Source organism: Cetorhinus maximus, chromosome 4 (assembly GCF_964194155.1).
Source record: "Cetorhinus maximus chromosome 4, sCetMax3.hap1.1, whole genome shotgun sequence".
Classification (NCBI taxonomy): domain Eukaryota; kingdom Metazoa; phylum Chordata; class Chondrichthyes; order Lamniformes; family Cetorhinidae; genus Cetorhinus; species Cetorhinus maximus.
This window is the reverse complement of record NC_135882.1, coordinates 161,779,955-161,924,133: the sequence shown is the minus strand read 5'-3', so window position 1 is coordinate 161,924,133 and position 144,179 is coordinate 161,779,955. Positions and strand designations below refer to the sequence as shown.

General features: G+C 45.0%; 1 pseudogene; it reads right to left on the bottom strand.

Moving 5' to 3' along the window:
- Positions 1 to 79,168: 79,168 nt before the first annotated feature.
- Positions 79,169 to 129,779, bottom strand: LOC144680106 (histone chaperone ASF1 pseudogene; annotated as a pseudogene).
- Between the last annotated feature and the right edge of the window lie 14,400 nt (positions 129,780 to 144,179).

The window sequence follows — 144,179 nt, the reverse complement described above, 5'->3', positions numbered from 1 at the left end:
ATGGCACTGCCTGGAATGTTTGTATGGTGAGCAGAGCCAGGGACAGGATGAGGATATGAGCTCAAGAGGGTATGAGCCTGATGGAAATGTGAGTGTGTGTGTGAGAGTTAGTGCTGTTGTCCCTTGAGGTGTGAGATCCCTGTGGATGTGTGATGGGTTTGTGACTGTGTGAGTTGAGAGTGATGAGGAGAGTGAATTACCTTGGTGGAATGGATGAGGCCATTCATCCTGCACTGGGTGGCTGCCCTCTTTTGCAGGTCATTGGCACTGACCACCGCTGCCACCTTCTCCCAAGCCAGATTCATGCGGTTGCTGCCATCCTGCAGCCAGAACGAGGGTAGAGGACATCACGGTGAGGACATCCACTGCGTCCAAAAGGCGCTCAAGGGATGTGTCATTGAAACTGGGGGGGCTGCAGTCTTTTTGCCTTTCGGGGCCATGTCTTCTTTGCAGCAGCCGTGGACTGGAAGCAGTGAGAGGTGTGCGTGTGGCTGCACATCAAATATGGTGCCCAGTGTGTTGAAGCGACGAGGTGATGCCGTGGCGAGCAATGAGAGCCCGCCTGCCATGGAAATGGTGTGTTTCCCGGGATTGCGTAATTAATATGGCGGATTTGGGATGATATGATGTGAAAAGCCGCCATTGCGGCCGGTGGTTACGACGTTATTTTACCTGCCTGCTACCTCACTTAGTCCAAATCTGGGGTGACTCCGCCCCCAGGTTCTCCCCTGCTGCAGTCCCGACACTGCTGTCTCCAGGGGAACAGCCAAACCAGCTGTCTACAACTTTAAATCACCACAACACCGGAAACACTGAGACCAGTGAGGGAATGACGCAGGGTCACCGAATTCAGCCTGAAGGCAGCCAAGTGACCATCCTTCACAGGCCGAATACCCTTTTTATTTCACTTATACTGGGTTAAGTGTAATAAAACTAACGTCTTTCTTTGCTAAAACTCAATAAAACTTGCCTGATTGTGTATTTTATGATCAAAGCGCGTAAACAGTTAAACACTCACTGAATTGGCAAGTATATTCTTTTCACAAAATGCCTGTTACAGTCAAACGAGGAGGAGTAAAGAGGGGAGCCCTTTGGCTCCTCCTTTTCTGATCAGAACACCATCTTCATTCAGTTACGATGGATGAAAGATAATGAATCATTACAAAAACTCAACATAGTTACGCCAGAACAGGGACTTTAAATGTCGGTTTGTATGACTGCTGTGCATTGGGGAGATAGTGGCATAATGGTAATGTCACTGAACTAGTAATTCAGAGGCCCAGGCTAATGTCCTGGGAACAAGGGTTTAAATCTCACCATGGGAGCTGGTGGACTTTGCTTAAGTAATAATCTGGAATTGAAAAGCTAGTCTCAGTCATAATGACCATGAAACCATTGTTGATTGGTGTAAGCACCTATCTGGTTCACTAGGTAAGGAAATCTACGGCCCTTACCTGGTCTGGCCTACAGGTGACTCCAGACACATAGCAATGTGGATGACCCTTAAATTCCCTCTGAAATGGTGTGGCAAACCACTCAGTCCAAGGGCAGTTCAGGGTGGGTAGCAAATGCTGGCCTTGTCAGTGACATCCACATCCCATCCCATTAAAGAGTAAAAAACAATCTCAAAGAAGCAAAGTCTTCATGAAAATTTGCTTTGTAAGCTCTTTTTTGTTTGTGCAGGAAGGAGAACTTGCCCATGAAATTGTTCAATAAAAAATCAATTTCAAGGTTTAAACTATTAAAGCCAGGCTCATAAAGAAAACCATGTCTGGGAAACAGAACCTATAATTTCATTTCAACCATACACTATTGCTAAGTTGAAGTGAAATTATTAATCCATTTGTAGGGACAGTGTTTCCAGTTAATTAAAACAAACTTGGAATGTAAAGAATAGTTCCATATGATATAATCCCTTATGTTCATTCAAGGTTGATGTATTGCTAGAAAATACAGAAAGAAATAGATAACGAAGCATAGAACTCAGCTAAATAAGTTCAACCAAACCTTTTTTTCCAAGCACAGTGTAATGACACAAGTTATATTGAAATGGTGTTTGAAAATGTTATATTGTCACTTAGTCATATCATATCATGATGAAGATGACATGTGGCTGTTCCATCTCCATTCTGGTGATGAAAATGGTAAACCTGATTGCTGTTCCTGTCTTCCTGGTAGCTGTGATTTCTATTGCCCTGCCAGATTTATGTTGGATTTGCATCTACTGGTACCTTTCTTGATCATCATTGGAAAAAGGACCAAGTCTCTTTCCTGACCGCCACTCCTCCCTCGGCTATCCCAGAGACCCTGATACTCCCTTGTTCTCCCTGTGTCAATAATCATTTTTATTTAAAATTTACCCATCTTCTGGGTTCCGCTTCAATAACTAGGCTTCCTCCTCCCATCCATGGAGCCCACTTTATCCTTACAAAGGCTGGTAAACTTTATCTGACTCGATGTGCCAGCCTAGAACCTGTGTTAGACTCGTTACAGATCAGAGAGCTGGGAGTCCCCATTCTCCTTGCTGGCTATGTGTGAGCTGAGAGTGATGAGGTGGTTGGCTTACCCTGGTGTAATGGATGACACCATTCATCCTGTTGCAGCACTGGGTGGCTGTCCTCTTTTACAGGGCACTGGCACTGACCACCGCTGATATTGCTGGCCTTTTAAGGGGTGATAAAAGTGCTAAGGCCTTACATAGTTGAATGGGACTTTTAAGTGAGGACCAGGACTTGGCATATTTGGATCCTTAGGCGGAATCATCCCAGATTTGCACTATGGATGGTATCGGGCGGGAAAAAGAACGTTTTACCCACCGGCCGCAATGGCAGGTTTTTGCACTGTATCATCTCAATCCTGCCTCATTAATCATGCATTCCCGGGAAACACGCCGTTTCGATGGCGGGCGGGCTCTTGATCGCCTGCCGTGCCAAAACCTCGCTGCTTCATCACGCCTCTCAGTGCTTCCAGCCCAGGGCTGCTGCAAAGAAGGCATGTCTCCGAACAGCAAGAAGACTGCACACCCTGGCTTAATGACGTGTCCCTCGAGCACCTTTTGGACGCAGTGGAGGCCCACCGTGATTTCCTCTATCCCCACCCTGGCCGCAGGAGGGGCAGCAACATCACTAATCCAGCATGGGAGATGGTGGCAGCAGTGGTCAGCGCCAGTGCCCTGTAAAAAAGGATGAATGGTCTCATCCATTACGCCAGAGTAAGTCAACCACCTCATCACTCTCAACTCACACACTCACAAACCCGTTATGCATCCACAGGAACCTCACACCTCAAGGGACAACACCATTAACTCTCACACACACCCTCACATCTCCATCAGGTTAAATCCTCTTGAGCTTGTGTCCTCATCCTGTCCATGTCTCTGCTCACTAGACAAACATTCCAGGCAGTGCCATGTGTCCTGCTCACACTCTCTCCATCTGTTTTCATGCAGGAGAAGCTGGCTCACATCAGCAGGAATAGGTGCCAGGCCGGGGGTGAAGTGGCTCACATTAGGCCCCTCACTCACTTTGAGGAGCGTGCCATCACGCTGACTGGTGATGACGTGGACCTGCGGTGAAGGTGAGGTCAGTGGCAAACACCCTCGTGAGGATCCTCCATCACATCATCCCTCCCTCACTGTAACTGTGAGTGCTCTCTCTCCTGCTTTTAACTCTGCTGCCATGCACTAATTATCTCTACTTTAGTCACAGGGAGCTCTGCCAAGCGACTGACATCCTCAGCCAGCCAGTCCCTCAACTCCATCCAGGCCCTCACCTCCAGACTAGAGGACACCTCCTCCATTGAAGAGCTGGAAATAAGCAGCCTGGAAGCCCTGTCACAGTGCTTACCCACACCCTGCACCAGCAGAAAAACACACACCTCAGTGGGACCTAGAGCTAGAGCATACACAGGTTCACAATTTCGTGGTCATCGCACGGATACGTGTCTGCAGCAGGAGGAGGTAGGTTCAGCTGAGTTCCCCGGCACTCGGAGGACTGCTGAGGAAGAGGCATCTGTGAGGTCCGAGTCAGATGACGAGCCTCTGGATCTGGCCTTCCAACTCATCGTGTAGAGTCAGCAGAAGGTGGGGGAGCAGTGAGGTGTTTCTCACGTGTCGGTGCAGACTCGATGGGCTGAAGGGCCTCTTCTGCACTGTGTGATTCTGTGAACATCATGCAGAGCTGTTGGAAGCCCTCAACAGAGTGGCACTTGAGTTCGAGGAGAGCGTCACCTCTCTGTTGAAGCGGTGCCCACATGTGTGCATAGGGAGGTGTCCATGGGAAGAATGGCAGATGCCATGGAGACCCTAGCCCAGCAGAACGTGGAGACGTGTGCAGGCTTGCACTCCATTGTAGTAGCCATGGGTAATCTCCTGCAGTGGCACACAAGGCACCTCGGGGCTCCTCTGCGCCAAGGAGTCAGACCAGGACCTTCGGGCACCTGAAGGGAGGGGGAGAGGCAGCTGGAAACTCCTAGTTCATCCATTCAGGAATCTCAGAGGCTGTCCTCTCTCCCCTCAACCTCAAGGGAGTAGCTCACCCACAGGAGGCCAGCCAAAGCAAGCAGAGGCTCTCAAGGGCTTGGCTTTCCAGAGGACCGATGCTGAAGTTATCAGAGGCAACAGGGCCAATGGTTGTACAGGCTGTCTCCACCCTGGCTGCGGATGTCAGGGCAGCACCTGAAAGTCTGAGGCATTCAAAAGTTAAGAAATTCTCATCACAATTGGTTGCATGGGTGAACACTTTATTGCTTTACAATCTGAAAATATATTCACTTTCATTGAATAATGTGTAATGGTGTCTTTAAGCTTCATTGACAGGCCTTGTGAGTCCTCCCACTGCTTCTGACCACCCCCACTCCCAATCCCCAACCTGACACCTTCATTCCCCCTCCCAACCTCACCCCCTGACACCTTCATTCCCCCTCCCAACCTCACCCACCAACACCTTCATTCCCCCTCCCAACCTCACCCTCCTGACCCCTTCGTCCCCACCTCCCAGCCTCACCCACCGACACCTTTGTTTCCCCCTCCCAACCTCACACCCCGACAGCTTTGTTTCCCCCTACCAGCCTCAACCCTGCTGACACACCTCCCTCTCTCAGTCGATCCTAGACCTTCCTCTCCCGCCCCCAGGTACATCTTCCTCTCCCAAACACAGCTGGACCTTCCTCTCCACCCCCTCGACCATCATCCGTTGTGAGCCGGCCCTGAATGGTGAATTTCCACCTTCTGTGAGCTGCTTCGCCGCAGAGCCATGTCCATGAGAATCCACCCGGCGGGTGATAGACGTTCCTCCTGGGACATGTTGCTGTCGGGCTCCGGCATATTCTGTTCCTCGGATGTCCGTGATGTGAGCAAGGCCCTGGCGGTAAGTCCCGACTTCTGCAGCAGGAACAGAACTCTGTCCAAGTTTAAATTGACAGGCCCTGAGCCACACTGTTTTCTACTGGAACATCTGAACTTCGGTACCAGTGCCTACTGCAAGGCTGATTCGTCTCGACATGCTTCTCCCATTGTTGGCGTTTACACTACTGGAAAAGTGGATCACCCTGCATCAGTTTCAGCTGGTTAACCCCTCTGAAAGGATACACCATTGGACTTTTGATTCTGGACTCACGTGAAACAATAATTCTTATTTTGTCTATGGTCTTTGCCCTTTGCCTCTTTCTTTCCCTTATCCCTCTATTGTGTGAATGTACCAGGGTATGGGGGGAGGGGGGCGGTGGTGGGCTACTTTGTAAACCCCCTTCCAGCGTTTTGAGTGTGTGTAAAATAAACTAACCCTCTGATTTTACCTTATCTTGAGTTTGCTGTGGGGTCAAAAACTGAAGGGTTGGGAAAATATATCACCACTTATAGAGGGGGAAATCAAAAATTAAAATATCTTTCTGTTTACAGATGGGTGGTGAGAGGAGAATTCAGGGCTGTTTTAAATTAAACTCCCTCCTATCCGTAACATAGGTATAGGTAAGTTATGGCTCCAAAGGTACAAAATTGATAATTTCCACATGCAAAGGACATTGTAGCATATTAGTCGTTTCTAATAAAGGACTATACCGGAGCCTCCATAAATTAAAGATGAATCTCCAGGACACAGCTAGAGCAACAATCAACAATATTTATTGTTATAATAAATATTGGAGTTGGAGGAAATAAACTATGTAACTGGGTGGGGAGCTTGGAGATAGGATATCATATGATAAAATCTCTAGGAATATGTCCAACCAGAGTTGGCAATGCTATAGCTAACTCAGAACTGCTGCAGCTTCCTTGACTAGGGTACACAATTGGAGGGACATTTTCCTGAATGTTTACTTTTCTCGGTACTTAGTGATAATAGAGTTTGGGGGTTAGGTTAATGTGGTTGGACCAGCTGGTGCTTAGGGTGAACATCAATGTGTGTTTCTTGCCTTTCCTTCTGTATATTCATAAGATTTGGAGGGAAAGTCTTCCTCAAAGAATCAACCATGCAACTTCAGGTCACCTGGTAAATAATAGCAGAGGGTTGATGGGCAGCCCACCTCCACAGGGAGGAAGGATAGATGGTCTTGAGATACATAGATATATTCCTATAGATAAAACATTTCTGATAACTTCATCTTTATATGGTTATAACACTGAGAATTTCTATTACAATCCACAATCAATTGGAAAATCTGGGGTCATTCTTGACTTCTATTGTTAAATGCAGTTCTTCTAGAATAAATGGTAAAACACACTGGAATTTAAAAAGCAGGTATATAACTGCACTATTGGGCCAAAGGGTGCTAAAGAAGATGTATAGTTGACATCTTCTTTCATAAATCTTACTTTTGTAAAAGTGAAGGACAACGAATGACAATGCGACACCAAGATTAAAAAGATCAGAAGATAAGTCATCAAGTGACACCAGTTTATGTTTTAGAATCCTGTAGATTGTTGCAGGAAGAGATTGTTGTAAGTGATGGGATTGTATGAGGTAAAAAGTGTCACCATTTTGAGAGCAGGCAAAGAATAAACTGCAGTATGGGATAGTGTAATGTGTCTTGATTGGAATAAATTAATATTGTATTATCTTACTCAGGAAATGGTTAGAATAATTTCACTTTTTTAAGCACATACCAAGGGATGTGAAAAGATGTCAGGTTCCACATGTACATAGATAAATTCACCTCTATCTCAACACTACCACCAGACTGCTTGTCTAATATTCAGTCCTAGATGAGTAGAAATTTCCTCACAAATAAACATTGGGAAGACAGAAACCATCATCCTCATTGTCTCCGTTCCTTGGCCACAGTCTCCATCCCCTTCCCAGGTCACTTTCTGAGGCTGGTTATGACCAGGTGAGAAAGAATGAACTGGCTCCCCTCTATTCAACCTCCTCGGTTGATCACAACAAATGTTTTTCCCGAGGAGAGGCCTTTTCCAAATCAGAATGCACTTAACTATTTAAGCTCTGAGCAATAAGGAGCCAATCAAACAAGGTTTTTTCTTGAGTTAAAGAAAGAGCAAATCTATTAACACTAAACCCGAGAGAAAAATTAATAAAAACATGACGTCACACAAACTGCTATCAGAAATAAGGGAAGTTAGAGTCCAATAAAAAAAGTTAGAAGAGTATACAATTAATGTCCTTTGATTTTCCTTGAGGCGTAGATTTTTAAACTACAGCCGATTTGGATTAGTTGGTTTCTTGCTTGGGATCAGATGCAGATGTTACAATTATTACAAGATCTTGATTTGCTGGTAGGTTTCTGATAGTTGACTTCTCGAACTGGGTGACACACTTTTCCAAAAGAAAGAGAGGGAGAGAGGGAGAGAGAGGAAGAGACGTTCAGCCTGTCTCTTCTGCTGAAGTCTTTCTTGCAATCTCTCTCCAGTGGCTGCAGCCTGATCTGTTATACTTCACCCATTGTGTATTTCCATGGGGTTTTGGGTGGGTCTGCCTGTGGCAGCCATTGTTTCAATATCCAGCACCTTAAATTTAATGTCTCTTCCTTAGGCAGTGACAAGTTTCAATAGGTCTTTGAATTATAGGAAATGTATCTGTCTTCACACTTGCCTGAGGGTGTCCTTTTTGCTTTTTCACCTTCACCTTCGAAAGTGACTTTGCATTGTTAAGTAGTTTTTTCTGGCTCATTTCAAACTGCAAAATAGCCAGTCAGTTGAGAGTTGAAAAAGCAATTTTTTCAAAATTAGAGGGGCATAGTTCATGACAGGCTGAACCAAACTGTTCACTACCATGGCTTCTATTTGACTTTGCAATGAGCTTCTGACCACATATCCTCTCCATCACCAAGAACACTTATTTCTACTCCCATAACATCACCCACCTCTGACTCTGCCTTAGTTCACCTGTTGCTGAATCTTCATCCATGCCTTTGATACCCTCAGACCTGACTATTACAATGCACTCCTGGCTGGCCTCTCATCTTCCATCTTCCATAAACTTGAACTCATCCAAAATTCTGTGGCCCGTATCCTAACTTGCACTCGGTCTCATTCACTATCACACCATGTACTCACTGCTGTACATTGGCTCCCAGTCAAGCAATTCCACAATTTAAATTTCTTATTTCTATTTTCAAATCACTCCATGGCCTTGCTCTCCCTTTCTCTGTAACCTTCTCCGTCCCTAAAGCCTTCTGAGATCTCAGTGTTCTTCTAATTCTGGCACCTTGAGCATCCCAGATTTGAATCGCTCCACCATTGGAGGCTGTGCCTACATCTGCCCATGCCCTAAGCTCTGAAATTCCCTTCCTAAGCCTCTCTAGCACCCTAACTCTCTCTCTCTCCTTCTTTGAGACACTCCTTAGAAGCTTTCTCTTTGACCAAGTTCTTCATTGCGTGTCTTAATATCTTCCTATGTGCCTCAGTTTCAAATTTTGTTTGCTAACGCTTCTGTGAATCACATTGGAACAATTCAACACATTAAAGGTGCCATATAAATGTAAGTTATTGTTGAGGTAAATTAGAAATACACAAGCTGTATAGATTTATGTTCTATAATGCTCATTATCTTTGCAAGGACTTCCATAATTTATGCACTATTTGTATTGATGTCAAAATATAAACTGCTGATTGCAATTGGTTAGTCGAGACAATTGCTGGCAGCCATCACTTCTTAGCAGAGACTGAAAGCCTGTTGCATCCTGATTGCCTTCTCAAATGGCTCGTAAAGGAAGAAAGGTGTATTTATATAGCACCTTTCATAATTGCATCATGTCCCAAAGCATTTTACAACCAAATAAGTACTTCTTTTAAATGCAGTCACTGTTATAATGCAGGCAATGAGGCTGGAAAGCGACACAAGTAGTGTTGATGCCACTTAGAATTTCCATGGATTTTTTTGCTGAAGCTATGGTGGATGATTAGGAGAACCCCTTTGACCCCTCATAAACACCAAAAAATCCATCCAATTATTGTGGCAGTAGAGGATAGGCAGAGAATAAGTGAATACCCTAAGTGAACCATATGGAGGTAAACAGGAGGGAGTTAAAATTTCAAATGATTGCTTCTGGAAACTTTGACTCTACAACATATTATAAATATACCATCCAAAATCAGGCACATACTTGGGACTTTGACATTTGTGGAACAGAGGTTTTCAATTTGCTGCGGGGGTTTTAAACAGTAAATCCTCTGGGATGTATGAATTACATCCAGGATATTTAAAGAAACAAGGGAGGAAATTTGTCCAACATTTTAAGGGAGTTTAATGGGGAATATAGTTCTCAGGTCCTCTTATTCAAGAAGAACAATACAGAGATAGTGAGTAAATATGGGTCCATGAGGCTAAACTCTGATGAGAGGCCTAAAGAAATCAGAAACAAATAGCAACATAAATTATGATAGATCTTGCCTGGCTAATAGCTTTTTTGAAGTTCTGATACCTTGGATTGATGGGGGCAGATCATTGATAAAGCAATGCGTGAAAAAACCCTTTACCAACTCAGTAGGTTTTAAGAGTAAGTCATAGATTTGAATAATTGGCTATAGGGAAGAAAACAAGGGTTAGTTCTAAACGAACTGGTTACGATGGGATGGGCGGTGCTAAGTGAAGTATCACAAAAGTTTTTGCTGGGACCTTTTCTGACCCTGGAATATATTAATCACCTGAAATTTCAGCCTCAATGCATGCTCCCTAGATTCATAGAACTGAATTTTACAACATGGGGGCAGATACACATCATCCCCGATGTGCCCTAAAATAGATTGCAACAATGTGAAAAGGGGGTCCCGACATCAACACGCCGCATTGTGATAGTTCAGCAGGTGGACAGGATGGTAGGTTTCTGATAGCTGCCCACCCGACGTCAATTAAAGGTACAACTCAAATAATTAAAGAAGCACTTCAACTTTAGGCAGACCATGTGGTTTTACAGTCGGGCAGGCAGGGAACTTAGAATGAGCACTTTCTCAATCCAGGATATAAATCTGCAGCAGGAACAGTGTGGAAATAGGAGTTCATATTCATTGCTTAAGTTTTGTCTTTCTGGAGTTTTGTCTGATTGTTTCAGGCCTATTTAAAAAAAAAAATATTTGGGGGTAAGAGGCTTCTGTCTTTAAAGAGCCACTAACAGACTGGCCATAACATCAGTCAGTCTGCACCTTAGTAATCCAATTGCTTAACTAGTGGGATTGCTCTGCAAGGTGGAGGCTCTTGCTCAGATGAAGAGGAGAGGAAGGGAGAGGAGACCAACTGGCTGGAGACAGCATCAATGCATCTGCCCACAAGAGCAAGCAGCACACCCTGGAGGGGTTGAAGGCCAGCGAGGCTTGAGAAGGAGAAGGGGCCAGCGGATGCACTACTACCCCGCTGGCAGAGTATACCAAGTAAGATTCAACCACCTGGACATGACAGAGGGGCAGTGCAGAGGAAGGGTCTGCCTCTCAAGGAAGACAGTAGCTTTCATTTGCAAAATGAAAGGCCCTGAAATAGCATCCAACTATGTTGGGGGGGGCACTCTATGCCTATTGCACTAGAAGTGACTGCGGCCCTAAATATTTATGCATCAGGGTCATTCCAGGGTCTCATAAGGAATCTCTGCAGTGTGTCACAGTCCGCTGCATACCACTGAATAAAGCTTGTCAGGCACCTTTCAGGAGGTGAATACCTTTATAAATTTCAAAACAGATGAGGAGAGCCAGGCATGCAAGAGGATTTGGGGCAATTGCTGGTTTCCTAAAGATTCAGGGTGTCATTGATTGCACCTACCTTAAACATTCACTCCCTCCACCACCAACGCACAGTGGCAGCAGTGTGTACCATCTACAAGATGCACAGCAGCAACTCACCAAGGTTGCACCTTCCAAACCCACAACCTCTACTACGTAGAAGGACAAGGACAGCAAATGCATGGGAACATCCCCTACAAGTTCCCTTCCAAGCCAAAAACAATCTGGACTTGGAACTATATCGCTGTTCCTTCACTGTCGCTGGGTCAAAATCCTGGAACTCCCTAACAGCGGTGTAGGTCTACCTACACCACATGAAGTTATCAATGGACTGGTCAGGTGGGCAGAAAAGTGGCAAATGGAATTCAACCCAGAGAAGCGTGAGGTGATGCATTTGGGGAGGGCAAACAAGGCAATTAATGTGAGAATACTGAGAGGTTTAGAGAGAGTTAGAGACCTTGGAGCAAATGTTCATAGATCCCTGGAGGTAGCAGGACCAGTCGATAAGTTGGTTAGGAAGTCATATAGAATCCTTTCCTTTATTAGCCGAGCTATAGAATATAAGAGCAGGGAGGTTATGTTGGAACTGTATAAATCATTAGTTAGGCCACAACTTGAGTACTGTATGTGGTTCTGGTCACCTCATTACAGAGAGGATGTAATTGCACTAGAGAGGCTACAGAGGAGATCCACAAGGATGTTGCCAGGACTGGAAAATTGCAGCTATGAGGAAAGATTGGATAGGCTGGGGTTGTTCTCCTTGGAACAGAGGGGGCTGAGGGGAGATTTGATTGAGATGTACAAAATTGTGAGGAGGCCTGGATAGAATGAATGGGAAGGACCAATTTACTTTAGCAGAGAGGTCAGTGACTAGGGGGCACAGAATTAAGATGATTGGTAGAAAGATTAGAGGGGAGATTAAGAAAAACATTTTCACCCAGAGGGTGATAGGGGTCTGTAACGCACTGCCTGAAAGGGTAGTAGAGGCAGAAACCCTCAAATCATTTAGAAGGTATCTGGATAGGCACCTCAAGTACTACAGACCAAATGCTGGAAAGTGGGGTTAGGCTGGGTGGCTCGTTTTTGGCTGGTGCAGACACGATGGGCCAAGTGGCCTCTTCCTGTGCTGTAAATTTTCTATGACTCTATGCACAGCAGCAATTCAAGAAGGCAGCTCACCACCACCTTCTCAAGGGCAATTAGGGATGGGCAATAAATGCTGACCTAGCCTTCAATGCCCACATCCAATGAATGAATAAAAAGTGCCAAGCATAGTGCCTGCAGGAGAGCCAGGGGCCTTTATGAATCGTAAAGGGTTTCATTTGCTCCAGGTCCAGCTAGTTGACGATCACCAGTAGCTGATCCTCCAGGTTTGTACAATGTATCCTGGGAGTATATTCTCTGGCATTCTCAGGTTCCAAGGCTTTTCAGCCCCCCTGCATGATTGGATGACTGGCTGGTGGGGGATAAAGGATACCCTCTGAAAAGATGGCTAATGCCACTGCTCAGACATCCTTGAACAGAGAGGTACACCACAAGCCATGCATCCACAAGGGTCATAATTGAGAGGACGATCAGGCTGCTCAAGATGAGGCTCCGTTGCCTGGGTAGGTCTGGGTGCTCACTTCAATAGGCACCAGATTACATGCCCCTCATTCTTGTCACGCGCTGTGCCCTTCACAAGCTAGCTTTTTCTCGGGGAGATCAGATGGAGGAGGCAGACTGGGACGTACAGCCACAGACGTGTGATCATGATTCAAACACAGACTCCGAGAATGAACCTGAACAGCCACAGGGCCAAGGTCAGGAGCCAGCAGGGCAGCAACGTTTGGGAGCCAGGGAGACCAGTGAAGTACTCATTCCGATGTCCTTCCATTAGGTTGCCAAAACTCTGCAATGTCATAAAAAAGCTACAGTTACATCTTGCTCTACTGAACAGGATCCTGTCTGTGCTGCTGGACAGCGGTGAAGGGCTGTCATCGAAGAGGAGCCTGCAATTACAGTCAATTACAGATTCATTGCTTCCCCATTGTACACTACCGTGGACCTTTTAAACACCGCCCCCCACTACACCCCAGTCCTCAACTCCACTGGCAGTAACCTCAATGGAAGAGCTCACTCTGCTTCTGTCCCTGTCAGAGCGCTGGGCCTTCAGCGAACGCCTTTCCTGTTGGCCAGCCATTCCTCGGCCAGCCAGCATGGAATCGCTGTCGGCAGCCAGTGTAGGGTGCGAGCGGACATTACAGCTGCTTCCACTCCCACTCATCTGATCCACATCTCGACTGTGACATTCAGGCCACATAGACACAAAGTGCTGCACACTGGAAGACGGAACATATACTCTTTGGGCAGAATTTTATGTCCCGTGGGTGGGCGTGTGCCCGACCTGATCAGGCGTAAAATCGCGCGAGCTGACGTCAGGCAAGCATCCCAATGTCATCGCACACTCGCGCAATATTTCGCTCAGCGGGTACGCTTTCGACTTTTGCTGGCAATTCAGCCCATTAATGGTGCAATTGTCTGCAATTTTTCATGGCCTGTCCAACCTTAAGGTTGGTAGGGTGTGGGGTGGGGGGGGGGGCGGTGAATCGGCCAGGCGGCCTTTACACTTTTCATCAAACCTCATCCAAGGGCAGGATGAAATTTCTGTTGGGGAGTAAAATAAAAATAAATATCCGGGGACAGCATTTTTATGAGATATGCTTTCAGGTGCTTGATTGTGCTGCATGGCCATTTTTTTTTGTTGCAAGTTTTTACTGCTTTATTTAATCGTTTGAAGGTCTGCAGCTCCCTGAGGCAGCTGTCTGCGTTCAGGCTGCTCTCCTGAAGTGCTCACCCGTGCTCTCTTCCTACCCCTGCCTGGCAGTGCTGAGCTTCTCAGTGCACGGTTCACGCTGGTTGGCCATTAATTGGCCAGCTAGTGTGAAATCGTGGTCGGGGGCCGATCGCGGTCGGGGGTCCGTTTCTCGGGTGCTCCTGGGCCTGTTGATCATGCGCCCGACGACCGAAAAATTCAGGCCTATGGATAGAGTAGAATTTGTTAAGCGGAAATTTTAAGGAGACCTGGATATGCTGGTTAACTCATTGCTCATTTTGCCTAATTATTTATATTATATTGCAGAAAGCCAGTTGATGAAGGAAGGCACTGGATCCGATCTTTACTCAGTCTAACATTTATTTACAAGAGTGAAATATTACAAGCATACACCTCCTACCTCAACAACACCCCAGTGTCCATGAGCGTCTCATCTGCTCAAGTGAAACCTCAATTAACGCCCTCCACTTGATTATAATTAAACACAATTGATATGTAGTTTACAAGTTAAGTTCAAATTTTCAGAGATCATGCTAAAGCTAGCTAAGTATGGCCAAAGCTCGAGTTGCGTGTACAGCCTGGGACAATGTTACATAGGAGACTCTACCGCCAGCAGAGGCAGCAATGGTGAGAACAAGGAGTTGGATAGTGGTGTTGGAAGGAAGAGCTGTGAGGAAAGAATTGAAAAAAAAACTGTCATGAAAACAGAAGACTCAGAGGGGTTCTTATAAAGATATATAAGATAATGAATAGGATAAAAGAAAGTAAGTTATGAAGGGTAGTTCTAGCACAGACATCTGGAATCAGTTCTGAGAGAGATCATTGACCTGAAGCTTTAACTCTGTTTTTCTCTCCACACATTTTGTCAGACCTGCTGATTATTTCTAGTATTTTCTGCCTTTACTTCAGATTTTTCGGCGTCCTACTTCCTACGTGAAGCAAAGGAATGATGTATTTACCGAATTTGATTAACAGCTAAAATGAACTGCTAAGAGGTATGGTTCATATCAGGTCAGAATTTGCCTTTAAGGAAAAGTGAGATGCTGCTGTTGGAAGATTGCTGTTCTGGGAGATTAGGGTCAATGGACTGAACGGGCTTTTGTGTTTGAGTCTTTGAATACAATTCAAGTTGTAATAATCTCAATCAGCTAATTGTTTTCATTTGGATAGGGTGAGGGGGCGGGGAAGAGTCCAATCTTAGAGCTGAAATGTAATGTTGCAATGGTTTATCCAGCGTTCTACATGAAAACACAAACTCAGTTGATCTGGAATGCTGTTACCTAGTTTCTACATCATTTGTAGGAGTGGAATTTTACACCCCCCCCCCCCCCCCCCACCGGCGGGATTTTCCGGTCCTGCCGAGGTCAGTGGACTTTTGCACAGCTTGCTGCATTTTACAGCCCCGCCCCTGCAGCGATGGGTCCATAAAATTCCACCCTTTGTGTGCAGCTTTTTGAATCTAAACTAAAGGACATTATCTTGAGCAGGATAATTTGTGTGTTTGTCAGGCATTGTGATAATGGATATCACATCACATGCAGTCATATCATACAAGTGTCTTCAGAATGAAAATTACATGTGGGAGTTCTGTCAGGCCAAAAGCAAGTCTTTCATTTCACCCTAATTTTCTCCATTCTCCTGAAGGCCTCACGATTCCTTGCGAGAAGCAGTTTCACAGGCGCTTGGTCCCTTACCCGACAACTGGCTAAGTTTCTACATGTGAGTTTTGGTGATTTGTTTGACTGTGGGAGAGGGCATTGTAGGCAAGTCCAAACACAAACTTCACACCCGTACCATTTTCAGCAGAATTGTTGGGCAGCAGGACATGCTGGAGCAGGAATCTGTCCAGTTTTTAACTCCCCTAATCTAAGAGCTCTGAGGTCAATTGGAGTGCCTCAACTATCACCACCAACTCATTACAGAACAGGGACTGAACAAAGTCTGTAATGCTCAGCTAACCACTGAATAAACTCACTGAGTTATTGGAGTGCAAACAGTGCTCCTTTAATCTCAGAAGCAATTGGTTTAATTTTAGCAACAATAGGATTTTGAATAGGTTTGGTTAACCAATCAATACCAAGCATATGTCTTTACATTATGTGAACATAGGTACAAGGAGCAGGAGTAGGCCATTCAGCCCCTCAAGCCTGCTCTGCCATTTAATAAGATCATGGCTGATCTGATAGTAATCTCAAATCTGCAACCCACCTATCCCCGATAACCTAACCTCCCTTTGCTTACCAAGAAGCTATCCGCCCCTTCCTTAAAAATATTCAAAGACTCTGCTTCCACCAGCTTTTCAGGAAGAGAGTTCCAAAGACTCACAACCCTCAGAGAAAAAATTTCACCTCATCTCAGTTTTAAATGGGCGACCCCTTATTCTTAAACAGGAGCCCCGAGTTTGAGATTCTTTCATAAGAGGAAACATCCTTTCCACATCCACCCTGTCAAGACCCCTCAGGATCTTATATGTTTCAATCAAGTCACCTCTTACTCTTCTAAACTCCAGCAGATAGAAGTCTAGTCTGACCAACCTTTCCTCATAAGACAACCTGCCCATTCCAGGTGTTAGTCTGGTAAACCTTCTCTGAACTACTTTCAACGAATTTACATCTTCCTTAAATAAGGCGACCAATACTGTACACAGTGCTCCAGATGTGGTCTCACTGGTGCTCTGTATAATTGAAGCATAACCTCCCTACTTTTGTATTCAATTCCCCTCGCAATAAATGATAACATTCTATTAACTTTCTAATTACTTGCTGTCCCTGCATACTAACCTTTTGTGATTCATGCACTAAGACACCCAGATCCCTCTGAATCTCAGAGCTCTGCAATCTCTCACCATTTAGATAATATGCTTCTTTTGCATTCTTCCTGCCAAGATGAACAATTTCACATTTTCCCACATTACACTCCATTTGCCAGGTCTTTGCCCACTCTCTTACCCTATCTACATGCTCTCTGCAGGATTTTATTTTTAATTTGGGGATTTTGTGAACCATTGCAATAGGTGTTGAAGTCGAATGACCTGTCTCTGTGATGTAAATTCTGTTTAATTCAATAAAGAGGCTCCTGCCTACTTCCTGAGCTGCTTCTTTCAATGCCTCAGTAATGTGGTGATGTCCACACATCAGAGAGAATAGAATGGCAAATGCTGTGCCATTGCCTTCGACATGGTACCACCCTATCCCTGCCTGCCATTGGTGCTGCTGGGAAGGGACAAAATTCAGCCTCACTAAAACTGAAGGTCAGATTTTACATAACCTCGAGATAAAACTTTCAGCAGTGAGAACCTGATGGGTTTTATCACAGAAAGGTGTAGATGGAATAACTTAAAACCACTATTCAACATTATTCATATTACTAACCATCTCAATACTTTGCTGCTCTCTGTAGATGCTATCAAGGACTTTGGCAGAGTGAGCTCGTCTTTTTTTATTTGCTGTCCTTAATGGACTCAGGTTCCCGGAATCCTTCACATGTTTTATATGTATTTGATTCATCCAAAGAAGTGACTCAATGCATTAATGTTCTCGCTGTAAGGTAATGTGCTCTACATTTTGGCAACACACCCCCAGGTAGCGATGATATTGAGAGATAGCGGCTAACTTCCACTAACTCAGCTGCTATGTGCCCCATCAGGTTTTTGAGACCTTGAGAATGATAGCTGCTCAAATATTAATCAGCGCAGCACTCTGTGCATTAACACCACTCAACAAATGCTGACAATGGCAGCTTCACGTTAATGAGTCACTTAATAACTTTTCCCAGGAAAGCGAATGTTCAGGGAACAAATCCAATAAAATGTTATATCTTTGATATAATGTGTTGCCAAAATGTTGCACTACACGCATTTTACAAAATTAAAATCATAAGATTAGTAGCACTATTGAAAACAGACTGTTCTTACCCAATCCAGCATTGGTATTGGCAAATTAGTTCTAACAAGTGGAATAGTCATGCTTTGCTACCAAATAAAAAAAATGCAACTTTCTGCCCAGCAAACCAATGTAATGGTATTTTAATATATTATACATTCATTTATGTACATGTCATTGAAGTCATCAGCTTTGACATATCCAATATAACTCAAAAAATAAAGACAAAGAAAGTCAATTGACTTTTGGCTGCTCTCCAAATCTTCCCGTCCCACCTGTGACAATGCCCGCTATTGGCGGGACCGGAAAATCCCAGCCTAAGACTGGATCACATGACACACTTTCCTTCTAGTGCTGTCACGCTGATATTCTTTAAAGGCATATTACAACATCCTCCTTTCTTTTTAAAGATAATTTTCCCACTTCCAAATAAGCATAAATCTTTACAATACATGTTCATGTTTAGTTACCATTACATAAGTGTCTTGAACTAATGAATCTATAAGTCTCTAAAGCATGGAGATAATCTGCAGGTACACCCTGATCTTGTAATGGTAACCTTGTCTGGAGGTTTCTTCAATTGCTCACAGTGATCTGTGGGATCGTCATTCTTGGATGTTGTTTCTGGTTGCATTTGGGATCTTTTGCTAGATGCAATAGGACCATGTGGTGGTTGAGGAGCTGGAACGGATCTGATCTGTCCTCAGCTATGCCTCATCGTGCGCCTTTGTGTGTGATGACTTCATAGCACCTTGGTTCTGAACAAATCCTTCTCACCTCGGCTGGTTGCCACGTACCTTTATATCCTGGGTGTGAACTTGTTGTCCCAAGTGTAAACTTGGCAATTCTTAACCTGCATTCTTATTGTACATGTTCGTTATCTTATCTTGCAGTTTTAAAAGTTGCTCTCTAGTTTCTGAGGGAGTAGAATGAGTAAGGGTAGGTAAATTGGTACGCACTGGTCTGCCAAACATGAGCTCAGCCGGTGATAGAATCGTTGCACTTAAAAGATCTCACTCTTAGATATAACACTACAATGTGCAGATCTTGCTTAGTCTGTCTACATTTGAGAATTAGAGATTTCACCATGCGAACCATTCGTTCTGCCAGGCCATTAGATCTAGGGTAATGAGGAGAAGAAGTAATGTGATCGATATTCCACTTTTCACACATATCCTGAAATGGCTTACCAATAAATTGCAGACTGTTATCCGTAATTATCTCTCTAGGCACACTGAATAAAACGAAAATGACACTTAGAGTGTGTGTGGCAGTTGTGCTTGACGTATTGTGCAATTGTCGAATAATGGGGTACTTGGTGAAGTAGTTGACGATGACAATGCAGTCAGTGCAATGGACATGAAAGAGGCAGGTAGGAACTTCATATGAAATCAATGGTGCTTTGTGCTGATTTGGCATACACTCTTGACATGCCTTGCACTTCTTGACGAAGACTTCAATGTCATTGTTCCTACCCTGCCAATGGACAGTCTCCCTTATGAGTCTTCTCATCCAATCTATGCCCATGTGCGAATGATGAAGTTGTTGAAGAATGTCAGGTCGCAAAGATTCTGGTATGACGACCTGCCTGCCTTTAGAAATGACTCCCCGGGAGATGCCAAGCTCATCCCGATAAGGCTAAAATGGTCTCATGTGTTTGTGGATGTGCTGAATTGAATCAGACCATCCTTCAATGATGGTTTTCCACTGTTTCCATAGTGTAGAATCTTTTGCTGTTTCTTCTTGTAGCTGCTGGAATTTGCATTGTGCAAAATATACCAGATCAATTTGGAGAACATTTTCAAGTCGATTTCAATGAAGTCAACTTATAGATGTAAGGATATATCTTCTGTTTTCACTGGGTTGGGCAATCTGCTAAGTGCACCCAACGTGATCATCAAGTTACGTGGCTCGTATTTAATCTCACAGTCATAACTTTGAATCTTTATCAAGAGATATTGCAAACTTGGCCGTGCACTGGTCAATGGTTTTCACCAAATCATCTCCAGTGGCTTGTGGTCGGTCTCTACCACAAATCTTTTGCCAAAGAGATGGGTATGAAAATGCATGATTCCAAACACTAAAGTTAATGCTTCCTACTTGATGTTGGAGTAGTCGGATTGCGTTATGGACAGAGATTTTGAAACAAATGTAATTGTTTTGCCTATTTGTAGTATGCATGCTCCCAGGCCTTCCTGTGAGGCATTTATCTCCAGGGTAGTTGTCTCCCTAGGATTGTAAAATTTCAATGTTGATGCTTCTGATAATGACTGTTTCAGTGCTTTGTAGATGTATCGGTGGTCTTTGTGCCATAGGAAAGGCACATCCTTTCTCAACAACTCCCTTAGCATGGATGATTTTTAAGTGAAATTGGGAATGTGCGGTGACAAGAAATCAAATTTGACATCTTCGAAGATCGATATTATCTTGACAAGTTGGCATGGCTTTAATATCTTTTATTTTTTTGGATTGGGAAATATACCATCACTGGAATAAATAGAATCTAAGAAATTGATTTGCTGTAGGTGGATGCCACAATTCGGACTGTTGAAAACTAATTCTTCATTTTGTATCATTTGCATCAATAAGTGTGGATTATGATTGTGTTCTTGCTTTAACCCTCCCACATCAGCAATATCATCAACGATACAGATGCACCCTGGAGCAGTGCATGTAATGCAGTCCATGTGAGGTTGAAAGAAATCCTGGCTAGCAGACAGGAAGTTGTCGAAAACAAAATTGTATGCATGGGGTACGAAATGTAGTAAGTTCTTGCGGCTTCTCGCGAGATGGACTGACCAGTAACCATGGCTGGCAACAAGCTTCGAAAAAAATTTTGCACCTGCAATCTCAGATTTAACTTTTTTAACAAGGGTGTTTTGCAAGGGCGATATTTCAAAGCTGTATTTAAACACTGTGGATTGAGGCATACTCTCAATGATCCATCTTTCTTTATGACACGTGCTGGAGCTGCACCAATCCGTGTGCTCTTGTACTCTTTCAATGATTCCAGCTTTCTCCATTTTGTGTACTCCGACTTTCAATTTGTCTTGTATGTGGGCTTGTGGTATATTGTCCTGCAAGTGTAATGTTGCAGCTCCCTTGAAACTGCCAATTTTGTTGAAACATTCTGGATATGTCAATGTTAGGTCGTGAACTGAGGTGGTGGGAGTAGCTTCTCAGGTTCATCTGCCTTGTGATGTGTGACTGTTTCCGTGGATTGTCACTAGTGTGAGGTCACGGCATATCAGTGAACCTACAATCACTGGGCCTCTAGTTTCCAATGTATAGAACCTTTATGACACCCAGGAGGGTTGATTGTACTTACACTCCAGGACTATGGATCCTGCACATGGAAATAGCGAACCGCTGTATGCTGAAAGTTTTACAGCAATAGGTTTCGTCATGGCCTTCTACGTCTGTGGATACGTGTCTTTTAGAATTCATAGAGGTAGTATGTTTGCACTTTCCCGTGTGTCAATTCTTGGCCAATAATGAATAGTTACCAACTTTCTTAGGGCAGATAATTTGAATCTTGGCAAACATTTCGGACAGTGTGATGCCGTTTGTGTTTTCCACGAGATTGATGGTGTGAAACGTGTTCACCGCTCTTCATCTCATCGTACAATCATCGTAATTTTCTGGTTTGGCAATCAGCTCAGGTATATGACATGATACTGGCTGGTCATTCTTATTGTTCAAAGGTAGCCATTGTGGTACAGTCTGTCTGAATCAGTGCACGGCTCTTTGTAGCTGCATCAGCCTTTGCTCTAGTGCACTGCCACTGCCAATGGCCCTTTCTGCCCACAGGCTTTGCAGAATTGCTGGAAAGCTAGGCATTTCCTTGGTGCATGTAGAGGTCCGCACCTTCCACATGTCTTGTTAGGTTTGGGTGTTCTAGTGAGTGCATCAACAATTGGGGTGGTACTTAGGACCTGTAAGTTTTATCAACCTGCAAGGATCACTTTGTATTTATGTCCATCCTTGATTAGCTCTTTGATGCTATATGTTTTGGGCTTGTCTAGCAGATATTCCTGGAATGCTTCCATGGGAGTGGATGCGATCACCAACTCAACAATTCTGTCTGCTAGTTCTGCATTTGAAAAACCATAGTACGTATCCTTTTCTCTGCATCTGCTGACAAAGTGGTCTGGATTCTGTAGGCTGTTGTTGAAATGACATGAACTCTAGTTGACGGAATGCAGAAGTTTAACCTGCTTCTGAACTGATCTCCCAATGTAGTCCATATCTTTTGGGCATCCTTTAGCTCTTCTTCTGTTGATCCTGACACGTTTAGGCTGTGTAGACCTTCATTCCCAATTACTAGGTGAATTTTTATGGTTTGTTTGTCTGGTTCAGATACACCTGAATCAAAAAACCATAGCCTTGTATGCTATTTAAACATTTTGAATTCAGATAGTAGGTCAGCTGCATCCCAATTCAAACTGGGGAATTTTGTGGACATTCTGACAATATCCCTTTGACCATCCTTCTTCTGTAGTACCTGGGATGAGTGTCTTTCTGGCCGCTTTCGTATGCTTTTCTGAAACTCCGCCTATGAAGATGAGTTGTGGCAGGAACGTACCATTAAGCAATGGCCTCTTTGCTTTTTGGTCAATTTGTTTTCCGGCAACTCCAAAGGCCACCTTCTCTGGCCAATTTTTAAGACATTTTTTTTGTTTGACTCTGCCTTGCTTGCTATCAACCTGGCCAATCTCCTTTCCCGACTGAACTAACCCAGTGCTGTTCCTCTTAACGCGCTGTCCCACTCACTGAACTGACAGGCTGACCATGAGGGTTCCATCCGTTTACCAGCTCTCTATTTGAGCACTAGCTCAGCGCAGTGCCTTCAACTATATCCTTTGCAGTCACCTGCTGCATTTTCAACACTCTCTGATCCTGCGACTTCATTGCGGTCTGACCAAAACGTCAAGGGTCTTCTCATGCCAGGTCACACAATCTAGGCCGTTCATCATGTCACACCTGTACTTAATCTTGCTGCCAGGCTGTTTGACCACCCGCTGGGCACCATGTCATGTTATTATACTGATATAAGCACCAATCGCTCAGAAGGGATTGGGTAAACATTTTGAGGGTTCATTTATTTAGACTAGGCACGTGAGAATAGTTATCCAAAGGTATAAAGCTTGAAGACATCAGAGCTGTGTGTGTGCTCTGCTCAAAGCAAACGTGAAACTAAGACGGGTTACATGCCACATTTCGCTCTGGTGCTGTCATGCTGGTGTCCCTTTAAGTCATACGGCAGGGCAGCACCTTCAGTAATGCCCTGGAGTGTCAGTGCATGATGAATATTTAACATACTGTAAGATGTTCCTTTATTTGCTATCTTATTATATGCATGAAATGGTTTATTTTAAATGAGTTAACACATTCACTAAAATAGCAAAGGGTGGCTTTAAGAATGCCTTATTAATGTTATTAATGTCAGCAATATTAGTTCCTAGCCTTATGTATAGTATCATGGAGCACAATCTGTCAGCCAATCAGTAAAAAGCAAAATGAGACGGATGCTGGAAATCCAAAATAAAAACAGAAAGTGCTGGAAATATTAGCAGGTCTGGCAGCATCTATGGAGAGAGAAACAGAGTTAACGTTTCGAGTCAAATATGACTTTTCTTCAGTTAACTCTGTTTCTCTCTCCACAGGTGTTGCCAAACCTGCTGAGTATTTCCAGCACTTTCAGTTTCTATTTCAGCTAATTACCAACACTGGTGCAAAAGCCTAGTTTTGTGGAATGTGTGTGCTGTTTCATTAGACACATAACAGGCATATGTCAGTACACCTGGAGGGTCACATGGTCAAAGTGACAGGAAAGCCACTGATGTCATGGTCACATGGATGCCACATGGAGTTGGATGTATGTGAAGAACTGCCTTAAGGATAAAAGTCAGAACAGGAGCAAAGGAAAAACAGTTAAGACCTGATTACCCGTTTGACAAAAGAGTGGGGTAATATTCATCATTTATACTTAGTTCCTTGTTACTTTGTATAAGTAATTACCTTCTCGAACAGATGTACTGTCAGACCTTCCAATCTAAGGGAGTTCCTATCTCAAGCTCACCACTAACTTCATGGGGATCCTCCTGATAAAGTTATATTTGTATTTGCGTGTGTTAGGAATAAGGTATGTCTTTAAGCTTAAGTTTAAGCTTTAAGTTAAGTGTAATTTATATTTCTGTATTTGTGTGTTAAGAGAAGGGGGGTGGGGGGTTGAGTTTTAGTTTCACTTTTAAAAGATGCCTGCATTTTAATGAAGGTTTTACGGCCCTTGAAGGGAAGGTAAGACAAACAAGGCACGGAAAAACTGTGCTGTTGCCTAGCAACGGGAGGCCCCACAGAGACAGAAAAGTAGTTTCACTTCAGTTGATGCCAGGATTCCAGAGAGGCTGGATACCAGGAGAGAGCAGATTTCCCAAAAGAACTGAAAGGTCCCAAAGCCAAGGAGTGAGACAGAAAGGAGGGGTCCCAAGAAGACCTTCTAGTGAAAGGAAAAACAGGAGTCTGGAAAAGGTCCTGTTCTGTGGAAGTGAAAGCAAGGAGGAAGGCTCCAAGATTAAAGAGAAGAAAGCTGCAGGAAGCAGACTTAACGCAAAAATGACTTGTGAGAAGCCAGGAGGTCCAAGAAGACAGCTGAAGGTCTGTAACCCTTTACTGTGGGCATATGAAGTAGTGGTCTACTGTTGGTGGCTGAGTCAGTGAAAAAGAGTGTGTGGAAGAAAGTTTGAATGCATGTGGCGATTCAGGGGAGAAGAACATCGGAAGGAGAGTTCGAAACCCTGGAAGGCTGTCTGGTTCCAATTCTGCTATTATTAATGTGGTTTTTATCCATTAAACCACTGCTTTTTGCTGGTCTGTTGATGGTGGCTGTTTCCCGCCTTTCCGCGGAGCCCTGCACGTCCGCGCCATTTCTAAACAGTGTCTCCCTCCCGACGTGAAGGATGGTGCCATTTTGTGCTCCCTGGATGTCTGTGAATCCCTGACTGTGCTCTCCATTACGAGCGCCAACTCCAGCACTTTGCTGAAGTCTAAATTTGTTTCTGACAATGACCTTTGTTGAATGGCATCTTCATTAATCCCACATGCTAATCGGTCTCTTAACATGTCGTTAATCGCGTCCCGAACTCTCAGTGTTCTGTCAGTTGTTTTAAGACTGCTATGTAGCAAGCGACTGTCTCTCCAGGGGAGGTGGCCCCTTGCAGAAGGCGTTTGAGAGAAACCGTCAATTTGGAAGAAGATTCCAAAGCAAGTTCATCAAGAGTGGAGATTGGAAACCCTTGTGTGAAAGATGGAGTTGGCTCACGGTGGGACAAGCATCTGGGGGGAGTTGAGGAGAGATCCATAGCATCTGTTTGGGGTGGGATCTGTCACTTGGTTTCAGAGTGTGGTGTGTCTGACCACAGGTCGCCTATTGGTTTACATGGACTGTGTCCTTTCTGTGAACATTAGAGTATAAGATAGCTTTATAAAACTTCTGTTATCCTTACAAATCTGTATCTATCTGTAAAGGTGTAGTACTGTATTATAGTTCATTTTTTTCTTGTTTACTAAATGTTAAAAGCTCATCAGCTGATGTGTATGATTCTGTAGAGGGGCAGGTCCAGTCTGAGGTTGGGATAATCAAATGTCTCATCTTGTGGCTCATGGGATCTAACATTAAACCTCTAAGGATAATGTGGGGAGGGTATAGGATCAGATGGGGGAATGTCAATGGGAACAGGGATAGGCTAAGGAGGGAGAGATGGCATTTCCAATTGGATGGGTCCAGGGTAATGGTGAGGGATTGAAGGTTTATTGTGGGAAGGTGCAAAGTGGTATTGGGAGGGTTAAAGGTGATGGGGACAAGCTTGAAGGTGGCAGGAGGAAGGTGGAGGGTAATGGCCTCCATCACATACCTGACACGTACCATTTTTTCAAAATGTCTCCAAACTCACATGTGGCTGCCAGGATTGGAGATTGAAGTAGGTGCAGCCCAGTCAGGTGGGTGCCGTTTTCGTTGTGCATAATGCAATTGATTGAAAATATCACTGCTCATCAGGTCTATGGGCAAAATCTTAGGACACACATGCTCTCATCTCACTGTCTTCTTCACACAGTTCAAATAATCATGGGCTTCATACACCCGTTATTCCTGCAACCTCAGGAGCAGGAGGAGAGGATGCATCAAAGGAGGGGTCTTTCTGCTCAACAACAGAGGCCTCAACACTAGCAGCAGGCAGTACCAAACGGGGAGGCTGGTTAGGATGCAGCCATCCAGGGAGGGCATCATTGAAGAAGGGCACTAGTGTGTCAATGTGTCCTCAAGACCAGAACCAGTTGCAGATGTCTGGGAGGCAATGCCAGAGATGACTGAACATGTCCCGGGAAGTGGTCACTGAGATGTGACATCATTCATCAAGGCCTGCGGTCACATGGATTTGATGGGATCCCCATGCCAGTGGCCCTCAAGGTTACTGTGGCGCTCAATTTTTTCACCAGTGGTGGATTCCAGGGCTCAATGGGTGACACATGTGGCACATCACAGGCCGCCACACAGAGATGCATTGAGAATGTGACCAATACCCTCTTCCGTATTGCCAATGCCATTTCTCCACGGATGATGTCAGCCAGGATGCAAGGTCAGTGGACTTCGGGGCCATTGCTTGTTTTCCAAGAGTGTAAGGCATCATCAGCTGTGCTCATGTGGCCATTAGAGCTCTCTGGGACCAGCCAGCTGCATTTGTCAATCACAAGTGCTTCGAACTTTGAATGTGCAACTGGTCTGCGACCACAGGTGACGAATCATGCAAGTCAGTGCTCCTTTCCTAGGGAGCTGCTCACCTCACAACCTCCAAAGCTTTTTGAAGTCCCAGCCCATGTTACCGGCTGGACTCTGGATGATAAGGGCTATCCCCTGTGAACATAGCTGATGAAAGCAGTGAGACATCCCCACAGTGCAGCCAAAGAGGAGTACAATCAAGCTCATATCTCCACCAGAGCAATCACTGAACACACCATTACTCAATACACACTACCACTGCCTTCATCGTTTCGGAGGGGCTCTGCAGTATGCACCATCGAGGATGTGATGTATAATAGTGGTCTGCTCTGCATTGCACAACCCAGCCATGCAACATGGGCATCTGTTAGAACAGGATGAGCGAGGGGAGCATAACTGCTCCTCAGATGAGGATGAATTGTGTGAGCCAGAGGAAGAATGTGAATGACCCTTTACTGGATGCCAGGGGCATGGAAAGATATGCATGGGATATGAGGGACAACCTTTTGTACACACTGTTTGCCCAAGAATGAGGTGCATACATCACCATTGTCCCATTACCAGAACTCCATTGCCTTCCTGGGATGAAGACTTATCCCTCCTGTCCTCCCTTGTGGAGAAACTTCTAAACCTATGCCCTCTGCCACCTTGAGTAGCACAGGCCAGCGGAGCTTTATCATACAGTCACTAGTCAATGGTTGAGGACATCTGTGCATCATTTGGACATATGCATATCAACCTATCATAATCAGTCATGTGATCAGTCTCCAGCTTTACATTGCTGTGAGTGCACCTAGACCACTGAATTATCCCTGTCCTCTCAGACAATCTCCTTTATAGAGCATAGAAGGGAGGGCCAGCTGAGCCTGCATGTAAAGCCATGTCCCACAGAGTGGCAAGTACAAAACTGGAAACTCACACAAATATTCAATAGAGTGCACGCAAACACAAAACGTGTTAAATAAAGGCAATGTCCCTACGTCCTGTGTAACCATCAATGAGTGCAAACTATGAGTTTTGCCATTACACTCAGCTCCCTGACTAAGCCAGTTCCCAAAGATGATGATTATGTACACATGAGAGTAACCAAATATCAACAGCTCAGGTGGAGACAGTCTGCTCAATGTGATGCCCCATTGCTTTGGATGGTCGTGGTGCGTGTCCTCTGGAGGTATGCGGTGTTGGGAGCTCCAGCCTACTGAGGAACTCTTGCACTGGTGCAGGGGCATCCCCCTTGGCCTCACTGGCTAGAGCTATTGGAGTCAATGTTGGAGGGGATGAGGAGCCAGCGCAAACTCTGGGGCTGCCTGAGATGAAGGCCTCAGGGCAGCTGGCACAGACTCAGTGTGCAATGGCATCTCCCTGTCACCCCGCAGAGAAGGGACACCTGGAGGAATGTCCCCTTCCCACTTTTCCACTGCTGCACTAAGCCCATGGCTAGAGAAATGGAATGCAGGTCAGAGCGCATATGGATCAAATGTTCAACCTGGCTGCCCATGCCAGTTGCCAACCTCTCAATGGAGAAAGGCATGCGCTCATGTGCCTGGCACATGGCAGAACTCATAGCTTCTGTGGACTCCTCCATTGCACACGCAAAGCTGCACATGATCCCTGGCATATCCTACATATTTTCCTCTAACATTTTTTGCATGTCCAGCAGGCTTCATATGGCTTTCACCAGAGGTCCATCATCAGCCTGGTCCCCAGCAGTCCCCCGAGTGTCAGTGCAATGTGTTTGCCAGTCCCCCGAGTGTCAATACAACGTGTTTGCCAGTCCCCCACGTGTCAGTGCAATGTGTTCACCAGATGTTGACCCAGATTCTACACATGACCCCTCCGTGGACTATATGGATATAATTGCGCTGGCGGAGGTTGCTGATGAAGCAGGTAATGGTGCATCCTCTGGGGCATTGCTCTTCTGACTCCTGCCTTGGCTGCAGCTTGGTCCTTGGATCAGAGTGACCTGTGGGGAAGAAACAAGAAGCACATTAAGCATCATTGTATGAGCGCAACATATTTTCTCACATGCCTCTTCATCCTTATGCCTGGCCATGCCACTCCAGCCTTGTCGTCTGTGATTGCTCGATCTCCCACCTTTTCTGCAAGCTGGATAACCTTCTCCTCTGCTGGGGCGAGGATTCTTAGATCGGCTACTCTACCTCCTGTCTTGGCTCTCTCCCCGGCAATGTGCACCTGTTTGTCCTATGTGACAATGTGCAGCTGGTGGTGACATCAGTGGAACATAACCATGTATCCCATCACACATACCGGCCTGTCATTTGCATCCAAGCGCAAAAAAAAATGAACTTCCACTTGCTTTGGCCTCAATTGCCCTGTGGCACTAAGGCTGATCCCACATTCACCCTCCTGGCATTGCTGCCCACTCGCAGATAAAAATTATTAATGCCCCCATGGGAGGCCCTTTGTTAAGATGCAACCCTGGTACTTACCCTGGTGAAATGGAGCACGTCATTCACCTATTTCTTGCACTGCGTGCAGGTTGTACTATGGACCCCACGGTTGCTCAGCTCCTCTGCCAGCTCCATCCAGGCTGCCTTGGTCAGGCTGAAGTCTTCTGACGCCATTTGCAGGAAAAAGCACCTCCTGGCTTTCCCTGATGGCCTAGAGGAGAACCTGCAGGGAGGCATCACTGAACCATGGGCCTGGTCTCTAAGTTTGAAGGGGCTTGGATTTGATGGGAGGTGACCCAGGGCAAGAGTGAATAGTAAAGTGGGGGGGAGTGGGGGGGTGCGGAATGGTAGCGGGGAGAAGTTTGAGGGGGGCTGAGGTCGACCAGAAATGGATCAACTGAGTGGAGAGTTGGGGCGTGAGGCACAGCCTTCCTCTTTGCCTAGGGGGCCCTTTTATAGCCGGCCTGTACCTGCTGCATTGGGAACTGATGGCAGCTTTCACCAATGAAAAGCTTCCCTTGCACGTCTCCTGTGCACGCTACCGGCAGTTAAAGTTTTTGTTAGAATCACGTGGGAACTAGCAAAAAGCAAGAGAGCATAAGTGGCACAGACTTCCAATTCTGCTGTCGGGAATGGCTTGCCATGGTTAAAGGTCCACACAGTGGGTTTCTGCTGAACACAAGATGTATTGTGTCAGTGGATCTGAAGCAAAGATGAGAAGCTGTTGGATGTCACTCACATCTTCCCTGCTGCACTGGTCACTGGAATTTATAGTAATGAAATAAATTGGCCCGTAAAACCATAGCAACAGAATGATTAGAAATAGTTGTTTGGCAGCAGAGAACTTAAGTGTTCTGAAAATAAAGAGACTTGTCGAAGCTTTTTGTCCGGCACTCATCAGGACATTGGCTGGGTTGGATTTGTCCTGCTTTTTGTGTGCAGAACATACCTGGACAACTTTCCATATAGTTGGGTAGATGCCAGTGTTGTAGCTGTACTGGAACAGCTTGGCTAGGGGAGCGGCAAGTTCTGGAGCACAAGTCTTCAGAACTATTGCTGGAATATTGTCAGGGCCCATAGCCTTTGCGCCATCCAGTGCCTTCAACTGTTTCTTGATATCAGGTGGAGTGAATTGAATTGGCTGAAGACTGGCATCTGTGATGCTGGGGACCTCCGGAGGAGGCCGAGATGGATCATCCACTCGGCACTTCTGGCTGAAGATTGTAGCAAATGAACCAGCCTTATCTTTCGCACTAATGTGCTGGGCTCCATCGTTGAGGAAAGGGACATTTGTGGAGCCACCTCCTCCAGTGAGTTGTTTAATTACCCACCACCATTCATGACTGGATGTGGCAGGACTACAGAGCTTAAATCTGATCTGTTGGCCAAGTCCTAAAGGACTTAGCAGCTAGACTAGGTCTGTGGCAGGTGGTGAGGGAACCAACAAGAGGGAAAAACACACCTGACCTCATCCTCACCAACCGATCTGCTGCAGATGCATCTGTCCAGGACAGTATCGGTAGGAGTGACTCTGTCTATCACTTGCTGCTAATGCTGTTTGGCATGCAAGTAGTCCTTTGTTATAGCTTCACCAGGCTGACGTCTCACAGACCTAGTCTAGCAGCTATGTCCTTTAGGACTTGGCCAGCTCAGTCTTTAGTGGTGCTACCAAGCCACTCTTGGGGCAGAATTTCACCCATGTTGGGCGGGCTCAGCAGGGGCGGTCAGGAAATCGACTGCCGCCCACGACCGGGGCCAGAAGGTGATTTCATGCTGGCCGGCCAATTAAGACCCGCCCAGTGTGAAACGCAAGCGGCAGCGATGTGCGGGCGGGGGAAGGAGAGCGAGTGCGAACTTCGCATGTGTGCCCGTGCTTGAGAATCTCTCTGAGGCACAGAGCTGCCTCAGGGAGATGAAGAGCTATATAAAAAAAAATAAAGAAAATAAAAATGGAATGAAACACGTCCCCTCATGTGACTCTGTCACATGAGCAGGGACATGTTATTAATTATGTTTTAAAATTGTAATTTTATTTTTATTTGCTTTAGGAAACCTCATCCCATCGTGGATTGCATTTTTTTGCATTTTTTGCAAAACCTTATCTACGGGCGGGATGAGGTTTCCAACAGGGAATTAAAAAAAAACAGTAACAAATTTTTTTAAACTCATCCTTAACATGTCCCACTTCATGTGCCTGAGTCACATGTGGGTACATGTTTATATTAATTGTAGGTTCCTCATTTCTCGTTTTAAAAATCTTCAGCTCCCTGAGGCAGCTCTGTGCCTTCAGAGAGCTTTCAATGAGCGCACCCCTACCCATGCGCAAACATTCAGCGCTCGCGCTCCTCCTGCCTCCACCCCAGCAGCACTGAGGCTCTCAGTGCGCCTTTGAAGCTGGCTGGCCGTTAATTGTCCAGCCAGCGCAAAATTGCGGGCGGGGCCCGATCACGGGCTGTGGGCCACGGGCCACACCCACCCGACGAGGGGAAAATCCTGCCCGTGGAAGGGCACTGATTCATCAGCTGAGGGGGAGCAGTGTGTGGTAATCAGCGGGAGGCTTCCTTGCCCATGTTTGACCTGATGCCAGGAGAATTCATGGGGTCTGGAGTCGATGTTGACGACTCCGTGGACATCTCCCTCCCGACTGTGTACCATGGTGCCACTACCTCTGCTGGGTATGTCCTGCCATTGGGACAGGACATACCCAGGGATGGTGATGGTGGGACATTGTCTGTAAGGTACGATTCCGTGAGTATGACTTTATCAGGCTGTTGCTTGATTAGTCTGTGAGGCGGCTCTCCCAATTTTGGCACAAGCCCCCAGATGTTAGGAAGGAGGACTTTGCAGGGTTGACGGGGCTGAGTTTGCCATTGTCATTTCTGGTGCCTAGGTCAATGCCGGGTGGTCTGCCTGCTTCCATTCCTTTTAGACTTTAGTTTGATACACCTGAACGGCTTGCTAGGCCATTTCAGAGGGCAGTTAAGAGTCAACCAAATTGCTGTGGGTTTGGAGTCACATGTAGGCCAGACCAGGTAAGGACGGCAGATTTCCTTCCCTAAAGGACATTAGTGAACCAGATGGGTTTTTACGACAATCCACAATGATTTCATGGTCATCTTCAGACTTTTAATTCCAGATTTTTATTGGATTCACCATCTGCCATGGTGGGATTCAAACCCTGGTCCCCAGAGCATTACCCTGGTCTTTGGATTACTAGTCCAGTGACAATAATACTATGCCAATTCATATTGGAATCGTGAAGAGTGATGATTCAAAGATGACCTGATTCTGTGTTGTTACATCTGATGATCAGTGTTTAAAGTAACAAAACAAATTAGAATGGAAAGCAATGCTAACAACTGTACGTTATGTAACGTAACTGTACATTGTCACATTAACTGTAATGTGACAAATTCAGTGGATGTGGCAGACGTGGACTTTCAGAAAACCTTTGACAAGTTATCATAAGATACGATAGGAGAAGTTTGAAGGCTATGAAATTAGGGGGAGGATAACAATCTAGATTAAGAAAGAAGAAACTTGCATTTCTATAGCTTCTTTCAGCACCTCAGGATGTCCTGAACCACTTTACAGTGAATTTGTTACTTTTGAAGTGTAATACTTGTTGTGGTTTAGTAAAATGTGGTGGTCATTTTGTGCCCAGCAAGGTCCACAAACTGTAATCAGATAATCTATTTCCATATGAAAACAAAAAACTGCGGATTCTGGAAATGCAAAACAAAAACAGAAATACCTGGAAAAACTCAGCAGGTCTGGCACCGTCGGCGGAGAAGAACAAAGTTGACGTTTCGAGTCCTCATGACCCTTCAACAGAACTAAGTAAAAATAGGAGAGGGGTGAAATATAAGCTGGTTTAAGGTGGGGGTGGGGGGGAGAATTCATTTCCATTGTGTGGATTTTGGCTGGCTCAGTGTGGGCAGTGAGGGCTGGGGTGGTGGCTGATGGTTGGGTACTGCAGGTCATGGGGGACGGGGAGAGTGAGTGCTAAATGCACTTGCTGGCCTAATTTACTAATTTATTTCAAAAACCTAGACCCTCTGAACCTTTCAAAAATTTTCTGATTTAGGTGAAAAGCTATATCTTATATAACGTAAAATATCAGAAAGAAAGTCAAATGACCAATCAACGTGAACTATTTAACCACATGGATCACATTCAAAGAAACCACTGACATATTTTAGAAACTATAATTGCTACATCTTAATTAGTATGCTAAAAGCCACATATTCCTTCCCAGTATTTCAATTCAGAGTGGACAAAGTTCTGATAACTGCTTTCTGAAAATTTGGTTAAGGGTTTATCTGCTAAGGGATTTGGCACAATAACCTCTCATTTATACGAATCTAAGCCTGACAGAGATATAACCAGCACCATTATATACAAAACAAAAACAGAATTACCTGGAAAAACTCAGCAGGTCTGGCAGCATCGGCGGAGAAGAAATCAGTTAACGTTTCGAGCCTTCATGGCCCTTCGGCAGAACTGCCGAAGGGCCATGAAGGCTCGAAACGTTAACTGATTTCTTCTCCACCGATGCTGCCAGACCTGCTGAGTTTTTCCAGGTAATTCTGTTTTTGTTTTGGATTTCCAGCATCCGCAGTAGCTTTTAGCTTTTTGTTTTTACCATTATATACATACGCAAACACATTTACATTTATATACTATATGTGCACACACATAAAATACTGTTCAACCATTGAAAATTAATTTGTGTCAAATAAGTTTCCATATTGTATTGATTACTCAAAACTAATTTAATGTTTAAAAGCTTCATGTACCAAGCACCCATAAATAGAACATTTCCGGAGATAAATCAACGGGCATAAATTATAAATGCATTCATTTGACCATGACGGAAGTGAAACATGGTGAGAAACACTTCAGTTATCATTTAATGAACATTAATATTGCGACCACGTTTTCATCCCTCGTCACACACACACTGAACTAACGGACATAATTCATTCAAGTTTGATCACTGTTTTTTGCAACTCCGGTAAAAGATCAGATTTTTTTTTAAAGAAAGGAAACAGAAGTATCACTTGCAAACTATCTTCTGTTGAAGGCTAGCATCCACATTTTTGATCACTTATTTATCCCTTAGTCAGCACCACTAAAACAGATCATCGGGTCATGATCGCATTGCTGTTTGTGGGAGTTTGCTGTGTGTAATTTTGGCTACCGTGTTACTTCCAGTACAACAGTAACTATGCCCCAAAAGTAGTTAAAAGCAAAATACTATGGATGCTGGAAATCTGAAACAAAAACAGAAAATGCTGGAAAAACTCAGCAGGTCTGACAGCATCTGTGAGGAGAGAAACAGAGTTAACGTTTTGAGTCCGTATGACCCTTCTTCAGAGCTGAAGAGCAGTGGAAATTTATACTGTTTAAGGGAGGTGGAGCAGGTGAAGCTGGATAGAAGGCCAGTGATAGGTGGAGACAAAGGAGGGATTGACAAAGATGTCATGAACTAAAGGATAAAAGGAATGTTAATGGTGGTGGTATGGGCTAAAAAAGGTGCTGATAGTGGCATAAAGGTAAGAAAGCAGAATGTGATAATAGCAGGACAAGGGTAGCATTGTGTGAAAGAACAACATGGAACAAGTAACAGATGGCCCTTAGGGGATGGGGTGGGGGGGTGGGGGGGAGGGGCAGTGGTGGGGGAAAAAAGGATAAAAATGGGATAGAAGGGTGGAATAAAAAAGGGGATACAACCATGGACGAATGAATACAAATAAAAATTAAAATAAAAGCGGATAAAAAGTACAAATGAATGTAGAAAAAAGGGGATTTAAAAAGGGGGGTGGGGATGGAGGAGAGAGTTCATGGTCTGAACTGGTTGAACTCAATGTTAAGTCCAGAAGGCTGTAAAGTGCATAGTCGGAAGATGAGGTGCTGTTCCTCCAGTTTGCATTGGGCTTCACTGAAACATAGTTCCAGCTGATTGGCTACAAAGTGCTGCAGGCTGTCCGGAGGTCACAAAAGATGCTATATAAATGCAACTAATTAATTACTGTCTTTCTTTCCTGGGACTCAAACGCAAGAGGGTTTATGAATGAATGAGGTGCACTGATGGATGGTGAAAGACCTGGGGATGGGCAGTGTGTGCCTACAGCTCACTGCTCTAACTCAAGGTCCCCATTTTGATTGGGCCTCGGGTCTACTTGTTCTGGTGCAGGGTGGCACAGCTCCAGTCCCATTCTTGATCCCCCCAGTTCTGTGCTTTTCAACTGTTTGATCAAATCATGGACGATCCAGAACCTGTTATGGTTGAACATTAAGAAGGGTCATACGGACTCGAAACATCAACTGTATCCCTCTCCGCAGATGCTGTCAGACCTGCTGGGTTTTACCAGGTATTTTTGTTTTTGTTCTAAGCAATCTCTTACTGTCTGGCAAAAACACACTGCCCTTGCTCTCAACTCTGTCCAACGCCTTGGTTGTTTATTAAGGTTGAGCCAGACAGGTTGTTTATTAAGGTTGAGCCAGACAGGTAAGCTCATTGTTCATTTCAATGAGAGCTGTGTAAAATACAAATTCTCTCCAACACTGAAGTTTGTCACTCTGAGGCTAAACCAATCGGTCACCTCATGTCTCAATTATTACAACAAACCTTCTGGTGGCCTTTCCCTCTCCATGATCCATAAATGTCAACTTTTCCAAAATATAGCTGTCTGTATCATGTACTGTACTAACCCAAACTCACCCATCAATATACGCTGGTTCCCTGTAACCCCTCATCCTTCACCCCACCATTAGTGGAAAAGCTTTCAGCTGCACAGACTGGTAAAGTCTGTGGCTCCTCCTATATCAATCTTTTCAAAAACCTTCCTTTCACTTAAGCCAGTGCTTCCCAAACATTTTCCCCCACTGTGACCCCATTTTGAAGGTTGAAAGTTGCTGTGACCCCAGAGTCGGTGGGGCGGAGGGGGGTAGAGATGTGTGAGAGTGTGGGAGGGGCGATGAGAGTGTTGGGGAGATTTTTGTGAGCAAGAAAGGGGAGTGAAGTTGAGTGTGGTGGGAAGTGTTTAAACTGCAGCATTTTTTTCAGTGTTTTTTTTTGCAGCAGGCTTCAAAGATCAGTCTGTTAGGCTGTTAGAGAAAAAAAATCATTACGATTTAAAGGGACCTTGCAGCTATTAGCAGTCGGTCTAAACTCCAGCCATTGCTCTTTAGAATTCGTGACCATGCAACAGCAATGGATTTGGGAAGCCCTGACTCAAGCTTTTGGTCGCCACCTCTGACCTCGCTCCCTTGGCTTGGCATCTTTTCACTATTACTCCAAAAATTGCTTTGGGATATTTTGTATATTAAAAGCACCAAATAAATACTAATTGTCACTGAGAAACAAAGAGTGCTATTAACTAAAATCTTCAGATCTGCAACATCTTTTCAGTTGAAACATTCATAGCAGGTAAACAAGTTATATAGTTACCACAAATAGTATAATTTTGAAAATGGTCTAGTTGTTATAAGTGCTATAATTCCCAAGTGACAGGGTTTTGTATAACCTAGTTCTTTTTTCTTCTGACCACTCAATAGAAGTTATCCATACCCCCTCGCTTCATAGGTAGCAGGGCTGATTCAATAACACTGCGCTACCACAATCTCAGAATGTACCTCACTGAATCAGGTTCGGCAGACAGAGCACTCAATTTGCAAGTTATCAAACTCAGTTGTTGAAAAATGTGAGTCCTTGTGCAGAGTGTCCCTATTCATAATTAACCTAATCAATTAAATTGGTCCCTGCCAAATTCAATGATCAGTTCACTGTGCTGATGCCTTTCACCTGTTTAACACAAATGCTGCTCTGACTTTTGGAAGGTGCAATTGACAGTTTACTATTTCATTAAGCAACACCCCTCTTTATGTATTTTTTTTTAAGCTTTGCAGTAACTGCATAATCTTTAGTGCATAAATTGTTGGGGTGTTAACTACTGCATTTTTGCATGGCAAAGCTCCATTGGCACATGTCTTCTCACCCAGCTGTTTCCTTAGCAGCAACTACAAAGATTAGCAGGGGGTTTCCAATGGGAGTGACAGATTTGGAAAAGGAAAGGAATTTCCGGCAGAGGGAACAAAGGCTGCTTCTGGATCACACTTTCCCTCATTCCAGGAGCCTACTCCACAGGCCTAGCCACACTCACTTGAGAATGTTGTCACCATCTGGTGTTTTATGAGGGAAACAGTCATGAAGGAATTATGCTGTGTCTTCAAGAATGACCTCCAGAAAAGACATACTACAGGGATAGACTTGCTGTGAATGTTATCACAACATACATATCTTAAACAACAGTGTCCTCCTAAAGCACCACTGCTGACATTTGCTACACAAACAGTCTTCACTCCATCAATAAATAAAATAAGTCATAGAGGCCTTTCCCCATGAAAGGAGGCAACAACTCAAGAGAGTGAAGAATCTTTAGCAGCTGGCAGGTTTACCAAATTGGTGGGTACGTCTCATACATAACTGTTATGTATTTGGCTCTGCTATGTTTTCTCTGTTCAGTGGCACTCATTGCCCCTATAAGCAACTGCAGTGACCTATTTTGTTATGGAGTCTCACCCACACCACCCAATACCTACTTCTACGATAGCAGGACCTGGAGGGGGGGTGACAGTGAAATCTTTTTACAACTTGGATGGAATCTTTGTGTCTTTCACATGTGTACTCCTTCAACGTCTTAGAGACATTAGGAACAGGAGGAGGCTATTCAGCCCCTGAGCTGGTTCCGCTATTGAATTGAGCATGGTTGATCTGCTTTCTATTACTCCAAGTCCCTTGATACCCTAACCTAACAAACATCTTGCGACCGAAGTCTTGAAAGCTCCATATGTCCCAGCATCCACAGCTTCTTAGGCACTGGGGAGAGGGGTTAAGAGGGAGTTCCAAGATTCTACCATCTTTTATATGTAGAAGTGCTTCCTGATTTCATCCTAAATGGCCCAACCTTAATTTTTTTAGAATAGGACCCCCTTGTTCTTGATTCACCCACCAAAGGAAATAGTTTCTCCTTATCTAGCCTATCGAATCTGTTGAACATTTTAAACACCTTGATCACATCACACTTTGATCTCTTATACTCAAGATATACAAGGCAACTTTACGAGACCTGGCCACCTAATTTAACCCTTTAGGTCAAAATTATTCTTGTGAATCTGTGCTACACAACCTCCAAGGACAAAGGTGGATGGAGTTAACACTAGGTGAGGTAGGGATTGATTCTATACTTCACATTTTTAAGCTGCCTTATCCCACAGTAAGGTGAATGTACAGACCAATAGCTAAGCACAGATTTACCTGGTTCAATTGATGCAACTTATCTTCAGGTGATATGAAAATTATGCACTCACCATTACCCATTTCGCCTTAACTTAAACAGGAGGCCCCCAAACTCTGGTCCAATATTTACGACATGTTTGCCTCAGTGAAGGCCCTTGTAACTTCTCACTTAGAAGACTCACTGCCCTTGAAACCTAGCTCATTCAAATATTTCCCTAGGCAGGAAAGAGCTTTATATTCCTAGCTACTTTCAGGACTGAAGGCTGGTCAGTATTGTTGCCAATCCAACCAGTCTGGACCAGACTTGAAATTGGTCCCATGCAAAACTCAAAAAGGACCAGGCATTTGAATCCTGAAGTATGAGTATTTTCTCGAATGTATTTTAAAGAGCCCCCATTGTCTGAAGTTAGTGGGTCATCTTTTCATCTGGCTTCTGATTCATATTGTATCATGGGGCTGTAACTAGGGTGAGTACTAGGGAACCTAAATAGCTAAAAGCATCCAATCAAAAGAGCAGAATAATGCAAATTATTATGTGATACCTTGGCAGTGGCCACGATGCCTTCATTTTGTAGACATTTACCTCCCGCTATTACTTGAAGAGGCAAGCAGAATGGACTGCTGGCTCATTGTGGACCAAGGATGCCCATTGCAGTTATGACTTCACTGAGAAGCCCCAGAGGTAGTCTAGATATAGAATGAAGCTCCTGCCTCCAACAAACTCCTGGTGGAACATACAGTTCACATGCCCAGAGATTGAGGTTGTTTGAGCATATCAATTGCATGTACCATTAGAAAACATTCAAAATTAATATAAGTCTGTATCTTGCAGAATTTTGACTTTAAAGGGAAGCCAAACTGTGAATAAATACTGTGGCAACAAGAGCAGGTCAGAGGCTAGGAATCGTGCGACGAGTAACTCACCTCCTGACTCCCCAAAGCCTGTCCACTATTTACAAGGCACAAGTCAGGAATGTAATGGAATACTCCCCACTTGCCTGGGTGAGGGCAGCTCCTACAACACTGAAGAAGCTGGACACTGTCCAGGACAAAGCAGTCCGCTTATTGGCATCACATCCACAAACATTCACTGCTTCCACCACTGACGCACAGTAGCAGCAGTGTGTACCATCTATAAGATGCACTGCAGGAATTCACCAAGGCTACGTAGACAGCATCTTCCAAAACCATGACCACTACCACCTAGAAGGACAAGGGCAGCAGATAAATGGGAACACCATCACCTGGAAGTTCCTCTCCAAGTCACTCACCATTCTGACTTGGAAATAAATTGCAATCCCTTCGCTGCCGCTGTGTCAAAGTCCTGGAACTCCCTTCCTAACAGCACTGTGGGTGTACCTACGCCACATGGACTGCAGCGGCTCAAGAAGGCAGCTCACCACCACCTTCTCAAGGGCAACTAGGGATGGGCAATAAATGCAGACCCAGCCAGCGAAGCCCACATCCCATGAATGAATAAAAAAAAAATACATAAGAGGATAAAGAAGAGCTGCCCAAATGCCTGATAGAGAAGGGAGAGAAAGAAGCAATGATTAAGCACAATGCACAGCAAGAAAGACTGGTCTGTTTACCTATGATGGATATGTCATTTACTTAGCTCTCTGCATGGGTCCCTACATGATGTCATGATGTCAGCTTGGCTCAGTCAGTACCACTCTTACCTCTTGTAGCGAATATCTAGTCCATGGTTAATGTTTTTTATGATATAACTTTTAGTTTTAGGAATTAAAGTTTAACTGTAGAAAATGGGATAAATGCAATTAAAGCAGCTTGGAGTCTATTACACCTAAAAGGTTGGGGCCATGTTGCTTTCAGAGGTTAACAGCTATAAAGGTAAGATTATAAAACCTCAGGTGAGCTTACTTAGCTGGAGAACTGGAGGTGTAATGTTTACATTGCTTGTAAAGAAATACAGTCCAGAGAGATGTTTTTGTTTTGGTAGTTAGAGCTAAATTAGTTTTTTTAAAAAAAAATTAATGAACCCTGAAAGGTTATAAAACCCATTTACAACATCAGATCAGCTTTCTTACCTGGGAGTGGAGCCGAGGCAGATCATATACAAACATACATACGAGCATATGAATTAGGAACAGGAGTAGGCCACTTGGCCCCTCAAGCCTGCTCTGCCATTCAAGAAGATCAAGGCTGATCTGAATGCAACCTCAACCCCACTTTCCTGCCTATCCCCAATAACCTTTCACCCCCTTGTTAATCAAGAATCTATATATCTCTGCCTTAAAAATATTCAAAGACTCAGCTTCCACTGCCTTTTGAGGAGAGAGATCCAAAAACTCACAGTCCTCGGAGAGAGAAAAATTCTCCTGATTTTATTTCATTTCATTGGGAACCGGGAGCAGCATAAATAGAGCCTGGGATCGGAGTGCAGCCTTTCTTTCCTGGGACCTGAACTGAGACAGGTTTGCAACTGGGCACAGCATAAATAGAGCCCAGGGATTGGAGTGCGGCCTTTCCTACCTGGGGCCTGAGCAGAGACAGATAGGGTAACCAGGAGCATTTCAGCTTCTGAAGAGACTGAGTAGAAGAAAAACAACTGTGACATCACAGGAAACTGGCATGTTGATTGGCTGGTAAGTGCTTGATGCAAGGGACGGTGTGTTAAAAGCCAGCTTAGGATGCAGGAGTTAAGGTATATCTATAAATAACAAGTAGTAAAACTTTAAAATAAAAAAATATATAAAATAAAATAATTAAAATAGTTAAAGTAAAATAATTGAAATAAATACCTAAAGCACATACCCGTGCGATTAAGAAATGTATAACTTTTAGTCGTAATTGTGGGTGGTACTAACATTTAATAAACACAGTAAATTGTAGTATACATAGGAATTATTCCAAATTAGTTAAGAAAATAATTTAAATAAATGAGTAAATTAGAATGAATTAGTAAATAAATACTCTAGTAAACGCTTTATATAAAGTTTAAGGTATGTCAGTGCAGCCTGGCCATGTGGAATGTATGTCTGATGGGGCGTGGGAAGCCGTGCAGGCACAAAGTGCCCTTGATAACTGCTGCAGGAAGTGCTCCCAGCTGCAGAAACTTGAGCTCTGAGTTGCGGAGCTTGAGCGGCGGCCGGATGTCACAAGGCTGAGGATTATGTGGATAGCATGTTTAGAGAGGTTGTCATGCCACAGCTAAGAAGTACACAGGCAGAGAGGGAATGGTTGGCTGCCAGAGTATCTAAGAGAAAAGGCAGGTAGTGCAGGAATTCCCTGAGACTATCTCGCTCTCTAGCTGCTTTTCCATTTTGGATACTGGTGAGTGAGATGATTCCTCAGAGGACGGTAGCAAAAGCCAAGTTCATGGCACCATGGGTGGCTCAGCTGCACAGGAGGGGAGGAGGAAGAGTGGAAGTGCTATAGTGGTAGGGGATTCCATAGTTAGGGGAGCAGGTGTTTCTGCAGCCGTAGACTTGACTCCAGGATAGTGTGTTGCCTCCCTGGTGCCAGGGTCAAGGATGTCACAGGGCAGCTGCAGGACATTCTTCTGGGGGAGGGTGAACAGCCAGAGGTTGTGGTCCACATTGGGACCAATGACATAGGTAGGAAAAGGGATGAGGTCCTGAAAGCAGATTTTGGGGAGTTAGGAAGGGAATTAAAAAGCAGGACCTCAAGAGCAGTAAATCTCAGGATTATTCCCAGTGTCATGTGCTAGTGAGCATAAGAATAGAACGATTGAGCAGCTCAACATGTGGCCGGAGAAATGGAGTAGAAGGGAGGGCTTTAGATTTCTGAGGCATTGGGATCGGTTCTGGGGCAGGTGGGACCTGTACAAGGAGGATGGGTTAGACCTTAACAGGACTGGGACTAATATCCTTGCAGGGAGGTTTGCTAGTGCTGTTGGGGAGGGTTTAAACTAGATTGGCAGGGGTATGGGAATCTGAGGGGAAATTCAGAGTGCAGATGAAAAAAACTGGCAGTGGGAAGCAGTGAAGTATCAACTGATAATGAAGATATATCAGAGAGTAGTATCAATGTAGACAGAATAGTTGGAGAGTTTGATAGAAATAGAGTAGGCAGTAGTAAGTAATTAGATGGGCCAGAATAAGGGGGAAAGTGAAAATGCCAAAATCAGGGATAATGTGCATGTATATGAATGCACGGTGTGTGGTTAATAAGACTGATGAACTGCAGGCACAAGTTGACAAATGGAATTATGATATTATTGCTATAACAGAGGCCTGGCTTAAAGAAGGGCAGGACTGGGCATTAAATATTCCTGAATACAAGGTGTTTAGGAGAGACAGGAAAGGAAAAAAAGTGGGGGGGGTGGGGGTACCTTATCTATCTTATGCCATTGGTTAAAGATGGCATTACAGTACTGGAGAGAGAGGATGTTTCAGAGGGGTCAAGGGCAGAATCTCTCTGGCTAGAGATAAGGAATGAAAAAGGTGTAATAACGTTGATTGACGTAGTATATAGACCACCAACTAATGGAAGACATGTGGAGAAACAATTTTGCAAAGAAATTATGCATTGGTGCAAGAATTATAGAGTACTCATAATGGGGGACTTCAATTATCCAAATATATACTGGGTTAGGAATAGCACAAAAGGACAGGCAGGATGAGAGTTCCTGGAATGCGCTCAAGATAATTTTCTGCAGCAGTATGTTTCCAGACCAGTGAGAGATCATGCACTTTTGGACATGGCTCTGGGGAATGAGTTGGCCCAAGTGGATCAAATATCAATGGGAGAGCTTCTAGGAGACAGTGACCATTGTATGACCATTTATGTTAATTATGGAAAAGGACAGGGAACAATCCAGAGCAAGGATAATTCATTTGGGGAAAAGCCAACTTCGATGGGATGAGAACGCATCTGAGTTGAGTGAGTTGGAATCAAATGCTGGCAGGAGAGACAGTGGCTGAACAATGGGCCACCTTCAAAGGAAAAGTATTGCAGGCAATGTCAAGGTCTATTCACCTGAAGGGAAAAGGTAGGACAAATAAATTCAGAGCACCTTGGATGACGAGAGAGATAGAAGTAAAGATGAAAAGGAAAAGTGTGCATACAACAGATGTCAGGTAGAAAATACAATGAAGAATCAGGCTGAAAATAGAAGGACCAGAGGGGAAGTGAAGAAACTAATAAGAAAAGCAAGGAGCGAGAATGAAAAGAAGCTGACAGCAAACATAAAAGGGAATGCCAAGGTTTTTTATAGCATGTAAATAATAAACGGTGGTAAAAGAAAGAGTAGGGCCAATTAGGGACAGAAAAGGGCACTTGCATGTGGAGGCTGGAGAGATAGCGCAGGCATTGAATAGGTACTTTGCATCTGTCTTTACAAAGGAAGAGGATCCTATCCAGGCCAAAGTGAGAGAGGAGGTATCTGGTACACTAGAAGAACTTATAATTGAGGGAAAGGAGGTGTTAGAAAGGCTTACTTAAAGGTTAGAAAAGTTTATCTTAAAAATAGATAAGGTACCAGGACCGGGTGAGATGCATCCAAGGGTACTGAGAGTGGAAATTGCAAAGGCACTAGTGGTAATCTTTCAGTCTTCCTTAGACAGAGGGGAGGTGCAAGAGGACTGGAGAATTGCAAATGTTACACCCTTGTTCAAAAAGGGGTGCAGGGGTAATTCTGGCCACCAAAGACCAGTCAGTTTGACCTCAGTGGTAGGGAAACTTCTGGAAACTATAGTACGGGATAAAATCAATAGTCATTCAGATGAGTGCAGGAAAGCCAGTATGGATTCATTAAGGGAAAATCATGTTTAACTAACTTGCTGGAATTTTTGAGGAGGTAACAGAGAAGGTTGATAAGGGAAACACTGTTGATGTGTTGTATATGGATTTTCAAAAAGCATTTGATACAGTGCCACACAACAGACTTGTGAGCAAAATTTTAGGTCATGGAATAAAAGGGAAAGTAGGCACTTGGATAAAAAATTGGCAGGAAACAGTAGTGATAAATGGTTATTTTTCAGATTGGAAGAAGGTTTGTAGTCGAGTTCCCTCGGGGTCAGTGTTGGGACCCTTGCCTCTTCCTGATATATATTAATGACCTAGACTGTGGTGTTCAGGGCACGACTTCAAAATTTGCAGATGATACGAAGATTGGAAATGTTGCCGACTGTGATTGGGACAGTATTGAATTTCAAAAGGATATAGACATGTTGGTGGATTGGGCAGACAAGTGGCAGATGAAGTTCAATGCAGAGAAGTGGGAGGTGATTCATTTTGGCAGGAAAAATATGGAGAGACAGCATAAAATAAAGGGAGAGCCTCTAAAAGAGGTGCAGGAACACAGGGGCCTTGGTGGATATGTACACAGGTCATTGAAGATGGAAGGGCATGTTGAGAGAGCAGTTAAGAAAGCATATAGTATCTTAGGCTTTATTAATAGGGGCATTGAGTACAAGAGTAAGCAGGTCATGTTGAACTTGTTTAAGACACTAGTTGGGCCTCATCTGGAGTACTGTGTCTAGTTCTGGGAACCATACTTAAGGAAGGATGTGAAGGAATTGGAAAGAATACAGAGGAGATTCACAAGAATGATTCCAGGGATAAAGAGGATATGAGGATAGATTGGAGAGGTTGGGACATTTTTCCTTGGAGAAAAGAAAGCTGAGAGGAGACTTGATAAAGGTATTCAAGATCCTGAGGGGTATGGACAAGGTAAATAGTGATAAACTGTTCCCACTCAAGAGTACATCAAAAACTAGAGGGCACAGATTCAAAATAATTGGCAAAAGGAGTAAATGTGATGAGAAAACAAAATTTCACTCAGAGGTTGGTTGAAGTCCGGAACAAACTTCCTGAAAGGGCAATGGAGGCAGGTTTGATCATTCAAAAAGCAATTGGATTTCTACCTGAAAAGAGAGAACGTGCAAGGTTACAGGGATAAGGCAGGGGAGTGGGACTAGGTGGAATGCTCTTTCAGAGATGCAGTGCAGACTCAATGGGCTGAATGGCTTCCTTCTGCACTGTAAAAATACTGTGATACTGTGAAAATGTAAATGAGAGATAATTAACCCCAAAGGCTGGTTTGGGGACATCCCAGAGCAGGTGACAACATCATGGAGATGGGTGGAGCTTAGGAAGGCTCACTGGTTTCAATTTATCTGGGTGTTGCCCGGGAGAGGCAATTTGGACCTTGTGTGATTTGCAGCTTTCAACGCGTCATGTTCTCTCTCCTCTGAGTTCACTGCCCTTCCTGATCCTTCCTAAATCTCTCCCTCCATGTAAACTCCCCAACACAGCCACCGCCTGGACCTTGCCGTCTCATATGGTCTTACTAGTCCCATTGTATCAATTACAAATCATACCATCTCCGATTACTTCCTTGCATCATTCACCATCTAAATCCTCTCTTCCACGCCCAAACACTACCTCCTTCTGTACCTGCCCCTGAAATAAACTGTCCCCTACTTTAATTACAATTGCACTTTCAGAATCTCACTTTTCTAGCCTTTGAACTGCTGTGCACCACAATATTTCTGCAGCTACTATTTTACTCAATGGCACTCTCACTTCCACCTTTGATATCCCAGCCTCCAATAAAACAATACTCGCTACCATCCTGGTCATTCCCCTGATAAGGCCCTCATCTCCACTCTCTTCAGTTCAAAGGAACTAGGCATGCAAAGTTATGGCACACAACCGGTTTAGTCATCCACAGCTGGATCTCGCTGGACCACCTAAAAAACTATTGTGTCCTGCTCTTGTCTGCTAAAACTACTTATTATTTCCAGATTATTCTAGGACGCAAAGATAACCACCTGTGTTCTTTTCGCTAGTGAAAACCCTCTTCTTCAACCCCTCTCCCCTGTCCCCTCCACCCTCAACTGTAACAATTGGTGTGAGGAGCTCATGAACTTCTAAGATCGAGAAAATCTTATCAGCTACCTCTGCCATTGCCCCTCCCTTCCACTGGCCTGCCCAGCCAAAATTCACCCCTCAGCGACATCATCTCAAAGCACAGCATTAGTTTTCACATTGTTGCGAATACTAATTTCATACTTCAAGTGCTTTAGAGATAGAACTTTTAGTTTTTAATGAAGTAATGAATGTGTTAAATGTAATATAAATGGCAACATCTAATTGGGAAACTGATGAACAAACCTGAAGTAAGTGTGATTCAAACTGCCCTAGAGTAATTACAGTTAAAAGTCTTTATTTAATGAGGTCAGAATTAGAAGGGAGAAAACTGAAACCATGGGTGACCTGTCTGTGAGCTTTTTGTAGGGTCAGGATGTCTACAAGTTATTTCAATAAGGGATTTGGATTACTCGCATAGTTCCCAGATCAAAGAAGCTAACAGCATCTTTATAAACAAGGGAGAATTTTGATGGAACAAGCAAGTCTGGAGAAGAGGGCTGTTAACTCTATTTGAGATATGAATTAATCATATGGGTTCCAGAATCAAAGGGGGTTTTGAAAGTAAAAAGTAATTAGTTTACATTTCTGTTTGGAGCATCCCAAGTGTGCCATTTTGCCATGGAAATGGGTTGTGGGGATTAAGGAGGTTCCTTTGTTTATTTATCTTTGTGTTCACTCACAAAAGCAGGCAGTCAACAGTTCAATTTGGGATCAGGCATACACAGTTGCAGCTCACTAAGTTAAGGAAGCAAAGGAGATAAATATTAGCCAGGCCTGCACTCTAAGCAGAGAACTTACTAACTTTAGCCAGACCTGCTGAGTTTTTCCAGGTAATTCTGTTTTTGTTTTGGATTTCCAGCATCCGCAGTAGCTTTTTGTTATAATAACTTACTAACTTTGTTGTTCACCTTTCGGAATGCGGGTAGAAGCTCAAGCTCAATTTGGAGATGAAGTTTGTGAGGGAGAAGAGGCTGGAAGATTTGCCAAGCTTGGAGCTAGGGGGAGAAATCTACAGTAACCCTCATGGAACAAACAGCTTGGAGAAGGCAGAGGAAAAGAATTTGCCAAGAGTTCTGGAATAGCTGTGGACCAGGAGAAAATTGCTATTACAAGCCAGGAGCGTATCTAATTTTCTATCGGAGTCACTGCGCAAGAATTGTGAGTGGAGTTCAGGCTTGAACCGAAAAATTCCAGACCTTACAAGGTAACTGTGGAAAAGTTTGGACATAATCCCAAGGAATTGAATAACCTTCTAAAATCTAATAAGTAGCCAGAGACTCCTGTGGTGGGGGAAGTCATAGTGAAAAAGGAAAGTTGAGTTGGGGATTTCAGTCTAAAAGTGGTTGTGTTATGCCTAGTAAAGATATACCACATTCCTTACTTTTAAGATATAAACTGTTTCAATGTGAACTCTTTGAAATTAACTTTTGCTTTTTAAAATTAATCATATTCTGCTGCAAAGGTGGCCACCAAAGGTCGGATCACCTGCCTTGTGTATTCAAAAACAGACTCACTGTCTAACAGAGAGAAAAAAAATCACATCCCAGACAAAAAGTGTTAATGACACATATGCTGATACCATTGAAAAACATTCCCAAATTGAATGAGGCCAGATTTTCTGTGCTCATCGATGTCAGACGTGTTCGGTGGCATGAGTGGACATGATGGCATGAAACCAGCTCGCGATCGTCTGCTCAGCCTGCTGATGGCAGGCCATGTTTCCCGCCATCAGACGTCGGGAACCTTATTGTAATACATCAGCATATTATTTATAGGCTTGCCCACGGAATCGTACCCCCAGCCCCGCTGGATCATCTGTCCACGTTGGCGGGAAAGCACGACGTATCTTGATCTGTAGAAGTCGGCACTTACCTGCCAGGGCTTTGCTCACATCGCAAACATCCGAGGAGCAGAAGATGCTGGAGCCCAACACCAATGGCACACTGGAGGAGAGTCCATGGCATGCTGGGTGGATTCTCGTGGACATGGCTCTGCTGCAAAGTAGTGCACGGAAGTTGGATAGTCACCGTTGATGCTCACAACAGTTGATGGTCAAGGGGGTGGGAGAGGAAGGGCCAGAATTGGCTGGGAATGGAAGAGGTGTTTTGGGGTGAGGTTGGGAGGGGTGGAATGAAGGTGTCAGGATGGTGGGTTTGGGAAGATACAGCATGAAAACCTGCCATTGCAGCCGGTGGGTGAAACTTTGTTTTACCCACCTGCTATTGCACTTGAAACAAAGGAGGTGATTGTCTTAACCCCCTCAGGGTGACTGCCTTATCACCACATTTGGATAAAGAACTGAAATTGTGAAGGGTCACATGGTAAGGTAGCCATGCTTGGGTTTGTAAGCTTTAAATACTGACTGCAGAAAGACACAGCAGCAGACAAGGCAGCACCATCTGTGCCTTAAAGAAGCAGAGGCTGTAACACGGCAAAATCTATAATCCTGTTCCAATTCGAGTCCACCAATGTAGCAAACTGACCTCCTGGTGCTGAGACTGCAAGTAACTAACTTTGTGACCTGCTGAAAGTCCGGCTGTTTGAGAGAATCCTGAAAACGACACCAGGACAACATTTTGGCCATTGAATTCACCCAAATCCCCTTCAAGAGTGAAGATGCCTTCTTCATCAGGCCTGCAACGTGTGCTTTCCAGAACATGAAATATGGACTATTCGTTTGTTTATGACCTGTAAAAGAGCACGATTCTCTTCAACTGTACTTTCCATGAGTGTGTTTGTATATGTGACTGTGTGAGTGAGTGCTGTAGCATTAGATTTTGGGGTGAGCATGAAAATAAAAACTCCTATTTCTTTATTTGAACTTATGAAAGGTTTGCTGCTGGTAATTCAAATTGTTGACAAACTCAGGGGTTAAAAAGCACATACACCTTCCTCTCAAAATCTTGCTGATTATGGACAGTTGGGAAGGGACCAGGGATTTCAGCCATTCTCTCTCAGCTTGCCCATAACATGATGTAAAGCATAAATAATTACCTAAGACAGTGTTCATTGTGCAGTAATTGCTTTGCTTTAATCTTGCATAGTAAAATTCATTTGTTTTAAAACTGTGGCATCTTGTGGCTTCGTTCTTTTAGTAAATCACTCGTTAAACATTATGGTCTCTATGGGATCACAATAACATCAATGCTGATAACACCCTTCTCTAACCCTCCAATTCGTCTCTTGACTCCTCCACTATTCCTAAATGATCAGACTGCTCATTTGTCATCCAGTACTGGATGAGCAAAAAATTTCCTCCTATTAAATAATGAGAAGACTTAAACCATTGTTTTCAGTCCTGCTCCAAACTCCATTCTCGAGCAACCAACTCCCTCCCTCTTCCTGGCTGAGATTAAGCCAACCTGTGAAATTGCATGTGAAAGATAATTAACCTAAAGGTCAGTTTGGGGACATCTCAGAGCAGGTGACAATGTCATGGAGATGGGTGGAGCTTAAGAAGTGTCTCTGGTTTCAATTTATCTGGGTGTTGTCTGGGAGAGGTTTTTAATTTTGGTTTGGACCTTGTGTGGCTTGCAGCTCCCTGAGAGAAGTTAGCCAGAATAAATGAAAGTTTGACAGATCTGCACTGTAAGCAGAGTAAACACTAACTTTGTCATTGACTGTATGGAAGATGGGTTAATCTCAGTTTGAATCTTGTGAGGAACAGATTGGAAGAGAAGCCTAGTTTGAAGCTAGTGGGAGAATCTAAAGTAGGCCTCATGGTTTCTTATTTCAAAAGAAAGTAACCAGCCAATTAGCTTGAAAGCATTGGAAAATTAACCAGAACAAGGGACTGAGGCTCCACAGTCGAGAGCTGGAGTTGAGGAAATTTCTCTCAAAGGTTATAACATACCTGTGGGTGGTCCCTACAAAAGTAAATAATTTTAAGATTGAAGTGTCTTCTTGGGGAAGTAAGAGTTCATAACATACGTAGTTATAGACTACATTATTAAGCTAATAGTGCTTGTTTTGTTTAAGTTTTTGAGATAAAATAAAGCTTGTTTTGTTAAAAAAAGCGAAATCTTATGGCGTAGTTCTATTGGTTAAAATGAGGTATTCAGCTTAATTTTTTAAATGTTAATGGTCTCTACCAGACAGTAACACTCAGAATCTTATGGCTTTGGGCCCTATTGCAGGTCTTGGCACATGAGCACGTTTGATGTGTCAGTGCAGTACTGAGGTCGTAGCTTATTGATGGAGTTGATATCATTTTGGCTGAGACTTTAAATCCCCTCTATCTTTACAGTAGATGTAAGTGATCTCATGACACTGTTTGTAAAAGAATGGAAAAATCTTCTGCTGCTCCGCCCAATTTTTTTTATTCATTGGATGCGGGTGTCACTGATGGCCAGCGTTTATTGCCTATCCCCAATCGCCCTGCCCTGTTTCAGGGGGCATTTTAAGAGTCAACCACATTGCTGTGGATCTGGAGTCACATGTAGGCCAGACCAGCAGATTTCCTTCCCTAAAAGGGATTAGTGAACCAGATGGGTTTTTACCAAAATCGGCGATGGTTTCATGGTCATCATTAGACGTTTAATTCCAGATTTTTATTGGATTCAAATGTCACCATCTGCCTTGGTAGGATTCAAACCCCAGTCCCCAGAGAATTACCTTGGGTCTCTGGATTATCAGCCTAGTGACGTCACCACCTCCCCTCAATGTTCTCCCTTCAACTAACAGCAGAAAAAGACAATTCAGATTCACTACCTACTGGATTTTGTTGTGGGCAGTTAGTTGCTGCCATTACCTACATTACAACAGTGACTGCATTTCAAAAGGAATTCACTAGTTGTGAAGGTTTGAAACATTCTGAGGAACTCAATCATATTATTTCGTTCCCATTAACAAAATATATTGGAAAACTCAACACAACACTCTTATCCTCCAGCAAGATTAAATATCCCTTCTGGATAGAAATCTCCATACTACATTCCAAATGATGTACAAAGAGTTTATTTCCATCATTTTCTTTTTACTGCTTGTGTTCCCTAGTGCCTGCTCTTTTTATTATGTAATGTGTACAATTTCACCTCCTGCTGGGCAGGGGTGAGGGGTTGGGGATGGTGGATGGTGAAAATTAAGCCTTGGTTCAAACGTGGACAAAAGAGCTCAACTCCCAAGGTGAGGTGAGAGTGACTGCCCTTGACATCATGGCAGAATTTGACCGAGTGTGGCGTCAAGAAGCCCTGGCAAAGCTGAAGTCAATGGGAATCAGGGGAAAACTCTCTGCTGGTTGGAGTCATATCCAGCACAAATGAAGATGGTTAAGGTTGTTGAAGGTCAATTATCTCAGTTCCAGGACATGACTGCAGGAGTTCCTCAGAGTAGTGTCCTAGACCCAACCATCTACAGTTGCTTCATCAATGACCTTCTTTCCATCATAAGGTTAGAAGTGGGGATGTTAGCTGATGATTGCGCAATGTTCAGCATCATTTGCAACTCCTCAGATACTGAAGCAGTCCATGTCCAAATGCAGCAAGACCTGGACAATATCCAGGTTTGGGCTGACAAGTGGCAAGTAACATCGCACCACACAAGTACAAGCAATGACCATCTCCAAAAAGAGAGAATCTAACCATCGCCCCTTGACATTCAATGGCATTACCATCGCTGAATCCCCAGTATCAACATCCTTGGGGTTTGCATTGTCCAGAAACTGAACTGGACTAGCCATATAAATACTGTGGCTACAAGAGCAGGTCAGAGACTAGGAATCCTGCAGTGAATAACTCACCTCCTGACCCCCCAAAACCTGTCCACCATCTACAAGGCATAAATCAGGATTGCGATGGAATACTCCCCACTTGCCTGGATGAATGCAGCTCCAAAGACACTCAGGAAGCTTGACACCATCCAGGACAAAGTAGCCCACTTGATTGGCACCACATCCACAAACATTCACTACCTCCACCGCCCAAGCACAGTGGCAGCAGTGTGTACCACCTATAAGGTGCGCTGCAGGAACTCACCAAGCCTCCTTAGACAGCACCTTCCAACCACTACCATCTAGAAGGACAAGGGCAGGAGATAGATGGGAACACCACCGCCTGGAAGTTCTCCTCCAAGTCACTCACCATCCTGATTTGGAAATATATCACCATTCCTTCACTGTCGCTGGGCCCAAATCCTGGAACTCCCTTCCTAACAGCACTGTTGGTGCACCTACACCACATGGACTGCAGCGGTTCAAAAAGGCAGCTCACCGTCGCCTTCTCAAGGGCAACTAGGGATGGGCAATAAATGCTGTCCAGGCAGCGACGCCCACATGAAATGAATTTTTAAAAAATGCTTGCAGAAGATGCAGTGGCTGACATTTAAATGGATATTTCAGAATACACAGAAAAGATACATTCCAACAAGAAAGAAAAATTCCAAGGGGAGGACCTACTATCTGTGTTTAACTAAAAAAGTTAATGACAGAAGAAACTTAAAAAAAATCATATCATTGCGCAAAGATGGGTGGCAGGTCAGAAGGTTGGACAGAATATAAGGGACAGCATGAACGAATGAAAAAACAGTTCACAGAAGGTTTACTAGACTAATACCAGGAAAGGGTGGGTTTCATGAGCAAAGAATGGACAGGCTCTGCTTGAATCCGCTATAGTTTAGAAGAAATAGAGGCAACTTGATTGAAACATATAAGATCCTGAGGTGCCTTGATAGGGTGGATGCGGAGAGGGTGTTTCCTCATGTGGGGGATTCTAGAACTAGGGATCACTGTTTAAAAATAGGGATCACCCATTTAAGACAGAGATGAGAAGAATGTATTTCTCTCAGAGAGTAGTGAGTCTTTGGAACTCACTTCCTCAAAAGGCAGTGGAAGCAGAATCTTTGAATGTTTTCAAGGCAAAGGTAGATAGATTCTTGATAAACAAAGGAGTGAAGGGTTATCGGAGGTAGGCGGGAAGTGACAGTCAGATCAGCTATGATCTTATTGAATGGCGGAGCAGGCTCTAAGGGCTGAATGACCTACTCCTGCTTCTAACTCATATTCATAAGTCAATTACAAAATGATTGTTATATGGTAAATCGTCTCCTGTTGTTGAAATCAGTGCAAACATATGATGCTGTTTTGTAAAGTTGGCATTCATGTTTCTGTCCCAGCATGATTAGAAACTGCAGCGAAGACTTGACTTGAAAATCCAGTTGTGTGGCCCTTGGCAAGTTTGACCTTTGGTTGACATTTCAAGAAACACCACAACTTTTCTGCAACATGGTGAAAATTTTTGTTAGGGAACCGAGGCCCAAAGTACTTACTGCATTTTTATTGATGTCAACAGTTTGTTGTGTTATTTGAACATGCTTTTGATTGCCAACATTTTGGAGATAATCTTATTCTACAGACATAGATTTTTCCGATAGCCCATTACTCCATCAACAGTTGTAATTTCTGTTTTCCTTTTTCCTACCAATCAATGACTTTACCTCTTTTTTATTGATATTTTAGTCAATACAGTTGCTGTAGAATGTTTTGTCATTCTTGCTCATTTGCTGATTTGCAATATCAAAGGAAATGCATTGAATGCTGTACGTCTAACAAAAGGAACCCGATGTGAGCAAAGTCAATGTTTTAACCTCTGTTGCCCACTGCACTTATTTCCAGGCTCCACTGACCCCTATTTGCATCTCTCAAAAAAATAACACCTCGAAACACTTCCCAAGCTTTGAATGCAATAGCTCGGCACAGAATCCATTCACTGCGCTAAGTGCAGGCCATGGGCAATCATTTAATGAGATTGAAGGGTTGAGAAGATTGAAAGGGTCAGGTAACAGTTGAGAAGGTAAACATTTTTTTTCCTCAGTAGAACATAAGAACGAAAGAAATAGGAGTAGGAGTAGGCCACTAAACCCTTCGAACCCACTCGCCATTCAATGAGTTCATGGCTGATCTACTTAACGCTATTATCCTGAACTATCCCTGTATTCCTTGGTGTTTTTAATATGTAGAAATCTATCAATCTCATTCTTGAACACACTTAACGACTGAGCCTCCACAGCCCTTTGGGGCAGTGAATGCCAAAGGTTCACCGCCCTCTGGGTGAAGAAATTCCTCTTCATCTCAGTCCTAAATGGCCTGCACCTTATTATGAGTCTGTGTTCCCTGGTTCTAGATCCCACAGCCAAGCGAAACATTCTTCCTTCATCTACCCTGATGAGCCCTGTGAGAATTTTGTAAGTTTGAATGAGATCACCCCTCATTCTTCTAAACTCCAGAGAATCATGGCCCAATCTATTTAATCTTTCCTCACAGGACAAGCCCTCCATCCCAGGTATTAATTTAATGTAAAACAAAAATAAAAATACTTGGAAAAACTCAGCAGGTCTGGCAGCATCTGCGGAGAGGAACACAGTTAACGTTTCGAGTTCGTATGACTCTTCAACAGAACTAAGTAAAAAAATTAATTTAATGTACTTTTGTTGCACTCCCTCTATGGAAAGTATATCTTTCCTTAAGTAAGGAGGCCAAAACTGCACACAATACTCCCCAGTGTGATTTCAACAAGGCTCTACGTAATTGCAGCAGGACATTTTTACTCCAATACTCAAATCCTTTTGTAATAAAGACCAACATACCATTTGTCTTCTTAATTGCTTGCTGTACCTGCATGTTAGCTTTCAATGGCTTATGAACAAGGACACCTAGGTCCCTTTGAAGTTCAACATTTCCTAGCTTCTCACCGTTTAAGAAATCTATCAAAGTCGATAACCTCACATTTCTCCACATTGTATTTCATCTGCAAAATTTTTGCCCACTCACTTAACCTCTCCAAACCCCCTTGAAGCGTCTTTACATCCTCCTCACACTCACATTTCCACCTGGTTTTGTGTCATCTGAAAACTTGTAAATATTACATTTAATCTCCACATCCAAATCATTGATAGAGATTGTGAATACCTGGGGCCCAAGTCACAGCCTGCCAAATGACCCATTTATTCCTTCTCTGTTTTCTTCTGTTAACCAGTTCTCAATCCATGGCAATATATTACCCCCAATCCCATGTGCTCTAATTTTGTCTACTAACCTCCTGTGTGGGACCTTATCAAAAGCATTCTGGAAATTGCAGAAAAATACACATGTTGTTGAAATTTCCTTTTCACCTTGCACTCATCAGGACAATTCACAAGTTTACCAAATGTTAAGGGAACAACAGTTTATACTTCATGAGCAGAGAGTGCTGATTGGTTGGCATGTGGACTGAGAATGTGTTAAGAATTACACTGCCAACCATTTTCAAGATTATCAGCCAGGCTCGCCGTGTGGCACACTTATTCATGCTGGAAACTACATATATTAATATACAGGGCTATGTTCTTTGCAGGCAAAAAAAACATATACACACATTGCACCTCTTTCAAATAAACCAAATAGCCAAGCCATTCTCTTGTTCATTCCCCAGGAAAATGCTTTCACTAATCAGAATCAACCTGCTTGGTTTGAATTTAAACAAACCTTGACAGTTATCGAAATAAAAACAAAAAGCTAAAAGCTACTGCGGATGCTGGAAATCCAAAACAAAAACAGAATTACCTGGAAAAACTCAGCAGGTCTGGCAGCATCGGTGGAGAAGAAATCAGTTAACGTTTCGAGTCCTCATGACCCTTCGGCAGAACTGAGTATAGTTAGGAGAAAGGTGAAATATAAGCTGGTCTAAGGTGGGGGGCCGGGGGGAGAGAGAAGTTGAGGGTGGGGTGATTGTGGGGATAAGCAAGCAGTGATAGGAGCAGATAATCAAAAGATGTCACAGACAAAAGGATCAAAGAGGTGTTGAAGGTGGTGATATTATCTAAGAAAAGTGCTAATTAAGAATGGAAGGCAGGATACTCAAGGTACAGCTCTAGTGGGGGTGGGGTGGAAAGACTAGCAAAGTTTTAGTTTTAGATTTAAAAATAATGGAAATAGGTGGGAAAAGAAGAATCTATATAAATTATTGAAAAAAAAGGGAGGGGGGAGAAACGGGGTGGGGATAGGGGGAGGGGGAGTTTAAGATCTAAAGTTGTTGAATTCAATATTCAGCCCGGAAGGCTGTAAAGTGCCTAGTCGGAAGATGAGGTGCTGTTCCTCCAGTTTGCGTTGGGCTTCACTGGAACAATGCAGCAAGCCACGGACAGACATGTGGGCAAGAGAACAGGGTGGAGTGTTAAAATGGCAAGCGACAGGGAGGTTTGGGTCTTTCTTGCGGACAGACCGCAGGTGTTCGGCAAAGCGGTCGCCCAGTTTGCGTTTGGTCTCTCCAATGTAGAGGAGACCGCATTGGGAGCAACGAATGCAGTAGACTAAGTTAGGAGAAATGCAAGTGAAATGCTGCTTCACTTGAAAGGAGTGTTTGGGCCCTTGGACGGTGAGGAGAGAGGAAGTGAAGGGGCAGGTATTGCATCTTCTGCGTGGGCATGGGGAGGTGCCATAGGTGGGGGTTGAGGAGTAGGGGGTGATGGAGGAGTGGACCAGGGTGTCCCGGAGGGACACAGTTATCGGTTCACTGGTGCATTTTACATGGCAATGCCTCTACCAATCACAGTCCACGTGCCAACCAATCAGCACTCTTCTCAAGAGGTATATATTGTTCCTGTTAAGTTTGGTATTCTTGTGAATTGCCCTGATGAGTGCAAGACGAAAAGCTTCGACAACGTACATCTTTTTTCAGCAATACCCAACTTCTGTACTACCCAAACGACTTTCTGAAAATCTAAATATACCATATCCACCAGTTCCCCCTTATGTGTTCTGCTAGTTACATCCTCAAAAAGCTCCAACAGGTTTGTTAAACATGATTTCCCTTTCATAAATTTATGTTGATTCTGCCCAATCCTGCCATTGTTTTCTAAGTGTCCTGTTTTCACAATCTTTATTATAGACTCTAGCATTTTCCCTACTACTGATGTCAGGCTAACAGTTTGTAGTTCCCCATTTTCTCTCTCCCTCCTTTCTTAAATAGTGGGGTTACATTTGCCATTTTCCAATCTGCAGAAACCATTCCAGAGTCCATAGAATTTTGAAAGATGACCCACCATCCACTATCTCTGCAGCCACTTCTTTCAACTACTTTAACTCCCATTAATTGCTCTAGTACATTTTTTATACAAATATTAATATCTTGCAGTCCCTCATTTACACTAGTCCCTTGATTCTCCATTATTTCCAGGAGGTTTTCAGTATTTTTCTCCTTGAAGACAGATACAAAGTATATGTTTAGTTTCTCTGCCATTTCCTTATCCCCCATTATAAATTCTCCTGACTCCACTTGTAAAGGACTCACATTTGTTTTTGCCCAGTCTTTTCCTTTTTGCATACTCATAGAAGCTTTTATAATCTGTTTTATGTTTCTCACTAGTTTACTCTCTTATTTTATTTTACCTTTCTTAATCTTTTTCTTGGTCCTCCTTTGCAGAATTCTGAAAATGCTCCCAATTCTCAGGCTTACCATTTTTTTTGGCAACTTTACACGCCTCTTCCTTTGATCTAATGCAATCCTTGATTTATTTTGTTAGCCACGATGGGAACGCGTTCCTTGCTGGGTTTTTGAGCATTAAAGGAATGTATTTTTGTTGTAAACTATGTATTGGTTCTTTAAATATTAACTATTGCCTGTCTGCCATCATACCTTTTAACAAAGTTTCCCAATCTATGATGACAGCCAATTTTCCCCTCATACCCTCATAGTTTCTATTGTTTATATTTGACCCTTGTCTCTCATTGAACTTCATCGCTTTCAAACTTAATGTGAAATTCTAACATATTATGTTCACCCTTTCCTAAAGGCTTCTTTACAACCAGATTATTAATTAGCCCTTTTTCATTGCATGCTACTCGATCCAAAATAGCCCATTACCTCGTTGATTCCACAATGTTCTGCTCTAGAAAACCATCCTGCACACATTCCAAGAATTCGTCCTCCACCACATTTGTACTAATTAGGCTTACCCAGTCCATTTGTAGATTGAAATCCCCCATGGCTATTGTATTACCCTTGTTCCATGCTCCTTTAATTTCTTGATTCATACTGCCAATTACATTACCACTAACACTACACTGTTTGGTGGCCTATAAACAACTCCCAGCAATGTTTTCCACCCCTTGCTGTTTCTTAGTTTCACACAGACTGATTATTCTATGGGCAGAATTTTCAGAATGGCAGGCGGGCGAGATGGGCGGGCTTGGGAGCAGCCAGGGAACGGACCGCTGACCGCAATCGGCCCCCAACCACGGTTTCTCACTGGCTGGCCAATTAACGGCCAGCCAGCATGGAGCGCCCGCTGAAATGCTCAGGGGTGGGGGCGGGAGTACGGCGGGTGCTGACGTAAGTGCGGGCACAGGCGAGTGTGGAATGAAAGTTCCCTGAAGGCAGAAGGCTGCCTCAGGGTGCTGAAGACTTCAAAAGTATTAAATAAAGATTTTAAAATCAGAACAAAAATGTCCAAGCTTCACAGTCACCTGAACATATACATTAAAAAAATACTGTCCATAGATTTTTATCTTTTTATTTAACTTTTATTTAATAATGGAAATCTCATGCGTTTTCATGAAAAATCCAAAGGTCGCCTGGCTGATTCGCCCATCCACCAACCGTGAGGCTGGATGGACCACAAAAAACCGGGGACAATTACAACTTTAATGGGCTTAATTGCCCTCTTAATTGTTGGCAGGCGCGCTTCCGACTTTTGCGTGTGCCCACCGACCAAAATGTTGTGCGAGCGTGGGATGACATTGGGACGTTCGCCCAACATCATCACAAATTATTTTATGCTCGAGCGGGTCAGGCGTCCGCCCGCACGCCGACCTGAAAATTCTGCCCAATGTCTTGATATTTAGAATGAAGGTCATCTCTCACGACAGTACTGATGCCCTCTTTAATCAACAGAACTACCCCGCCACCTTTACCCAGCTTCCTGTCCTTCCTGTATATCTTTCTTGCCCTTACTTGGATATTCAGGTCCCAGCTTTGGTTTCCTTGTAGCCATGTTTCTGTAATGGCTATCAGATCATACATATGAACTTCTATTTGAGATGACAATTCATCTGTTTTATTGCGAATGCTGTGGGGCACTCAGGTACAGAGATTTAATTCAGTTTTTTGTACTGTTTTTAGAAACTCTGGCCCTATCTGCTGGCACACTCTTAAGTTTGCAATCACTGTTCCTTTCTGCCATATTATCTGATTATCGTTACCTTTATTGCTGCCTTAATCTATTGCTTCCTCATTTCCCTTTCATTTACTCAATCTTCCCCTATATGAACCCTTTCCCCTCTAGTTAGTTGAAAGCCCTCTCTACTTCCCTGGTTATACAACTCACTGGAACATTGGCCCCAGCACGGTTCAAGTGTAGACTGTCCTAACGGTACAGCTCCCACTTTCCCCTGTGCTGGTGCCAGTGTCCAATGAATCGAAACCCATTTCTCCCACACTAGTCTTTGAGCGATGCATTCATCTCTCTAATCTTATTTACCCTATGCCAATTTGCACATGGCGCAGGTAATAATCCAGAGAATATTACCTTTGAGGATCTGCTTTTTAATATATTGCCTTGCTCCTTATACTCTCTATGCAGAACTTCTTTCCTAGCCTTACCTATGTCATTAGTACCTACATGGACCACGACCATTGGATCCTGCCCCTCCCACTGCAAGTTCCTCTCCAGCTCTGAGCAGATATCCTGAACCCTGACAGTGGGCAGACAACACAGCTGTATGGACTCACGTTTTTGACTGCAGGGAACAGTATCTATCTGGATGACTGTACTGTCTCCTATCACTACCACATTCCTCTTTCCTCCCCCCACTTAAATGGTATCCTTCACCATGGTTCCATGGTCAGCCCGCATTACAGTCCTTCTCCTCATCGACACAGGTAGCAAGCACCTTGTACCTGTTGTACAATGCCGCAGGTTGAGGCTCCTCCATCACAACTGGCTCCCCCTACCTGCCTGACTCGCGGTCACATCCCCCTGTCCCTGGCCATTGACCAACTCTAAGGTTCTGCCTAACCTAAGGGGAGTAACTGCCTCCTGGAACAAAGCATCCAGGCAACTCTCCCCCTCCTGATGCCCCTCAATGTCCACAACTCAGACTCCAGCTCAGCAACTCAGAGCCGAAGTTTCCTAAGACACTTTCTGCAGATATGGTTGTCTGGGATTGCAGTGCACTCCAAAGATTCCCACATGCTGCAGCCACAGCATACCACCAACCCTGCCATTTCTGTCCAACGTTATGTATTTAATTAGCAAATTAGTTAATAATTTACACAGATAACATAATTGAAAGTTGCACTCACCTGGCTTGGAGACAAGAAAGGAAACTCATCAACCACTGGAGGCTGAAAAAAGGAACACCTCTTTTCCCCTCTGCCCCTAATTCCCACCTGAACGAAATTCCCAACTCCTCACTCAATCCACGTCTCATTCAGGTGTCCACACACCTCTTTCAGCATGCGGGTTTAAAATCTCCCTGCTTTTATAGAACCTCTGATGGCTCACCAGCTAGCTCAGCTTTCTACTACAGTAATTAACACCTATTGAGGGCAACTACTTTTAGCTGCTTGACCAATACCTGCCACTTCAGACAGCTCCCTGTTTAACTAGGCTATTCAACAAACAATGTTTGAAAGTGAGAGCCTAACTCTTAATCTAAATTTAAAGTTAAGAAAAGCTTGCCAGAAATTCCCACCTAAACCAAATTCCTAACTCCTCACTCAATGTATGTCTTACTCAGGCATAGTCTGGTGTCTGTAGAGATAGCAGACTAAGGATTGGCTGGAGATCTTCTGGGCACTGTTTTTTGGGCTGAAGCCAAAGGACCTGGAGCAGCAGCTGACATCCCTCCGCCCCAAATCCAGGTACTAAGCCCATCCATAGTAGGGCCCACATCTGCACTTAGGGAAGATCTAGGGCACTTAAATGACGTAAATCTAAAATATGGACACGTTCTGCCTGTTTAGACACTGCGTATAGATCCTATAATGCCAGCTGGGGCTCTGTTCTTAGCACTTTCATCTCTGACTCAGAAAGTTGTGGGTTCATAGTCCCACTCCAGAGGCTTGAGTGCAAAAATCTAGGCTGCCACTCCAGTGCAGTACTGAGGGAGTGCTGCACTGTTGGAGGTGCCGTATTTGAGATGAGACATTAAACCAAGGCCCAGTCTGCCCTTTCAGGTGGAAGTAAGAGATCCTATGGCATTATTTCAAAAAAGGTTAGAAGAGTTAGCCCGGTGTCCTGGCAAATACTTATTCCACAATCATTGAAAATTGCTATTAGAAACCAGGGGAAAAATTTCCCCCCCCGTTGCGGTGGAAGAGTGGGAGTGGGCGCGAACGGGCAAGCTTCCGATCGGCGGCTCCGGTTGGGGGTGCGCCAGCATTTTAAATGGGTGGGCCAATTAAGGCCTGCCCAGCGTGACGTCCGCCAGGAAGCGCTATGCGCTCCCTGTGTGGGCGGGGTGGGGGGTGGGGATTCTCTCAGCTGGGAGTGCACTCTTTCAGGCATGCGCACGAAAGAGCGCACAGACCACCCTGAGTCTAAGCGCTGCCTCTGGGAGATCGGCTCCGTTTTGAAACTTATAATGAACGAGTTTAAAAATGTTCCTTGCCATGTCCCCTCAGATGACACTGTCATATAAGTTGGGACATGTCCATAACTTTTATGGCAACCTTTCACTAAAATTTAAAAACTTTCATGAAGCCTCATCCCGCCAGTGGATGAGGTTTCATGTGTTTTCACAGGCCTGCCTGGGCTCCCGGCCTGCCCGCCAACCTTAAGCTTGGATGGGCAGGTCCATTAATGAGCTGAATTGGTTTCTTAATGGCCTTAATAGGCCGTTGACAGGTCGGCGGGCGCACAGCCAACTCGGCTGCGCGCCTGCTGACCTGAAAATGTAAATGACGCAGGGTGACACCGAGAGTTCCACCCGACATCACCCCGTGCCATTTTACGCATCGGCGAGCGGGTCCCACCTCCCCGCTCACCGACGGTAAAATTCTGCCCCAGGGATGTATCTAATTTTCTATCGAAGTCACTGCGCAAGAATTGTGAGTGGAGTTCAGGCTTGAGCTTAAAGGTCCCAGACCTTACAAGGCAACTGTGGAAAAGTTTGGAGTTACCTCCAAGGAAGTGAATAACCTTCTAAAATATGTTCTGGGGTGGGGGAAGTCATAGTGGAAAAGGAAAGTTGAGTTGGGGATTTCAGTCTAAAAGTGGGGTTGTGTTATGCCTAGTAAAGATATACCACATTCCTTACTTTTAAGATACAAACTGTTTCAATGTGAACTCTTTGAAATTAACTTTTGCTTTTTAAAATTAATCATATTCTGCTGCAAAGGTGGCCACCAAAGGTCAGATCACCTGCCTTGTGTATTCAAAAACAGACTCACTGTCTAACAGAGAGAAAAAAATCACATCCCAGACAAAAAGTGTTAATGACACATATGCTGATAACATTGAAAAACATTCCCAAATTGAATGAGTCTTATTTGAAACAAAGGAGGTGATTGTCTTAACCCCTCAGGGTGACTGCCTTCAAATAATAAACCAGGATGTGGCTAATCAACCTAAGACCATCACCATATTTGGATAAAGCAATGAAATTGTGAGGGGTCACATGGTAAGGTAGCCATGCTGGGGTTTGTAATCTTTAAATGCTGACTGCAGAAAGACACAGCAGCAGACAAGGCAGCACCATCTGTGCCTTAAAGAAGCAGAGGCTGTAACATGGCAAAATCTATAATCCTGTTCCAATTCGAGTCCACCAATGTAGCAAACTGACCTCTTGGTGCTGTGACTACAAGTAACTAACTTTGTGACCTGCTGAAAGTCCAGCTCTTTGAGAGGTTCAGCAGTTATAAACACACACATCTTCCTTTCAAAAGTTTGCTGATTACAGACAGTTGGGAAGAGAACAGAGATTTCAGCCCTTCTCACTCAGCTTGCCAATAACATGATTTAAAGCATAAATAATTATCCAAGACAGTGTTTATTGGGTAGTGTTTGCTTTACTTTAATCTTGTGTATCAAAATTCATTTGGTTTAAAACAATGAAATCTTGTGGCTTTGTTCTTTCAGTAAATCAGTCCTTAATCGTTAACGATCTCTACAGGATCATAACAACATCTATGCTGACGACACCCAGCTCTACCTCACCACCTCCTCTCTCGGCTCCTCCACTGTTCCTAAATTATCAGATCGCTTATCCGACATCCAGTACTAGATGAACAAAACATTTCCTCCAACTAAATAATGGGATGACTGAAACCATTGTTTTCGGTCCCCGCTCCGAACTCCATTCTTGAGCAACCAACTCCCTCCCTCGCCTTGGCTGTGATTAAGCCAACCCTTTTGGAACCTTGGTATCAAATTAGTCCTGAACTGAGCTTCCAACCTCTCATTCATGCCCTCACTAAAACTGCCTATTTCCACCTCTGTAATATTGTGAGACTTCAACCATGCTTCAGCTCACCTGCTATTAAAACCCTCATCCATGCCTTCACTACCTCTAGACTCAACTATTCCAATGCACTGCTGGCTGGTCTCCCACATTCTACCCTCCTTAAACTTGAGGCCATCCAAACCTCTGCTGCTGACCGTGTCTTAACCCGCAGCAAGTTCTGTTTCCCTATCACCCCTGTCCTCATTGACCAATGTTGGCTCTCAGTCAAGCAACATACGAACATACATATTTGGAGCAAGAGTAGGCCACTTAGCCCCTCGAGCTTGCTCCATTGAATAAGATCATGACTGATCCAATTTTAACCTCAGCCTCACATTTCTGCCTACCAACTTCATATTCCTTTCACACCTTTGGTTATCAAGAATCTATCTATTGCTGTCTTAAAGATATTCAAAGACTCTGAAATTCTCATCCTCAAAAGGTGGTTGAGGCAGAGATGTACAACTCTCTGAGAGAATTTTTTTTTCCTCATCTCTGTCTCAAATGTGCAACTCCTTATCTTTAACCAGTGGTCCCTAGCTCTAGGTTCTCCCACAAGAGGAACCATCCTTTCCACATCCACCCTGTCAAGTCCCCGCAGGATCTTATGGGCAGAATTTAGCCCATATCGAGTGGGCTCGGCGGGGGTGGGCAGGAGCGGTCAGGAAGCCGACTGTCGCCCATGATCGGGGCCGGACCACGATTTCACGCTGGCCGGCCAATTAAGGTCTGCCCAGTGTGAAACACGAGCGGCTGCGCTCGGTGCTGCCTGTGTGAGGGGGAGGAGGGCGAGCGGGGTGAGCGTGAACTTTGCGCATGCGTGTGAGTGCACGCTTCATAATCTCACCGAGGCACAGAGCTGCCTCAGGGAGATGAAGCAGGCTGTCACATGAGCAGGGACATGTTATTAATTACATTTTAAAACTTTTATTTTATTTTTATTTGTTTTTGGAAATCTCATCCCACCCGTGGATGAGGTTTCCAAAAAAAATGCAAAGGCCGCTTGGCCTTTTCGCCTTCCCATCAGCCATGAGGTTGGACGGGCAGCGAAAAATTTAAGTTAATTGATCCTTTAATGGCCTTAACAGGCCTCTTCATTGTCAGCGGGTACGCTGCCGACTCCAGCGCGTGCCCACAGACCAAACTATCGCGCGTCATTTCACGCTCAAATAGGTCGGGTGCGCACCGAGCTAAAAATTTTGCCCTTTATGTTTCAGTCAAGTCGCCTCTTGTACTTCTAAACTCCAGTGGATACAAGCCTAGCCTGTCCAGCCTTTCCTCATAAGACAACCTGCCCATTTCAGGTATTAATCTAGTAAACCTTCTCTGAACTGCTTCTAATGTTTTTACGTCTTTCCTTAAATAAGGAGACCAATACTGTACACAGTACTCCAGATGTGGTCTCACCAATGCCCTGTATAACTGAAGCATAACCTCCCTACTCTTGTATTCAATTCCCCTCGCAATAAACGATAACATTCTATTAGCTTTGCTAATTACTTGCTGTACCTGCATACTAACCTTTTGCGACTCATGCGCTAGGACACCCAGATCCCTCTGCATCTCAGAGCTCTGCAATCTCTCATCATTTAGATTATATGCTTCTTTTTTATTTGTACTGCTGAAATCACCAACCTCACATTTTCCCACATTATACGCCATTTGCCAGATCTTTACCCACTCACCTAACCCACCTATACCCTTTTGTAGCCTCAGTCTTGATTTTAAAATTCTTGTCCTTGTCTTCAAATCCCTCCATAGCCTCACCCTTGCCTAAATCTGCCGACACCTCCAGCCCTCAACCTGTACTCTTCTAATTCTGGCCTCTTGTGCACCCCCAACTTTAATTGCTCCACCTTTGGTGGCAGTGACTTCAGTTCCTTAAACCCCAATCTCTGGGATTCACTCCCTCCATCGCTCTGCCTCCATACCTCACTTCCCTCCTTTCAGACACTCCTTAAAACGTACCTCTTTGACCAAACCTTTGGTTGTCTGGCCTGATATCTTCTTATGTGGCTCTATTTCATTATTTTTTTACAATGTTCCTGGGCTGTTTCATTATAGTAAAGGCACTACATCCATATAAGATGTTGTTGGTATTGTACTGCGGGGTTAGTGGAGCAGTTTTATTACATTTACAATTCTTTGACTTTAGTTCATGGTGGGCATCATAATTTCATATTATTTGATACAATGCTCACAGGTCCTCACTGAAGAACTTAATGACTGTAAAGTAATTATTGCAAGCTGAATGAACATTTATCAGCAACCAGCATCTAATATAAAACTAAATGTTCTGTGTCTAGTGCACATCCATAGCATTGATCTTTAAAGGGGTAAAATATTGTGATTGTTCAAAATAACCACTCGTTATTGAGTTACCACACTTTTCAAAATTTCTCATTGACGAAGTGAGAACTAGTTCTATTCACCAATCAGGTGAGAAAATCCACCATTCACATATCACAGAATCACAGGGCAGGATTTTTACCTCGGCGGGCGGGAGCACGCTGGTCCCGTTCGAGTGTGAAATGACACGCGTTGACGTCGGGCGAGCGTCCCCACATCAATGCGCAGTCGCGCGATAGTTCAGTCAGCAGGTGCGCACAGGAATCGGCAGCGCGCCCGCCGACAATTAAAAGGCCTATTAAGGCCATTAAAGTATCAATTAGCTTAGATTTTTCACTGCCCGTCCAACCTTACGGTGGCCGGGCAGGCAAAAAGGCCAAGCAGCCTTTGCATTTTTTTGGAAACCTCATCCACGGGCAGGATGAGGTTTCCAACATCAAATAAAAATAAAATGACATTTTAAAAAATTTCACTTATAACAAGTCACATGAGGGGACATGTTTTATACCATTTTTCAGATCTTTAATTTTTTTTTGGAAAACTTTTCAGCCCCCTGAGGCAGCTCTGTGCCTCAGGGAGATTCTCAAGCACATGTGCGAAGTTTGCACTTGCCCTGCTCGCCCTCCTCCCCAGCCACCCCCCCCCCCCACCCCCCGCCCCCCTTAATTGGCCCACCGGTGTGAAATCGCCTTCCGGCGTCAGTTGTGGCCGGCGGCCTGCTCCACGACCGCTACCGTCTGCCTCCGCCGAGCCCTCCCGCCAAGGTCAAAATTCTGCCCACAGAATCACAGAATTGTTAAGGCACAGAGAGAGGCCATTCAGCCCATCACATCTGCACCGGCTCTCCAAATGAACATACGACTTAGTGTCTTTCTCCTGCCTTTTCCCCATATCCTTGCGCATTGTTTCTATTCAAATCATCATCCTATTCCCTCTTGAATGCCTCGGTTGAACTTGCCTCCACCCCACTTCCAGGCAGTGCATTCCAGACTCGAACCAATCGCTGTGTGGAAAAGCTTTTTCTCACATCACATTTGCTTCTTTTGCAAATCACTTTAAATCTGTGTCCTCTTGTTCTAGATTCTTTTACGAGTGTGAACAGTTTGCCCCTATTGACATGAAAGTATAATAATAATCATAATATTTTTCTGGTTTATTATAAAATAGGTTCATGGGGGGTAAGTGTAGTTGGGTCTGTCTGTGTGTGATTCAATTACATTTGGAGTCAAGTAGACTACAAGCTTTTACTCATCAAAAGAAGCTAAGTGCTTGACATGCTAATGAGTAAACATGGATGCTGGCTTAGCATGTAAGGTGTGAAGGGAATTTGCATTTTTAAATAAATGAAGGGATATTTGGATTTCAAAGAGATCCCAGTCTGTTTACAACTAGTCAGGTAAGCAAGGCTAAGGAATGTGTTTATTTTTGCCAAAGTTACTGGCAATATTGGCACCATGAAAGTTTTTACATTGTGAGGAATATACAATTTCAAAGACATATGAAACAATAGAATTTACATTTTAAAAAGAGAGAAACGTATATATAAAGTAGAATGATGGGCTATGTAGGAGGAGAAGGCGATGTAAGATTTAGCAGAAGTGTGTGAAATAGCCTTAATGAAGCTTCCAGTATTTGTGTATAAGTCTGCCGTCTACCGAAGCTGAAGCTGGAGAAAAGCCATTTCGAATTCCACTGTCCAAGGTATTGTGTTAATTTTCTGGATCTGTTTAAAATCTAAAATCTATTTTTGGACCGTTGCCTTAAAGAGGTGTAACTGGGAGTCAAGTTAATTAGGAATTTTAGGTGTTATATTAGTAAGTAATTTGTAGTCTTATGTATATGTTTGAAATCTTTTCTTTTGTTAATAAATATTTTAATTTAATTTTTAAAAAAATCTCTAAAAGGCCAGGTGGACTTATTACTTCTAAATTCAGTGCACACATCTATTATTAAATACATGTTGCAAAACCATTGTGATCGCGTGACCAAGTTTCCCTTGTGGATTTGATCTGCCTGGAACACAGCATCTGACATGTCATAACACTATCTACGCTATCTAGGTGATTTTGTACACCTCTATCAAATCCCCTTTTAGCCTTCTCCTCTCCAAGGAGAACAGTACCAACCTCTCCAATCCATCTTCGTAACTGAAGTTTCTCATTTCTGCACCCATTCTTGTACACCTTTTCTGAACTCTCTCCAATGCATTCACATCCTTTCTATAGTGTGGCACCCAGAACTGTACGCAATACTCCAGCTGAGGTCTAACTAGTGTCTTATACAAGCTCAGCATAACTTTCTTGGTCTTGTACTCTATGCTCCTGTCTGCCACCTTCAATGATCTATGTACATATACACCCAGGTCCCTCTGCTCATGCACCCCCTTAAGAATTGTAGCCCTTATTTTAGATTGTCTCTCCATGTTCTTCCTACCAAAATGAATCACCTATTTTCTCACTCCAACAACTGTCTATGTCCTTTTGAAGTTCAATACTGTCCTCCTCACAATTTACTGTGCTTCCAAGTTCTGCAAGCTTTGAAATTATCCCCTGCCCACCAAGATCTAGATCATTAATATATATCAGGAAAAGCAAAGGCCCCAATACTGTCCCTTGGCGAACTCCACTACAAACCATCCTCCAGCCTGAAAAATATCCATTGATCATTACTCTCTGCTTCCTATTATTCAGCCAATTTTGTATCCACGTTGCTACTGTCCCTTCTATTCCATGAGCTATAGCTTTTCTCACAAGTCTGTTGTGTGGCACTGTATTGAATGTCTTTTGAAAGTCCGTGTACACCACATCAACAGCATTACCCTCATCAACCCTCTCTGTTACCTCTTCAAAAAGCTCCAGCAAGTTAGTTAAACATGATTTGCCCTTTAGAAATCCATGTTGGCTCTTCCTTATATACCCATATTTTTCCATGTGACTACTAATTCTAACCCAAATAATTGTTTCTAGAAGCTTCCCCACCACTGAAGTTAAACTGACTGGTCTGTAATTGTTGGGCTTATCCTTACAGAGAATGCTGGGCAATTACAAAGAATGCTGGGCAATTCAGAGTGTGGGGCTTGACACCTAAAAGTGTTACACCGCTCACCTCTCAAATCCTCCCTAGGTCCTGGATCCTCCTGGTTCACCAGGTTGGACAGAACACATTTCTATTGCTGACTTCCTCAGTTACCTCCATCTGAGCCTGCCTGGTTGGAGAGGCTATCCTCTTCCTCCCATCCTTGGGGTAGCTCACCTCGCTACAGCCCGTCAGATCCCACAGCAGACCTCCAGGAAAGCATTCCCATGTCTCATCTCCATTCCTGTGATTGCTGCAGCCTCTAAAATCCAAGTGCTGGTGAGCCCTTGTAACTTTCTCGGGTGCCTTTAATCAGAAACCCCTCCATTGACAGATCCAGCGCATGGCCCTGCCTGCCCTCCCTGATTGGTTAGGGAACTCAGAAGGGGGATGCAAATACCCTGGCTCAGTTAAAGAGTCATGGAGAAACTCAATGGGTATTTTACCACGTTCCTGACTCACCAATGGTCCCACTGTTTCAGCCTCAGAATTGCTGCTCCAGTAATGTAACCATCACACTATCATATCATCTGATAGAGTAAGAACCCTTTCAGTTCCTGTAGGTTGTGACATTATGCTGAATGCCTTTATGATTCCCTGGACTTTGGAAAAATCCTTCATTGCAGTGAGAATGGCCTTGTCATACTATTTTTTAACACCAAGTGGAGAAGAGATGAATGCTTTTTCCTTCTGAACAATGCATCAATCACCTGTGGATATTGCTAACACTGTTCATATCTCCTGTGGTAGCCTGAAAGCGGCAAAGGTAGAGAAAGAAGACTTACATTTATATAGCACCTTTTATGACCTCAGGATGTCCCAAAGTGCTTCACAGCCCATGAAGTACTTTGGCAGTGTAGACATTATTATATACAAAAAACTGCAGTCAGTTTGTGCACAGCAAGGTCCCACAACAGCAATGTCACAATGTCAGTTTATCCTATTTTTTAAATGTTGATTCATGGGAAAAGACTTCTGCTCTTCTTTAAAATCTTTCACTCCCACCTAACAGGGCAGAGAGACCTCGGTTTAACATCTCGCTTAAAAGCGGTTACCTCCAACACTACAGCACTCCCTCAGTTCTGCACCGGAACATCTTGTGCTCAGGTGGGACTTGAACCCGTAACTGTCCGAGTCAGAGGGTTGGTGCTACAGCTGGGCCACAGCTGACATAAATGTGAAATGCCGTTGTCACTTTAACCGTCGCAGGTTGAAGCAGACGGCACTGCTGTCAGGTCTCAGCTTGAGATCGTGGACCCATCTCACCGCCATCCGCTGTATGTCAGTGACATGATTCTGGCAATCCACCTCGGGCGCCATCGGATTTTCCAAACCTGCCTGGTATAATAGCTCTGATTTTTATCCTCTTGCATGGAATTCAGTGAAAGACTGAGACAATCCCATAATTACATTTGAGGACTCGCTTCCCCATAGGTTCTGATCTTGACAGTCATTTCACATAAGCAATCTTAGTTCTTTGTGGCAGTGTGAGAAAACAGGAAATTCACAAACAGATTCATTATCTCCTTATCCAAATGGAAACTATGATTATAATGAGGCTTTTTTACACAGTGCCAGAAGGTTAAGGAAATAATGGTGTATAGAGTAAGCAGAAAGCCAGATAGTTTCGGAATTCATAATTTTTTGGCACCTGTTTGCCTAGTTCCAGGCAACAAAAGGGTTTTTCCATCAGGAATTTCTAAACTAGCGCAATAAAGCCAGACATGATGCTCTACTTAGAACCAGGAGAACCAATTATTTGAAGATAAATTTGGACTATTGTGCTCTGTTTCAGAAATTTGTGTACTTGTTATGAATAATTCAGAATATATCAGAAATGTGATTGATTTTTCCTCTACAAATTCACGATGTACTTTGTTATGTGCTCAATCAGTATATTCTCTGCAATATCCTGCTCCCTTTTGGAGTTTTAAATTGGTATTTATCTATATCTATTTTGCTTCAGGTTCAAATGTTCAGGTCCATTGGTGCAGCAGTAACCAATTCCTCTATTTCTTTATTTAATATAAGCTTTGGCAGAAGTAATGAGAGACTTCCTTTCTGCATATCCTTTAGAGCCTGCAGCTACTGTTATCCCTGCCCAGTGAGGAAACACTGCACTTACTCGATTTTGTAAGTATATAAAAGGATCTGCAGCTAATAACAGTACAAAGTTTGAGTGGTTACAATGAAATTCATCCAGGGCGGTAGTGTAAAACCGGTGATAACGAATCAGCAGCCTTGTTTTATCGGCCACCCGATTTTCTTTCCCAGTTGGACAGAGTGCAGAGCTGGATGCCCATTCACCATTCTCCATTTAGAGCTTTTGCCCAATACAAATTTCTGCTCCAAAGGCTCTTTGAACTGAATCTGATAAGTGGAACACATTATGAATTTTTGAAATTGGACAGGATACGATAGCTGAATTAAAATTCATGCCACCATCAACACTTGTTGAATATGTACCAGTTCAGTTTTCAAAGTTGAAGTTTTTAAAGACAAAAACAGCATGAGGTTCCTCTGATAAATTAAGGAAATGTCCAAGTCACTTGACTAAAGAAAGGGGGTGAGAGCAGTGTACACTAAACCAGAGTTAGGAGATGTGCTAGAATCGGGTTTTGAGGTGGCAATTAAAGATGTGGGGAATTGTTGTAAGGCAGGGAATTCCATGGTGCAGAGATCATTTTTGTGAAGATGGGAGAGAACAATATGCTGGATCATTATACTCACCAGTTGTAGATGAACTGGATCTCAAATTATAGATTTATGTATTCGCCCATGTTAGAACATCGGAAATGGGAACGGGAGTAGCCCATACCACCCCTCAAACCTACTCAAACTCAATCTTATTGAATGGCGGTGTAGGCTTGAGGGGTTGTATGTCCTCGTCATGCTTCTATTTTATTTTTGTATGTGGTCAAATTCTTAAAATCCATAATTTGAGATCAAATTAATGAGTGCTTAGAAATGCATGGGATCATAAAGACCAGCCAATATGGCTTTGTTAAAGTCAAGTTTGTTTAACAAATATAATAAGTTATTTGAAGAGCTGATTGATTTTATAGAGAGCAAAATGTATCTATCATATGTACATATATATAAAAATGAGAGAGAGATTTGGATCTTGTGCCCTGCATCAATATATATATATAACATCCATCGTCACCAAATTCAGGTTCAACATCTCCAGTACTTCTCACCAGTCTTCCAAAGACGCTACATTTACTGAAATTCTTCTAAAACTCTTCTAACTTTGTCCTATCCCACACTAAATCCAACTCACATATCATTCCTTCCATTATTTTCCTTTCCCACCTCCCCTTCTTATATGTTGATTGAAAATGTTTCACCTTCATTTTCCAATCCCTCATGGCTTCTCCCTATCCCACCTCTGCGACTTCTTCCAACTATAATTCCAGCTCACAAACTCTGTTTTGTTGACTGTAGCCGACTGTAGCCATTTGTACCCACTCCCCGCAGCCACCTCCCCATCTCCCTCCCTCAGTGGCAGAGCCTTCTGCCAACATAGAATTATGCAATGTAGAGATTTTCAGTGCCTGTGTATAACTCTTTTCTGGAGGAATCCAGTAATAATGTCAGTTTTCTGCTCTCTCAGCCGCTTCGCTCTGGCAAGGCAGGCTCAGTCGCGTCTGCTGAAGAGGAAGACAGTGAGCTAAGAAGGTGCAGGATTCGCTAGCCTTTCTTTTTCTCTGGGCCAACTGTTTATTGCAGCTGGTGATCACCTCCCTGCATTTGTTTTCAATGGAGCCATTTTCTTTGCTGATGGACCTGTTGCCTTTTTGAACCCTTCAGACATGCCTCGAACCAGTCAGCATTTGTCTGCTCTTGCTTCTATTGAGAGTTCTGTATTGTAGATGGTGCCTCAAAGTATGTTTCATTTTGCTTCTGCACTCTGTATGGGAATGCCAAATAGCGCCTGTTCAATCGAGTTGAGGAAAACTATTGGTTTTTACCTGGCAGGCAGTATGGCTGATTTGATACAAGGATGGCAATTCAACTTTGAATGAAAAAAGCTTCAAGAGTTGCATCCTAACCCTGGTGCACAACAGAGAGTGATCGGTATCACAGTCAGCACTGAGGGAGCTGTGTGTGTTGAGAATGCAGTTTAGGGATCACACCTGGTGATGATCAGATCCAGCTGGTGCTAATGCCCTGATCTTGGATGTCTCCAGGACGCCTTGTGACATGGTTTGTTCTGAAAGAAGGTGTTAGTTACACAAAGCTCATGGTAGCAGCAAAGCTCAGTGTCTGTCCAATCTCATTTATCTCTCCTAGGCCATGACATCTGAGACAGGAGGGCCACGCCTCATTGTCTGTGCCCATTCTTGCCTTGAAACCCCCCAGTGGGTAAAGATATTCTGACTTCGGGTTTCTGCTAATAGCAGTGTCAAGCTCCTTGTGGAACTAGTCTGTCAACTCTGCCATGGAACACAGAATTGGAGCATCAATGCTCATGAGGTTAACTGGTCCTGTTTGAGTTGAGAGGTGGATGGAAGGAACACAATGAGAAGGAACCATTTGTGGAGTGCTGGGGGTGTTCTACTATGGCGAGTGGCGAGTTTCTTACAGCAAAGCATACTCCTTGATCACACATTTCCCCTGAACTCTTCCCCTGCCAGATGAATGTTCAATGTTTTTCTTTATGTGATTCACTCGCAGCGAGCCTGGTCTATTGTAGGGAAGCTATGTCAACGTTCTGCCTATCAAGTCCTATGTCGATCGAGACTGTCTTGCACGCTTTATTGACCAGCTGCAAATCGTCTGTCAATCTCATGCACATGGTCCTGATGTTCCAGTTTGTCATTCGAAGAGTTGGCATCTTTATTCTTGTTTGTTCTGTTTGTCTGCCTGGTGCAATGGATTTCATCCAATTGTTGGGCAAAGACTCTAAATTCCAAGCACTCAATGAAGCAACTGGACCGTGGTGGGTCAGAACCTCACTAGTTGGGGGCTGCCGAATTTGAGGTGGGCGGTGGCTGACCAGTGGGACACGATGGTCCCTCCCAGCATCAGAGTCAGCCTGTAGCACCCGTTCTCTATACCAATTGAGTTGGGTTTATCACTTGTAACTGCTGTCTCCCGTGTTGTGTTAACACTCTGCAGTGTAAGCCTGGGCAAAATTTATGGACATAAAAGTAAAACACTGCGGATGCTGGAAAACTGAAATAAAAACAGAAAATGCTGGAAATACTCAGCAGGTCTGACAGCATCAGGGGAGAAAGAAACAAAGTTAACATTTTAAGTCAAATATGACTTTTCTTCGGAAGGAATATTTACAGAGATCCTGGGCTGCCCAAATATCAGGTCCCCCCCTTGACCTCCCTGGTTGAGCCCAAAGGAATGCAAAGCACTAAGTTGGCACTGGCTTGGCTGCTGGAAAGATGACATATTTAGACATCAGTCTGTCCTTGGGCTCCACTCCAGATTATTTTTTTGTCAGGGTTTACTCACTTAGCATTCAACTCTCCTGAGCGCTCCCTGTGCAGGAGCTGCCTCAGGGAGATTTATTTCATTGTGAAAACCTGAAAAAAAATTAGAAAAAATTAATCGGACATGTCCCCTCTTGTGACAGTGTCACATGAGCTGGGACATGTCTATGAATTTTATTAAAATTTTTTATTAAAATCATAAAACCTTCACGAAATCTCATCCCGCCTGTGGATGAGGTTCCATGAAAAACGCAAAGGCAGCCTGGGCTCTTCGCCTGCCCCCCCCGCCAACCTTAAGGTTGGACAGGCAACCCTGAGAAGCAGTTTGATTAGTTAATTAATGGCCTTAATAGGCTTTTGACAGTTCGGCGGACTCTGCTGCGCACCCACCGAACTGATGATTGGAATGACGCGCGGTGATGTAGGGACGCACGCCCAACATCACCACGTGTCATTTTAGGTGTCAGCAAGCGGGGCCTGCCCCTGCTCGCCGACCCCAAGATTCAGGCCTATATGTTTCAGTCAAGTCACCTCTTACTCTTCTAAACTCCAGCAGATACAACAGACACAGACCTAATCTGTACAACCTTTCCTCATAAGAAGACCTGTTACAAATTCATTTGCCAGAGTAAATAGTTTCTCTCTGCTTGCTCGAACAGAACCCCTCATAATTTTGAATATCTCTACTAGGTCTCCCCTTAATCTAATCTGTGCTAAGGAGAACAATCTCAGCTTCTCCAACCTCTCCACATGAGGGATGAGCTCATCCTGATAAACCTCCTCTGCACCCTCTCCAGGGCCTTGCTGTCCTTCCTAAAGTGTGGTGTCCAGGATTATTTACTTTAGTTGAGGACTAATGAGTGATTTGTAAAGGATCAGCATATGACTCTCTTGTTTTTGTATTCAATGTCCCTATTTACTAAACCAAGTATCCTATACACTTTCTTAACTACCTTATCAACTTGTCCTGTTGCCATCTGTAGTATAAAGGGTAAACAAATAGGCTATGCTAATGTATAATGTAGATGATAATGTACCACTGACACTAGTCAGTCATGTGTTAGACTCTAGGAACTACATACCCACTCTATAACCTGTTTAGATGTAGTTTGAATCAACAAGTGTTAAGCAGATACAAGAGTATGTCTACAGTCTGCCTAAGAACCAAGTTCTATGCCTAGAGTCCAATACAGAAGGACCAATCTCAGAATATGGTGGCAGTGATGGACACATCGATGTAGAAAACACATTAGTGTTGTTAAAGGAACCAGATAGTGAAGAAACCTTTGAAAGCAGCTTGAAGAAATTTCGGCTGAAGATGAGGCTTACTGGAGGGAGGGAATGATGACCATACCTAGAGAGCAGTCACCGCCCATGCCCCACCCATTTGACTACCTCGAGGGCCCACAGAGAGGTCAGCAGTGGGAGTTATGGAAACACCATTTTTTCCCATACCAAGGAGTGCCGGGTCTTCATGAAAAAGAGTGAAAACTTCAAGTTAGTTCCTTTCTTTATGCAGTAGTTCCAGTAGCAGACCTCATTCTCCTAAGGCAGGGTGCACAGGCGTCCACCACAGACTTTTATTCCTTTATTAAAGCCTTTGACACTTAGTTTAGCCCGAAGCAAGATTTAATAATTAATAAGCATGTTTTAACCAGCGTTCGCAACGACCTGGGCAATCAACTGAATTATCCCTAACCAACCTATGTTACCTAGCTAGTTATTGTGGATACAGGGGGCAGGAGGATGAGCTAATCTGTGATCACATAGTTGTGGGTGTCCAGGATGAAAAGCTCTCCGACTTTCTGCAGACCAAAGGTGATTTTACCTTGGATCCAGCGGTCCAGTGTGTGATGCAGGCTGAGCTACGAGCATTTAATTCGTGGCAACTCCAAGGCTTCACATGACTGTAGATTGGTTTCGGCCCACAGGCAACGGTCCTACCCATACGAAAACCCGCCAAACAAGCAGAAAGGGCAGCAAACTCCACGCTGGCAGCCATTTTGAGATGCTTGCATTGTGGCATGAAAACTCAGCACAGGTACAAAGACTGCCCAGCAGGGGGCGTGAAATGCTTCCCGTGTGGCAAAACCGGACATTTCAAGCATTTCTGCAAACCCAGCAATCTGAATCGAAGTTGCAGACGAGCAACTGTTGATGAAATACATGCCTCCCCAGAAATGCAAGTTTAGTAAAAGTCAACTCCACAGAGTTCCTAGGGGAAGTAGATAGCCTTAATCCGGACGACCGGTCAGTTACAGTCCAAGTCCAAGGCTTCGATACCAACTTTAAAATTGATATTGGAGTGACTGTTAACATATTAGCAGATGACCTAAACTGGCTTCAGCTAATGACCCTTTATCCATCAGATGAGGGAGACGGTGGCGCAGTGGGATTGTCATTGGACAAATAATCCAGAGACCCAGGGTAATGCTCTGGAAATCGGGGTTTGAATTCCACCACGGCAGATGATGAAATTTGAATTCAATAAATATCTGGAATTAAAAGTCTAACGATAACCGTGAAACCATTGCCGATTGTCTGGTTCACTCATGTCCTTTGGGAAGGGAATCTGCCACCCTTACCTGCTCTGGCATACATGTGACTCCAGACCCGCAGCAATGTGGTTGACTCTGAAATGACCTAGCAAGCCACTCAGTTGTACAAAGCCACTACAGAAAATTGGATAAGGAATAAAACCAGACGGACCACCCAGTATTGATCTAGGCACTGGAAACAACGACGGCAAACTCAGCCGTGTTGGCTCTGTCATGAAAGTAGTAGGCAGCTCACCACTGCCTTCTCAAGGGCAATTACGGGTGGGCAATAAAGCCAGCAAAGCCCACATCCCATGGATGAATAAGAAAAATGGTTTATGGGGGTAAGTATAGTTGCGTCTGTCTGTGTGTGATTTAATTACATTTGGAGTCAAGTAGACTGCAAGCTTTTACTCATTAAAATAAGCTAGGTGCTTGACATCTAATGCGTAAACATGGATGTTGGTTTAGCATGTAAGGTGTGAGGGAATGTTGCATTTTTAGATAAATTGAAGGGAGATTTGGATTTCAAAGGGATCTCAATCTGTTTACAACTAGCCAGATAAGCAAGGCTAAGGAATGTGTTTATTTTTCCCAAAGGTTACTGACAATATACAGTGACAACATGAAAGATTTTATGTTATGAGGGAGATACAGTTAAAAGACATATGAAACAATAGAATTTACATATTAACAGAGAGAAACACATATAAAGGAGAATGAGGCTATGTGTCAGGGGAAGGCCATGTAAGATCTAACAGAGTGTATGAGATAGCCTTAATGAAGCCTTTCGCATTTGTGCATAAGTCTACCGAAACTGAAGCTGGAGTAAAGCCATTTGGAATTTCACTGTCCAGGGTATTGTGTTCATTTGCTGGATCTGTTTAAAATCTAAAATCTATTTTTAGACCGTTGCCTTAAAGGGGGCATAACTGGGAGTCAAGTTAATTAGGAATTTTAGGAATTATTATAGTAGTAATTGTAGTCTTATGTATGTGCTTGACATCTTTTATTTTATTAATAAATATTTTAATTTAATTTTTTAAAGTCTCTGAAAGTCTTGGTGGACTTATTACTTCTGAATTCACTGCAAACATCTCAAAATAAATACAGATTGCAAAACCGTTGTGATAGCATGACTGAGTTTCCTTCGTGGATTTGGTCCACCTGGCATACATCATCTGCTGTGTCATAACAACCCTGCAAAGTCGTCTTTACTAACATCTGGGGGCTAGTGCCAAAATTGGGAGTGCTGTCTCACAGACTAGTCATGCACTAGGCTGACATCATCATACGTAACGACAATGTCCCAGACAACACCATCACCATCTCCGGATATGTCCTGTCCCAGCGGCTGGACCAAGTAAGTTCCACGTGTCCCAGGCATGGGGAGGGTGGGGAAGGCCTGGGGATGGAGTGTGATTGGGGAGACTGGAGTCTCGGGGGCAGAGGCTTGTGGGGAGGGATTCCAGAGGCCACCGGAGCTTAAATGGGGAATGCCTGGCTTCAGAAGGGGGCTTCTGATGGAGGCGGAACCTCCCCACCCCCTCCCCACCTTCCTGCCCGAGATCTAACCATTGATTTTCGGGCTTCCCCCTCACAAGCTCAATCTGCCCGCTAACCTAAAAATTGAGTCTGGGCAGGAAATGGCCCTTAAGTGATCAATAATTGGCGAGGCCACTCTGATGCGGTGGTCAGAGGGCATAAATTTTGCTGTGCAATATTTTATGCAGGAGTGGCAGCATACCTGAGATGTGATTTATGAATGTAACATGAGACCATGTTTTTCTTGCCATTGCTCCACTTAAATGTTCAAATACTATATTGAACTTTACACTTCTATAAAGCCAAGTACAGGTACCTTAGTTTGGGCACTTAAAAGCCTCAGCTGGGACAAGGGCGGGCTTCCTGTCCAAGGCCTTGCTCCCCTGAATGTAAAATCGCCCTGTAGTCGGAGCGGACGGAATGGAGGGAATCCTGTCCCTTCTATTTCACGCTCCTCCCCACCACCTAAAAACCCAGCGGTGGGGGAGCATCAAATTCTGGCCATAGTTTTGTGGCCTGAATTTCACGCTTGGTGTGCGATGTGTCGATGTGGAATCCGCTCCCGGCCGCAGTCACGGTGCAAATGTGATTTCACGCTGGATGGCCAGTTATGGTCCGCTTCTGACTGGTCGGGAAGGGCTGGGCGGGCGGGGGACTGTCGGGCACCGGGTCCAGGCAGCTCCCAGAAGGCTGCCGGGGGAGAATCTTTAGAGCCGGTCCGGAGGCTGGAACAAAGGCCTCACCATTGGCTGGAAACGTCAGGCAGGTGGGCAAGTTTGGTGGGCACTCGGCACCCCATTTCTCGGATGAGTTCCTTGTGGTCCTCGTGGAGGGGGTTGGTGTCAGGTGGGCACTCTCGTACCCAGAGATGGCAGGAGGAGACCACCGCACCAGACCAGAAAAACCTGGGAGGAGGTGGCAGCCAAGGTCAGCGGCCAAGACATTGTGTGGCACACGTGGGTGCAGTGCCGCAAAAGGTTTAGTGACCTGCTGCGCTCGGCAAGGGTGGGTACCAAGTTGGCATGGATCAGTGTGGAGAAGTGTTAAGATCTGGCTGTTCGCCCATGGAGCTTAGGGGTGTTAGAGGCTGAGTGCCAATTGTCAATGACACCGGAGCTGGCCAAGGGGGTCAGCCCTGGCTGCTTGGCCTGAGTGCCTTGCAGGTCGAGGGCTACGACTTGAATGTGCCCTCAGCTGGGGTTGGCCAGGGCTGCCGCCTCCATCCCAGATGCTTGAAATAGCCCTTTCATTTGAAGCTAAAGTCCACTCAGTGCCTGTGCAATAAAGTTTAGAGCCCCTCACATCCAGCATTAGATACTGGCATGCCCTGCACCTACAAAACAAGTGAAGCATGCTCAGGCCATTAAGCCAAAATCAAAATTTATAACATTCTGACACTCACATCAAATGATGGAATCCCTCCCCACAAATGAAACATTTAAGTTATGAAGAGAAGTTGGATAGACTTGGGTTGTTTTTGCTGGAGCAGAGAAGACTGAGGGGCAACCTGATCGAGGTGTACAAGATTATGAGGGACATGGACAGGGTGGATAGGGAGCAGCTGTTCCCCTTAGTTGAAGGGTCAGTCACAAGGGGACATAAGTTCAAGGTGAGGGGTAGGAGGTTTAGGGGGAATGTGAGGAAAAACCTTTTTACCCAGAGGGTGCTGACGGTCTGGAATGCACTGCCTGGGAGGGTGGTGGAGGCGGGTTGCCTCACATCCTTTAAAAAGTACCTGGATGAGCACTTGGCACGTCATAACATTCAAGGCTATGGGCCAAGTGCTGGTAAATGGGATTAGGGAGGTAGGTCAGGTGTTTCTCACATGTCGGTGCAGTCTCGATGGGCCGAAGGGCCTCTTCTGCACTGTGTGATTCTGTGATTCTGTGAACAGAGCTATATATGGTATTAAAGGCCACACCAGTAAACATATTAACAAAACATGGCAGAACAGAAGATCACCCGTGAACAGTCCCTCTTGTGCTCATGGTGCCTTAAACTAATATTTGTGAGTTCTGCATCTTGTTGCGTTCCCTCCCAATGGCACTGCAGGTAGAGAGTGGACTAATCAGTGCTCCTCTGTCCTTTCAGGGGAACATGAACCATAACAACATCAAGAGGTCAAGGACAGACGGAGGCCCCCTAAACCTTCGAATCTTGACGAGGTACGAAATGGATGCACCGGAACTGGAGAGCTGCCACCCACCTCGGTCAGCCGGTCTCTGATGAAGGAAAGGGTGCAGTGCATAGAGGTGAGAGTGTCGGATTGTGCAGACATTCTTGTGTAGTCTCATCATTGATGGGAGCCTCAAACCTGGAGTCCCCATCGATCATTGAAAGCCAATGGCACCATGATGCAGATCTCTATTGTCTCACCAAGGCGTCTGGCATACATAGTAATAGTGTGATGACTTAAACTAATGACGTGTCATTGTTTTCCCTTAGATTCACCAGCGCACACTCAAACGCAGGACCCTGAAGAGCCACCCTTGACGCCAGAGGACCATGGGGCTTTAGATGGAGCTGCATCACACCCCCTCTCTGAACCAGGCACCAGTCAAGATACCAGCACCTTGGTGGGCATTAGATCGTCGGCTAGAATGTTGGTGCACAGCGGTAAGGGCACTTCACATTCACATGAGGAGCAGGCGGGGGCAGAGTGTGCCCAGGGTGCCAGCAGTTGGAGAACTGCTGGAGACCAGGATGACGCTCAGTCGAAGGCAGATGATGAGCCTCTGGAGTCGTCCATTAGGTGGCAGATGCTGGATGTCCAGCGGGATGTGTGGGAGGGTTTGGCGGAGATGCATGAGGGTTTGCGTGCCATGGTCTCTGTTGTGGAGGAGTCCAAGCAGAGCGTGAGCACTGCGTTGACCCTCATCACCGAGCGGACTGCCTCCTCCATTGACAGACTGGCGAGTCTCATGGAGAGGCAGCTCCAGAGACAGAATCAAGGGTTCCTGGGTTGCTCTCGGAGCTGCAAGCCCTCACACAGGCAATGGCCTCAGGTGGTCAGTGCCAGTGTGGAGATGGATGAGGCACCCAGTATCCCAGCTCAGTGCCCATCCATCAATGGTGAGCAGGGAGGTCCAGACTGACCTCACATTGGCTCACGAGTTGCTTATTGTCTTTGTGGGCTCCTCTCAGGGCGCTCTGGATGACAGCAGTAGCTCCTCCGCCCCTCTGCCAGTGACCGTGACACCTGATGAGGCTGCAGTGACTGGGGAGATGGCAGCTGTGGCACTGGCCACTCCCTCCCAGGCAGGGCCTGTGTAGGCTCCACTGGCCAGAGGACGACCACAAAAGTCATCGAGGCCGACAGGACGGCAGCGTCAGCAGCTGCCTCCAATGCTGCTTCCAGCAAGGGGGGGTAGTTGGCGGGGGGGGGGGGGGTGCGGTGGCAGGGGGGTGGGGGGGCAGCGCAACAAGATGCAGCTCTCGCAAATATTAGTTTAAGGCTCCATGAGCACAAGAGGGACTGTTCACGGGTGATCTTCTGTTCTGCCATGTTTTGTTAATATGTTTCCTGGTGTGGCCTTTAACACCACATATAGCTCTGTTCATTTGATGTGAGTGTCAGAATGTTATAAATTTTGATTTTGTCTTAATGGCCTGAGCATGTTTCACTTGTTATGTAGGTGCAGGGTAGGCCGGTATCTAATGCTGGATGTGAGTGGATCTAAACTTTATTGCACAGGCACTGAGTGGACTTTAGGTTCAAGTGAAAGGGTCATTTCAGACATTTGGGATGGAGGCGGCAGCTCTGGCATGAGGTGGAAGCAAATCTTTGGCAGCCTAGCTGAAGGAGCATTGGATCGAGGCATCCCTGGTGTCCCAGTTTACCTGAAGGATCCAGAGGTTTGGCTCCACACCCTCAGCGTTCTCCTCACTAGGCACCTCTTCTGACTCACCACTAGATTCATCCTCTGTGGCCTGTGGAGCTGTGTCAAGATCCTCTTCCTCCAGCGGGTTCCCCCTTGGGGGTGCCAGATTGTGGAGAGCGCAACCTTTTTATCCTGCCCTTGGATGAGGTTTCATTAAAAGTGGGCTGCCCGCCTGCCCATTTTGCCCATGCGACAAGCGTGAAATCACGTGGGCAATGAAAAATCGTGAACAATTGTCTTTTTAATGGCCTTAAGTGGCCTTTTAATTGTTGGCGGGCACGGTTCCGACACCTGTGCACGCCCGCTGAACTGAAGGCTGCTCGCATGCGGGACGAGGTCGGGACGCTCGCCCGACGTCATCTCGTGCTTTTTCACGTCCGTTTGGGTCGGGTGCGCGCCTGCCCGCAGGGTATAAAATCCTGCCTCATGTTATTGTTAAAAAGCAGGATAGCATACTTGGGGGGAGGTGTAGTATAAAGGGTTAACAGAGAGGAAATGCTAATGTATGACATGGATGATGATGTAACACTGACACTAGTCAGCCACGTGTTAGACTCTTGAGAGAAAAAGTCAGAATCATGCTTAGGAGCTACATGCCTACTCTGTAGCCTGTTTAGATGTAATATTAATAAACAGGTGTTAAACAAATGCCAGAGTATGCCTACAGTCTGTCTAAGAACCAAGTCCCATGCCTGGAGTCTAAGGCGGAAGGTCCAATCTCAGAACATGATCATTGGTTTGTGAATATGCGCCCCCCATGTCTCTCTGCCCTTGCAGCCCCCTCAAAATATTACCATTTAGATTATACAACCTCTCTGTTCTGTTTCTCCCAAAGTGCTTCAATTTACAGCATGAAATTTCATCTGCCATGTGTCTGTCCATTTGATCAATATATACAGGTAAGATTTGTAAAGAAGCAAACATATACAAGGTGCAAGTTGTCATTCAGGGATGTGAAATAGTTGCCCCCAATGCCTTATGAAAATCACAAAACAATATGAAGGCAGGAGGTTTAGGGGGGGATTTGAGGCAAAACTTTTTTACCCAGAGGATGGTGACGGTCTGGAATGCACTGCCTGGGAGGGTGGTGGAGGCGGGTTGCCTCACATCCTTTAAAAAGTACCTGGCACTTGGCACATCATAACATTAAAGGCTATGGGCCAAGTGCTGGTAACTGGGATTAGGTAGGTAGGTCAGTTGTTTCTCACGTGTCGGTGCAGACTCGATGGGCCGAAGGACCTCTTCTGCACTGTGTGATTCTGTGATTCTGTGATTCTGTGAAACAGAGCAAAACAGATCCTGGCATGGCCAAACAGAGCCCTTATTGCTGCAAAGCTGCTGTCCATCTTAAAGATGCCACTGGCCCAATCTAAGTAACCTCTGAGGCTCAGAGGCCGTAAATTTTGGTCTGCAATATTTTGTGCAGGACTGGCACCATGCCTCATCTTATGAGACGTTATTTGTGAATGTAAAATGAGGTCATGTTTTTCTTGCCATTGCTTCACTTAGATGTTCAAATACTAAGGGAATAGAGTATAAAAATAGGAAAGTGTTGTTGCAACTGTACAAAGCATTGGTGAGACCGTACCTGGAGTATGATGCACAGTCTTGGTCTCCTTACTTGGGGAAGGGTGTAATTGCACTGGAGGCAGTTCAGAGGAGGTTCACTAGATTGATTCCAGAGATGTGGGGCTTGTCTTATGAGGAGAGATTGAGCAGTTTAGACCTATACTTGCTAGAGTTTAGAAGGATGAGAGGAGACCTAATTGAGGTGTATAAGATGCTAAAGGGGATGGACAAAGTAGATGTGGACCGGATGTTTCCCCTTCTGGGGCATTCTAGAACGAGAGGCCATAGTTTTAGGCTAAGGGGTGGGAGATTTAAATCAGAGATGAGGAGGAATTACTTTTCTCAAAGGGTCGTGAATCTGTGGAATTCACTACCTCAGAGTGCAGTGGATGACGGGACGCTGAATAAATTTAAGGAGGAGATAGACAGATTTTTAATTAGTAATGGGTTGAAATGTTATGGGGAGAGGGCGGGAAATTGGAGTTGAGGCCAAAATGAGATCAACGATAATCGTAATGAATGGCGGGGCAGGCTCGAGGGGCTGAATTTCCCACTCCTGCTCCTAGTTCTTATGTTCGTACGTTTACACTTCTACAAAGCCGAGTACATGTACCTTAGTTTGTGGTCTTTTGCCCCCCTTCCTTTTGCCAGGTTTGATTGGCATATTGAAGAGTTGGGGCTGTATTTTATGTCCCCCATCACCACCAACACCACCCGTCCCCCATCACCACCACCACCCCCCCACCCCCAGAGGCACATTTGGAGGCGGGAGCCCGTAAAATAAAACAGGTTACCTTCCCACCCACCTGTTTCCCATATTGCAGTGGGTGGGGAAGGTGTCAGGCAGCATACCCACCCTTCAGCCTATTGAGGCCATGGGGTGGCCACCTAAGGGCCTCATTCTGCCTCCACTGTTATTTTACATGTGGCAGGGGAAGGCAGGTTGCCTGGTAACTTTCACTGTATGGGCTGCAGTCAGGCAGAAACAATAAAGGCTGCTGCCAGTATAATATTGCTGAGGGGCAGCTGGTAGGCAAGCTAGCGACCGGCTTTTCGGCAGACTGTAAAATCCAGCCCTTGGCATCGAACCTGTCGCATGGCCAAAAATAGCACACACTTCTTCACAAACCATTTTGCCACATGGAAATGAATCTTCAGTGTGCTTCCTCTGAGAAGTGCAGGTGTCCATCACAGACCCAATTGAGCAGCAATCCTGTGGAATTTAAGACTTTTGTCTCCCCTCCTATCTTGCTGACCCCATCCCCAATTTTGGGTGGTAGTGATATGAAAATCACCCCAGTATTCTCTCAACAATAACAACCACAACCTGCATTTATATAGCGCCATTAATGTAGTAATAAATCCCAAGGGTCTTCATAACTCTTCAAGAATTATCATCAAAATTTGACACACGATGAATAATACAGCGGATAACCAAAATGTTGGTCAAAAAAGTAGGTTTCAAGGACAATCATAAAGGGGCAGAGATAGTCAGAGAGAGTTGGGGAGGGAATTTTACAGCTTAAGGGATATCTTCCAAGAGCCTTCAAAGCTTTTTGATGTACAGTCCAAGTGAATTAGCTCCAAACTGGGATTCTCATGCCAATTAGAAGCAAAATATCCTGATTTAGGAAAGGAAACAATGAACATTTGTTCAACATGAACTAAGATTTGAAGGAAACTGCAAAACTAACATATGTAATTCCTAAGGCTTTGAAGGAGAACTGTGTCCATGAAAATGTGTTTGGCAAGCTCATTTTGTTTATTCACGGATGCACGGCACAGTCTCATAAATAATGGTGAAATGTATCATCTTGCTACTTGTATGTAACATCATCAGGTTAAAATAGATTTAACTGGCTTTTCTCCCTCTTCAAATTTATCACACAGAGTATGTTTGTTCAATCTAAATCTGTTTTAGATCAGTCAATGAAATAGACTATGAGGCATTTCCCTCTGTCTTGAATAACTTAGGTGATTTTGTAGTTTCTGTTCAGAAGGCTTTTTTTTATTCATTCATGTGATGTGGGTGTTGCTGGCTAGGCCAGCATTTTTTAAGTATCCCTAATTGCCCTTGAGAAGGTGGTGGTGAGCCACCTCCTTGAACCGCTGCAGTCCATGTGGTGTAGGTACACCCCCAGTGCTGTTAGGGAGGGAGTTCCAGGATTTTGACCCAGCGACAGTGAAGGAACGGCGATATATTTCCAAGTCAGGATGGCGAGTGGCTTGGAGGGGAACTTCCAGGTGGTGGTGTTCCCATCTATCTGCTGCCCTTGTCCTTCTAGATGGTAGTGGTCGTGGGTTTGGAAAGTGCTGTTGAAGGAGCCTTGGTGAATTCCTGCAGTACATCTTGTAGATGGTACACACTGTTGCTACTGTTCCTTGGTGGTGGAGGGAGTGACTGTCCATAGATGGGTTGCCAATCAAGCAGTTGCTTTGTGCTGGATGGTGTTAGCTTACTGAGTGTTGTTGGAGCTGCACTCACCCAGGCAAGTGAGTGTATCCAATCACTCCAGATTTGTGCCTTGTAGATGGTGGACAGGCTTTGGGAGATGGAGGTGGGTTACTCGCTGCAGGATTCCTAGCCTCTGACCTGATTAATAAATTACCTTTATAGAGTTATCTAACTTTTTCTTGTGAAATTACACTTTCTGATTTAGTAATGGAATGAAACAGCAATATTGGCCTTGATTTCTTTGGGCCGATGGGTGGGGTGGTGGTGGCGAGCAGGGTAGCGTGTGTCATAACTGGACATTTCGGGGATAGAGATTTCCTCATGATCCAGAGGTGATCGGGTTTAAGGCGGTGGCCTCTTGCTGCCCAAATCCCTGATCCTGCCAACCAGGTGGTGATTCCAGTCTGGATTGGGTTGGAAGGCAAGCCAAAATTGAAGAGGCAATGGCATAATGGTATTGTCACTGGGCTAGTAATCCAGAGACCCTGGGTTCAAATCCTGCCACAGCAGATGGTGGAATTTGAATCCAATAAAAACCTGGAATTAAAAGTCTAATGATGACCAAGAAACCGTTATTGATTGTTGTAAAGACCCATCTGGTTCACTAATGCCCTTCAGGAAAAGAAAACTGCCGTCCTTACCTAGTCTGTCCTACATGTGACCCCAGACCCACCGTGATGTTGTTGACCCCTAAATGCCCCCTCCCTGGAAACGACAATGGCAAACTCAGCCCTGTCGACCCTGTAAAGTCCTCCTTACTAATATCTGAGGGCTAGTGCCAAAATTGGGAGAGCTCTCTCACAGACTAGTCAAGCAACAGCCTAACATAGTTATCCTCACGGAATCATATCTCACCGAAAATGTCCCAGACACTGCCATCACCATCCCCATCCCTGGGTATGTCCTGTCCCACTGACAGAACAGTGGTATACAGTTGGGAGAGAGTTGCCCTGACTTGGGACCCCATGAAGTCTCATGGCATCAGGCCAAACATGGGCAAGGAAACTGCCTGCTGATTATCCCGTACCACCTTCTGTCAGCTGATGAATCAGGTGCTCCTCCATGTTGAACATCACTTGGAGGAAGCGCTGAGGGTGGCAAGGGTGCAGAATGTACTCTGGTAGGGAACTTCAATGTCCATCACCAAGATTAGCTTGGTAGCACTACTACAGACTGAGCTGACTGAGTCCTGAAGGATATAACTGCTAGATTGGGTCTGCAGCAGCTGGTGAGTTAACCAACAAGAGGTTGGACTTATCCTCACCAACCTACCTGCTGCAGATGCATCTGTCCATGACAGTATCGGTAGGAGTGACCACTGCACAGTCAATGTGAAGTCCCCTCTTCATATTGAGGATACCCTCCATCATACTGTGTGGCACTACCATCGTGCTAAATGTGATAGATTTCAAACAGATCTAGCAACTAAAGACTGGGCCTCCATGAGGCGCTGTGGGTCATCAGCAGCAGCAGAATTGTACTCGAATACAATCTGTCACCTCATGACCTGGCATATCCCCCACTCTACCATTACCATCAAGCCAAGGGATCATCCTTAGTTCAATGAAGAGTGCAGAGACAGCACCAGGCATACCTAAAAATGAGGTGTCAGTCTGGTCAAGCTATAACACAGGACTACTTGCGTGCCAAACAGCATAAGCAGCAAGATCGACAGAGCTAAGCGATCCCACAACCAACGGATCAGATCTAAGCTCTGCAGTCCTGCCACATCTAGTCGTGAATGGTGGTGGACAATTAAACAACTCACTGGAGGAGGCTTCACAAATATCCCCATCCTCAATGATGGGGGAGCCCAGCACATCAGTGCAAAAGATAAGGCTGAAGCATTTGCTACAGTCTTCAGCCAGGAGTGCTGAGTGGATGATCCATCTTGGCCTCCACTGGAGGCCAATTCGATTCACTCCACGTAATAACAAGAAACGGCTGAAGGCACTGGATACTGCAAAGGCTATTGGCCCTGATATACTCCGGCAACAGTACTGAAGATTTGGGGCTGAATCTTACCTATGTCGGGTGGGCTGGGTGGGAGCGAGCAAGGGGTGGGCGCGGAGCTGATCGCTACCCGCGATCGGTTGTGCCCCGCCATTTTACATGGGTGGGCTGATTAAGGCCCATCCAGCGTAACGCGTGGCCGGTAGCTCTCAGTGCTACCTGTGCAGGCGGGGGAAGGAGAGAGAGTCGGGGCCTGCGAGCAAATGAGAGCAGAAATCTCCCTGAGGCACGGAGCTGCCTCAAGGAGATTGAATAGACTATAAAAGTTTTTAAAAATTAAAATAAAAAGTTATTTAAACATGTCCCCTCATGCGACAGTGTCACATGAGCTGGGAAATATTTGTCAAGTTAGCCAAACCTATTTATTAATTTTATAAAACTTTCAGGAAACCTCATCCCGCCCGTGGATGAGGTTTCCTGGAAAACGTGAAGGCTGCTTGGGCTCTTTGTCTGCCCGCCAACCTCAAGGTTGGATGGGCAGCTTTGTTAATCAGGTAAATTACTTCCTTAATGGCCTTAATAGGCGTTTGACAGTGCGGTGGGCACGCAGCCGCCTCTGGCGCGCGCCCGCCAAACGCAATATCGAAATGACGCACGATGACGTCGGGGCGTACGCCTGATGTCATCTCACGTCATTTTATGCGTCGGCGTGTCAGGCCCGCTCCTGCACGCCGAAGGCAATATTCCGTCCTTGAACTTGTCAAAGCAAGTGGAACTTGCTGCATGCCTAGCCAAGCTGTTCCAGTACAGCTACAACACTGGCATCTATCCGGCCATGTGGAATATTGCCCAGGTATGTCCTTTAGACAAAAAGCAGGACAAATCCACCCCGGCCAATTACCGCCCCATCAGTCTGCTCTCGATCATCAGTAAAGTAATGGAAGGGGTCATCAGCAGTGCTATCTAGCAGTATTTTTTTATCAATAACCTGCTCACTGACGCCCAGTTTGGGTTCCACTAGGGCCACTCAGCTCTTGACCTCATTTCAGCCTTGGTTCAAACATGGTCAAAAGAGCTGAAGTCCCGGGGTGAGGTGAGAGTGACAGCCCTTGATATCAAGGCCGCATTCGACCGAGTGTGACATCACGGAACCCTACCAAAGCTGGAGTCAATTGGAATCAGAGGGAAAACTCCCCACTGGTTGGGGTCATACCTAGCACAAAGGAAGATGGTTGTGGTTGTTGGGGTTCATTCATCTCAGCTCCAGGACATCACTGCAGGAGTTCCTCAGGGTAGTGTCCTTGGCCCAACCACCTTTAGCTGCTTCATTATGACCATCATTCCATCATAGGGTCAGAAGTGGGGATGTTTGCTGATGATTGCAAAATGTTCAGCACCATTCTTGAATCCTCAGCTATTGCAGCAGCCCATGTCCCAATGCAGCAAGACCTGGACAATATCCAGGCCAAGTCGTAAGTAACATTCGCACCACACAAATGCCCACATCCCCTGAATTAATAAAAAAAATATTTAAATGAAACTTGGGAGTGTTTGTGAGGGGGATAGTTATCAGGAGGGGGCAGCGATCAGGAGAGGGGGTAGTGATCATGAGAGGGAGCAGTGATCGGGAGGGGGCAGTGATCAGGAGGGGGGCAGTCATTGTGTGAGGGGGCAGTGATCAGGAGGGGGCAGTGATTGAGTGAGGGGGCAGTGATCAGGAGGGGGCAGCGATCATGAGAGGGAGCAGTGATCGGGAGGGGGCAGTGATCGGGAGGGGGCAGTCATTGCGTGAGGGGGCAGTCATTGCGTGAGGGGGCAGTGATCAGGAGCGGGGCAGTCATTGCGTGAGGGGGAAGTGATCAGGAGGGGGCAGTGATTGAATGAGGGGCAGTGATCGGGAAGGGGGCAGAGATCGGGAGGGGGACAGCGATCGGGAGGGGGCAGTGGATTGAGAGAGGGAACAGTGATCGGGGGAAGCGGTGCAGAGGTCTGGAGGGGGGCAGTAATTAATAAAGATTTTAAAAGTAAAAAGTTTGTTTTTCTCTCCATGTTGTGAACTTTGCTTTTTCTTTCCTATTATTTTGTAATGTTTTGTGTGATGTTCTAGTTGTGTTTTCACTGTGTTGTTGGAGTGATATCTCCGTCTTTCCCTCATTTCAATCTCTGGACTGCATTTCTGTGACTATTGTGCTTTTTGAAGCCATGAATAATGTCTCTAAATCTTCTATAATTTACCACCTTGCTAGCAGTTATCTTTTTAAGTTATCACATTGCGACATTATTACATCATATTTTCTATAAGGAATTCTGAGTGCACTGTTTAAATTGATTTGTATACATTATTAGATTAATTGATTAGAATCCAGAGTTTAGCTGTCTATTGCATATCAGGGTAAATATAGGCAGTAAAACAACAGTTTGAATTTTATTACCAAAGTGTAAATTAACAAAGATAAGCAACTTTATAAATTGTTTCCTGAATATATAAAATGACAACTTATATTCATATAAAGCCTTTAATATAGTAAAAAGACCCAAGATGCTCCAAAGGAATGATTATCAAACACTGAGCTACAAAAGCAGACATTAGGGTGGGGATTTTCTGGCCCTGCTATGCCAGGACCCCTGCAGGAGGTGCAGCAGGCCAGCCAAAAGTCCATCGACTTTTTGCAGGACTGGAGGAGGTTGAGGGAGGGGATACAGAGCTTAGGGCCTAGTCCGCTGAAGGCACTGTCACCAATGGTAGAGTGATGAAAATCAGGGATGCTCAAGGGACCAGGAGTAGCGGAGTGCAGATATCCCAGAAGGTTATGGATACTATGGAGATAGGCTGGGTTCAGGCCACGGAGGGATTTGGAAACAAGGATGAGAATTTTAAAATCAAGGCATTGCTTAAATGGGAGCCAGTGTGGGTCAGCAAGAACAGGAGTGACTGTTGTGTTCAACTTGGTGTGCGTCAGGACATAGGCAAATGAGCTTTGGATGAACTCAATTTTACAGAGTGTACAAGGTGGAGACTAGAATAGTCAAGTCTAGAGAGATAAAAAAAAATACACGGACGAGAGTTTCAGCAGCTGCTTAGCTGAGACAAGTGAAGTTGAGGAGGTGGAAGCAAGCCGTCTTGATGATGGAGAGGATATGGAGTTGGAAGCTCAGCTCAGGGTCAAGTAAGATGCTAAAGTTGTGAACAGTACAGTTTAGCCTCAAAAAGCAACCATGGAGAGGAAGGGCGTCAGTGGATAGGAAATGGAAAATACATTTTCATTTATACTTATTGTCAGGAAGATATAATAATTTTTATAATATTGTTGGAATTTATTATAAGGTAGAGTAATAGTTGGGTCTGTGTGTGTGTGTGTATGTGTGTGTGAATTAAAGGCAGCTGGTTTAAAGGCTTTGATGTAACAGAAGATAAGCTAGGTTTGAAATGTTAAGTAGGTAAACATGGGTGTAAAGGAAATACTGGCATTTTTAAATACACCAGACTAGTTTGATTTCAAAGGTGGGGTGAAATGTATCACCTAGCCAGGAGAAGTTAAGAAACAATTTCTCAAAGATTACTGGTAAAATTGGTACTATCAGAGGTTTTTAGTATTAGAGAGGTAAAGTCCAAAGACATGGTGAAACAATGGGAATTTGCATTCAAAGGGGAAAATATGTATAAAGGGGCAAAGGTTGTATGTAACGGTAGACATTCTAAGATCTAACTAGTGTGAAAAGCCTTCAGCATCTAAGCCTCAAGCTGCTGTCTACAAAGAACTGAAATTAAGAAAACTCATTTTGAATTGGATCTTTCAGGGTATCGTGTTTCTTTGCCTGGGCCTTTTAAATTCTGTGGGCTAAATTTTCCCATTGGTGTGCGGGGGCAGGTCCCACACGCCGACGCGTAAAATGACACGCGGTGACGCTGAGTGAGCGTCCCGACGTCACCGCGCACCATCGCGATATTTTGGTGGGTGGGCGCGCGATACACGCCCGCCATTAATTAAGGTGCCACGTAAGGCCCTTGAGGCACCAATTAATGCCAACTTTTCGGGGCCTGTGCGATCTTCAGGTCATTACACGTACGCAACGGGCAGACGGGTAGGACACATTTGTATAAACCTCACCCACGGGCGGGATTAGAGGGGTCAGTGGCATTGCGAATGTGCTCAGTCAGATATTTAATTCTGAAAGTTACTGATACTTGTCTATGTGAGCAGAAATACTTCAAAACTCATACCATCTGCTTGGACAGGACTCATAACGTACTGGTCAGCAATCTACAGTGAAGATCCTTTTTGGGGCCTGCAGGTTTCAGGAAGCCTTCCCTTAGCCTGGGAATGGTAGTTGTGCTCTCCACTGGAGGCACCTCCTTTGAGGAGGAGGGGAAGGCCAGAGGGGAAGGAGGCCAGGAGTGCACATTCAGCCTCCAGGGGAGCCACCCAGGAGGCTTTAATCCAATGAACCTTCAGCTAGGACACCACAGATGGACCTCCAATACAAGCCTGTGCCGTAGGCTCCATACTTGATAACTGAGGGCTAAATCTGCCTGGATAGGAACATTAACTAAGGGTCTTGTCAATAAAGCTCAATGTGACACAACCCACTCATAACATCATGGGTAACCATCCACCTGCAGAGGAAAAGAGGCACCCTCAGCCATGGTCACACGTCTAAATTTAATGATATAACAAAATGATCTTAAGGAAACAAAATGACAAAGGTGTTAAACAGCACACCAACTAATCATGACCTCATTGTGGGGCAACACAAAAGCACCAGTGAGAAACCCGTGGTGTGCCTAAGGTGCCTTAAATTTACGCTTTTGGGTGCTCTGTCTAGGTGTGGTCCCCTCGCTGGACCTGGGATCTGAGACAGCCTGCTCACTGTGCTGTCCTGTTGGCCTCGATGACCTCGGCGGGCGTCCTCTGGCCAGTGGAGCCTGTGCTGGCCCCGCCTGGGAGGGAGCGGCCAGTTCCACAGCTGGCACCTCCCCAGTCATCGCAGCCTCATCGGATGCAATGGTCACTGGCAGAGGGGTGGAGGAGCTGCTGCCCTCATCCAGAGCGCCCTGAGAGGAGCCCTCAGAGACAACAAGCAGCTGCCGCGCTGACGTGAGGTCACTTCGGACCTCCCTGCTCACCATAGATGGATGGGCACCGAGCTACCACACTGTAGATGGCCTGCCTGACAAGCATGTGGGTGTCACTGTACCACGTGCTGCGGATGCAGAACCCACCTTATCAGGGTGACCTTGGCATGACCAATATCTGCTGGCCCACCCAGCGAAGGACACTCACACAAAGATGCCAGGCCTGTCCCATGCAGTAACGGCACAATGGTGAGGACACTTCTCAGTCGCTGGAGTTGCTGGCAGAGACAGTGAGTGCCCATGGCGCCAGCAGTCGGAGGACTGCAGTGGACCAGGCACATGCTCAGTCGGTGGCTGATGATGTGCCTCTGGAGTTGTCCATGAGGCAGCAAATGCTGGAAGTCCAGCAGGGTTTGCGGGAGGATCTGGCGGAGATACATGAGGCTATGCTTGTCTTGGTCTCCGTGGTGGAGGAGTCCATGCGGACCATTGCTGATGCAATGAGCCTCATGGCCGAGTGCCATGCATCCTCCATGGAGAGAGTGGCGACTCTCGTCGAGAGGCTCCTCTGGGAGACCAATCAGGGCTTCCTGGGGTTGTGCGTGGACAAGCAAGCTCTCACATCGGCATTGACCTCAGCTGGTCAGTGCTAGTGCGGGAGATGGTCTGGGACAGGAATGCAGTAACTGCACTCAGAGTTGTCGGTGGGGGGTGGGGGGAGGGTGTTCGGCGACCAGGGGGGAAAGCCTACCTGCTGGGTTAAGTGACCAATGCCAACATGGTACTCACCCTTCCAGAGCACAAAAGGTCAATACAGTGCTTGCGGCACTGGATCCAGTTGCGCCGCACCACATAGCAGGAACTCACCACCTCCGCCACCTGCTCCCTGGCACGTTTGGTCATGTGGGGAGGCCTTCTCCTCCCGTCCCTTGGAATAAGGACCTCCCACTATGCTGCCACCTCCTCGAGGAGGGCAGCAAGGCAATCGTCTGAGAAATGAGGGGCACAGTGGCCCCCTGCTCTACCCTCCTGCCTGGCCTGCTCACCAGCAGCCGCTCTGGGGAGCCCTTCTGCTGGCCATGTTTGACAGCCTTTGCAAGGCTGCAGGAGCTCTTTTAAACAAGCTGCCGGGTCGCCATCGGACCCGACAGTCATAGCAGTCCCGCCGCCGCCCACCCACTCCCGCTGTCCTTGGGGGCCGCATTTCATGCTAGGTGGGCCTTAATTGGTCCGCCCGTGTAAAATGGCGGCGTGGACCCGATCGCATGGCCCACCTGACAAACAGAAAATTCTGTCCTATGTGTCTTACTGTTGCCTTAATGAAAATGTAACTGAGAGTTAGATTAACTATGGGATTTAGAAGTTATCATAGTAGTAATTTGTGGTATGTGTGTGCTTAAAATCATTTCTTCTATTAATAAAGGTTTAAGTTAGTTTTGTATGAAATCTATAAGACTCGGTGGTCTTATTACTACTGAATTCAAGGCACAAATCTCAAAATTTATACAAATTGCAAAACAGTTATGGCAGTTGTTTCAAGTTTCCCTTTGGGATTTGAGCAGCTCAGCATTTACCATCGGCTGTGGACATGTAGTTATGATATTATTGATTCTTGTAAAAAAGCTAATCCTTCTTTTAAATGAACATAAGGAGCCTTAAAATGGCTGCCAAAAGTCACCTGAACTTTTACAACTGCAAATATTTATCAAGCTTCTAGAAGGCTCCAAGTGGATTGCAAATATACAGACACGTAAAGACATTTGAAATTCAATGTGCATTTCCACAAGGGTTAACAGAAACTCATTGACAATGGCTGCCCTGGAGGTGATTGCTGTTTCCTATCTCACCAAACCTGGAAGAATGGGAGCCATTTAAGTTAATGGTAAGACATTTAAACAGGTAAAAGACAATGGATGGAACTGTGCCCCAGACTTGGACCAACAAATTAGCTAGAATGGAAGCATGATTTGACCGCTTGGGGTAGCAGCCATTTTGAGTTTTGAGCTGTATAAAGTCTGGCTAAGGACAGTCATTTTGTGCAGAACCCTCAGGAAGAACTCTGAGAGATATGATCGGAGAGGGTTCTTGGCCAAGGGAGACCAAAGAGGAAGATATCCAGACTGCTGTTCTGCTGAAAAAGAATTTGAACAATCTTCAAGTGTTGTATCTGCAGAACTAGTGAGGAACAAGAAACCTTCCCTCCCTCCCGAAAGCCTGCTGACCTGCTGAGTCCACCTCCAACTAGTCCACTATAGATGCCATCACAGCTGCTGAAAATAGCTCTTCAACTTCAACCCTTCACTCCAGACAACTAACACTTCAATTGCGAGCTATAGGCCTGCACCGATATCTTAAAGGACTGGACTGAATTTCATCTTTATAAGCATCTTGTATCCTTATTTGCATTTAATCTCTGTGTGTAGTTAATTAGTAGCTATTACTTTTACTTAAGTAACTTACGGCAATGTTTTTATAATAAGACAAATGCTTTGCTGTTGGTTATTTTTAAGTTGAATTACTCGCAAGTTAAAAAGGGGCTACATACAAGCACATAAATTCTGAGCTCATGGATCACTTTGGGGAAATGCCTTTTGCATGGTCCTGACATAATGACAACATTTTTCCTCTTATCTCATTAAATTTTATAAAAACTGTGAAACCAGAGAAGAAAATGGAACTTATACATAAGTATTGTTATTACATTTATTCTCCCATTGGTAAGTTAAATTCCTGGACATTTTAGGAAACCCTGACACTCTAAGATTTCAAATAAATGTAATTATCGGACCCTCTTGATTCCGGATGTGTTGAGGATTGCAGCTAAAGCAGTTTACAGTGTGAATAGTTATGACATGGTATCAATGAAAATTACATTTCATTTATTTGTGGAAATGTAAGGACCATGTTTTGTCATTAGGCAACATTTTCCTGTTTGGAAATAATCCTAGTTATTGAATCAATAGGTTCATTTTTTGCTAATTATACGATTTAGAAACAGTTGGTACTGAATAACAAGGCTGCAGGTTTATCAAAGGATTGTAAGTGCACCACAGGAGTTACGCTGAAGCAGTTTGTAACCGTCAGTAGAATCCTGACATCTATTGTAATATATGCTGATGAGTTTATAGAAAGATATCTGGTTGTTTTCTACTTTAGCAAAACAGGCCTGAGGGGTGGTAATGACTTACTCCTGCTCGTAAGGACCTATGTTCATATCTTTTAGCAGTGGTTTTGTTTAGAATAAAAGCACCTGAGAGGCCATGTTATGGGCGAATGTGTACACTTACCATGTGGCCAATGCTATTGTATTTCAAATCCTTTTTACAGCTAACAACAATTCAATTAATATGCGCTGTAAAGTATTTTTCAGAAAGGTCCAGCTGGCATATTGTTAATGTATCAGTAGAGGAATTGGTCCTAAGATGTGGGTATCTGCATGCATCTCCACCTTGGTCAGACTATTGTGTGTAAATACTATTCTCCTGAGTTGCATGCCCACGCATTGTCTTCTTGCTCTCTACATGACCAGTTGTGTGTGCGCAAATTCTTCCTTATCATATTTATTTATAATGGTCGTTAATTGTATATTTTATATTTGTACATTTATAATTGTATATTCATGTTTAATTAGATGCAGGAAGTGGCATTAACTGATAATTCACTTGACGCCTCATAGACACAGACTGAAACTGTGTTTGCTGCATTAGGAGGTGTATACTTGTAATGTGTAACTGCAAATAAATATAAAAGTGTGTAAAGATTGGCTTCAGTACTATACTTCAACTCATTTTCTGGAATATAACATGGGTATAGGTTGAGGTAAGATGTCAGGTCTTGTTCCAATTGAGCTGTTGACATACAGTTGCCTAATGTTCTCAAATCAGCAGATGAACTATGGCATTTTGTGATAAATTTTATGATGAATTCACTCATGTAACTTTCTCTTGAGCCAGCTGATAATCTTTCAAAGTTAGGCCATATCACACATAGCTGGTAACATCTTGCATTTGTTACAAAGTTTCTAAATTAGGTGACATCTTGTCACAATAAAAAAAGGCTAAAATGCAATTGTTAAACCAGTTTACATATAAAAATATGACAAGCGAATGAATATTATGTATTAGTATCACATCAGTAAGCTAACTGCAGGCTAGGTGATAATTTAGTTAACAGCATCACTTTCACGTGGTTATTAAATTCCCCCTGATATAAATGTCTCTTTTTCAGTTCTGTAAATTTAAGGAATTTTACCTCAAAAATATTAAATCCTCTCAACATTTAAGAAGTATTTAGATGAGCACTTAAACGCCATAGCACACAGGGCTACGGGCCAAATGCTGGAAAATGGGATTAGAATAGATACGTGTTTGATCGCTGGCCTGGACACGATGGGCCGAAGGGGCCTGTTTCTGTGCTGTGTTATTCTATAACTCTATGACTCTATGAATCCAAGTGACTATAATAGTTAAAAAAGAATGTTACATTTTCTGGACAAAAATCTAGTGGTGAATTCTTTTTTGCAGCAAGACCTGGACAATATTTAGGCTCGGGCTGATAAGTGGCAAGTAACATTTGCACTGCACAAGTGCTAGGCAATGACCACCTCCAACAAGAGGGAATCTAACCATCTCCCCTTTACATTTAATGGAATTAACCAGTGTTGAATCCCCCAGTATCAACATCCTGGGGGTTACCATTAACCAGAAACTGACCTGGACTAGCCATATAAATACTGTGGCTATAAAAGCAGGTCAGAGGCTAGGAATCCTGTGGAGAGTAACTCACTGTTTGACTCCCCAAAGCCTGTCTGCCACCTACAAGGCACAAGTCAGGAGTGTGATGGAATACTCTCCACTTGCCTGGATGAGTGCAGCTCCAACAACACTCAAGAAGCTTGATACCATCCAGGTCAAAGCAACCTGCATGATTGGTACCCCATCCACCACCTTAAACATTCACTCCCTCCACCACCGACACACTGTGGCAGCAGTGTGTACCATCTACAAGATGCACTGCAGGAATTCACCATAGCTCCTTCGACAGCACCTTCCAAACCCATGACTTCTACCACCTAGATGGACAAGAGCAGCTGGTACATGGGAACACCACAACCTGCAAGTTCCCTTTCAAGCCACTCATCATCCTGACTTGGAAATATACTGCTGTTCCTTCACTGTCACTGGGTCAAAATCCTGGAACTCCCTTCCTAATAGCATTGTGGGTGTACCTACATTACATAGACTGCAGCAGATCAACAAGGCAGCTCACCACCACCTTCTCAAGGCAATTAGGGAACAAGAATAAACTCTTGCTTAGGCACATCCCCTAAACGGATGAAAAAAGATCCAATATGAAATAAGTATCAGCAAACTTATTTACCTTGTGAATGGAGGAACATATACATATTTGGAATGATTTTCAATGGCTCCTTCAAGTGCTAAAGGGCTTCCAAAATGGCCAAGATGGGCGTCAGGAGCTGAAAGACTGGTTTAGCTCATATTTGGTACAAGGTGCTATCTTTATAAAGGAGTTGAATTATGAGTTAGGAATGGCTGCCCAGAGGATCATTACAGAGCTGATTGTCATTTAAATTACACAAACAAAAACAAAAATAAAAATTCAGCAGGTCTGACAGCATCTGTGGAGAGAAAGACAGAGTTAACGTTTCGAGTCCGTATGACTCTTCTTCAGAACCAAAGAGAAGTAGAAATGTGGTGAAATATATACTGTTTAAGGGGGGGTGGGACAGGTGAAGCTGGATAGAAGGCCAGCGATAGGTGGAGGCAAAGGAGAGGTTGCAAAAGATGTCATAAACAAAAGGTCGAAGGGGTGTTGATAGTGGTGATACTGGCTAAAGGAGGTGCTAATGGTGACATTAAGAGTAGAAAGCAGGATGAGCAAGTGACAGATGGCCCTAGTGGGGGTGGGTGGATGGGGAAAAGATTGAAATAGGCTAAAAGGTAAGGATAAAGCAATGAATGGAAATAAATTTTAAAACAAAATAATAATAAAAATAGATGGGAGAAGATATATATATAAAAATTCAAAAATAAATATTTGAAAAAAGGGATCAAAAAGGGGAGAAAGTTCATGATCTGAAGTTGTTGAACTCAATGGTAAGTCCGGAAGGCTGTAAAGTGCCTAGTCGGAAGATGAGGTGCTGTTCCTCCAGTTTGCGTTGAGCTTCACTGGAACATTGCAGCAGGCCAAGGGTGGGCGTGTGGGCATGAGAGCAGGATGGTGTGTTGAAATGGCAAGCAACAGGAAGGTCTGGATCATGCTTGCGGACAGACCGAAGAGATCATTTAAATTTTCTGCTCACGCTCATTTTGGTGGATAGCATTGGACTTACTGTCCTTTCCTAACATAGACCAGCTGATTGGGAATAAAGAAGTTGTTGCTGAGGATTTTCAATGCTAATTAAGGGTATTTCATCTTCCTCTGTTCCGTTGGAGGTTTGAAGAGGAGTTTTGAAACACTTTTTGAGACTTTGTGGGACACCTTGTCAAGACTTCAGCAGCAACATATTGGCATTTATTCTGAAAATTCTCTGAGGGTTTCACCTAAGTAGGGCGTATGCTGTGCTACTCTACCTTAATGGAAACCTTATAGTAGTCACCAGGAGAAAGGGAGTGGCTGGTCATCAGCATCTTGCTAAGGGTCCCGCTTGGCCTATAGGAGGAATGGGAGGAAGCCACGAGACTAGACAGAGCAGCACAAGCAGCTGCAAGAGAGAGGGACAGGAGGAAGAGGTGGAGCCCTTCCCCACTCCAAGTTCAGGCCATCCCTCCTCCTCTGGTCCAGGTCCTCCGGTGCCCTGTCTGAGAACCTGTGCACGCTCCTGTGGTCCCTGAGCCATTCTAAAACCTGCCATTCTGTGTCAGCCAGTGTACTGCACACCTTCAGTGGGAGTGGGTTTGAGGGGCCCACACATAGGGCAGAGCTTTTGCCCTCATATTAATTGAATTTGGTTTAGGTAGTATTTTTAAAGTTTGGGGCTAGCCTTGCAGGCCCTGAGGCACACTAAGCTGCAGAAGACGTCAGGTATCTGAAGCAGCATTTCCCCTAACCTGCCCAGCCCTGCAGTCAGGCCCTCTGACAAAGGTGGTTGTCATTGCCAGGAACCTGCAACAAGATATTCTTTGGCTCGACAAGTTTCACTAAAGTACCAATTTAGCTTGAATGGTGACATTCTTGCCCCTGAGTCAGACTTGAATTACAATCCCAATCCTGGGGCTTTAGTGCATAAAACCTAAGTTGACATTCAGCCCATTGTTAGCATTGCCATATTTCAGGTAAACCGTTAAACTGTGAAGTCTTGTCAGTCTGTTCCTATGGGTCGACTGCATGTTAAAGATCCCTTGATACTCGTTAAAGAACAGAGCGTTCTTCTGGTGTTCTGGCTAGCATTTCTCTCTCAACCACTCACCAAATGCAAGCAAACTGGTTATTCATCCAGCTGCTCTTTGTGTGAACTTGATGTACAGAACTTGATTACTGTGCTTACACCTACATAACAGCAGTCAGTTTAATTGAAAGCAATTCCTTATAGGCGAAGCACTTTGGAACATTTCTGAACGATGTCATAAACCACTTTCTAAATACAATCACATTTTTCTCTCTCCCTTTTCTTTCTGTCTCCCGATACCAGACTCAGGATACACAACACAAATTCTTGGCCAAATAAATCTCAAAGACCTTACTGTTTGCCTGATACTATGAAACTACTTGTTCTCCACGAGGTCCCACTGGTGTACTTCACTCACCTAAACATGTCTAGCATATTAATATCCAGTTACATTGAGGCCCTTTATTGACCATTTTTAGCTTCCCGAATACCACAAATTTTGCTCTTAATTACTTGTTGCATGAAATTAATGGCTAACATATTCTGCAGAACATTTTTTCTGTTTCAAACGATGTTTCATTGAAATGTCACCGGATGAATTATCCAGAAGCCTGGATTAATAACCGGGAGGTAAGCGGCTGGGTTGTCCCAGCCCTGTGGTGGTGAGCGTCGAGGCGGTGGGGAGGGTGGGGGCCGGGAAAATTGGGGGAGCTGCTTTGGGATGGCTCACCGGCTCATTCCTGCCACCGGGGAACATTCCCAGGGTTAGGTTGGGAAGAGGATCGGCATCCCACTCCGTGGAGTTAGGCAGCCAATTACGCTTGTTAAGGCCCAATTAGAGGCGATTTTGGGGCCTCACCAGCATTTTGCTGCTGGCTGAGCAGCCCCCCCCCCACCCCCCCCCCACCACCCCTCCCCTGCACCCACTACCTGCTGAATGCTGAAGCAGCTGACGCAGTTGAGGCAACCTTCCTGTGGAAGACCAGGTGACCATTGGATGCTGCATTCATGAAAGGCTGCAATTGTGGATGTGATCAATCCAGCAGACGGGATTCCCCTCCACGCTGTTCTGTTTTCTGATTACTGATGTGCAGGCAGTGAGGGCACATCCATGTTGAGATGCCCTCATGGTCCCCAACCTGTCTCAGTAGCGCTCACTGTGCGTGGCGGGGCTGCTGAGACGCGAGAGCTGCTGGCCCTCTGATTGGGCCTGCAGCACCGGAGCCCTCCCACCATCCTTAATTGGACTGTGAACTCAGAGGCAGCCAATTAGGAGGCCGCTTCACGGATGATTCTGAGCCAGTGCAGTCTCATTACTCCCATTTGCTTCAACGTTAGGGTCCCGAAACCCCTGGGTAAGTCCACTCCATTGGCTCAATCGCACCGTGGAAACTGGGGAATTTAAACACAGTTAATTAAATGTAGTCTGGAATGAAAAGCTAGTATTAGACAATGAAACTACCGGATTATTGTAAAAATCCATCTAATGTCCTTTAGAGAAGGAAATCTGCCATCCTTACCTGGTCTGGCCTGTTTGTGACTCCAGAGCAATGTGATTGTCTCTTAACTACCCTCTGAAATGGTCTAACAAGTCACTATTGCATTCAGGAAAGGCAGTTAGTGATGGACAATAAATGTTGGCCTTACCAGTGATGTTCACATCCTATATTAAAAAAAGTTGCCCTTTTATACACATTTAATTGTCTTAAGGGTGTGCTTTTTGAAGATATGACTGCTGATTTTATGTGGCTAGATTTTAAACTGCAACACTATACAGACAATTGTGTTTTTTTTAAAAAGCCCAGACAAGCCAAGCTGCTACAAAACACAATTTCACATTCCACAAAGTTGGAATGAAGACAGACAATCAATCCCCTGGGGAGCATGAAAGACCCCATCTCCTAACTATTCACACCACACTGAGACTTCAGAACTGTTTCTGAGCTGAGATATAGACATTCAATTACCTGTTCTGAAACAATAACTGCAGCAGACATAAATTAATTAAGCCCCACTGGGATATACAACCAGCAAGGTATTTAAAGGGAACCCCTGTCAAGCAGGAGAGTGGAAGAAGCGAAAAGGACAACGCTGTACTGAAACGGGCTATTGGAGCCATGTGCCTTCTGTGTCTCTCTCTGGAAGTACTGTGCTCAGTTTGTGAAGTGACCACCCTGGGAAGAAAACAACTGCGAATTGAGAACTTTTAAAACATGGAAATCTGCTTCATCCGACTGCATCCAGGAGAACAGCTAAGCTAAACGGACGAACATTAAATCATCACATTAAGACCAATAAAGGAACTGCTAACCACATGCTCCATCTTATTTTATTTCCTATGGTGTAAAATCCTTATAAGCAAATCCTCTTACTCTGTTACCTGTACCTGTGTGTGGCATGGGCCCAGATGAATCTAGGAGACCGTATGAATGTTGTGGCGTTTTTCTTATTTTGCTTAGCATGGGAATGGTTTCAATAAATTTACCTCGTTTTGTTTAACCTAAGAAAATGTGTCTGAGTAATTCTCCACAAGCTCGACACGTAAATAGTGGGACACGTACAGAAATGGCAAAGCATGAGCTCTCTAAATCCTGAAGCAAAAAACCCTATTATGGTCAAATGAGGAGTGGGGGAGAATAAGGGAGTCCCTTCACCCTTCCTCACCCAGTCATAACATGATACAAGCTATTTCAAATTGTCAGAAATTAAATCGTTGAAACATGAAGTAGCCTTACTTGTTACTTTGATTCCTTGCAATTGCTAAATGTAATTGCTTTCTTCTTACTGCACATCAGAATGGTTTCAGGATTATAATGATTTAGAAATGCAGCACAGACTCTTCCAAACAGAACTAATCATCACTGTAGGGCTGGAAGCAATTTTTTTGACACAGAATCATTAGGGTCTCAATATTAAGGCCATTTACATGATGTCACTTCATTTCAGCAGTTTCTACCTGAGATCTATATAGAAGATAGGAAAGATTGAAAAAATAAAGTGCTGAATGAATACTACTAATTTAACATCGCACGTCCATTTGGGCTATGACAGGATGGACCACAGATCTGGTGCCATTTTAGAGGACAGAGATTATCACAGAGTCACAGAATCACACAGTGCAGAAGAGGCCCTTTGGCCCATCGAGTCTGCGCCAACACGTGAAAAACACCTGACCTACCTACCTAATCCTATTTACCAGCACTTGGCCCATAGCCTTAAATGTTATGATGTGGCAAGTGCTCATCCAGGTACTTTTTAAAGGATGTGAGGCAACCCGCCTCCACCACCCTCCTAAGCAGTACATTCCAGACCGTCACCACCCTCTGAGTAAAAAAGTTTTTCCTCACATCCCCCCTAAGCCCCTCACCTTGAACTTATGTCCCCTCGTGACTGACCCTTCAACTAAGGGGAACAGCTGCTCCCTATCCACCCTGTCCATGCCCCTCATAATCTTGTACACCTCGATCAGGTCACCCCTCAGTCTTCTCTGCTCCAACGAGAACAACCCAAGTCTATCCAGCCTCTCTTCATAACTTAAATGTTTCATCTCAGGCAACATCCTGGTGAATCTCCTCTGCACCCCCTCCAGTGCAATCACATCCTTCCTATAATGAGGTGACCAGAACTGCACACAGTACTCCAGCTGTGGCCTCACCAAGGTTCTATACAACTCCAACATGACCTCCTTACTTTTGTAATCTATGCCTCGATTGATAAAGGCAAGTGTCCCATATGCCTTTATCGCCAACCCACTAACATGCCCCTCCGCCTTCAGAGATCTATGGACACATACGCCAAGGTCCCTTTGTTCTTCAGAACTTCCTAGTGTCATGCAGTTCATTGAATACTTCCTTGTCAAATTACTTCTTCCAAAGTGTACCACCTCACACTTTTCAGGGTTAAATTCCATCTGCCACTTATCTACCCATTTGACCATCCCGTCTATATCTTATTGTAGCCCAACACACTCAACCTCACTGTTAACCACCCGGCCAATCTTTGTGTCATCCGCAAACTTACTAATCCTACCTCCCACATAGTCATCTATGTCGCTTATATAAATGATGAATAATAGGGGACCCAGCACAGATCCCTGTGGTACGCCACTGGACACTGGCCTTCAGTCACTAAAGCAGCCTTCTGTCACCACCCTCTGCCTCCTACAACTAAGCCAATTTTGAATCCACCTTATCAAATTACTCTGTATCCCATATGCATTTGCCTTCTTTATAAGTCTCACATGTGGGACCTTGTCAAAGGCTTTGCTGAAATCCATATAAACTACATCAACTGCGCTACCCTCATCTACACACCTGGTCACCTCCTCAAAAAATTCAATCAAATTTGTTAGGCATGATCTCCCTCTGACAAAGCCATGCTGACTATCCCTGATCAAACCTTGCCTCTCCAAGTGGAGATAGATTCTCTCCTTCAGAATTTTCTCCAATAGTTTCCCTACCACTGACGTGAGACTCACTGGTCTGTATCACAGGAACCTTTTTCCTATTCCCAACTATCTTCAAATCACATCCGCTGTCTCTTCCACCAGCATCTCTAACAACAAATATGTGGGACTCGTAGATTTCTTCACCTCTAAGGTAAGAGCCCAATCAATCAGCTGCCTCTAGTGTTTTCACCTTCCTCTAAACTACAGTCCCCTGTCTCATTGAATCATTGGGTGGAATCTTGAGGAGATGCCAGGGATCTACACTGCTGGCTGGAGAGCCAGCGAGTGCTCTGCGTCACCTCTCCTTGGGAAGGCCCAGCACATCTTGTGCCAATCAGACCATTGACAGGCTAGTGGCAGAACTTTCCCCGGGATCATGGACCCCGGAGCAGAAGTCCCACCACATAAGAACTGCTGGCCAATTAGAGGCCAGCATCTCTATTGAACGACAGCACCACTGGGGAGGTAATGCTGCTGCCGGTATGACACCCATCCAAGGTCTTAGATTGAAGGGGGCACAGGCCAGAGGTGAGGCGGGGGGGAGATGGAGTGGTCATGGGGTGGGTATCATGGGGGAGGGTTGGGGATGAAGGTCAGCAGCAACGGCAGGGGGGGTAGCTCTGAGTGAGCTCCCCCCTTCCCAATGCCAGAACACTCTATCAGGCACTGAGCACCTGTAAACGGGGTATTCCCCCCTCCTCACGAGCCCGCAAGCAAACATGCCAAGGTTTACTTGTGTTCCTCTCATGGATAGTACCTCAGCTCGCACTGGGTTCATTCCTGCCATGGATGTGACCAGGGTGGAGGCAGGAAGTTGCCACCCTCCCACTTGATTAAATGCCCCCCTGCCCCCAAACTCTCCATGAGGCACAGCACAAGATTCTGCCCATCCTTTCCTTAGGTTTCCCTCAACTCTTGCGCCCCTTTCCACACTCATTTCATCCATAGGATCAACCTTCTGCTCTTTCAATCCCAATTCCTACTAAACTTCTAATCATCCAGCTTCTCTTCCTGGCTCCCATTTTAGTTGGCATTGCAAATAATTCTCTCTCCCCAGACATTGTCCCTACACCTTTCAAAGCATTAACATCACAGACTGCCACCTTCAAAAAAACCTAAGCACTTAACTCCTCTGTCCCCTCTAGCTCCTCTGTCCTCTCTCATGCAAGCTCCAAGCTCCTCTCCTTTCCCAAAGTCTGTGAATGAGTTTCATATCCCAAGTCTGTGGACCACCTCTGCCACAACTCCATTTTGAATTCCTGCAATCAGGATTTTGCCTCTCCCACAGCACCAACAAAGCCCTAACCAACGAAGCAACTGTGACCACGTACAACACCCCTGCATAAACTCTCTGCAGTTTTGACACAGTCAATCACAAAATCCTTCTCCAACGCCTTCCCTCCATTATGCAGCTCCATGGGAGCGCCATTGTTTAGTTTTATTCTTACCTATTCATGTCAGAATCAGGTTATTTGCAGCAATGGCTTCTCTTCCTTTTCTGGCACTGTTACCTTTAGAGGCCCCAAGTATCCATTCTTGACCACCTCCTCTTCCTCATTCATAGACTGTCCGTTAGTGACATTATCTAGGATAACTTCCACAGATAGACGGATAATTTCATGATCTGCCTTCTCCAGCACCTCTCTTGAACTGCATTGCTGTTATACTACTTGGCTGACATTCAATCATTTAAGCTATAGCTTGCTTCAGCTAAACATGGGAATACATAAAACATCATCTTTAGCCTCACCACATTCCCTGTATCCTTGCCAAAACCATTCTCGCCCTGGCCATCATCTTTGTGGCCATCATTTCTGGCAGAACCAAATTGTTTAGTTCCTGTTTGACTGAACTGAATATTTCCAACACCTTAAAGCTCCCCTAACTCCACTTATATTGCACGTTTCCACTGCAACTTAACCTATCAAATGTTGAAACCCTCCTTCGTGTCCTTTTCATCTCCAGACTTGATGATTCTAAGGTTCTCCTGGTCAACATCTCATTCACCAATATTCACAAACTTCAGTTGGTTAAAACTCTGCCGTTGGCACCCTATCCGACACCAAGTCACTAACCGCGCACACCCACTGTCACTAACCCACTAACTCTAATTTTACATTTTCATTCTTGTGCTTTAATTGTCCGTCTCTGCATCTGTAACCTTCTATATCCCTATAACCTGCACTCTTGCTCTCTATCCTCAGTTCCCCATTCGTAGCTGTACCTTCAGCCACCTAGGCTTCGATCTCTGAAATTTCCTCCAAAAATACCTCCTGCTCTCCTTTAAGCCCTCCATGAAATTTTTACTGTTTTGCTCATTCTTTTTGTCCTCTTCAGCTTAGAGTCCATTTTTCCTATGCCATAATGATGCACTTGTTTTTCCTATGGTCAAGGCTCTATATAAATATAAGTTGCTGTTGTTAATTGAATGGGTGGAAAAGAAATTAGGAAAAAGTAATGCACTTATGTTTGTTTGGCTGCAGTAGAGAGCTTCAGTTGGAGATTGGTGACTGAGGGAGTTTAAGGGTTAAATTAAGGGTTAAATTCTATCAAAAGTCTAATCTTTCTTTAATCAATTAACTAAAAGTTGCTGTTAGGGTTGGAAGACGGTGAGTTTTAGGCTGGAGAGGTGAGGCCAGCGAGAGCAGTAAAAAAAGGGCATGAAAAACAGAGGCCGAAACCAGAGAGGAGAGACCAGTGAGAGCGGTATAAAAGGGTGCGAGAAACAGAGGCCAAGATCGGAGAGGAGAGGTGTACCCTCAGGACCTTAAGGCGCTGGAGATCGAAGTGATGTTACGATTCAAAAAGTGACGCGACGCAGGGGAGGCAGCTGATTGGTAATTAGGGTCAGGTGAGTACTTTTACTTCTATTTTTTCTACTAATTAAACTGCTGCAATCCATTAACTTAAACAAAATAAGGTGAGGACTTTAGACTGTGGTGTGAGTCTTTAGAGTGGAATAAGGCCCCTAGCATAGTTAGTATTCTTTAAAGGGAGTAACTAATGAGCTTAATCTAAAGGGAATTCATGGTAGCAGAGCTCGCACCCATGATATGCTCCTCCTGCGCTATGTGGGAAGTCATGGACACTTCCAGTGTCCCTTGGCGACCATGTGTGCAGGAAATGCATCCAGCTACAGCCACTGGCTAACCACATTTCGGAGCTGGAGCTGTGGGTGGATTCACTGTGGAGCACCAGTGATGCTGAGGTTGTCGTGGACAGCACGTTTAGTGAGGTGGTCACACCGGAGGTAAAGACTGAACAGGTAGAAAGGGGATGGGTGACCACCAGGCAGAGTAGAGGAAGGAAGCTGGTGTAGGAGTCCCCTGTGGCCGTCCCCCTTTCTGACAGAGATACCATTTTGGATACTGTTGGGAGAAATGACTTCTCAGGGGAAAGCAGCAGGAGCCAAGTCCTTGGCGCCACGGGTGGCTCTGCTGCACAAGAGGGGAGGAAGAAGAGCAGCAGGGCTATAGTAATAGGGGACTCAATAGTAAGGGGAACTGAGAGGCATTTCTGTGGCTGTAAAGGAAACTCCAGGGTGGTATCTTGCCTCCCTGGTGCCAGGGTCAAGGATGTCTCAGAGAGGCTGCGGGGCATTCTGAAGGGGAGGGCCAACAGCCAATGGTTGTGATACATATTGGTACCAACGACATAGGTTAAAAAAAGGGATGAGGTCCTACAAGCTGAATATAGGGAGTTATGACGTAAATTAAAAGTGGGACCACAAAGGTAGTAATCTCAGGATTACTACCAGTGCCATGTGCTAGCAAGAGTAGAAATAACAGGATGTACGGGATGATTACATGGCTGAAGAAATGGTGTAAAGGGGGGTGGATTCAGATTCCTGGGGCATTGGGACCGGTTCTGGGGAAGGTGGAACCAGTACAACCAGGACAGGTTGCATCTGGGCAGGACCTCGACCAATGTCCTCAGGTGTTTGCTAGTGCTGTCGGGGAGGGTTTAAACTAGAATAGCAGAGGGATGGGAACCTGAGCAGGTAGGATTGGGAGCAGTTTAGAATTCAGCAAAATGGGACAATCAGATTGATCAAGAAGGCGAAAATGGAGCATGAGAGTATGTAAAAGCTTCTATAAATATGTGAAGAGGAAAAGACTAGCAAAGACAAATGTAGGCCCCTTATAGTCAGAAATGGGAGAAATTATAAGGGGGAACAAAGAAATGACTGAAGAATTGAATACATATTTTGGTTCTGTCTTCACAAAAGAGGGCACAAATAATTTCCCAGAAATATTAGGGAACCAAGGGTCTAGTGGGAGGGAGGAATTGTAAAAAATCAGTATTAGTAAAAAAATGGTGATCAAGAAATTACTGCGGTTAAAGGCTGAAAAATCCCAGGGCCTGTTGCTCTACATCCCTGAGTACTGAAGGAAGTGACCCCAGAAATATTGGATGCATTGGTGCTCATCTTCCAAAATTCTATAGACTCTGGAGCAGTTCTTACAGATTGGAGTGTGGCAAATGTAACCCCACTATTTAAAAAAGGAGGGAGAGAAAACACAGGGAATTACTGACCAATTAGCCTAACATCATTAGTGAGGAAAATGCTAGAGTCTATTATAAAAGACGTGGTAACAGAATGCTTGGAAAGTATTAACGGGATTAGACAAAGTCAGCATGGGTGAAAGGGAAATCATGCTTAATTAATCTACTGGAGTTTTTTGAGCATGCAACTAGTAGAATAGTTAAGGGAGAGCCAGTGGATGTGGTGTATTTGGATTTCAAGAAGGCTTTGATAAGGTCCCACATAAGAGGCCAGTGAGCAAAATTAAAGCACATGGGATTGAGGGTATTATACTGGCACGGGTTGAGAATTGGTTTTTAGGCTGGAAACAGAGAGTGGGAATAAATGGGTCTTTTTCCGGATGGCAGGCAGTGACTAGTGGTGTACCGCAGGGATCAGTGCTTGGGCCCCAGCTATTCACAATATATATAAACGACTTGGATGAGGGAACCAAATGCAATGTTTCCATGTTTGCTGCCAACACAAAACTGGGCAGGGTTGTGAGTTGTGAGGAGGATGCAAGGAGGCTTCAGGTCGATTTAGACAAGTTACGCGTGTGGGCAAACACATGGCAAATGCAGTATAACGTGGATAAATGTGAAGTTATACTCTTCGATGTGAAAAACAGAAAGGCAGGGTATTATTTAAATGGTGATATATTGGGAAATGTGGATGTACAAAGGGATCTGGGTGTTCTTGTACACCTGTCAACAAAATTAAACAGGCAGGTGCAGCAAGCAATTAGGAAGGCAAATGGTATCTTGGCTTTCATTACAAGAGGATTTGAGTTCAGAAGTAGGGATGTCTTACTGCAGTTAATCAAGGCCCTGGTGAGACCACACCTGGAGTATTGCGTGCAGTTTTGGTCTCCCTACCTAAGAAAGGATATACTTTCCATACAGGGAGTGCAGCAAAGGTTCACTAGGCTGATACTGGGGATGGCAGGGCTGTCACATGAGGAGAAATAGGTTCGACTGGGCCTGTATTCGCTAGAGTTTGGAAGAATGACAGGGGATCTGATTGAAACATATAAAATTCTAACAAGGCTAGACAGACTAGTTGCAGGAAGGATGTTTCCCCTGGTTGGGGAGTCTCAGGGTATGGGGCAGGCCATTTAGGACTGAGATGAGGAAAAATTTCTTCACTCAGAAGGTGGTGAGCCTGTGGAATTCTCTACCACAGAAGGCAGTGGAGGCTGGGTCACTGAGTAATTTCAAAAAAAAAAATTGATTTTTTTTTTGTATATTAGGGGCATCAGGGGGTATGGAGAGAAAGCGGGAATATGGCATTGAGATAGAGGATCAGCCATGTTCCTACTGAATGGTGGAACAGGCTCGAAGGGCCGAATGGCCTACTCCTGCTCCTAGCTTCTATGTTTCTAACCAGTAAAGAGCTATCCAAGAGATACAGATAGAGAAAAGCAAAAGTGTGCATTAATGGCAGCTTTACAATGCACGCAGAGTTGGGGGTAGAGTTGCCAAGCCGCTGGGATTGACCTCAGAAATTGTAGAGAACATGAATCCAATAACTTTCCTGGTTCCCAGCATTTTGAAGGAGTTACTGCTGGTTAAAACATAAATTGATATATTGCCATCAAATATGGATGGGTGTATTCAATGTCTGCCTTCACTTCTGTTGGACAAACACAGAGGTGACAGCAGATGTTGGGGGGCCAGTCCTTTTGCGGTAAAATATTGAGTTATGTGCAGCTAAGGATGAAGTACAAACAGAAAAGTGGTTTAAGATGTGGATTGGAATAGATTGCAGGTTGAATTCAAATTAGCCTACCCTGCAATTTCAGGTGGAGACAGTGCTATGAAGTCACGGTGAATGGAACTGTTATCCTGCCTCACTTTTGGTAGCACAGCCCACTGCTAGAATTTATTGCAGCTATGGGTTTAGCAGATGAGCTAGTATGGTATACAGAGATGTGAAAATTGGCTACAGACTCTGGGTACGCGAATGAACATTCTGGGACAAACATCTCTGATTAAGGCCATTTGTCCATGATTTTGTTGTGACATTTAACCCCGAGTGTTTTTTTTGGAAGTTGGGAGGTGTGTTAAGTGTAATTCCAATAGTAAAATTGAACAAAGCAATTCTCCTTCCTGGGCCAGCCTCTCCCAGAGAGTGCTGTCTTCGGGAAATATATCCCCGTATATGGAGAATTTTCAATCCAGAATTACAGGCAATAGACTTTAAAGTATTCTTTTTTTAAAAAAGATCCTATAGATATCATACATCTTCATGTATGGACATTGTGCTATCTTGTCAATATATTAAAGTATGACTAATGCATAACAAATAAGGTATAGTTCAGAATGGTCTGAGAATTTTTTAAAAAATTCTTTCATGGGATGTAGGCATCATTGGCTAGGCCAGCATTTATTACCCATCCCTAATTGTTCTTGAGAAGGTGGTGCTGAGCTTCCTTCTTGAACCTCTGCAGTCCATGTGGTGTAGGTACACCCACAGTGCTGTTAAGAAGGGAGCTGCAGGATTTTGACCCAGCGACAGTGAAGGAATGGCGATATATTTCCAAGTTAGGATGGTGAGTGGCTTGGAGGGGAACTTCCAGTTGGTGGTGTTCCCATCTATCTGCTGCCCTTGTCCTTCTTGATGGTAGCGGTCGTGGGTTTAGAGGGTGCTGTCTAAGGAGCCTTGGTGAGTTGCTGCAGTGCATCTTGTAGATGGTACACACTGCTGCTACTGTGCATTGGTGGTGGAGGGAGTGAATGTTTGTGGATATGGTGCCAATCAAGTGGGCTGCTTTGTCCTGGATGGTGTCAAGCTTCTTGAGTGTTGTGGGAACTACATTCATCCATGCAAGTGGAGAGTATTCCATCACACTCTTGACTTGTGCATTGTAGATGGTGGACAGGCTTTGGAGAGTCAGGAGGTGAGTTACTTGCTGCAGGATACCAAGCCTCTAACCTGCTTTCGTAGCCACCGTATTTATATGGCTAGTCCAGTTCAGTTTCTGGTCAATGGTAACTCCCAGGATGTTGATGGTGGGGGATTCAGCTATGATAATGCCATTGAATGTCATAGGGCGATGGTTGGACTCTCTCTTGTTGGAGATGATCATTGCCTGGCATTTGTGTGACATGAATGTTAGCCCAAGCCCAAGGCCAAGCCTGGATATTGTCTAGGTCTTATTGCATTTGTGGACTGTTTCAGTATCTGAGGAGTCACGAATGGTGTTGAACATTGTGCAATCATCAGCGAACATCCCCACTTCTGACCTTATGATGGAAAGAAGGTCATTGATGAAGCAGCTGAAGATGGTTGGGCTGAGAACACTACCCTGAGGAACTCCTGCAGTGATGTCCTGGGACTGAGATGATGATTGATTTCCAGCAACCACAATCATCTTCCTTTGTGCTAGGTATGACTCCAACCAGTGGAGAGTTTTCCCCCTGATACCCATTGACTTCAGCTTTGCTAGGGCTCCCTGATGCTACGCTCGGTCAATTGCTTTTTAAAAATTCATTTATGGGGTGTGGGCTTCGCTGCCTCGGCCAGAATTTATTGCCCATCCCCATTTGCCCTTGAGAATGTGGTGTAGATACACCCACAGTGCTAATAAGGAGGCAGATTTTGACCCAGCGACAGTGAAGGAATGGCGATACATTTCCAAGTCAGGATGGTAAGTAGCTTGGACAAAAACTTCCATGGTGTTCCCATGTTTCTGCTCCCCTTGTTCTTCTAGATGGTAGTGGTCATGGGTTTCAAAGGTGCCGCCTAAGGAGTCTTGGTGAGTTTCTGCAGTCCATCTCTTGTACACACTGCTGCTACTGTGCGTCGGTGGTGGAGGGAGTGAATGTTTGTGAATGGGGTATCAATCAAGTGGGCTATTTTGTCCTGGACGGTGTCAAGCTTCTTGAGTGTTGTTGGAGCTGTACTTATCCAGGTAAGTGGAGAGTATTCCATCACAATCCTGACTTCTGCCTTGTAGCTGGTGGACAGGCTTTGGGGAGTCAGGAGGTGAGGTACTCGCCACAGGATTCCTAGCCTCTCATTTGCTCTTGTAGCCACAGTTTTTATATGGCTAGTCCAGTTCAGTTTCCCCAGGATGTTGATAGTGGGGGATTCAGTGATGGTAATGCTATTGAATGTTAAGGGGCGATGGTTACATTCCCTCTTGTTGGAGATGATCATTGACTGGCATTTATGTGACATGAATGTTACTTGCCACTTGTCAGCCTGGATATTGTCCAGGCCTTGCTATATTTCGACATGGACTGCTTCAGTATCTGAGGAGTTGCGAATGGTGTTGAATATTGTGCAATCATCAGCGAACATCCCCACTTCTGACCTTATGATGGATGGAAGGAAGGTCATTGATGAAGCAGCTGAAGATGGTTGGTCCTAGGACACTACCTTGAGGAACTCCTGCCGTGATCCCCAGGAAATGAAATGATTAACCTCCAACAACCACAACCATCTTCCTTTGTGCTAGGTATGACTCCAACCAGTGGAGGGTTTTCCCCCTGATTCCCATTGAGTCCAGTTTTGCTATGGCTCCTTGATGTCACACTCGGTCAAATTCTGCCTTGATGTCAAGGGCAGTCACCCTCACCTCACCTCTCACCTGTTGCTGTTAAATTATTATCTGGGTGGAGCTCAGGAAAATTGCATGGGAAGAATCAGACCACTGTATCAGAGTCTGAGCAATTACCTGCTTGCCTCTGTTCAGGCAATTATTTAATACCCAAACTGCAAAAAGGGAAAATCTGCTCCAGGTTATTTCCTGTTGTTTTCCCCTGTGCATTAATTTTCATGAACCTGCAAAAGTGTTCATCAACTAGAGAATCGTTAAAACTCACACATGGAGGAAAAGTTTGTGGTTCGTGATAATTACTTTTCCATTGAAAAGAGAAATAGAGGTTACTTTGTATGAAAAGTTGCTGTTATTGAAAACTAATTTGCGGAATCATTCAGTCTGTGAGCAGTCAATCTTTGGAACAGGCTCCCTTGGGAGATGGCGGAAGGGAATAGACCTGATTAATTGAAATGCAAATGAGATAGGTTTCTTTAGGAATACAATATTCTGGCAGACAGAATATTAATAATCGAGACATGACACATGCTAAGTATAATAGACTTAGGAGAAACAAGTAATCTAGATCTATTGTTCCCAAAGTTTTCAATGACTGGGGATTTTTGCCTAGGTCTGTTGTAGACTAATTGATAGATACTTTTTGTCATGGTTAGTCAACGACTACATTTATTTTTGTATCATGTGATTACCATATGAACATAAGAAGTAGGAACAGGAATAAGCCATTCGGCCCCTCGAGCCTGCTCTGCCATTCAGTAAGATCATGGCTGATCTGTTTGTGTTTCGAATTCCACGTTCTCATCTAACCCCGATAACCTTTGCTTCCCTTGCTTAATAAGAATATATCCAGCTCCGCCCTAAAAATGTTCAATGATCCAGCCCCCACCGCCTTCTGAGGCAGAGAGTTCCAAAGTCGCATAACCCTCTAAAGAGAAAATATTTCTCCTCGGGTGGAATTTTCTAAGCCTGCTGGTGGCGGGTGTGATAGGTGGCGTGAACGGAAAATATGGCGTGATCTTCTTCATGATGGCGGGAAGGCAGGTTGTGATCGTCCGCTCGCTGAGCCTGCCGACGGCGGGCCATGTTTCCTGCCATCAATCAGCAGGGAGCTAGTTGTAATCGATCAGCATATAATTAAAAGGCCATCCCGCCAGGCTCTTGGAACCCTGCCGTATTGTCCGTCCACATCAGCGGGAAAGCACGCCGACGTGTTTCACAACAGCACACAGGCGACGTGCACTTGGCAGCCTTCACGTTGGGGGAACTGAGGTGAGTGAGTATCAGCGTTCTCCACAGCTCGCCCATAGCTTACAGGCCTCAGGGGCGCCGGGGGGGCAGAGGCAAGTGCTGGCCAGCCTTGGAGGCGACTGCTGAGGGTGGGGGGTGGCAGGATGCAAGTGCTGCCCAAGTGCTACATCCCGCGTGCTGACAATCAAAGTGGGGGCACAGGGTAAGCGAGGGATGTGGCCACGCATTAGGGACACCTGTATAAACTGGCCATGTCTCTGCACCTGAGACAGATCAGGCGCAGCCTCAGTGATATGATTGGTGTCGGGCTCCTAACCTGCCCGCCCACACAAGCAACGCAGAAGCACCAAAGGGCTACCAAGCACCCCATACCTTACCACCACCCCCCACCGACCCCAGACCTCCCCGGCACAGATTTTGAGTCCGCCACCACTTTACTGGACTGCGGAGCAGTTGGACTACACACGTTTGTACAATCTCCTCACCAACGCTGGCCATGTAGCAGTCACTGCTGGAGGTGCTCACAGCCCCTTGCAATCTCAGCATCCTGGTTTGGACCAGTGTCCCCCATGTCACAGATTGACAGGGCAGCCATGCAGCGCACTCATCTCTGGCCATCCGAGGTGTGACCAGCACTTTCCGGGAAGCATTAAGGGGTAGTCACACAGGGTCAGGAAAGGTGCTAAGTATAGCCATGATAGCCACGTCTCTCTCTCTTTCATGCTGCAGGAGGACCACATCAGGACCATGGATCCTGGTCACCTAGCTGTATGCCTGATGGTCCACAGAAACCATAGAAGAGGTAGGAGAGAGCGAATGAGGTTCCTGGCTGCGCAAAGGCAGGAGCAGCAACCTCGTGAAGAAGGGGCAGCAGGAGCTCCCGCACAGAAGCAATAGAGAGCTGTAGCTGGTCATCACCTAGCGACACCCAGGGTCTATAGACACCGCCTGCCATTCCTGAAGATGACTGAGAACCAGTGTCGCTGGTGACTGCGCATATCTAGGGACCTTGTGGCTCACATCTGCCACTTACTGCAGGACTTGGTGCCAAGGGGACATGGAGGGCATCCACTGCCAGTGGCTGTGAAAGTGCCCGTGGTACTCAATTTCTATGCCAGTGGCTCCTTTCAGGGCTCCACAGGTGACCTCTGTGGGATTTCACAATACGCCACCCACAAATACATCCGTGAGGTCACAGATGCCATCTTTTCCATGGCACACAACTTTGTGCATTTCGACTGGGACAGCCAGGATGCAAGGGCCATTGGATTCACCAGATCTCGGGATTCTGACAGGTGCAGGGTGTGATTGACTGCACTCATGTGGCGCTCAGGTCTCCATCGCTACACTTAATGGACTTCCTCGGCCGCAAGGGCTTCAACTCACCAAATGTGCAGCTGATATGCGACCACCAGAAACGCATTCTGTAGGTATGCACATAATTTCCAGGAAGTGTGCACGATGCCTACATCCTGAGTCGCTCACAGATCCCTGCAGTCTTCCAGGGTCCACAGAGGCTGCAGGGTTGGCTCCTTGGGGACAAGGGCTACCCGCAGAGGCCATGGCTGATGACACCCGTGCTGCGGCCTCAAACTGCAGCAGAGCAACGCTATAATGAGGCTCATGTAGCAGCTCGCAACTTGGTGGAGCAGACCATCGGGATACTGAAGATGCGGTTCCAGTGCCTGGACCAGTCTGGTGGAGCCCTGCAATACAGTCCGCAGAGGGTGTCACGCATTGTCATTGTCTGCTGCGCCCTTTACAGCCTGGCGCTGCAACGGGGAGAGGAGCTAGCTGAGGAGGAGATGGAGGAGCTAGAGGTCTCCTCGGATGAGGATGAGCGGGTACTCTGTGGTGATGATGACAGGGATGAAGCTCTCGGCACTGGCCAGATGAGGCAGGCACGCTCAGGAGGCCCTCATAGCTGCCAAATTTGTGGGGGATGATGATGACATGCAGATCCTCACATCGCAGTTGTGAATGTTTGACTCCAGTCTGGCGGATGGCAGCACCAATACCCTTTAAAACAATGCTCCTGTCATGTAGGTGCAGTGGAGGCCCTAATAGTCGCTCGATCACAGGAGGATGATGACAACATGCAGTGAGGACACTCCATAGATCGCCCCATAGCTTCTGAGAATGCCTGACTCCTGTCAGGCCAAGGGCAGTTCGCTTGTGCTCCATGATCAGGGCCACCTCAGAGATGCAGCCATGAAACTTTAGATGCATCTGATGCTGCGTCGACCTTCAGCACCACAGCCCTTCAGGAGCTGGTGCACAGCATCACTGGTCGCAGATGCTGATGTGATGGGGGCCAGCCCCACCTTAAAGGTGCTGAGAGCACACAGAGAGAATGAGAGAACTCTGTTGCGCCTGCCCACTACATTCTGGCAGCAATGATCAGCACTGCTGAGGTGCAGGCGTCAGTAATGTTTCCAGGGACTGCAGGGCTGGACCCTCACTGTGGTCTGAAGGCTACACAGAGCATTGGACTGAGACACCTGCCTTTATCTTGTGCAGAAAGGTTTCACATCTGAGTGACAAGAACACTGCTCATCAGAACAAGGAGCCACAGACAGGGAGACATTCTTAGGAGTTTATTGGCAATAGTGAACAGTATGTACAAGTGATCAACACTCGTGTCCAGGCTGTGCAACTACTTTTACCTAACTTTCCTAAACCTGCCATGGTGCTCCCTGGACATCCACAGCGGAGGTGGAGGCAGCCTGCTGACTGTGATGCCCTGTCTGTGATGACTTTGGTGGGTGTCCTCTGGAGGGCCGAGACTTGGTGGGCCCCGGCCTGCTTTCAGGGTCCTGCTGTGTGGCTGTGGTGCCTCCTCAGCCTGTCAAGCTGGAGCTGTGGAGGTCACAAAAAGAGGGCATTCAAATGGGCTGGTCAGTCCCAGAGTCACCTGGGTGGATGGCCCCGGAGTGTGTACCGCTGATCCTCCTCCCTATGGGTGCCCGAGGGCCCCTGCCTGACTTCATGAGTGGAAGTGGTAGCTGGAGTGAATTTGAGCTGCCCAGCAGCCCTCTCGCATACACATAATTGGAGGCCAACAATGGCATCAGCGATGGAGTTGAGCCCGTGCAGCAGTGCGGGAGTGACGTCCTGGACGAAGGTCTCCATGGCGGCCGCCACCCTGCCAGTGTTGACCTCGGTGCGTTGCGAGGCCAGCGCTATCACCTCATCCTGAAGATGGACGGACTCCTCCATCGTGCCTTGCAATCTGAGGAGTGCAGCAGACATCCCTTCCTGATGTTCCCGAGCTTGCCTTTGCAGCTCCAGCAACTGTGACATGACCGAGTCCAGAGGCTCATCATCTGACTCGGACTCAGCAATGTTCTGGCCTCCAGCAATCCTCTGAGTGACAGGGACCTGGGAAGCCCCTGCCTCCGCCTGCTGTGGCTCAGACAGTGTGATGTGCTCATCGGATTGTGATCCCAAGGCTACTCGAAATCTAGGTCCCACTGAGGTGTGTGTCTCTGCGCTGGTGGAGGGTGTGGTGAGCGCTGTAACGGGACTTCAGGGAGGGTGCCTTCAGATTCCTCTTCAGAGGTTTCTTCAGGGCTTGATTGGAGGCCTTGGGTCATGGACTCTGTTGGCTGTTTGGCAGATGTGCCTGTGAAAGCAAGGAGAGATAATTAGTGCATGGCAGTGGCCTGTGAAAGAGGACACATCACACATGGAATGGTTGTCTGATGGATGTTGCACTGCTGGATCCTCACTTGGTAGAGCAGCACTGACCCCAACGTCAGCACAGGAACGCTCCTGGTCATCGCCGGCCAGCTGGATAGCTCTGTTTTCGAATTCTGTCAGAACTTTGATTTCTGGCCTCCCTGCACCTGTCTGCGACCTTTCCCTCCTGTTGTGAGCCAGTTTGTCCTGCATGGATAGAGATAGGGATAGTGTTTCAGGATGTCTGCCGGGCCAGATGATAAATATGCCTAGCCTGTGTGGGTGGTGAGTGGTCCCATGGATGGGAGAGGACAGTGAGTGTGAAAGAATGAATGGTGATGTCCCTCGCACTGGCAGTGAGCCAGGGCCCTGTGGATGTGTGATGGGTTTGTGAGTGTGTGAGTTGGGAGTGATGAAAAGAGTGACTTACCCTGGCAGAACGGAAGATATCATTCATCCTTTTGTGGCACTGCATGGCTGTCCTCCTCTGCAGGCATTGGCACTGACCGCCGCTACCACCACCTCCCAAGTCAGGTTGGTGACTTTGCTGCCCATCCTGCGGCCAGAGTGGGGGTAGAGCACATCCCAACGGGCCTCCACAGCATCCAGCAGTCGCTCGAGGGACCTGTCGTTGAAGCTGGGGGCTGCAGTCTTTTTCCCTTTGCTGGCCATGTCTCCTAGGCAGCGGTGATGAGCTGGTGGCGATGAGTGCATTGCTGGTGGCTGCTTTTTAAAGATGGCGGCCGGCGTGTTTCAACAGCAGGGTGATGGCGAGCAGGTCCTGGGGCATCATGTTGTCAGCAGCACCCAATTGAGGATGGGGGCCCTTGCCCCCACCACACCCGCACCCCCGCCAGAGCTGCTGGCCCAATCAGAGGCCCAGCAGCTCAGATGCCTGACAGCTAGTGGTGGCCACTGCTGAGGATAAGTGGGTCTTCAAAGCCAAGGCACTCCTGAAAACTGTTGAATGTTTTTGGGGGAGCTGGGATCAAGCCGGCAAGCCCCAGCATTTGGGGGTGGTGGTTCTTGGTGCACTAGCGACCAGCGACCAGTTAGGTGCTGGGGTGTCTGTTGCCGACAGGGACTGCTCCATCGGCATCAAGGAGGGACCCCGCTCCCACCTCAGCCCTGGGGAACCAGCTAGGAGATTGCTAGGGGTTCCTAGGCCATAGGATGTGGGCATCACGGGCTAGGCCAACATTTATTGCCCATTCCTAACTGCCCTTGAGAAGTGGTGGTGAGCTGCCTTCTTGAACCGCTGCAGTTCTTGTGGTGTAGGTACACCCACTGTGCTGTTAGGGAAGGAGTTTGACCCAGCGACAGTGAAGGGACGGCGATATATTTCCAAGTCGGGATGGTGAGTGGCTTGGAGGGGAACTTCCAGGTGGTGATGTTCCCGTGTGTCTTCTGACCTTGCCCTTCTAGATAGTAGCGTTCGTGGGTTTGGAAGGTGCTGTCTAAGGAGGCTTGGTGAGCTTCTGCAGCACATCTTGTAGATGGTACACACAGCTACTACTGTTTGTTGGTGGTGAAGGCAGTAAATGTTTGTGGATTGGGTGCCAATCAAGTGGGCTGCTTTGTTCTGGATGGTATTGAGCTTCTTGAGCGTTGTTGGAGCTGCACTCATCCAGGCAAGTGGAAATATTCTATCACATTCCTGCTTTGTGCCTTGTGGATGGTGGACTGGCTTTGGGGAGTCAGGAGGTGAGTTACTCATCGCAGGATTCCTAGCCCCTGACCTGCTTTTGTAGCCACAGTTTTTATATGGCTAGTCCAGTTCAGTTTCTGGTCAATGGTAACCTCCAGAATGTTGCTGGTGGGGGATGCAGCGATGCTAATGCCATTGAATGTCAAGGGGTCATGGTTAGATTCTTTCTTGTGGAGATGGTCATTGCCTAGCACTTGTGTGACATGAATGTTACTTGCCACTTGTTAGCCCAAGCCTGTATATTGTCCAGGTCTTTCTGCATTTGGACATGGATGTTTTCAGTATCTGAGGAGTTGAGAATGGTGTTGAACATTGTGCAATCATCAGCGAACATCCCCACTTCTGACGTTATGATGGAAGGAAGGTCATTGGTGAAGCAGCTGAAGATGGTTGAGCCTAGGACACTACCCTGAGGAACTCCTGCAGTGATGTCCTGGAGCTGAGATGACTGACCTCCAACAACCACAACCATCTTCCTTTGTGCTAGGTATGACTCCAACCAGCAGAGATTTTTCCCCTTGATTCCCATTGACTCCAGTTTTGCTAGGGCTCCTTGATGCCACACTCGATCAAATGGGGCCTTGCTGTCAAGGGCAGTCACTCTCAGCTCACCTCTGGAGTTCAGCTCTTTTATCCATGTTTGAACCAAGTAGTAACTAGATAATGAAAGAGGTAATAAAGTGTCCTTTTGACTTTGTAATGAGGTCAGAAGCTGAGTGGCCCTAGCGGAACCCAAACTGAGCATCAGTGAGCAGGTTATTGCTAAACATGTGCCGCTTGAGAGCACTGTTGACGATGCCTTCCATCATTTTACTGATGATGGAAAGTAGACTGATGGGGCAGTAAGTGGCCAGGTTGTCATGGTGGCAATAAGGCATCAGGCTCCCCTTCCAATGCTTTCCCTCTTCCATTTTCCCAGACCTTTTGCCTCCTAGCCCATTGGAGATGGTCTAGGAAAAACAGTCCTTTTTCTCAATAGCAGCAGGGGTTTGTTTTAGCGACCCTGCTTTATTTAATACAATGAGCACAATCAACTGAAGCCATCTCTTCACATACTCTGAATGCAATCATCTATTGTGGAATGAAAGGCTTCCATTCAGCAAAAGTTTAAGCGGGGTTTCATTCCAGCAATACCAGCAAGAACGTGTCTCGTAATTACTCTGGCTCCAACCCTAAAGCGTTTATCCTTGTAAATTCTAGTTCAGTCACCCTAAATGCCAATTATGTAATAAGCTTAGAACTTTCTGTGTTCTTTGTCAGTTTCCTTTTGACTTTGTGCTTTTCACTTTGTCAGGTGATAGGGGCTCTAATCTGAAGCCATGACATGAATAAGAAAGATAAAATGGTAAGGACGTATCACTGGTATATATTGATAAAGGACTCATCTGAGATCCTGAAATTACATTTGGTTCTTTAGATTTTGCAGTAGATTGACTGTAACAGTGTTAATGGGATTTCAGAATTCTTTATTGCCTCTTTCAGCATCTAGTTACCACTATATCCTTGTGAGAAGAAGAAAGACTCGCATTTATATAGTGCCCTTCATGAGCGCAAGACATTCCAAAGTGCTCAGCGACAAAATGCTTTTGAAAGGTTTTAATGTAGGAACAACAGCCTCAGGTGAATGACCATATGGAGGTGAGAAAAATAATTATGATGCCATTAAGCATAACCCTTCTCTTGAAAGTTACGCAGTAACAGAGAATGTTAGGGTAGATGATTAAATACAGCTAGTGCACCGCATGGCTAGGAGGCAATACCCTTTGAAGATGAGGGAATGGGCTGGGCCAGGAAAAGATCCATGGAACATCAGAAAACATGGAGCATGGAAATAGGAGCAGGACAGGGTCACTCAGGCCTTTGAGCTTGCTCTTCCATTCAATACAGTCAGGGCTGACCTTCCATCTCAATTTCATCTTCATATACTATTCCCATAATATCCCTCAATTCCTTTAGTATACAAAAATCTATTGATCTCTTTCTTGAATATAATGAATTCACTGCTCTCTGGGGTGGAGAATTCAAAAGATTCAGATCTCTTTGAGTGAAGGAATTCGTCTTCACCTTAGGCCAAAAAAGGCCGACCCACCGCCACCCCCCACCCCTCCCACCCCCCACCCCCCCCACCCTCAGTTCTAGAAAGTATAATAATTTTTATAATATCATTGTGGTTTGTTGTAAAGTAGGTTTATGTGTGATTGTAGGTGGTTCTGTCTGTGTGATTTAATTACATTTGGAGTCAGATAGACTGTAAGCTTGAAATTACTAAAATAAGTTAGGTGTAGAATGTACTTGAACTGCTAATGAGTAAATATGGATGGTGTCTTAGCATGTAAGATGTGAAGGGAATTTGAATTTTTAGATAAATGAAGGGGTTGTTTAGATTTCAAAGGGATGTTAGAATGTTTACAACTAGCCAGATAAGCAAGGCTAAGCAGTGTGTTTATTTTTCCCAAAGGAGACTGACAATATTAGCAACATGAAAGACTTTTATATCATGGGAAAGGTAAAACTCCAAAGACATACGGAACAATGGAATTTACATATTAAAGAGAGAGAAAGATATATAAAAGAGAATGAAAGGCTATGTTGAGGGGCCACGTAAGGTCTAACAGGAGTGTGTGAAACAGCCTTTGGGAAGCCTCCAGCCATTTATGCATAAGTCTGCTGTGTCCAGTAACTAAATATGGAGATAAGCTTTTGGAATCGCACTGTCAAGTGGGTACTGTGGTAACTTGCTAGCTTGTTTTCTTAAATTCAAAATCTATTGGACTGTTGCCTTAAAGAAGGTGTGTAATTTAGTCAAGTTAATTAGGAATTTTAGGGTTTGTTGTAGTAGTCTTATGTATGTGCTTGAAATCTTTTCTTTTGGTAATAAATATTTTAGTTTAATTTTTAAAATCTCTGAAGGTCTTAGTGGTCTCATTACTTCTGAATTCAGTGTACACATCTTCTCATAATAAATACAAATTGCAAAACTGTTGTGACAGCATGGCCAAGTTTCCCTTGTGCATTTCGTTCATCTAGCATGCATCATCTGCCAGGTCATAACAAGGGGAAATATCCTCCCATCATCTATCCTAATAACCCTCCTTAAGAATTTTATATTTCAATGAGATTATCTCTCATTTTTCTAAATTCTAGAGAATATATGATCTAGTCTACTCAATCTTTCCTCACAGGGCAATCCCCTCATCCATGAATCATTATGCGAACCTTTGTGACATTCCCTCCAAGGCAAATTTATCCTTAAGTAAGGAGACCAAAACTGTGCACAATATTCCAGGTGTGGTCTTATCAAAGTTGTAGTAGAATTTCTTCACTCTGGTCCTCCAATCTTTTTGTAACATAAGCTAACATACCATTTACTTTCCTGATTGCTTGCTTTACCTGCATGTTAACTTTCTGTGTTTCATGTACAAGGACACCCAAGTCCCTCTGAATACCAACAATTTCTAGTCTCTCACCATTTACACACTTCACCTTTCCTCCAAAATTCTATCTTCCATGTTCTTGTCCACTCACTTAACCTGCCTATATCCTTTTGTAGGTTTTTTGCCTCCTCCTTACAGCTTACTTTCCTATATAACTTTGATTCATCAGCCATATGTGGATATATTATAGTCAGTCGCCTCACCTAAATCATTGGTATAGATTGTAGTTAGTTGAGGTCCAAACACTGACCCTGAGGTACCTTACCACTTACAACCTGCCAACCTGAAGATGGCCCAGTTCTCTATACTCCCTGTTTTCTGCCCATTAACCAATCCTCAATCCATACTAATATGTTACCCCCTATCCCATGAGCCCTAATTTTGTCTTATAACCTCTTGTGTGGCACCTTTGAAAATCCAGATGCACCATCTCTATTTGTTCCCCTTAATTCACCCTACAAGTTACATGCTCAAAAATCTCTAAAAGATTTGTGAAACATGATTTCTCTTTCATAAATCTGCATTGACTCTGCCTATATTATGGTTCTCCAATTGCTCTACAGCCACATCCCTAATTAGAGATTCTACCACTCTTTCCTACTGATGTCAGGCTACCTGCATCTATAGTGCCTGTTTTTCCTTTCCCTTTTTTTTGAATAGTGGTCTTATGTTTGCTACCTTCTAATCCATGAGGATTATTCCAGAATCTAGGGTATTCTGGAAGATCAAAACCAATGCATCCACTATCTCTGTAGCTACCATTTTTAAAAACCCTAGGATGCAGGTCTAGGGGATTTGTTGACTTTAAGTTCCATTAATTTCTCCGGTAGTTCTCTTTACTAATAAAAATATCCCTAAGTTACTCATTTTCACGAGATCTTTGGTTCCTATTTCCAGAAAGTTTTTTATGTCTTCTACCATGAAGACAGATACAAAATGCTGTATTTAATGCAGCCTGCTGTGGTGGAAAACATGGCAGCTAGGCCTACTTTACCTTGGGAGAGGATGCGCATCAGTCTTCCGGTGGGGGCAAAACATCTTCCGATTAAGCTGTGGGGCAGAAATGGCTAACACGGGATTCCCAGCCATCGGAAGTGGCATGTCAGTTAGGCTCACTAATAAGTCAATTGATACCATTACTCCTAAACCCACTGCAAACCAATTGGGTTTGCCAATAGCCTTCTGGAGTTAGGCGTGTTGGGGATGCAGTGTCTATTTCAGTGATAAATTAGAAGTGACTGGAGATAGGCTGTGTAGGCCACTAAAATGATTTATTTACACTATTTAAAAGGAATCATAATGAGTACATGATATTCAGGAAACAGACTGTTCTGTGTCGAGCTGTCTTGGAGCCTCTTGGTCATCTGACCCTGTTGTCACAGTTGCATCATTAATAGCATCATGGTTTCTCAGTTTTCACGGTGGAGGACACTAGTACCACCCCAATAGTAACAAGTAATGCGGAGGGTATAGAGAAGGAGGAACTTAGAACAATCACCATCACTGGAGAAAAAGTACTGAGCAAACTATTGGGATTAAAGGGTGACAAGTCCCCTGGACCTGATGGCCTACATCCCAGGGTCTCAAAGAAAGTGGCAGCGGAGATAGTGGATGCATTGGCTATAATATTCCAAAATTCCCTGGATCCTGGAAAGGTTCCAGTGGATTCGAAAAATGCTAATATAACACCCTTATTCAAAAAGGAGGGGAGGCAGAAAGTAGGAAACTATAGACCAGTTAGTTTAACGTCTGTCAGTGGGCAATTGTTGGAATCCATTATTAAGAAAGTAGTAATGCGGCATTTGGGAAGTCAAAATGCAATCCATCAGAGTCAGCATGGTTTTATGAAGAGTAAATCGTGTTTGACTAATTTGCTAGAGTTCTTTGACGATGTGACAAGCAAAGTGGATAATGGGGATCCTGTAGATGTAGTATATCTGGACTTCCAGAAGGCCTTTGATAAGGTGCCACACAAAAGATTAATACACAAGATAAGATCACATGGATTTAGGGGTAATATATTAGCTTGAATAGAGGATTGGCTAACCAACAGAAAGCAGAGAGTCAGGATAAATGGGTCTTTTTCTGGGTGGCAAGCTGTAACTAGTGGGATGCCACAGGGTTGGTCCTTGGGCTCCAACTATTTACAATCTATATTAATGACTTGGATTCAGGGATAGAAGGTACTATAGCTAAATTTGCAGATGACACCAAAATAGATGGGAAAGTAAGTTGCAATGAAGAAATAATAAATTTACAAATGGATATGGACAGGTTAGGTGAATGGACCGAAATTTGGCAGATGGAGTTTAATGTGGATAAGTGTGAGGTTATCCATTTTGGTCGGAAGAATAAAAAGGCGACTTATTATTTAAATGGAGAGAAACTTCAGAATGCTTCAGTGTAGAGAGATCTGGGTGTCCTCGTGCATGAATCGCTGAAAGCTAGTATGCAGGTACAGCAGGTAATAAGGAAGGCAAATGGAATTTTGGCATTTATTGCTAAAGGAATAGAGTATAAAAATAGGGAAGTGTTGTTGCAACTGTGCAAGGCATTGGTGAGACTGCATCTGGAGTACTGTGCACAGTTTTGGTCCCCTTACTTGAGGAAGGATGTAGTTGCATTGGAGGCGGTTCAGAGGAGGTTTACTAGATTGATTCCAGAGATGCGGGGCTTGTCTTATGAGGAGAGATTGAGCAGTTTAGGCCTGTACTCGCTATAGCTTAGAAGGATGAGAGGAGATCTAATTGAGGTATATAAGATGCTAAAGGGGATAGACAAAGTAGACGTGGAGCAGATGTTTCCCCTTGTGGGGCATTCTAGAATGAGAGGCCATAGTTTTAGGCTAAGGGGTGGTAGATTTAAATCAGAGATGAGGAGGAATTACTTTCCTCAAAGGGTCGTGAATCTGTGGAATTCACTACCTCAGAGTGCAGTGGATGCCGGGACACTGAATAAATTTAAGGAGGAGAAAGACAGATTTTTAATTAGTAATGGGTTGAAAGGTTATGGGGAGTGGGCAGGAAATTGGAGTTGAGGCCGAAATGAGATCAGCCATGATCGTATTGAATGGCGGGGCAGGCTCGAGGGGCTGAATTGCAGACCCCTGCCCCTAGTTCTTATGTTCTTATGTTATTAACATAACCATTACTCTACAGTGTCCTTCGTAGTCAGACATTCTCTGCCTGATTGAGAGGCCTGACATTGGGAAGGAGGGGTCCGCTGAAAACGACCACCCTGCCCTTGCCTCCGACCTCCCAGCCGCCAACTCGCATGATACCGTGATCTCCATCCTGCCTTCACTCACCTTTTTTCTGGGGTCCCATGTTGACCCTGGACTCCTGGTGAATGCATTGCCACCAGTTGTCACCGCTCCCACTGGCGTTGGCTGCAATGAGGAGACGCCGGGGAACTCAATCTTGGAGAAGGCCCAACGGTGGCCACTTAAGTGCCTGAAAGGCTCTTGATTCTGTCGGGCCTCCCCTATGGACCTGAAGGGGGTTCCTCACCGGTTCTCCGAGCGATGCGTGAGACCCCTGCCAGCCCAACAGAATCTCAGCGAAACTATTTGTTTAATGACAGAGCCATTTCCTTATTCCCCATTATAATTTCTCCCCTCTCCATGTCTAAGGGACCCAAATTCAATTTCTCTAATCTTTACCTTTTCACATACTTATAGCAGCTTTTATGATCTGTTTTTATATCCCTTGTGAGTTTAACCTTATATTCTCTTATCTTTTTCTTTATCAATGTCTTGGTTCTCCTTTGCTCAATTCTAAAATCCTCCCAATCCCCAGGCTTGCCACTCTTTTTGACAACATCATAAGCCTCTTCCTTTAATACTATCTATAACTTCTCTTTTTAGCCATGGTTGGACCACTTTTCTTGTGGGGTTTTTATTCTTTAAGGGAATGTACATCTGTTGCAAATTATGAATTAATTCTTTAAATAATTGCAATTGCTTATCTACAGGCATGTCATTTAACCTAGTTTCCCAATCTACCTTTCGCCATCTCGCCCTCATACCAAATAGTCTGTTTTGTTCAGATATAAGAATCAGCTTTGAGCTTAACTAAATCACTCTCAAACTCAATATAAGATTATATCATGTTATGATCATTATTCTGGAGAGGCTCCTTTGCTACAAGGCTATTAATTAACCCTTTCTCATTGCACAATATTAGGTCTAAAATATATTGTACCGTTGTAGATTCCTCCACATACCGAGCTAAAAAGCTATCCTGTATATATTGCATGAATTAATCCTCTACATTGTTACTGAAAACTTGATTTTCCCAGTCTATATGAAAATTAAAGTCCTGTATGATTACTATATTCCCCTTGTTACCTCTAATTTCCTGATTTACATTCTGTCCAACAGTGTAACTACTATCAATTACTCCCACCCTGTGTTTTCTGCCGCTTGTTTTTTCTTAGTTTGACCAAACTTATTCTACATTTTGATTTTCTGAGCCAAGATCCTTTCTCTCTCCTGTGTTTACCCTTTGTTATCAGGCTACTCTCCCCCACTTACTCCTACCCCCACTTCCTTTTCAATTTTGCCTATCTCTTCTAAAAGTCCGGTATCTTGGAATATTTAATTTCCAACTCTACAACCCCATCTTTTTAACAGCTATAAGATGAAACCCATTACTTTTATATGTACTATTATTTCATCCATTTGGTTGGGAATGCGTCATACATTCAGATATAATACCTTCAGCTTTAACCTTATTCGATTTTTCCCTGATATCCCTTTGTAGCCCTTTGAACATAATAGACAACATAATTGTGGAAAGAATGGATTGCAAAGCTGGATATGTGTATTCTGAATCATCTATTTTTACATTACTGTTATCCCAGTTGGCATGAAACCTTGTAACTTGTGAATTTGATGCCAAAATGCTTCACTGAGGCTTAGAGAAATCTGGTTTCACAGAAAGATTTTCACACAGCTCTAGATTGTTATATTCATTATTTATATAATACACAATGCTGATAAATTGTTGACCTTGGTAAGTGGAGGTTATTAAAACAGTTACTCCAACTGCATCTGCATCTTGGGTAAAAGAAGGATTTGCTGCATCAGACTGAAAAACAGACATGTGTCTTCTAGCAAGACCAGGTCCCACAAGTATGTGGCCCAAGACTTGGTCATATTCTTCACTTTTGGCTGAATGCTCATAAATGAGTTGACATTCCAAATCCTCAGACAGATCTTCAATGCACTCTAAAATGATCTTGAACTAAACAGGGTTGAAAAATGGTGTTGGGTTGTCCAGAAAGGCCACATTTTTCATCTGTACCTTCGCCATAGTTCCAATGTGTTTCTTTCTTTTTAACACACTCTCAGGCCTACCTGCTTTGATTTAAAACAGAGGCTGATGCTGTGCACTGGTTTAGCAGAGTGTGATGGGCCTCAGGTATTGGCTTTCCCACTTTGCTCCCGATCAATAATGTGGAAGCTGGGCTTAGCATAGTCAGACAGGAACTATCTGAGGAAACAACGGCAACTTGCATTTACGCTTATAAAATGCAATGTCCCAAAGCGCTTTACATAAGAGGAGGAAGAAAGAAAATTGATGAAAGGAGTGAAAAAGCTGATAAGGATGAAATGAGGGCCAGCAAGTGTAGGAATGTTTGGTAACTCCAGGGTAGGAGATGGGCAATTGAGATTTGAACAAGCTGAAGATTATAGGATGGGAGCTGGCAAAGAGGTATTTGGAAAATTGTTTCTGGAAGTAACCAAGGCAGAGATAATGGTTTAAGTGGGGTGATCAGACAGGGTTGAGGTGGACAATATTGAAAATATGGAAGTAAGCAATCATGATTATGGCTAGTGTTAATTGTGTATTGATTTGGCGTTTAATTGCATTCAGGTAGAAAACATTAACTGGGGACTCACTTATGCTCATAGGTGCAGTCAGAGCGTTGTTGTGCTTGTTGGGTTGGAGGTGCACAATATATAAAGAGTCTCTGTAAACAACTTGCAAGTGTACAGTCCAGTGTTCTAGCCTTCATCTTCCCAGTTATCTGAGTTCTAACAGCTAGGATGTGGGGTATCAAGTTCAGGTAATTTCTTCTTATTTTGAGAAATTTTAATGTTTTGCACCATTAATGACTTTCAGCACATTTAGCAGAAAATTTCTAAAAATATACATTGATATGACAAACTAAAATGCAAGACATCATTGCAGTCTTAACTGCCATCAAAGCATCAATACTGCAGAAAATGGACACCATTGATTTTACATTGTTTATAGTTTTATGCTAGAGACACTGAAATTACCAGCCCTTCGACTAACAGCTTAAACTAACATTTGTCTCATTAATTATTAATCTACCAGCGCTATAGCAATGAAAATGTACCATACGCAGCCTTGAGAACTTGTGCATTATCCTCAGGCTAACCAATTCACAAAGGATTTAGAATCATAGAACGATACACCATGGAAGGAGGCCATTCGGCCATCATGCCTATGCCTATTCAATTTGGGACTTGATTAGTGCACATTGTGGGGTGGTCGAGTGAGCGGCAATCTCGCACTCTGAGGCCAGGAGATGTTTTAGCTTCAGGTTTCAATTACATATGCAGATTGGACTCCCACCCAAAACCATCAAGGATCAATGCCTGGTCGGCTAGGAAAAGGGGGGTGAGAATGAGAATTCTGGCAATGAGTTTTTTTGGAGCCCGGAGAGATACTCCTGCTTTTGGCTCTGGCTACCGTTTTGGAAAGTTTGACCTGGTGGAGATCAACCTACAACCCACCCCCTGCCAATGCTCAGTTCTCAAGTTAAAATGGTTGATCAGGCTGCAATGATGCAATCAATATCAGATCTGCGTATCTAGAGAGGACTCCTGTAGACTTGAAGAGGGTGCTCTTGCCATGTGCAATTTAAAATTGGATTTGGGCAGATCAGAGTGGGAAGTGATTGGCTATTGTGAGGAGTCTGTTATTAATTTGAATACTTTAGGGGAGGCAGTGGTGTCGTGGAATTTTCACTGGGCTGGTAATCCAGAGACCCAGGGTAATCCTCTGTGTACCCAGGTTCAAATCCCACCATGGCAGATGATGAAGCTTAAATTCAATAAATATCTGGAATTAAAAGTCTAAACGATGATCATGAAACCATTGTCCATTGTCGTAAAAACCCACTTGGTTCACTAATGTCCTTTAAGGAAGTAAATCTGCCATCCTCACCTACATGTGACTCCAGATCTGCAGCAATGTGGTTGACTCTTAAATGGCCTCTCAAATGGCCTAGCAAGCCACCCAGTTGTATCACACTGCTACAAAGTCACAAAAAAAGGATGAAACCGGATGGGCCACCCGGCATCGACCCAGGCACCGGAAATGACCACAGCAAACTCAGCCCTGTTGACCCTGCAAAGTCCTCCTTTGGGGACTTGTGCCAAAATTGGGAGAGCTGTCCCATAGACTAGTCAAACAACACCCTGACATAGTCACTCACAGAATCATAACTTACAGATAATGTCCCAGATACCACCATCACCATCCCTGGGTATGTCCTGGATGACCCAGCAGAGGTGGCGGGCACAGTGGTATACAGTTGGGAGGGAGTTGCCCTGGGAGTCCTCAACATTGACTCCAGCCTCCATGAAGTCTCATGGCATTATAGTCAAACATACACAATGAAACCTCCTGCTGATTACCATGTACCGCCCTCCCTCAGCTGGTGAATCAATGCTCCTCCATGTTGAGCACCACTTAGAGGAAGCACTAAGGATGGCAAGGGCACAGAATGTACTCTGTGTGGGCGACTTCAATGTCCATCACCAAGGCTCAGTAGCATCACTGCTGGCTGGGTCCTAAAGGACATAGCAGCTAGACTGGGTCTGCGGCAGGTGGTGAGGGAAAAACATACTTGACCTCATCCTCACCAACCTGCCTGCCGCAGGTGCATCTGCCCATGACAGTATGGGTAGGAGTGACCACTGCACAGTCCTTATGGAGGTGAAGTCCTGCCTTCACATTGAGGATACCCTCCATTGTGTTGTGTAGCACTACCACTGTGCTAAATGGAATAGATTTCGAACAGATCTAGCAACTCAAGATTGGGCATCCATGAGGTGCTGTGGGCCATCAACAGCAGCAGAGCTGTACTCAACCACTATCTGTAAACTCATGGCTTAGCATATCCCCCACTCTACCATTACCAGCAAGCCAGGGGATCAGCCCTGGTTCAATGAAGAATGCAGGAGGGCATGCCAGGAGCAGCACCAAACATACCTAAAAATGAGGTATCAACCTGGTGAAACTACAATGCAGGACTACTTGCGTCCCAAACAGCATAAGCAGGAAGTGATAGACACAGCTAAGTGATCCCACAACCAATGGATCAGATCTAAGCTCTGCAGTCCTGCCACATCTAGTCATGAATGGTGGTGGACAATTAAACAACTCACTGGAGGAGGAGGCTCCACAAATATCCCCATGCTCAATGATGGAGGAGCTCAGCACATCAGTGCAAATGATAAGACTGAAGCATTCAGAACAATCTTCAGCCAGAAGTGCCAAGCGGATGACCCATCTTGGGCTCCTCTGGAGGTCCCCAGCATCACGAATGCCAGTCTTCAGCCAATTCGCTTCACTCCATGTGATATCAAGAAATGGCTGAACACACTGGATACTGAAAAGGCTAGGGAACGCCAATAATACTGAAGACTTGTGCTCCAGAACTTGCCGCGCCGATAACCAGTAAAGCTACAACACTGGCATGTACTTGGCAATGTGGAAAATTGCCCAGGTATGTCCTGCACACAAAAAGCAGGACAAATCCAACCCTGTAAATTACCGCCCCATCAGTCTACTCTCGATCATCAGTAAAGTGATGGAAGAGGTCATCAACAGTGCTATCAAACAGCACTTGCTTGGCAATAGCCTGAACACTGACACACAGTTAGGTTCTGCCAGGGTCACTCAGCTTTTACCTTGGTTCAAACATGGACAAAAGAGCTGAACTCTGGAGATGAGCTGAGAGCGACTGCCCTTGACATCAAGGCAGCATTTGACTGAGTGTTGCATCAAGGAGCCCTAGCAAAACTGGAGCCAATGGGAATTAGGGGGAAAACTCCCCCCTGGTTGGATTCATACTCTGCAGAAAGGAAGATGATTGTAGTTGTTGGAGGTCAATCATCTCAGTTCCAGTACATCACTGCAGGAGTTCCTCAGGGTAGTGTCCTAGGCCCAACCATCTTCAGCTGCTTCAGAGGTGCAGAGGGATCTAGTTGTTCTAGTGCATGAATCGCAAAAGGCAAGTATGCAGATAAACCACGTAATTAGGAAAGCTAATAGAATGTTACCATTCATTGTGAGAGGAATTGAATATAAAAAAGGGAGGTAATGCTTTGGTTATGCAGGGCATTGGTGAGACCACATCTGGAGTACTGTGTACAGTATTAGTCTCCTTATTTAAGGAAGGATATTAATGTGTTGGAAGCAGTTCAGAGAAGGCTTACTAAAATAATACCTGGATTGGGCAGGCTGTCTTATGAGGAAAGCTTGGACAGGCTAGGCTTGTATCAGCAGGAGTTTAGAAGAATGAGAGGTGACATGATTGAAACATATAAGACCCCGAGGGGTCTTGACATGGTTGATGTGGAGAGAATGTTTCCTCTTGTGGGAGAATATAGTTCCAGGGGCCACTGTTTAAAAATAAGGGGTCGCTCATTTAGGATTGAGATGAAAATAAATTTTTCTTTCAGAGGTTTGTGAGTCTTTGGAACTCCCTTCCTCAAAATGCGGTAGAAACAGAGTATTTGTATATTTTAAAGACAGAGATAGATTCTTGATAAGCAAGGGTGTGAAAGGTTATCGGGGGTAGGCGGGAATGTGGATTTGAGGTTTCAGTCGGACCAGTCATGATCTTATTGAATGGCGGAGCAGGCTCAAAGGGCGAGTGGCCTACTCCCACGCTTAATTGTTATGTTCGTAATTGTCTGTCCTCTCAAGTAGGCCTAAAAGATTCCATGGTACTATTTTGAAGAAGAGCAGGGAAATTACCCCTGGTTTCTTGCAGCTGTAGCCAACGTTTATCTCTCAATAAATATAATTTAAAACAGATTATCTGGTCATTATCACATTGCTGTTAGTGGGAGTTGGTTGTGCACGAATTAATTATTGTGTTTCCCGCATTATAACAGTGACTACACTTCAAAAAGTGTTTAATTGATGTCCAGCAAATTGGGGCATTCTGAGGTCATGAAAGGCACGACCTAAATGAAAATTTTAAATTTATTTTCAAAAAATGCCCCATTTTCAGATTCACTTCTGCTTTGTGAAAAACCATTGCAGGAGAAGTTTGTATTGGGCAGTCGGGATTGTTCAGTAGGTTGCCAGCCAGCTTTACCCACTTCAAAAGAAATTATGTAATATCTGAGAAATGTCTTCCTTTTATAAGGGACCCAATTAAGTTAAACGTTTCTTGTGGGGTTTAAAGCGAGTTGTATAATCTTACTTAAAGTAATACCACTCAGAAATGCGAAGGGAAGAGTCAAGATAATGTTTTGGGTGGAAATATGTTCTGACAAAGAGTTTCCATCTTAAATGTTACACTGTAACTTCTTTTTCCAAAGGCTGGCGCTATGTAAATTGTGCTGGAAGAATAGCTAATTACAGTTGTGAAGATGTTGATGTAGTTGGAAGAAAGTACAATTGGCTAGTTGGTGCATTTTAAAATGCTTTACAAACACTTTCCATTAGGCTGCGTCAATAGCAATGCAATTACAAATCATAATGATGTAACAATTACCATGTTCAGTTATAGTAAGGTCTCTATTATTGCAGTATTCTGTTGCACTTCTGGACTTAACAGTGCATTACAAATGAAAACCTCATTGGCTGCAATTTAAGCAGAGATGTTTTATGACATGAATTTATTGACACAGTTTATTAATGAGGTATGAAAATATGATCTAGTGGAAGAGAAACTAATCAATTTTGATTTGAGAGGATGATAATGGAAAGGTAGGAATACGGGGCTGATTTTCCTCTGTCTTTCTATGTTGGTCCCCAATGGGATTTCGCAAGAAGAAGAAGACCAGAGCCTTGTACCTACTGCTACCCTTTGCACCTGATGGTCATATGCTCACCATCTTCAGTATTAGCGGAAAACTATTTACCTGAAACATATTTTTGTTTCATAGCGCCAGCATTGAAAATTGTACTTTAAGCAATAGAGAGTATTGCACAACGTCTACAAATTTCACTTCTGGTGATACATCCCAGAATTTTATTTGCTTTCTTAATAGCCTTACCACATTTTATGAGCGTCAAATGTTTTGGGTCTACTCTCAATCCCAGTTCCCTTTCTAAGTCTCCTCTGCCAATTCAGTTCCTTTTGTTATATACTTACAAAACGCAGTTTTCAACCAAAGAACAAGTGTTATATTTCACTTGCGATATTTGAATGCTTGTCAGCAAACTTGACAAGTATTCAGGTAGTATATAATGTAGATTAGAAACAGAAGTATAGGAACTGATATCAGTGAGTCTCCACCTAACATTATCTTCAGCCTGTCATGAATATTGTCAACTTCTTCAATCAATTTGGAATGAGCTGGGAACTGGTGAGGCCTCTTAAAAACAGGAATTCAGTGTTAAGTTGTTTGGAAGGCATGTTTTTTCCATCAAACTGAAATTTGAGCTTAACTTTCAATTCAAAAATAATTGCAAGCCATTTGGCAGTGAACTCAAACACAACTGTAAATTGGACACAGGTCAGTTGTTAAAAGGTACTCTGTGGCGTGACCAGTTGAAACTAATGGATGTCTGAAAGTTATGTGCATGGTGAATAAGTAACACAGCACAGAGCAGTGCAGAGTGAAGACTTTTAAATGGAAATTTGCCGAGAGTGGAAACTCAACGCAAAGGGCAAAGGAGACGTTGAGTACATTAACCGAGGATCAAAAGCTAAATGTTCAATTATTTACTCTTCCTTTAACATTTAACTACATGCTAGATTAAGGGGTTATTAAACTTAAAACATCGAAATTAATAAATTTGAGGGAAGGGCAAAAACCTAACTAGTAGCTTTCAATGAGAACAAAAACAAAAATACCTGGAAAAACTCAGCAGGTCTGACAGCATCTGCGGAGAGGGATACAGTTGACGTTTCGAGTCCGTATGACCCTCCATCAGAACTAAGACATATAGAAATGAAATGAAATATGAGCTGGTAGAGGGGGGTGGGTGGGTGGGACAGGTAGATCTCGATAGGGGGCCAGTGATAGGTGGAGGCCAAGAAGAGACTGCCAAAGATGTCATAGACAAAAGGACATAGGGGTGTTGACGGTGGTGATATTATCTAAAGGATGTGCTAATGGGGACATTAAGGGTAGAAAGCAGGGCGAGCAAGTGGGAGATGGCCCTAGTGGGGGTGGGGTGGGGGGAAGGGATCGAAATGGGCTAAAAGGTGGAGATGAAACAATAGATCAAAGTAAATTTAAAAATAGGAGGGAAAAGAAAAATATATTTGTAAAAAAATTATAAATTATTGGAAAAGGGGGGGATCGGAAAGGGGATGGGGATGGAGGAGAGAGTTCATGATCTGAAATTGTTGAACTCAATTATTTCGCTTTTAGCTTTAAATAAGTATTGTTTTTAAAAAGACCTAGCGTTAGGCAGAGAAAGATATAAGCCGGAGTTTTCCCTCTCCGTTGGTGGGGGGCATCATGGTGGGCGTGAGCGGGAAGTTCAAAATCAGTTTCACGCCATTGTGAAACCAGTTTGTGATTGTCCGCTCCACTTGTCATTGGCGGGCTGCCTTTCCTGCCGCCTCACGTGGGTAACATCATTTTAATACAACTGCATCTAATTATAAGCCCTGCACACTGGAATCATCCCCCCCACATCAAATTTACTGCTCACGTCGGCGGGGAAACGTGCCTGTCCAGAACATGACTTGACAAGTGTGATGTGCAGAAGTCGGGACTTACCATTAGGACCTTGCTCACATCACGGACATTCAAGGAAAGCAGAAGATGCTGGAGCCCTACAGCTACCAGACCCCGGAGGAACACACGCATCGCAAGCTGGGTAGATTCTGATGGACATGACTCCATTGAGAGGTAGGTCATGGAAGGTAGAAGGATCACCATTGATGTCTGGGGCCTGCTTTGGGACATCAGTGTCTTGGCCAAGGACTGCTATGAATGATCATCTAGGGGATGGAGAGGAAGGTCTAGGTTTGACTGCCAGAAGAAGGTGTACCGGGGGGCGAGGTTGGGAGAGTGGGAATGATGGTGTCGGGTGAGGTGAGGTTGGGAGGGGGGAGGGAGTGCAGGGGAGGGGGTTTTTACAGGGGAGAATGCAGCAGCTGGGGAGGTGGGTGTAAGGGGGGCGTAAGGCGTAAGGAAAGGAGTTTAGACGGGGGGAAGGACTCCATGTCCTTCGTGAGGACTTCATGGGGAGGAGGGAGTTCAAAGGGAGGCAAAACTTCCAAGGGAGGAAGGAGTTTGGATGGGGGGAGTCCAGGGGGAGGAGGGAGTTAGGTGGTGAGGGAGGAGTAAGGGTGGAGGAAGGAGTAAATGTGGAGGGAGGAATAAGGGTGGAGGAAGGGGTAAGGGGGAGCATGTCTAGGTGAATGGGCAAGGAAGGGGCGGAGTCGATGACTGCCTCCTGGGGAGCAAAATGAGGGTGGACATGGTAAGAGGGAAGGGTGAGGATGAGAGAGGGCAGAGTGAGCCGATAGGGTGGCAGGGTGAGGGTGCGATGGTAGTGGTACTAGAGATGGTGAGGGTGTTTGGAGGTGACGGTGGGGAGGTGGAAGGTGATGTCGGGGGGGGACAACAGTGATGGGGGAAAGGACATGGATGACTGGGAGAGGGGAAAGAACAGGGGAGCTGAACACAAACTTAACATGCTTTTAAAGTTGAAAGTGAAAGGAGCCTCGTGTTGGACGGGCACAGATGCTGCATGGGAGTGCGATCAATGGATAGACGGAGGTGTAGGTCAGCTCAGATGGACAATGGAAAAAGAACCCCAGCAGGCAGCATTGAAAATGCTCAGGACATTGAGATGAGTGTGATGTAGTATGGTCCCGCGTGCGTGGGAGGGTGCTTGCACGACACACGGAAAGGCCCTGCCACACACACACACACACTTCTCCCTCTAGACTCACTCGTGGTCTGGCTGCGTACAGCTGAACTGCTAGTGTGGGAGTTGGGGTGATGCAGGGGGAGAACTTGCGAAGGTCCAGCCAGCTCATCAGCCTGCCAGCCCCTAGTCCATCTCAGATGAGGATCCATTCAATGAAGTCCCGTCACTGCATTTACCTGCACCCTCCACAAGTACAGAGACACACACTCTGGTGGGTCCCAGATTGAGATTAGGCTTGGGGTCACTTTCTGAACAACACCTCACTGACACATCTCCACAGCAGTCGGAGGCAGTGACAGCCCAGGTCTCTGGCACTCGGAGGACTTCTGGAGAACAGGCACCTGCTGAGTCCGAGTCATTTGATGAAACTCAGCAAACGGCTGTTGCATGCATGCTGGAGATGCAAAGGAAGGTGGCGGAACATCAGACAGAGTTGTGAGATGCAGTCAACAGACTAGAACGAAGGTTGGAGGAACACGTCCACTTTCTTTTTGATGTCACGGCTCCGACAAGTGGGCAGCTTGAGGTCACCATGGGAAGAGTGGCAGCCACCTTGGAGACCCTGGTCCAGCTGGTTCTGCCGGATTTGCATTCAGACCTGCACTCCATCACCCTAGGCATTGATGGGATCCACCATGGCTAGGTGAGAGGGGGACGGGCACCTCAACCCCCCTCCAGGTTCCTCTTCTCCTCAAGGAGTCAGGCAGGGGCGCACAGGCACCCAAACAGAGGAGGACCATCAGCTGGACACCTGGGGGCCATCTACCCAGGAGACCCTGAGAATGTCCAGCTGCTCCCTATCCCCTCTGCCTGTGACCCCATCAACTCCAGCTCTACAGCCCAAGGAGGTTACACCTGCCCCTCAGCAGGAGACCCAAAGTAGGCTGGGGCCCTTCAGGCATCGGCTGTCCAGAGAACACCTGCCAAAGCCATCTCAGGCAACAGGGCGTAGTAATAAGCAGACTGCCTCCACCTCTGCTGCAGATGTTGGAGTTGCATCAAGATGTAGCAGTAGGGTTAGGAAAATGAAGAAATAATGAGAGCACAATGCTGGCATGGGTATTCACTCACTGTATATATCATGCACCTCTGTAAATACAACTTGATTTCATGATAATAGTCTCAGCATGTGAATGCCTCTTGCATATGAATCTATGTACCCTCTTATTGCGAGGGTGACCCAAGCTCCCACTCTGTGATTGCCTCCCTTTGTGTGCCTCAGATTCATGTGATGTTCAGTAGACTCATGTTAGTCACTTGTTCCTTGTGTCATGTAAGGAAGATGTGTCAAGCCATTTCCTGAAAGTGACTGCACATTGAGATTTGATCCTTTAAATATTGCAACACACCATAGAATTCTGTATGCTCAGGTGTCTTGGAGGGTTAAATCTAACATTGTATCAACACTGAGCTATGTTTATTGTGAGTGTGAAAGCACATGTCCTGGAGCCATTATGCTCTCTACAACTATGTGCAAATCCCAGTGGCTGCTGAAAGTGTCTCCTTCAGGTGACAACATAAGTCTTTCATCTCGCACACCAGCTATATGCAGCTTTGGGTGCTGACCTTTCCAAGAATGAGGGCTGCATAATCCTTGAGGGTTACGGCTCCACAGCCAAATGCAACCTTGCTTGCGATGTCACTGCTTGCAAAGGCCTTTCCTATCACTAGCATGGCGCTTAGGGACTCGTATCCGCTTGCCTGGACCTTACTCCTGTTCGAACCTTCTGGCTATCAGTGTGTCATGGGCACGCCTTCCATGTTGATGTCGCTGTGATGATGGCATCCTCACGTGGAAGCTGACCATCATCGCCCTCCTCAGGTTCCTGCCCTTCTGAGCCCTCCTGATCCGAGGAAATCTCTGCCTCCCCCATGTCTCCCTGTGGCAAGTGATCTGTCCTTTGAAACACCAGGTTGTGCAGGCTGCAACGCACCATGATGATGCAGGGCACACTCTCTAGAGTGTACTTCAGAGCCCCACCAAAATGGTCCAAACATCGGAAGCATATCTTCAGGATGCCAATCATTTGCTCAATGATGGTCCTTGTCACAGAGTGCGCCGTGTTGTATCTCTCCTCGGAGGAACTCTGAGGGTGATGCACAGGTGTCATGAGCTATCTCTTCAGAGGGTACCCCTTTATCACCCAGCAGCCAACCCTGTAAGCACTGCCGCCCTTCCAAGACTTGTAGCACCTGTGAGTGACTCAGGATGTAAGAGTCGTGAGAACTGCCAGGGTACGTGGCACAAACATGTATGATCAGCTTCTGATGATCACAGACCAGCTGAACATTGATGGAGCGGAACCCTTTCCTGTTCATGAAGATCAGGGGCTGCTGCCAGGGAGCTCTTAAAGTGACGTGTGTGCAATCACTGGCACCCTGCACTCTAGGGATGCCAGAGATCACCGCAAATCCCATAAAACTAGCAGCCTGGCTAACTTAATCCATTGTGAAGTTTATATAATGATGAGCCTTACTGTATAGGGCATCTATCACCTCCTTTATACATTTATGCGTTGAGGACTGAGAGATGCTGCATAGGTCCCCAGTGGAACCTTGGAAGGAGCAGCTTACAAAAACATTGAGTGCGACTGTAACCTCCAGGGCCACTTGCAGGGGATGGCCTCCCAGACCATGGGGCGTCAGATCCTTCCATAGAATGTGGCAGATATGAACCACCACACCTCTTGAGAAATATAGATGTGCACTGTACTGTCTCTCGCTCATCTCCAAACATCTCCAGATGCGTCTTCGGTATACCCTTAGTCGCACCAATCACCTACATGGGATGGGTCTGGCCTTCTCAGTTTCTGAGCCTTCCTGGGGCACCCCTGGGCCATGCATCTCAGGCCGGGCTCTTCTCTAAGCTATGCTAGACGGCATCAGGTCCTTCTTCTTTTATTCAATCTGACTATTGCCATGAAGAATGCAGCATTGATTGCAGCCTCCATTCTGCCATCCTCCTTCTTCCTGTGGACAGGTAGATCCAAGACATGAATGTACTTTACCAATCAATTACAGACATTACACAAGCCAGAAATCCAATGTCATGTCCTTGGGCTGTGTTTGCACTACCTAACTTGCTCAGTTCCACCCTGAGACGCTTCCCTACCGATCATAGGTGCCTAAGAAGCCAGCCCAACAACTTGACATCTCAATCCCATTTAGGATGGAAGAGGGTTGAGCATAGCCATGTAATTTTGTGCCTCACAGAAGGTGATTGTATGCTTTCTAATTTGGGTTTGGGATTACTCCTGCTTTGCACTTTTGGAATGCCCTGTGCCCTGTGACCTGTGACCTATGCCAAACAGACAGTGCAGTTTGCAGGGCTTGATAGAGCTTCTTGCATATATTCAGCAGCTGTGCTCCCTTAATGGTTGGCTGCCTCATCCCTTCTCACAATCCTCTGATGGTTAGATGTTCAACGAGACCTCCCCTAATGTGACCCGCAACACCTAGTCCAGTCTTGTGTAAAAGCGAACCATGAGTTACTGGTTCCAACTCTTTAGCTTTTCAATAAAGTCTTCATGAGTTCTTTCAGCTGACCCTTCATCTCCGTGTTGAAATTCTAATAAGTATTAGGCTGATCCTTCAAAGGGCCCTGGAGTCCAGCTGTGGACTCCTCCCACATTGCCTCGGACCCCATCACATGGTGATTTTTTTCTAGTTTCAATTTTAAACTTCTTTATTGATTCGGGGCCTCAGACGATGATGCTGCATTTCTACTTCCAGACCAGCTTCGACCCTCATCCTGTCATTGTTCATGTCCCTGTGATCATCCTGGAACCCCACATTGTGCAGGAAGAACCCCCTCTGGTAACTCTCCAGCCTCCCCCCACTAACCCTGGAGCCCATTATGATTGTTGTGGACATACCTGCCCTCCCCACTAAACCCATCACTGCGGATGTCCCCAAGCCCCATGTGGACATCAGCCCTCCCTACCTTAAGGCCGTCTGCATAGTTACATTCAGAGGCCCAAATAGCCCCTTCCCAGCTACGAGAGCTTTGAGTACCCCCCGCTTCATTATGTTTTCCCGATTTACAATCTGCAGATGCCTCCCCTGACCATGACTATTCCATCTGCAGCCCAGTACTCAGCCAGCCATCCCCAGGACCACCATATGTGAGGCACTGACCAGTCATGTGTCTCTGTGTACCCCTTCCCTTTTGTTCAACACTAAGCCCAGCCTTCCCCCAGTCATGGGTCTGCATGAACCCCTCCCTCTCATGCCATACTAACTCCCACCCATCCCCACTCCCGAGCCTGCATGCACCCCTTCCATGTTGGACTCCAGCTCCCCAACCCTCAAAATTCTCTCTGCCTGCCATCCCTATCCCTCCCCTGTTCCTAATACCCCACCTACCCATCCTCAGTTATCCCTCTGCCTGCCATCCCCCCTCCCCTGTTCCCTTCGCCCTCATGTCTCATTCATCAACTCCATCCCAATGCTGGTCTCTGCTGGGAGAGTGCAGCCCTGCCTATGCCCAGCAGAATACAGTGTGAGCAGCCCTGACTGTATCCCACAGCACCCAGTCTGAGCAGCCCCACTTGTGTCCCACAGCACCAAGTGTGAGCAGCCCCACCTGTGTCCCACAGCACCCAGTGTGAGCGGCCCAGCCTGTGTCCCACAGCACCCAGTGCGAGCAGCCCGGCCTGTGTCCCACAGCACCCAGTGTGAGCAGCCCTGCCTGTGTCCCACAGCACCCAGTGCGAGCAGCCCGGCCTGTGTCCCACAGCACCCAGTGTGAGCAGCCCTGCCTGTGTCCCACAGCACCCAGTGTGAGCAGCCCCGCCTGTGTCCCACAGCACCCAGTGTGAGCAGCCCCGCCTGTGTCCCACAGCACCCAGTGTGAGCAGCCCGGCCTGTGTCCCACAGCACCCAGTGTGAGCGGCCCAGCCTGCCAACCCCACCAGTCTCGCCTGAGAGAGCAGCTTTGGCAGAGGAAAATAATCTGAGCGACGGCAAAAGATAGCAGTAGTGCTGTTGCAGCTAGGTTTACAATGTTGTACCTATCTCAAAGTCATGACTGAAGTGAAGGTGGGCAGCTCACACACTTATATATGGCCGTAACTCAGATTGGTCTAATTTCCCGCTGGCCTGGCACGTAATTAGGAGGGAGAATGTGATTTTGGCGCGTTGGGTTTTTAATGAGCATTCATGATATGTCAATGCCTGCAAATAGTGTTCCTGATATGGAGCAGCGAGAAATTCAATCCATCACTAGACCGCCATGAAAGTGCTGAGGGGAAGAGTCTGACTTGTTTTCCTGCTGGCGGAAATCCGAATGTTGGCCTCACTCCGAATTTTCCGCTTCCGCCCGCCAGGCTGGCGGGACAGGAAAATTCCACCCTGTGTCTAACTTTGACAGCCACAGCTGTGGGAAAAAAATTATCTTTTGAGTCACTCTGCCTCAAAGTCATTGTGGGGATTTAAGAACAGAAGCAGCTGGGGGTGTATGTTCATACATCATTGAAGGTGGCACCACAGGTTGAGAAAGTGGTTAGAAAGGTATATGGGATTCTGGGCTTTATATATAGAGGCATAGGTTACAAAAATAAGGAAGTTATGATGAATCTCTATAAAACACTTTTT